The sequence below is a fragment of the Oncorhynchus gorbuscha genome, unplaced genomic scaffold (genome assembly GCF_021184085.1).
Source record: "Oncorhynchus gorbuscha isolate QuinsamMale2020 ecotype Even-year unplaced genomic scaffold, OgorEven_v1.0 Un_scaffold_1041, whole genome shotgun sequence".
NCBI classification, from domain to species: Eukaryota; Metazoa; Chordata; class Actinopteri; order Salmoniformes; family Salmonidae; genus Oncorhynchus; species Oncorhynchus gorbuscha.
The window spans coordinates 38251-182429 of record NW_025745946.1 but is presented as its reverse complement, the minus strand read 5'-3'; the positions used below and the strand labels follow the sequence as shown (position 1 = coordinate 182429).

The 144179-nt window shown below is 46.1% G+C and overlaps 1 protein-coding gene and 1 long non-coding RNA gene across 2 annotated transcripts; both read right to left on the bottom strand.

Annotated features, from left to right (window-relative positions):
- Nucleotides 1–1733: 1733 nt before the first annotated feature.
- Nucleotides 1734–17201, bottom strand: LOC124021088. Its single transcript, XR_006836192.1, has 5 exons — nt 17034–17201; nt 9535–9562; nt 4294–4329; nt 4024–4100; nt 1734–3160 (listed from the first exon to the last, which is right to left on the bottom strand). It is a non-coding gene; the product is annotated as an uncharacterized LOC124021088 (long non-coding RNA).
- A 32982-nt stretch (nt 17202–50183) lies between these two features.
- LOC124021087 (plexin-B2-like) lies at nt 50184–123284 on the bottom strand. The gene is made up of 37 exons (XM_046336416.1): nt 122779–123284; nt 122280–122444; nt 121837–122091; nt 121394–121591; nt 120964–121143; nt 117970–118104; nt 117739–117839; nt 114960–115086; nt 114175–114331; nt 113885–113996; nt 100627–100738; nt 99363–99464; nt 96073–96168; nt 95069–95156; nt 94122–94285; nt 91288–91436; nt 90534–90660; nt 84825–84961; nt 84411–84599; nt 82554–82662; nt 80545–80754; nt 79626–79805; nt 78378–78514; nt 73726–73826; nt 70849–71078; nt 70456–70637; nt 66016–66082; nt 64696–64842; nt 62881–63037; nt 60993–61093; nt 59707–59791; nt 59283–59434; nt 57981–58141; nt 53735–53947; nt 53442–53517; nt 53259–53333; nt 50184–52201 (listed from the first exon to the last, which is right to left on the bottom strand). Exons 1-37 carry the CDS (start codon nt 123280–123282, stop codon nt 52097–52099), a joined length of 5586 nt encoding a protein of 1861 aa, XP_046192372.1. The 5' UTR covers nt 123283–123284; the 3' UTR covers nt 50184–52096.
- Nucleotides 123285–144179: the final 20895 nt, after the last annotated feature.

Below are 144179 nucleotides of genomic sequence, written 5' to 3'. Positions count from 1 at the left end.
CCATCTCCTTTGAAAACACTGACTACTTCCTACTCAGTCCTCTACAAGGGGACACAAGACACAGGTTCCATCCCAGATGGCACTGTTATAAACGGCACCACAATACTTTACCGGCCCTGGTCAAGGGCACAATATAGGGAATAGTGTTCCATTTGGAACACAACCACAGTCCAACCAGTCCATAGGGCAAGTCAATTCAATAAGGCCTGAACCATGTTACTGAAATCTTTAAGCTGATTGACTGATAACCAGACCACAGTTGTAGCTAGCTTGTTGACGTAATGAACCACAAGGACAACAAACACAGTAAGAGAGTGTGGATGCTGCTTGTGCTGTAGGTGATTGACATCTTGTGTCACACATACGCACACGTACACAGATTCATAATTTCATCATGTATTTTTCCATACTGTCAACCAAGAGTAAGTAGGTTGCTGTTGTTACATAGGTTATGGTATCTACACTCAAGAATAAGAGGAAAAACAGTCTGGGCATGTAGTTTAATTTATCATACAGTCGGAGTTGTGTCTCTGAAATGTGTCTCTGAAAGGTCTCCAAGGAGTCGGTAGTTGACGGTCTCCAAGGAGTTGATAGTTATGGTCTCCAAGGAGTTGATAGTTATGGTCTCCAAGGAGTTGATAGTTATGGTCTCCAAGGAGTTGATAGTTATGGTCTCCAAGGAGTCGGTAGTTGACGGTCTCCAAGGAGTTGATAGTTATGGTCTCCAAGGAGTTGATAGTTATGGTCTCCAAGGAGTCGGTAGTTGACGGTCTCCAAGGAGTTGATAGTTATGGTCTCCAAGGAGTTGATAGTTATGGTCTCCAAGGAGTTGATAGTTATGGTCTCCAAGGAGTCGGTAGTTGACGGTCTCCAAGGAGTTGATAGTTGACGGTCTCCAAGGAGTTGATAGTTGACGGTCTCCAAGGAGTTGATAGTTGACGGTCTCCAAGGAGTTGATAGTTATGGTCTCCAAGGAGTTGATAGTTATGGTCTCCAAGGAGTTGATAGTTATGGTCTCCAAGGAGTTGATAGTTATGGTCTCCAAGAAGTCGGTAGTTGACGGTCTCCAAGGAGTTGATAGTTATGGTCTCCAAGAAGTCGGTAGTTGACGGTCTCCAAGGAGTTGATAGTTATGGTTTCCAAGGAGTTGATAGTTGACGGTCTCCAAGGAGTTGATAGTTGACGGTCTCCAAGGAGTTGATAGTTATGGTCTCCAAGGAGTTGATAGTTATGGTTCTAAGAAGTCTGTAGTTACGGTCTCCAAGGAGTTGATAGTTATGGTTTCCAAGGAGTCACTAGTTACGGTCTCCAAGAAGTCGGTAGTTACGGTCTCCGAGGAGCTGATAGTTATGGTTTCCAAGGAGTCAGTAGTTACGGTCTCCGAGGAGTTGATAGTTATGGTTTCCAAGGAGTCAGTAGTTACGGTCTCCAAGGAGTCGGTAGTTACAGTCTCCGCGGGAGCTGATAGTTACAGTCTCCAAGGAGTCGATCTAAAACGAGTCTATAGTCATTTGAAACAAGTAAACTGTACATGAAGTGTAAGCTAGTCATACTGAGGAGATGAATGGTGAGGAATATACCTTTCAATTACACACAGAAACAGACACACAACACATGCACACACAACACATGCACACACAACACATGCACACACAACACATGCACACACACGTACAGAAATCATACGTGAAGACATATGCACACGAGCACACAATGCATTTCCAAGAGATTTATTTAAGAATGTGGAAACTATGTTGTGAAAATATTTAACATGTTGGAATACATTCAAGAAAAGAAAACGTGGATGCTCCAAATACATATGCTACATATTGATGCTCCAAATACATATGCTACATATTGATGCTCCAAATACATATGCTACATATTGATGCTCCAAATACATATGCTACATATTGATGCTCCAAATACATATGCTACATATTGATGCTCCAAATACATATGCTACATATTGATGCTCCAAATACATATGCTACATATTGATGCTCCAAATACATATGTTACATATTGATGCTCCAAATACATATGCTACATATTGATGCTCCAAATACATATGCTACATATTGATGCTCCAAATACATATGTTACATATTGATGCTCCAAATACATATGTTACATATTGATGCTCCAAATACATATGCTACATATTGATGCTCCAAATACATATGTTACATATTGATGCTCCAAATACATATGTTACATATTGATGCTCCAAATACATATGTTACATATTGATGCTCCAAATACATATGCTACATATTGATGCTCCAAATACATATGCTACATATTGATGCTCCAAATACATATGTTACATATTGATGCTCCAAATACATATGCTACATATTGAGTGAAGAAAGATTCTTCTCTATTCGACCAATGATAAAATGGGGAACATTTGATCCAGCTCCTATTGAGAGAATTTCTGAGAACTATTGACTGAGAGACAGAGAGAGAAAATCAAGAAATATTTGAATAGGAGTTCTGAGAGAGGTCTTGTTTTGTTTCCTGGTATTGCTGAGATCTGAATAGGCCTATCTGATCCCGTCTGACATTTAGTTCTGAGTAGAAGGTTGTCTTGTCTCATGATCCTGAGTGGTGAATGCCGACTCCAACATCCGTGATGCCCTTTGACCTGGGTCGTGTTCATTAGGGTGCCTGTTTTCAAATTTTGTGTAACCCAAATGAAAACAAGTATTTCTTATTGGACAAGTACCTCTCCCTTTCATTTAGTTTTAGACTTTTTTCTTCTGTTTTGTGCCTATTAAACACAATGCTGATTCCTGAGCAGTCACATCCATGGTGAGCATATGACCCATTGTCTGATTACTCACCTTATAAACTGATCCCAGTTCAGTTCCTATGGCGCGAGAGAGGGAGATGATTGGTCCTCCAGGGGTTCTACTGGGTCCCATGGAGCCAATCAGAGATCAAAGAGAACAATTCATTCCTTCATTCTAGCTGAAATCATCATTATCCTGAAGGTTCTCTCTCTCTCTCTCTGTAGTGGGTGTGAGAGTCCCAAAAGATGAACTTCTGAGATTGAGGCAGAGAGTTTAACATAGGATATTGACATCTGCTTTTGAGATCGGGGCTGTTGGCATTATACCTTTAGTGAAAGGTGTTTCAATGATGCTTCACTCATCTGTGGGGAGAAAAGAGAAAATGACTAGACGTTGACACACACACACACACACACACACACACACACACACACACACACACACACACACACACACACACACACACACACACACACACACACACACACACACACACACACACACACACAGCTTCATTAAGGCTGTAAGCCCTAGCCTCCTCGAGGTGCTCATCACTTCTGCCAGTCCCTGGGGAGAGTGGCATTACCAATTACCTGCCACAGGACCCCAGTCTCCTCATTATAACACCCAACGGGACACACAAACACACACACGAGCACACAAATGTGTACTCTCACGCACGCACACACATACACAATTCAGTCCCAATCAAAATCCTATTTTCCCTAACCCCTAAACCTAACCCGTTTTCTTACCCATCTTCACTGTGTATAACCTGTATCTGTTGCATCAATATCACACACACCAGATCACTAACACACCACCAGATCACTAACACACCACCAGATCACTAACACACCACCAGATCACTAACACACCACCAGATCACTAACACACCACCAGATCACAACACACCAACAGATTGCTAACACACCACCAGATCACAACACACCAACAGATTGCTAACACACCACCAGATCAGTTCCACAGCACCATATCCACATCCCTCTCTCTCAGAATGATCCTCCTCAGTCAGAAGTATTTTAACCAGAACTCTCTCATGCTTCCTCCTGACCTCTAAGGCCTGACAGGAAATTGAAAGTCTTTGTGTCTATAACGGAGGCTGAGAAACACATTGAGACGTGGACATCCTCTCAAACTCACATCCAAACCCAGCACATCTTGTGTAAGAACAATACTCAGCCTGTCTCTGTATGACTGTTACCTTGGTGTGTTCCCATCTGGATAGGAGGCATAATGCTCAGGTCTGCTGGTAGTCCCACATACACACCTCCATAGTTCCTGAGAGAAGACACACACACACACACACACACACACACACACACACACACACACACACACACACACACACACACACACACACACACACACACACACACACACACACAGAATGAGAAAGACATAGATAGACAGGTCTTGATCACAGTGACCTTCAAGCAAACAAAGTCACACACACACAGGCCATGTTACTCACATCCTTTTTTCTTCTTGTTGTGCAGACTCCTCTGTGCTGTAAACGACATCATCAGTCAGTAATAGTCAGTAACAATTCAGTCAGTCAGTAATAACTCAGTCAGTAATACTTCAGTCAGTCTGTAATAACTCAGTCACTCAGTAATAACTCAGTAAGTCAGTCATAACTCAGTCAGTCAGTAATAACTCAGTCATAACTCTTGTCAGTCATAACTCAGTCAGTCAGTCAGTCAGTCAGTCATAACTCAGTCACTCAGTAATAACTCAGTAAGTCAGTCATAACTCAGTCAGTCAGTAATAACTCAGTCACTCAGTCATAACTCAGTCAGTCAGTCAGTCAGTAATAACTCAGTCACTCAGTCATAACTCAGTCACTCAGTCATAACTCAGTCAGTCAGTCATAACTCAGTCAGTCAGTCATAACTCAGTCAGTCAGTCATAACTCAGTCAGTCAGTCATAACTCAGTCAGTCATAACTCAGTCATAACTCAGTCATTCAGTCATAACGCAGTCAGTCAGTAATAACTCAGTCAGTCAGTCATAACTCAGTCAGTCAGTCATAACTCAGTCAGTCAGTCATAACTCAGTCAGTCAGTCATAACTCAGTCAGTCATAACTCAGTCAGTCAGTCATAACTCAGTCAGTCAGTCATAACTCAGTCAGTCAGTCATAACTCAGTCAGTCAGTCATAACTCAGTCAGTCAGTCATAACTCAGTCAGTCAGTCATAACTCAGTCAGTCATAACTCAGTCAGTCAGTCATAACTCAGTCAGTCAGTCATAACTCAGTCACTCAGTCATAACTCAGTCACTCAGTCATAACTCAGTCAGTCAGTCATAACTCAATCAGTCAGTCATAACTCAGTCAGTCAGTCATAACTCAGTCAGTCAGTCATAACTCAGCCAGTCATAACTCAGTCAGTCAGTCATAACTCAGTCAGTCAGTCATAACTCAGTCAGTCAGTCAGTCATAACTCAGTCAGTCAGTCATAACTCAGTCAGTCAGTCATAACTCAGTCAGTCATCAGTCAGTCAGTCATAAGTCAGTCAGTCAGTCAGTCATAACTCAGTCAGTCATAACTCAGTCAGTCAGTCAGTCATAACTCAGTCAGTCAGTCATAACTCAGTCAGTCAGTCATAACTCAGTCAGTCAGTCATAACTCAGTCAGTCATAACTCAGTCAGTCAGTAATAACTCAGTCACTCAGTAATAACTCAGTCAGTCAGTCATAACTCAATCAGTCATAACTCAGTCAGTCAGTCATAACTCAATCAGTCATAACTCAGTCAGTCATAACTCTGTCAGTCAGTAATAACTCAGTCAGTCAGTAATAACTCAGTCAGTCAGTCATAACTCAGTCAGTCAGTCAGTCAGTCATAACTCAGTCAGTCATAACTCAGTCAGTCAGTCATAACTCAGTCAGTCAGTCATAACTCAGTCAGTCAGTCATAACTCAGTCAGTCATAACTCAGTCAGTCATAACTCAGTCAGTCAGTCATAACTCAGTCAGTCAGTCATAACTCAGTCAGTCAGTAATAAGTCAGCCAGTCAGTGATAAGTCCATCACCCCCGGGAGCTCTGACACACGGTCAAACACACGGTCACATCAAACAAAGGTTAATGAATGGCAATATGTTTATCAGGCAGCTTGTTGAGAACTCTGCCTAACTGTCGATATGTTTATCAGGCAGCTTGTTGAGAACTCTGCCTAACTGTCGATATGTTTATCAGGCAGCTTGTTGAGAACTCTGCCTAACTGTCGATATGTTTATCAGGCAGCTTGTTGAGAACTCTGCCTAACTGTCGATATGTTTATCAGGCAGCTTGTTGAGAACTCTGCCTAACTGTCAATATGTTTATCAGGCAGCTTGTTGAGAACTCTGCCTAACTGTCAATATGTTTATCAGGCAGCTTGTTGAGAACTCTGCCTAACTGTCAATATGTTTATCAGGCAGCTTGTTGAGAACTCTGCCTAACTGTCAATATGTTTATCAGGCAGCTTGTTGAGAACTCTGCCTAACTGATATGCTTATCAGGAAGTAGTCCACATTATTTGACTGTCTGACTCATTAATTCTAGGAAATTGTGTTTTTCCTTTTATAGTTGAGAGGCAGGGCCCTGTGGGCAAGGTGAGGACTGAGTGTGAGTGAGACCGGATGGAGATGTTTGTGGTGCCTGGCTGGAATAAACTGACAACAACAGCACATTCTCCATCTACAGCTGTCATACTGAAAACAACAACACATTCTCCACCTACAGCTGTCATACTGACAACAACAGCACATTCTCCACCTACAGCTGTCATACTGACAACAACAGCACATTCTCCACCTACAGCTGTCATACTGACAACAACAGCACATTCTCCACCAACGGCTGTCATACTGACAACAACAGCACATTCTCCACCTACAGCTGTCATACTGACAACAACAGCACATTCTCCACCTACAGCTGTCATACTGAAAACAACAGCACATTCTCCACCAACGGCTGTCATACTGACAACAACAGCACATTCTCCACCTACAGCTGTCATGCTGACAACAACAGCACATTCTCCACCAACGGCTGTCATACTGACAACAACAGCACATTCTCCACCTACAGCTGTCATACTGACAACAACAGCACATTCTCCATCTACAGCTGTCATACTGACAACAACAGCACATTCTCCACCTACAGCTGTCATACTGACAACAGCAGCACATTCTCCACCAACGGCTGTCATACTGACAACAACAACACATTCTCCACCTACAGCTGTCATACTGACAACAACAGCACATTCTCCATCTACAGCTGTCATACTGACAACAACAGCACATTCTCCATCTACAGCTGTCATACTGACAACAACAGCACATTCTCCATCTACAGCTGTCATACTGACAACAACAGCACATTCTCCACCAACGGCTGTCATACTGACAACAACAACACATTCTCCACCTACAGCTGTCATACTGAAAACAACAACACATTCTCCATCTACAGCTGTCATTACTGACAACAACAGCACATTCTCCACCTACAGCTGTCATGCTGACAACAACAGCACATTCTCCACCAACGGTTGTCATGCTGACAACAACAGCACATTCTCCACCTACAGCTGTCATACTGACAACAACAGCACATTCTCCACCAACGGCTGTCATACTGACAACAACAGCACATTCTGCATCTACAGCTGTCATACTGACAACAACAGCACATTCTCCACCTACAGCCGTCATACTGAAAACAACAACACATTCTCCACCTACAGCTGTCATGCTGACAACAACAGCACATTCTCCACCAACGGCTGTCATAATGACAACAACAGCACATTCTCCATCTACAGCTGTCATACTGACAACAACAGCACATTCTCCACCTACAGCTGTCATACTGACAACAACAGCACATTCTGCATCTACAGCTGTCATACTGACAACAACAGCACATTCTTCACCTACAGCTGTCATACTGAAAACAACAACACATTCTCCACCTACAGCTGTCATACTGACAACAACAGCACATTCTCCACCAACGGCTGTCATACTGAAAACAACAACACATTCTCCACCTACAGCTGTCATACTGACAACAACAGCACATTCTCCACCAACGGCTGTCATACTGACAACAACAGCACATTCTCCACCTACAGCTGTCATACTGACAACAACAACACATTCTCCACCAACGGCTGTCATACTGACAACAACAGCACATTCTCCACCAACGGCTGTCATACTGACAACAACAACACATTCTCCACCAACGGCTGTCATACTGACAACAACAGCACATTCTCCACCAATGGCTGTCATACTGACAACAACAGCACATTCTCCATCTACAGCTGTCATGCTGACAACAACAGCACATTCTCCACCTACAGCTGTCATACTGACAACAACAGCACATTCTCCACCTACAGCTGTCATACTGACAACAACAGCACATTCTCCACCTACAGCTGTCATACTGACAACAACAGCACATTCTGCATCTACAGCTGTCATACTGACAACAACAGCACATTCTCCACCTACAGCTGTCATACTGACAACAACAGCACATTCTGCATCTACAGCTGTCATACTGACAACAACAGCACATTCTCCACCTACAGCTGTCATACTGACAACAACAGCACATTCTGCATCTACAGCTGTCATACTGACAACAACAGCACATTCTCCACCTACAGCTGTCATACTGACAACAACAGCACATTCTGCATCTACAGCTGTCATACTGACAACAACAGCACATTCTCCACCTACAGCTGTCATACTGACAACAACAGCACATTCTCCACCTACAGCTGTCATACTGACAACAACAGCACATTCTCCACCTACAGCTGTCATACTGACAACAACAGCACATTCTGCATCTACAGCTGTCATACTGACAACAACAGCACATTCTCCACCTACAGCTGTCATACTGACAACAACAGCACATTCTCCACCTACAGCTGTCATACTGACAACAACAGCACATTCTCCATCTACAGCTGTCATACTGACGACAACAGCACATTCTCCATCTACAGCTGTCATACTGACAACAACAGCACATTCTCCACCTACAGCTGTCATACTGACAACAACAACACATTCTCCACCTACAGCTGTCATACTGACAACAACAGCACATTCTCCACCTACAGCTGTCATACTGACAACAACAGCACATTCTCCACCAACGGCTGTCATACTGACAACAACAGCACATTCTCCACCTACAGCTGTCATACTGACAACAACAGCACATTCTGCATCTACAGCTGTCATACTGACAACAACAGCACATTCTCCACCTACAGCTGTCATACTGAAAACAACAACACATTCTCCATCTACAGCTGTCATACTGACAACAACAGCACATTCTCCACCAACGGCTGTCATACTGACAACAACAACACATTCTCCATCTACAGCTGTCATACTGACTACAACAGCACATTCTCCACCAACGGCTGTCATACTGACAACAACAGCACATTCTCCACCAACGGCTGTCATACTGACAACAACAGCACATTCTCCACCAACGGCTGTCATACTGACAACAACAACAATAACAACATGGGTTCAATGCCGATTCCCCCTACTCCCCAAATAATGTGTACACTCGTTTGTGCCCCTTTAAGAATTGAAAAGCAGTGGATTAGTGAGAGAAATATGTGCTTGGGGCCAGAGAGAGAGAGAGAGAGAGACAACCATACTCACACTTCTTCTTTGGAGGCTTCGGCTGGACCTGTGAGAACAAAGGTATATTCATTTAAGATGGTTGAACGGTCCTCACACCCCTTAACCTTTTCCACATTTTGTTGTGCTACAGCCTGAATGTAAAATTGATTAAATTGAGATTTTTTTGTCACTGGCCTACAAGGTGTTGTGTTAAGGACCAATACAATACAAAACATTGCTGAGTACCATATTTTCAAGCATAGTGGTGGCTGCATCATGTTATGGGTATGCTTGTAATCGTTAAGGACTGGGGAGTTTTTCAGGATAAAAAATAAAAGGAATGGGCCTCCTGAGTGGCTCAGAGGTGTAAGGCACTTCATCACAGTGCTTGAGGCGTCACTACAGACCCGGCTTTGATCCCAGGCTGTGTCACAACCGGCCATGACCGGGAGTGCCATAGGGCATGCACAATTGGCCCAGCGTTGTCCGGGTTAGGGGAGGGTTTGTCCGGGGGGGCTTTACTTGGCTCATAGTGTGCTCTGGTGGTGGGCCGGGCGCCTGCAGGCTGACTCCGGTCATGAGTTGAATAGTGTTTGCTCCGACACATTGGTGCGACTGGCTTCCGGGTTAAGCAGGCGGGTGTTAAGAAGCGGTCATGTTTTGGAGGACTCATGACTTGACCTTCGCCTCTCCTGAGCCCGTTGGGGAGTTGCAGCTATGAGAGAAAATAGCTATGGATATTGCTCTGTGTGTGTGTGTGTGTGTGTGTGTCTGAAATCTCTCCCATCCACTGCCTTTTCTTTTTAAAACAGAGAAACAGAGAAGCCTTGACTGCTTTCAGTGTTCATGAGCTTGGCCATTGTCCCATTGTGAGTGCTGTTGAAAGCATCTTGTACCTGAGTCACCTATCGATTCTGTACTCAGGCTGTCATCAGAGCAGCACTCTGCCCAGTTATAACAGATATATCTGGTCAGGTAGTCATCAGAGCACCACTCTCCCCATCTGGTCAGGTAGTCATCAGAGCACCACTCTCCCCAGTCATAACAGATATATCTGGTCAGGTAGTCAGAGCACCACTCTCCCCATCTGGTCAGGTAGTCAGAGCACCACTCTCCCCAGTCATAACAGATATATCTGGTCAGGTAGTCAGAGCACCACTCTCCCCAGTCATAACAGATATATCTGGTCAGGTAGTCATCAGAGCACCACTCTCCCCAGTCATAACAGATATATCTGGTCAGGTAGTCATCAGAGCACCACTCTCCCCAGTCATAACAGATATATCTGGTCAGGTAGTCATCAGAGCACCACTCTCCCCAGTCATAACAGATATATCTGGTCAGGTAGTCATCAGAGCACCACTCTCCCCATCTGGTCAGGTAGTCATCAGAGCAGCACTCTCCCCAGTCATAACAGATATATCTGGTCAGGTAGTCAGAGCACCACTCTCCCCAGTCATAACAGATATATCTGGTCAGGTAGTCATCAGAGCACCACTCTCCCAAATCTGGTCAGGTAGTCATCAGAGCACCACTCTCCCCAGTCATAACAGATATATCTGGTCAGGTAGTCAGAGCACCACTCTCCCCATCTGGTCAGGTAGTCATCAGAGCACCACTCTCCCCAGTCATAACAGATATATCTGGTCAGGTAGTCATCAGAGCACCACTCTCCCCATCTGGTCTGGTAGTCATCAGAGCACCACTCTCCCCAGTCATAACAGATATATCTGGTCAGGTAGTCATCAGAGCACCACTCTCCCCAGTCATAACAGATATATCTGGTCAGGTAGTCAGAGCACCACTCTCCCCAGTCATAACAAATATATCTGGTCAGGTAGTCATCAGAGCACCACTCTCCCCAGTCATAACAGATATATCTGGTCAGGTAGTCATCAGAGCACCACTCTCCCCAGTCATAACAGATATATCTGGTCAGGTAGTCATCAGAGCACCACTCTCCCCAGTCATAACAGATATATCTGGTCAGGTAGTCATCAGAGCAGCACTCTCCCCAGTCATAACAGATATATCTGGTCAGGTAGTCAGAGCACCACTCTCCCCAGTCATAACAGATATATCTGGTCAGGTAGTCATCAGAGCACCACTCTCCCCATCTGGTCAGGTAGTCATCAGAGCACCACTCTCCCCAGTCATAACAGATATATCTGGTCAGGTAGTCAGAGCACCACTCTCCCCAGTCATAACAGATATATCTGGTCAGGTAGTCATCAGAGCACCACTCTCCCCAGTCATAACAGATATATCTGGTCAGGTAGTCATCAGAGCACCACTCTCCCCAGTCATAACAGATATATCTGGTCAGGTAGTCATCAGAGCACCACTCTCCCCAGTCATAACAGATATATCTGGTCAGGTAGTCATCAGAGCACCACTCTCCCCAGTCATAACAGATATATCTGGTCAGGTAGTCAGAGCACCACTCTCCCCATCTGGTCAGGTAGTCATCAGAGCACCACTCTCCCCAGTCATAACAGATATATCTGGTCAGGTAGTCATCAGAGCACCACTCTCCCCATCTGGTCAGGTAGTCATCAGAGCACCACTCTCCCCAGTCATAACAGATATATCTGGTCAGGTAGTCATCAGAGCACCACTCTCCCCATCTGGCCAGGTAGTCATCAGAGCACCACTCTCCCCAGTCATAACAGATATATCTGGTCAGGTAGTCATCAGAGCACCACTCTCCCCAGTCATAACAGATATATCTGGTCAGGTAGTCATCAGAGCACCACTCTCCCCAGTCATAACAGATATATCTGGTCAGGTAGTCATCAGAGCACCACTCTCCCCAGTCATAACAGATATATCTGGTCAGGTAGTCATCAGAGCACCACTCTCCCCAGTCATAACAGATATATCTGGTCAGGTAGTCAGAGCACCACTCTCCCCATCTGGTCAGGTAGTCAGAGCACCACTCTCCCCATCTGGTCAGGTAGTCAGAGCACCACTCTCCCCAGTCATAACAGATATATCTGGTCAGGTAGTCAGAGCACCACTCTCCCCAGTCATAACAGATATATCTGGTCAGGTAGTCATCAGAGCACCACTCTCCCCAGTCATAACAGATATATCTGGTCAGGTAGTCATCAGAGCACCACTCTCCCCATCTGGTCAGGTAGTCATCAGAGCACCACTCTCCCCAGTCATAACAGATATATCTGGTCAGGTAGTCATCAGAGCACCACTCTCCCCAGTCATAACAGATATATCTGGTCAGGTAGTCATCAGAGCACCACTCTCCCCAGTTATAACAGATATATCTGGTCAGGTAGTCATCAGAGCACCACTCTCCCCAGTCATAACAGATATATCTGGTCAGGTAGTCATCAGAGCACCACTCTCCCCAGTCATAACAGATATATCTGGTCAGGTAGTCATCAGAGCACCACTCTCCCCAGTCATAACAGATATATCTGGTCAGGTAGTCATCAGAGCACCACTCTCCCCATCTGGTCAGGTAGTCATCAGAGCACCACTCTCCCCAGTCATAACAGATATATCTGGTCAGGTAGTCATCAGAGCACCACTCTCCCCAGTCATAACAGATATATCTGGTCAGGTAGTCATCAGAGCACCACTCTCCCCAGTCATAACAGATATATCTGGTCAGGTAGTCATCAGAGCACCACTCTCCCCAGTCATAACAGATATATCTGGTCAGGTAGTCATCAGAGCACCACTCTCCCCAGGCATAACATATATATCTGGTCAGGTAGTCAGAGCACCACTCTCCCCAGTCATAACAGATATATCTGGTCAGGTAGTCATCAGAGCACCACTCTCCCCATCTGGTCAGGTAGTCATCAGAGCACCACTCTCCCCAGTCATAACAGATATATCTGGTCAGGTAGTCAGAGCACCACTCTCCCCAGGCATAACATATATATCTGGTCAGGTAGTCAGAGCACCACTCTCCCCAGTCATAACAGATATATCTGGTCAGGTAGTCATCAGAGCACCACTCTCCCCCATCTGGTCAGGTAGTCATCAGAGCACCACTCTCCCCAGTCATAACAGATATAGCTGGAGACTAACAGATACTGTGATAAATCAAATCACGAGCGCGCGCACGCGCACACACACACACACACACACACACACACACACACACACACACACACACACACAAGGAGGAAACAGCTGATACTAGTGGTCTACTGTTAGTCAAGGTAAACAAGTCATATCCTCAACCTCAGCTATACTAGTGGTCTACTGTTAGTCAAGGTAAACAAGTCATATCCTCAACCTCAGCTATACTAGTGGTCTACTGTTAGTCAAGGTAAACAAGTCATATCCTCAACCTCAGCTATACTAGTGGTCTACTGTTAGTCAAGGTAAACAAGTCATATCCTCAACCTCAGCTATACTAGTGGTCTACTGTTAGTCAAGGTAAACAAGTCATATCCTCAACCTCAGCTATACTAGTGGTCTACTGTTAGTCAAGGTAAACAAGTCATATCCTCAACCTCAGCTATATTAGTGGTCTACTGTTAGTCAAGGTAAACAAGTCATATCCTCAACCTCAGCTATACTAGTGGTCTACTGTTAGTCAAGGTAAACAAGTCATATCCTCAACCTCAGCTATACTAGTGGTCTACTGTTAGTCAAGGTAAACAAGCCATATCCTCAACCTCAGCTATACTAGTGGTCTACTGTTAGTCAAGGTAAACAAATCATATCCTCAACCTCAGCTATACTAGTGGTCTACTGTTAGTCAAGGTAAACAAGTCATATCCTCAACCTCATCTATATTAGTGGTCTACTGTTAGTCAAGGTAAACAAGTCATATCCTCAACCTCAGCTATACTAGTGGTCTACTGTTAGTCAAGGTAAACAAGTCATATCCTCAACCTCAGCTATACTAGTGGTCTACTGTTAGTCAAGGTAAACAAGTCATATCCTCAACCTCAGCTATACTAGTGGTCTACTGTTAGTCAAGGTAAACAAGTCATATCCTCAACCTCAGCTATACTAGTGGTCTACTGTTAGTCAAGGTAAACAAGTCATATCCTCAACCTCAGCTATACTAGTGGTCTACTGTTAGTCAAGGTAAACAAGTCATATCCTCAACCTCAGCTATACTAGTGGTCTACTGTTAGTCAAGGTTAACAAGTCATATCCTCAACCTCAGCTATACTAGTGGTCTACTGTTAGTCAAGGTAAACAAGTCATATCCTCAACCTCAGCTATATTAGTGGTCTACTGTTAGTCAAGGTAAACAAGTCATATCCTCAACCTCAGCTATACTAGTGGTCTACTGTTAGTCAAGGTAAACAAGTCATATCCTCAACCTCAGCTATACTAGTGGTCTACTGTTAGTCAAGGTAAACAAGTCATATCCTCAACCTCAGCTATACTAGTGGTCTACTGTTAGTCAAGGTAAACAAGTCATATCCTCAACCTCAGCTACACTAGTGGTCTACTGTTAGTCAAGGTAAACAAGTCATATCCTCAACCTCAGCTATACTAGTGGTCTACTGTTAGTAAAGGTAAACAAGTCATATCCTCAACCTCAGCTATACTAGTGGTCTACTGTTAGTCAAGGTAAACAAGTCATATCCTCAACCACACTAGTGGTCTACTGTTAGTCAAGGTAAACAAGTCATATCCTCAACCTCAGCTATACTAGTGGTCTACTGTTAGTAAAGGTAAACAAGTCATATCCTCAACCTCAGCTATACTAGTGGTCTACTGTTAGTCAAGGTAAACAAGTCATATCCTCAACCTCAGCTATACTAGTGGTCTACTGTTAGTCAAGGTAAACAAGTCATATCCTCAACCTCAGCTATACTAGTGGTCTACTGTTAGTCAAGGTAAACAAGTCATATCCTCAACCTCAGCTATATTAGTGGTCTACTGTTAGTCAAGGTAAACAAGTCATATCTTCAACCTCAGCTATACTAGTGGTCTACTGTTAGTCAAGGTAAACAAGTCATATCCTCAACCTCAGCTATACTAGTGGTCTACTGTTAGTCAAGGTAAACAAGCCATATCCTCAACCTCAGCTATACTAGTGGTCTACTGTTAGTCAAGGTAAACAAGTCATATCCTCAACCTCAGCTATACTAGTGGTCTACTGTTAGTCAAGGTAAACAAGTCATATCCTCAACCTCAGCTATACTAGTGGTCTACTGTTAGTAAAGGTAAACAAGTCATATCCTCAACCTCAGCTATACTAGTGGTCTACTGTTAGTCAAGGTAAACAAGTCATATCCTCAACCTCAGCTATACTAGTGGTCTACTGTTAGTCAAGGTAAACAAGCCATATGATGGTGTTGTTCATGTGACAGGTGATAATATGTTAACTGTAGTAGATGTTAACCAGTACATCAGTAGGACATGGTGTCTGTCTATGGTATTCTCGTTACCTGTTGATTTTCACTAGTATCCATTTTCCATACACAACATTACATGTTGAATTAGAGGTTGAAAATGCCTTCTATTGAACATCAAACCCAAGGCACATTGGCCAAACATATTGAATATAACAGACTAACAAAGAACATCTGCTTTCAACAGGGTTTCTCCTTTCATAATGATCATGTCAGGGGAAAGCATTTCAAGGGTAATGTCTATTGGCTTTGATTTCTGAAAGTCTCTCTCTCTCCCTCAGAGTGTTGACGTATCAATGATATCAAGACTGCTGCTTTGATTCTAACTGACAGTGTGTCTGATTCAACTAGTTTAGCTTCAGATCAACACACACGCTCACACACGCCAGGCAAGCACGCATACACGGTTGCACTTGAATGAGCGAGCGCATACACACAAACAAACACAAACAAACACACACACACACAAATCATTGCCCACATACTGTACACAGAAGGTACTTCTGTACCCTACAGCTCTATTCATAAAAAACTCAATAACTCTCCATAATTATAAATCCCTGTTTCCACAACTCTCTATTGTAAAGCCCTGTTTCCACAAGTCTCTATTGTAAAGCCCTGTTTCCACAAGTCTCTATTGTAAAGCCCTGTTTCCACAACTCTCTATTGTAAAGCCCCGTTTCCACAACTCTCTATTGTAAAGCCCCGTTTCCACAACTTTCTATTGTAAATCCCTGTTTCCACAACTCTCTATTGTAAAGCCCCGTTTCCACAACTTTCTATTGTAAACCCCTGTTTCCACAACTTTCTATTGTAAACCCCTGTTTCCACAACTTTCTATTGTAAACCCCTGTTTCCACAACTTTCTATTGTAAATCCCTGTTTCCACAACTCTCTATTGTAAAGCCCTGTTTCCACAACTCTCTATTGTAAACCCCTGTTTCCACAACTCTCTATTGTAAACCCCTGTTTCCACAACTCTCAATTGTAAACCCCTGTTTCCACAACTCTCTATTGTAAAGCCCCGTTTCCACAACTCTCTATTGTAAACCCCTGTTTCCACAAGTCTCTATTGTAAAGCCCCGTTTCCACAACTCTCTATTGTAAACCCCTGTTTCCACAACTCTCTATTGTAAATCCCTGTTTCCACAACTTTATATTATAGATCGATGGCACACTCACCTCCTCCAGCCGTGCTGGTCGTTGAGGAATATCCACAACCCATCTCACATCCACACTGACCTGACAAGATGAACAAGGGAGACACAGAGAGAGAAGAAGTGGAGAAGAGGTGGACAGTAGTAGTGGAGAGAAGAGGTGGAGAGGGGGACAGTAGTAGTGGAGAGAAGAGGTGGAGAGGGGGACAGTAGTAGTGCGGTCTTTGGTTTGCTGCTGCTGTCTCTCTCTGTGGTGCCCTCTGAGTGTCTCCACTGTGAGACTGAAGCAGCATGTTAAGTCAAGGATTGGGGGAGGAAACTTAAAGAGAGGGGAGGAGGAGAGAGCGAGGGAGGAAGAGATAGGTTAACTGTTGTAACACTGTGTGTGTGTGTGTGTGTGTGTGTGTGTGTGTGTGTGTGTGTGTGTGTGTGTGTGTGTGTGTGTGTGTGTGTGTGTGTGTGTGTGTGTGTGTGTGTGTGTGTGTGTGTGTGTGTGTGTGTGTGTGTGTGTGTGTGTGTGTGTGTGTGTGTGTGTGTGTGTGTGTGTGTGTGTGTGTGTGTGTGTGTGTGAAAGAGAGAGAGAGAGAAGTGGCGATGGAGAAGAGGGGAGAGTGGGTATATTCCTCTCCCTGGTGGGGTTGCCCAGGTAACAAGGAGTGGGCATGTCAGGGAGGGGGCTCAGCCAATGAGAGGGCTGTGTGTGTGTGTGTTTCCTTGTTCTCTACTTCCGTCTTGAGACAACCAGCCCGTTGAAGCAATTTAATCAATCTATTTCAACCTAATCAAAAAGCTCAACACACCAAAAGCTTACTTGCAAGGAATAACTGCCTTCAAAGGACTACATCCGCATCTGTACAGGTCCGATGGCCATATAATCTTACTGAACCGGGCTATATCACCATTATAATCTTACTGAACCGGGCTACATCGTCAACATAATCTTACTGAACCGTGCTATATCACCAATATAATCTTACTGAACCGGGCTACATCGTCAACATAATCTTATTGAACCGTGCTATATCACCAATATAATCTTACTGAACCGTGCTATATCACCATTATAATCTTACTGAACCGGGCTACATCGTCAACATAATCTTACTGAACCGTGCTATATCACCAATATAATCTTACTGAACCGGGCTACATCGTCAACATAATCTTACTGAACCGTGCTATATCACCATTATAATCTTACTGAACCGGGCTACATCGTCAACATAATCTTACTGAACCGTGCTATATCACCATTATAATCTTACTGAACCGGGCTACATCGTCAACATAATCTTACTGAACCGTGCTATATCACCAATATAATCTTACTGAACCGGGCTACATCGTCAACATAATCTTACTGAACCGTGCTATATCACCAATATAATCTTACTGAACCGGGCTACATCGTCAACATAATCTTACTGAACCGTGCTATATCACCAATATAATCTTACTGAACCGGGCTACATCGTCAACATAATCTTATTGAACCGTGCTATATCACCAATATAATCTTACTGAACCGTGCTATATCACCATTATAATCTTACTGAACCGGGCTACATCGTCAACATAATCTTACTGAACCGTGCTATATCACCAATATAATCTTACTGAACCGGGCTACATCGTCAACATAATCTTACTGAACCGTGCTATATCACCAATATAATCTTACTGAACCGGGCTACATCGTCAACATAATCTTATTGAACCGTGCTATATCACCAATATAATCTTACTGAACCGTGCTATATCACCATTATAATCTTACTGAACCGGGCTACATCGTCAACATAATCTTACTGAACCGTGCTATATCACCAATATAATCTTACTGAACCGGGCTACATCGTCAACATAATCTTACTGAACCGTGCTATATCACCATTATAATCTTACTGAACCGGGCTACATCGTCAACATAATCTTACTGAACCGTGCTATATCACCATTATAATCTTACTGAACCGGGCTACATCGTCAACATAATCTTACTGAACCGTGCTATATCACCAATATAATCTTACTGAACCGTGCTATATCACCATTATAATCTTACTGAACCGGGCTACATCGTCAACATAATCTTACTGAACCGTGCTATATCACCAATATAATCTTACTGAACCGGGCTACATCGTCAACATAATCTTACTGAACCGTGCTATATCACCAATATAATCTTACTGAACCGGGCTACATCGTCAACATAATCTTATTGAACCGTGCTATATCACCAATATAATCTTACTGAACCGGGCTACATCGTCAATATAATATTCCTGAACCGTGCTATATCATCAATATAATCTTACTGAACCGGGCTACATCGTCAACATAATCTTACTGAACTATGCTATATCATCAATATAATATTCCTGAACCGTGCTATATCACCAATATAATATTCCTGAACCGTGCTATATCATCAATATAATATCAAATCAAATCTTATTTGTCACATGCGCTAAATACAACAGGTGTAGACCTTAGAGTGAAATGCTTACTTACAAGTCCTTTACAAACAATGCAATTTTAAGAAAAATACCACAAAAAATAAATTCACTTAACAAATAATTAAAGAGCAGCAGTAAAATAACAATAGCGAGGCTATATACAGGGGATACCGGTAATATGTAGATGTAGCTGGAGTTATTAAAGTGACTATGCATAGATAATATCAGAGTTATTAAAGTGACTATGCATAGATAATATCAGAGAGTAGCAGCAGTGTAGAAGAGAGGGGGGGCAATAAAAATAGTCTGTGTAGCCATTTGATTAGATGTTCAGGAGTCTTATGGTTTAGGAGTAAAAGCTGTTTAGAAGCCTCTTGGACCCAGACTTGGCGCTCCGGTACCGCTTGCCGTGGGGTAGTAGAAAGAACAGTCTATGACTAAGGTGACTGGTGTCTGGACATTTTTACGTCCTTCCTCCGGCCTGGTATAGAGGTCCTGGATGGCAGGAAGCTTGGCCCCAATGATGTACTGGGCCGTATGCACTACCCTCTGTAGTGCCTTGTGGTCGGAGGCCGAGCAGTTGCCATACCAGGCAGTGATGCAACCAGCTCTCAATGGTGCAGCTGTAGAACCTTTTGAGGATCTGCGGACCCATGCCAAATCCTTTGTCCCCTAAGGGGGAAAAGGTTTTGTTGTGCCCTCTTCACGATGGTCTTGGTGTGCTTGGACACATGTTAGTTTGTTGGTGATGTGGACACCAAGGAACTTGAAGCTCTCAACCTGCTCCACTACAGCCCCGTCGATGAGAATGGGGGCGGACTCGGCCCTCCTTTTCCTGTAGTCCACAATCATCTCCTTTGTCTTGATCACGTTGAGGGAGAGGTTGTTGTCCTTACGCCACATGGCCAGGTCTCTGACCTCCTCCCTATCGGCTGTCTCATCGTTGTTGGTGACACTGACCAATGACACTGTTGTGTCATTGGAAAACTTAATGATGGTGTTGGAGTTGTGCCTGGCTGTGCAGTTATGAGTGAACAGGGAGTGCAGGAGGGGACTGAGCACACGCCCCTGAGGGGCTCCCGTGTTGAGGATCAGCGTGGCGGATGTGTTGTTACCTACCCATACCACCTGGGGTGGCCCGTCAGGAAGTCCAGGATCCAGTTGCAGAGGGAGGTGATCAGTTCCAGGCTCCATAGCTTAGTGATGAGCTTTGAGGGCACTATGGTGTTGAATGCTGAGCTGTAGTTAACGAATAGCATTCTCACATCGGTGTTCCTTTTGTCCAGGTATGACAGGGCAGTGCAGAGTGCAATAGAGATTGCATCATCTGTGGCCTTCCGAGTGGCGCAGTGGTCTAAGGCACTGCATCGCAGTGCTAGCTGTGCCACTAGAGATTCTGGGTTCGAGTCCATGCTCTGTAGCAACTGGCCGCGACTGGGAGACCCATGGGGCAGCGCACAATTGGCCCAGCGTGCGTCCGGGGTTAGGGGAGGGTTTGGCCGGCCAGGATGTCCTTGTCCTATCGCGCACTAGTGACTCCTGTGGCTGGCCGGGCACAGTGCACGCTGACACAGTCGCCAGGTGTATGGTGTTTCCTCCGACACTTTGGTGTTCGTACGGGAGTTGCAGCGATGAGACAAGACTGTAACTACCAACTGGATACCAAAAAATTTTTTTTATAAGAAAAGATGACATCATCTGTGGATCTGTTGGGGTGGTATGCAAATTGGAGTGGGTCTAGTGTTTCTGGGATAATGGTGTTGATGTGAGCCATGACCAGCTACAGACGTGAGTGCTACAGGTCAGTAGTCATTTAGGCAGGTTACCTCACAGGGCACAGGGACTAATCTTACACAATGTGCTTTTAATGTTTGAGTATCCATGTCTCCAGCCCTCCCTGAGCATACCTTTCTGACACAGTTCACTGTTTATGAAGCACGTGCTGTAGATTGCGTCAGGGGATGGTTGCGGGAAAGTTGAAGGAGGGGTGAGGGAAGGTTACCAGGGCATTAGCTACTGGATGCAGCCGTGGATGGGCCCTGAGTGTCGTCAATAACGAAAGTTTAAAATGAAGGCCAGACAAAATTCGAGAAAACATGTCAAGCACAAACAACTGCCTTCAATTAAGAGTATTTTAGAAGAGTCAAAGAAAAAAGTTAATTTCTAAGAAATCAGAAAGATAGATCTTCAGAAAACGTCATGCGTGTGACTACATTCTGTAGAACTAGATTCTGGATATACAGCCGTGAGGTGGGCTGTATATTCACTCCGGTTGTCTATCATTAGTCTATTTCAGGTGCACATGGTAGTCATGCAATCACAGCTGCTTGGTTGTTCATGTTATCCATTCTAACCCGTAATGGCTATGACTCAGAGGCATCCTGTGTGTGTGCTTTCACAGTACCCTGTCATCTAGGCTTTGGTACTTAATCTGACCAGGATGAAGACGTCCCAGTGGCACCGGAACAACCATGATGGCACCAGTTGGAGTTATTTGCCTCAGTTCATTAATGGCATATATATTTAATGGACCGGAACACCATACGTTTAGACAATAACACTGTTATTTTCCACATTTTCTACAAAGACCAAGACTAGCAGCAGAACAGCGATTATGACTTGTGTGTCCTCACCTTAGCTCTTTTAACGCTATATATATATGTGTGTGTGTGTGTGTGTGTGTGTGTGTGTGTGTGTGTGTGTGTGTGTGTGTGTGTGTGTGTGTGTGTGTGTGTGTGTGTGTGTGTGTGTGTGTGTGTGTGTGTGTGTGTGTGTGTGTGTGTGTGTGTGTGTGTGTGTGTGTATATATATATATACACATGTGTGTATACAGTGCCTTGCGAAAGTATTCGGCCCCCTTGAACTTTGCGACCTTTTGCCACATTTCAGGCCTCAAACAAAGATATAAAACTGTATTTGTTTGTGAAGAACAACAACAAGTGGGACACAATCATGAAGTGGAACGACATTTATGGATACATTTATGGATTTATTTGGATATTTCAAACTTTTTTAACAAATCAAAAACGGATAAATTGGGCGTGCAGAATTATTCAGCCCCTTTACTTTCAGTGCAGCAAACTCTCTCCAGAAGTTCAGTGAGGATCTCTGAATGATCCAATGTTGACCTAAATGACTAATGATGATAAATACAATCCACCTGTGTGTAATCAAGTCTCCGTATAAATGCACCTGCACTGAGATAGTCTCAGAGGTCCGTTAAAAGCGCAGAGAGCATCATGAAGAACAAGGAACTCACCAGGCAGGTCCGAGATACTGTTGTGAAGAAGTTTAAAGCCGGATTTGGATACAAAAAGATTTCCCAAGCTTTAAACATCCCAAGGAGCACTGTGCAAACGATAATATTGAAATGGAAGGAGTATCAGACCACTGCAAATCTACAAGACCTGGCGGTCCCTCTAAACTTTCAGCTCATACAAGGAGAAGACTGATCAGAGATGCAGCCAAGAGGACCATGATCACTCTGGATGAACTGCAGAGATCTACAGCTGAGGTGGGAGACTCTGTCCATAGGACAACAGTCAGTCGTATATTGCACAAATCTGGCCTTTATGGAAGAGTGGCATGAAGAAAGCCATTTCTTAAAGATATCCATAAAAAGTGTCGTTTAAAGTTTGCCACAAGCCACCTGGGAGACACACCAAACATGTGGAAGAAGGTGCTCTGGTCAGATGAAACCAAAATGGAACTTTTTGGCAACAATGCAAAACGTTATGTTTGGCGTAAAAGCAACACAGCTCATCACTCTGAACACACACCATCCCCACTGTCAAACATGGTGGTGGCAGCATCATGGTTTGGGCCTGCTTTTCTTCAGCAGGGACAGGGAAGATGGTTAAAATTGATGGGATGATGGATGGAGCCAAATTTAGGACCATTCTGGAAGAAAACCTGATGGAGTCTGCAAAAGACCTGAGACTGGGACGGAGATTTGTCTTCCAACAAGACAATGCTCCAAAACATAAAGCAAAATCTACAATGGAATGGTTCAAAAATAAACATATCCAAGTGTTAGAATGGCCAAGTCAAAGTCCAGACCTGAATCCAATCGAGAATCTGTGGAAAGAACTGAAAACTGCTGTTCACAAATGCTCTCCATCCAACCTCACTGAGCTCGAGCTGTTTTGCAAGGAGGAATGGGAAAAAATGTCAGTCTCTCGATGTGCAAAACTGATAGAGACATACCCCAAGCGACTTACAGCTGTAATCGCAGCAAAAGTTGGCGCTACAAAGTATTAACTTAAGGGGGCTGAATAATTTTGCACGCCCAATTTTTCAGTTTTTGATTTGTTAAAAAAGTTTGAAATATCCAATAAATGTCGTTCCACTTCATGATTGTGTCCCACTTGTTGTTGATTCTTCACAAAAAAATACAGTTTTAGATATTTTTGTTTGAAGCCTGAAATGTGGCAAAAGGTCGCAAAGTTCAAGGGGGCCGAATACTTTCGCAAGGCACTGTATATATATCCGACCGTAACTACAGTTTCACAAAACAAAAAACACTTGGAGGAATGAGTCATTCTTTGCAGTAAAATTGTGTACCATACTCCAAGCAGGGACAGAGACATAAGTCCAATGTCCCCCCTCACATTGGTCCTGTTCCAAAAAAATTATAATATATATATATATATATATATAATAATAATAATATGCCATTTAGCAGACGCTATATATATATAAAATTGTTTTATTTTATATATTTGTTTCTCCATAGTATTATTAGCCACCCAACCTCATAACTAGAAACCAAGAAGCCATTTCAGGCTATCAGTCAAGTTAGAGTAGCTAGCTTGTCTAACAATCTTAGCTGCCAGGTTAGTAGACATTAGAAACATATTTACTGAATAAGACTCACAAACCTTTCAATCTTTTACACAGATTTTAGCAGATGTGCAGAGAAGCATATTTAGTTTCTTTAAAAAAAGAACCAAGATGAATGCTTAGATATATATATATATATATATATATATATATATATATATATATATATATATATATATATATATATATATATATATATATATATATATACATATATATATTTATTTATATTTACATAGAATTAAGAATAATGACCATGACTTCAGATTGCAGGAATAAGTGTTTGAAAATTGCAAAATTATCAAATTTACAACGGGGGGCCACCCCCAGCCATCTTCATGTACTTTATGCCCCGTCAGATTTTTAAGGTGCATGACACCCCTTGGTTGGGACTGCTGCCTGTCAAAGCACACATCCACTTTAAGACCATGGGAAACTGCCCTTCTCTTCCTTCAGGCTCAGCTCAAACCCTACATCCCAACCCAAGCACTCCATTCTGCCATCTCTGGTCTGCTGGTCCTCCCTACCCTACAGGGGTTTAACTCCCACACAGCTCAGTCAAAGCTCACATCCACTTTAAGACCATGGGAATCTGCCCTTCTCTTCCTTCAGGCTCGGCTCAAACCCTACATCCCAACCCAAGCACTCCATTCTGCCATCTCTGGTCTGCTGGTCCTCCCTACCCTACAGGGGTTTAACTCCCACACAGCTCAGTCAAAGCTCACATCCACTTTAAGACCATGGGAAACTGCCCTTCTCTTCCTTCAGGCTCAGCTCAAACCCTACATCCCAACCCAAGCACTCCATTCCCTTACGTCAGGACAGCGGAGTCCCAGCCCATCTTCCGTAACCCTACCTCTTTGAAGAGTATCTTAAATAAACCCCAAAGCGCCCTGCACACTTGTACTTAACAACATATCACAATTGTAGTCTCACCTAGCTACCTTCAAGTGCCAATCAGCAGTTGAAACAATAAAAAAGTGAACTCCCTGCCACTGTTTTGCTAAAAAGCCGAGGGATAGAGAAATGTCACCCCTCTCAAATTCATAGACAGAGCCATGTCAAAAATGTATTTTTTCTACCACAGATTTGCCCTTTAAGATGAATGCACCAACTGTAGGGAAGAGTGGGGTACGTTTTCACATACAGCATCACTCCGTCAAAGGAAATATACTATTATTTCTGACAAAGGTATCTACATATATTTCACAATGTTGTGTGTCTCTGGAAATAATCAGAATTCATGTTGAGCTGTGAGGTTAAGATGTGAGACAGGGTAAGTTGAGCTGTGAGACAGGGTAAGTTGAGCTGTGAGACAGGGTAAATTGAGCTGTGAGACAGGGTAAGTTGAGCTGTGAGACGGGGTAAATTGAGCTGTGAGACAGAGTAAGTTGAGCTGTGAGACGGGGTAAATTGAGCTGTGAGACAGGGTAAATTGAGCTGTGAGACAGGGTAAGTTGAGCTGTGAGACAGGGTAAATTGAGCTGTGAGACAGGGTAAGTTGAGCTGTGAGACAGGGTAAGTTGAGCTGTGAGACAGGGTAAGTTGAGCTGTGAGACGGGGTAAATTGAGCTGTGAGACAGGGTAAATTGAGCTGTGAGACGGGGTAAATTGAGCTGTGAGATATCACCAATATAATCTTACTGAACCGGGCTACATCGTCAACATAATCTTATTGAACCGTGCTATATCACCAATATAATCTTACTGAACCGGGCTACATCGTCAACATAATCTTACTGAACCGTGCTATATCACCAATATAATCTTATTGAACCGTGCTATATCACCAATATAATCTTACTGAACCGTGCTATATCACCAATATAATCTTATTGAACCGTGCTATATCACCAATATAATCTTACTGAACCGGGCTACATCGTCAACATAATCTTACTGAACCGGGCTACATCGTCAACATAATCTTACTGAACTATGCTATATCATCAATATAATATTCCTGAACCGTGCTATATCACCAATATAATATTCCTGAACCGTGCTATATCATCAATATAATATCAAATCAAATCTTATTTGTCACATGCGCTAAATACAACAGGTGTAGACCTTAGAGTGAAATGCTTACTTACAAGTCCTTTACAAACAATGCAATTTTAAGAAAAATACCACAAAAAATAAATTCACTTAACAAATAATTAAAGAGCAGCAGTAAAATAACAATAGCGAGGCTATATACAGGGGATACCGGTAATATGTAGATGTAGGTAGAGTTATTAAAGTGACTATGCATAGATAATATCAGAGTTATTAAAGTGACTATGCATAGATAATATCAGAGAGTAGCAGCAGTGTAGAAGAGAGGGGGGCAATAAAAATAGTCTGTGTAGCCATTTGATTAGATGTTCAGGAGACTTATGGTTTAGGAGTAAAAGCTGTTTAGAAGCCTCTTGGACCCAGACTTGGCGCTCCGGTACCGCTTGCCGTGGGGTAGTAGAAAGAACAGTCTATGACTAAGGTGACTGGTGTCTGGACATTTTTACGTCCTTCCTCCGGCCTGGTATAGAGGTCCTGGATGGCAGGAAGCTTGGCCCCAATGATGTACTGGGCCGTATGCACTACCATCTGTAGTGCCTTGTGGTCGGAGGCCGAGCAGTTGCTATACCAGGCAGTGATGCAACCAGCTCTCAATGGTGCAGCTGTAGAACCTTTTGAGGATCTGCGGACCCATGCCAAATCCTTTGTCCCCTAAGGGGGAAAAGGTTTTGTTGTGCCCTCTTCACGATGGTCTTGGTGTGCTTGGACACATGTTAGTTTGTTGGTGATGTGGACACCAAGGAACTTGAAGCTCTCAACCTGCTCCACTACAGCCCCGTCGATGAGAATGGGGGCGGACTCGGCCCTCCTTTTCCTGTAGTCCACAATCATCTCCTTTGTCTTGATCACGTTGAGGGAGAGGTTGTTGTCCTTACGCCACATGGCCAGGTCTCTGACCTCCTCCCTATCGGCTGTCTCATCGTTGTTGGTGACACTGACCAATGACACTGTTGTGTCATTGGAAAACTTAATGATGGTGTTGGAGTTGTGCCTGGCTGTGCAGTTATGAGTGAACAGGGAGTGCAGGAGGGGACTGAGCACGCGCCCCTGAGGGGCTCCCGTGTTGAGGATCAGCGTGGCGGATGTGTTGTTACCTACCCATACCACCTGGGGGTGGCCCGTCAGGAAGTCCAGGATCCAGTTGCAGAGGGAGGTGATCAGTTCCAGGCTCCATAGCTTAGTGATGAGCTTTGAGGGCACTATGGTGTTGAATGCTGAGCTGTAGTTAACGAATAGCATTCTCACATCGGTGTTCCTTTTGTCCAGGTATGACAGGGCAGTGCAGAGTGCAATAGAGATTGCATCATCTGTGGCCTTCCGAGTGGCGCAGTGGTCTAAGGCACTGCATCGCAGTGCTAGCTGTGCCACTAGAGATTCTGGGTTCGAGTCCATGCTCTGTAGCAACTGGCCGCGACTGGGAGACCCATGGGGCAGCGCACAATTGGCCCAGCGTGCGTCCGGGGTTAGGGGAGGGTTTGGCCGGCCAGGATGTCCTTGTCCTATCGCGCACTAGTGACTCCTGTGGCTGGCCGGGCACAGTGCACGCTGACACAGTCGCCAGGTGTATGGTGTTTCCTCCGACACTTTGGTGTTCGTACGGGAGTTGCAGCGATGAGACAAGACTGTAACTACCAACTGGATACCAAAAAAAATGTTTTATAAGAAAAGATGACATCATCTGTGGATCTGTTGGGGTGGTATGCAAATTGGAGTGGGTCTAGTGTTTCTGGGATAATGGTGTTGATGTGAGCCATGACCAGCCTTTCGAGGCACTTCATGGCTATAGACGTGAGTGCTACGGGTCAGTAGTCATTTAGGCAGGTTACCTCACAGGGCACAGGGACTAATCTTACACATAATGTGCTTTTAATGTTTGAGTATCCATGTCTCCAGCCCTCCCTGAGCATACCTTTCTGACACAGTTCACTGTTTACGAAGCACGTGCTGTTGATTGCGTCAGGGGATGGTTGCGGGAAAGTTGAAGGAGGGGTGAGGGAAGGTTACCAGGGCATTAGCTACTGGATGCAGCCGTGGATGGGCCCTGAGTGTCGTCAATATCGGAAGTTTAAAATGAAGGCCAGACAAAATTCGAGAAAACATGTCAAGCACAAACAACTGCCTTCAATTAAGAGTATTTTAGAAGAGTCAAAGAAAAAAGTTAATTTCTAAGAAATCAGAAAGATGGATCTTCAGAAAACGTCATGCGTGTGACTACATTCTGTAGAACTAGATTCTGGATATACAGCCGCGAGGTGGGCTGTATATTCACTCCAGTTGTCTATCATTAGTCTATTTCAGGTGCACATGGTAGTCATGCAATCACAGCTGCTTGGTTGTTCATGTTATCCATTCTAACCCGTAATGGCTATGACTCAGAGGCATCCTGTTTGTGTGCTTTCACAGTACCCTGTCATCTAGGCTTTGGTACTTAATCTGACCAGGATGAAGACGTCCCAGTGGCACCGGAACAACCATGATGGCACCAATTGGAGTTATTTGCCTCAGTTCATTAATGGCATATATATTTAATGGACCGGAACACCATACGTTTAGACAATAACACTGTTATTTTCCACATTTTCTACAAAGACCAAGACTAGCAGCAGAACAGCGATTATGACTTGTGTGTCCTCACCTTAGCTCTTTTAACGCTATATATGTGTGTGTGTGTGTGTGTGTGTGTGTGTGTGTGTGTGTGTGTGTGTGTGTGTGTGTGTGTGTGTGTGTGTGTGTGTGTGTGTGTGTGTGTGTGTGTGTGTGTGTGTGTGTGTGTGTGTGTGTGTGTGTGTGTGTGTGTGTGTGTGTGTGTGTGTGTGTGTGTGTGTGTGTGTGTATATATATATATATATATATATACATGTGTGTATACAGTGCCTTGCGAAAGTATTCGGCCCCCTTGAACTTTGCGACCTTTTGCCACATTTCAGGCCTCAAACAAAGATATAAAACTGTATTTGTTTGTGAAGAACAACAACAAGTGGGACACAATCATGAAGTGGAACGACATTTATGGATACATTTATGGATTTATTTGGATATTTCAAACTTTTTTAACAAATCAAAAACGGATAAATTGGGCGTGCAGAATTATTCAGCCCCTTTACTTTCAGTGCAGCAAACTCTCTCCAGAAGTTCAGTGAGGATCTCTGAATGATCCAATGTTGACCTAAATGACTAATGATGATAAATACAATCCACCTGTGTGTAATCAAGTCTCCGTATAAATGCACCTGCACTGAGATAGTCTCAGAGGTCCGTTAAAAGCGCAGAGAGCATCATGAAGAACAAGGAACACACCAGGCAGGTCCGAGATACTGTTGTGAAGAAGTTTAAAGCCGGATTTGGATACAAAAAGATTTCCCAAGCTTTAAACATCCCAAGGAGCACTGTGCAAACGATAATATTGAAATGGAAGGAGTATCAGACCACTGCAAATCTACAAGACCTGGCGGTCCCTCTAAACTTTCAGCTCATACAAGGAGAAGACTGATCAGAGATGCAGCCAAGAGGACCATGATCACTCTGGATGAACTGCAGAGATCTACAGCTGAGGTGGGAGACTCTGTCCATAGGACAACAGTCAGTCGTATATTGCACAAATCTGGCCTTTATGGAAGAGTGGCATGAAGAAAGCCATTTCTTAAAGATATCCATAAAAAGTGTCGTTTAAAGTTTGCCACAAGCCACCTGGGAGACACACCAAACATGTGGAAGAAAGTGCTCTGGTCAGATGAAACCAAAATGGAACTTTTTGGCAACAATGCAAAACGTTATGTTTGGCGTAAAAGCAACACAGCTCATCACTCTGAACACACACCATCCCCACTGTCAAACATGGTGGTGGCAGCATCATGGTTTGGGCCTGCTTTTCTTCAGCAGGGACAGGGAAGATGGTTAAAATTGATGGGATGATGGATGGAGCCAAATTTAGGACCATTCTGGAAGAAAACCTGATGGAGTCTGCAAAAGACCTGAGACTGGGACGGAGATTTGTCTTCCAACAAGACAATGCTCCAAAACATAAAGCAAAATCTACAATGGAATGGTTCAAAAATAAACATATCCAAGTGTTAGAATGGCCAAGTCAAAGTCCAGACCTGAATCCAATCGAGAATCTGTGGAAAGAACTGAAAACTGCTGTTCACAAATGCTCTCCATCCAACCTCACTGAGCTCGAGCTGTTTTGCAAGGAGGAATGGGAAAAAATGTCAGTCTCTCGATGTGCAAAACTGATAGAGACATACCCCAAGCGACTTACAGCTGTAATCGCAGCAAAAGTTGGCGCTACAAAGTATTAACTTAAGGGGGCTGAATAATTTTGCACGCCCAATTTTTCAGTTTTTGATTTGTTAAAAAAGTTTGAAATATCCAATAAATGTCGTTCCACTTCATGATTGTGTCCCACTTGTTGTTGATTCTTCACAAAAAATACAGTTTTATATATTTATGTTTGAAGCCTGAAATGTGGCAAAAGGTCGCAAAGTTCAAGGGGGCCGAATACTTTCGCAAGGCACTGTATATATATATCCGACCGTAACTACAGTTTCACAAAACAAAAAACACTTGGAGGAATGAGTCATTCTTTGCAGTAAAATTGTGTACCATACTCCAAGCAGGGACAGAGACATAAGTCCAATGTCCCCCCTCACATTGGTCCTGTTCCAAAATAATTATTATATATATATATATATATATATATATATATATATATATATATATATATATATATAATTGTTTTATTTTATATATTTGTTTCTCCATAGTATTATTAGCCACCCAACCTCATAACTAGAAACCAAGAAGCCATTTCAGGCTATCAGTCAAGTTAGAGTAGCTAGCTTGTCTAACAATCTTAGCTGCCAGGTTAGTAGACATTAGAAACATATTTACTGAATAAGACTCACAAACCTTTCAATCTTTTACACAGATTTTAGCAGATGTGCAGAGAAGCATATTTAGTTTCTTTAAAAAAAGAACCAAGATGAATGCTTAGATATATATATATATATATATATATTTACATAGAATTAAGAATAATGACCATGACTTCAGATTGCAGGAATAAGTGTTTGAAAATTGCAAAATTATCAAATTTACAACGGGGGGCCACCCCCCAGCCATCTTCATGTACTTTATGCCCCGTCAGATTTTTAAGGTGCATGACACCCCTTGGTTGGGACTGCTGCCTGTCAAAGCACACATCCACTTTAAGACCATGGGAAACTGCCCTTCTCTTCCTTCAGGCTCGGCTCAAACCCTACATCCCAACCCAAGCACTCCATTCTGCCATCTCTGGTCTGCTGGTCCTCCCTACCCTACAGGGGTTTAACTCCCACACAGCTCAGTCAAAGCTCACATCCACTTTAAGACCATGGGAATCTGCCCTTCTCTTCCTTCAGGCTCAGCTCAAACCCTACATCCCAACCCAAGCACTCCATTCTGCCATCTCTGGTCTGCTGGTCCTCCCTACCCTACAGGGGTTTAACTCCCACACAGCTCAGTCAAAGCTCACATCCACTTTAAGACCATGGGAATCTGCCCTTCTCTTCCTTCAGGCTCAGCTCAAACCCTACATCCCAACCCAAGCACTCCATTCCCTTACGTCAGGACAGCGGAGTCCCAGCCCATCTTCCGTAACCCTACCTCTTTGAAGAGTATCTTAAATAAACCCCAATGCGCCCTGCACACTTGTACTTAACCACATATCACAATTGTAGTCTCACCTAGCTACCTTCAAGTGCCAATCAGCAGTTGAAACAATAAAAAAGTGAACTCCCTGCCACTGTTTTGCTAAAAAGCAGAGGGATAGAGAAATGTCAGGTTGAGCTGTGAGGTTAAGATGTGAGACAGGGTAAGTTGAGCTGTGAGACAGGGTAAGTTGAGCTGTGAGACAGGGTAAATTGAGCTGTGAGACAGGGTAAATTGAGCTGTGAGACAGGGTAAATTGAGCTGTGAGACAGGGTAAATTGAGCTGTGAGACAGGGTAAATTGAGCTGTGAGACAGGGTAAATTAAGCTGTGAGACAGGGTAAATTAAGCTGTGAGACAGGGTAAATTAAGCTGTGAGACAGGGTAAATTAAGCTGTGAGACAGGGTAAATTAAGCTGTGAGACAGGGTAAATTAAGCTGTGAGACAGGGTAAATTAAACTGTGAGACAGGGTAAATTAAGCTGTGAGACAGGGTAAATTAAACTGTGAGACAGGGTAAATTAAACTGTGAGACAGGGTAAATTGAGCTGTGAGACAGGGTAAATTGAGCTGTGAGACAGGGTAAATTGAGCTGTGAGACAGGGTAAATTGAGCTGTGAGACAGGGTAAATTGAGCTGTGAGACAGGGTAAATTGAGCTGTGAGACAGGATAAATTGAGCTGTGAGACAGGGTAAATTGAGCTGTGAGACAGGGTAAATTGAGCTGTGAGACAGGGTAAATTGAGCTGTGAGACAGGGTAAATTGAGCTGTGAGACAGGGTAAATTGAGCTGTGAGACAGGGTAAATTGAGCTGCGAGACAGGGTAAATTGAGCTGCGAGACAGGGTAAATTGAGCTGCGAGACAGGGTAAATTGAGCTGCGAGACAGGGTAAATTAAGCTGTGAGACAGGGTAAATTGAGCTGTGAGACAGGGTAAATTGAGCTGTGAGACAGGGTAAATTGAGCTGTGAGACAGGGTAAATTGAGCTGTGAGACAGGGTAAATTGAGCTGCGAGACAGGGTAAATTGAGCTGCGAGACAGGGTAAATTGAGCTGTGAGACAGGGTAAATTGAGCTGTGAGACAGGGTAAATTGAGCTGTGAGACAGGGTAAATTGAGCTGTGAGACAGGGTAAATTGAGCTGTGAGACAGGGTAAATTAAGCTGTGAGACAGGGTAAATTGAGCTGTGAGACAGGGTAAATTGAGCTGTGAGACAGGGTAAATTAAGCTGTGAGACAGGGTAAATTGAGCTGTGAGACAGGGTAAATTGAGCTGTGAGACAGGGTAAATTGAGCTGTGAGACAGGGTAAATTGAGCTGTGAGACAGGGTAAATTGAGCTGTGAGACAGGGTAAATTGAGCTGTGAGACAGGGTAAATTGAGCTGTGAGACAGGGTAAATTGAGCTGTGAGACAGAGTAAATTATGCTGCCTACACATTTCTGAAATATTACCACTATCTTTTTTAAACCAGGTCTCTCTTTATTTCCCAAAGACAGTTCAACACAATCGTTTTTTTGTTGTATTCTAATAATTTAAAACACTTTTAACAAAGGCCAGGCCTTGTTGTTACCTCATATCCCAGAGTCGTTCATTTGCTCATTTAAAATGGACTTGGAAGTATGTATGTCCATGGCAGTGATTGTTGGTTGTTATTCTACTTTTGACCATGTGAGGGCAGCTTTGTCAAGCAACTTCATCTACACCCACACCAGCCCTACGAGAGACCCAGCTACATCTACACCAGCCCTACGAGAGACCCAGCTACATCTACACCAGCCCTACGAGAGACCCAACTACATCTACACCCGCACCAGCCCTACGAGAGACCCAACGACATCTACACCCACACCAGCCCTATGAGAGACCCAACTACATCTACACCAGCCCTACGAGAGACCCAACTACATCTACACCCGCACCAGCCCTACGAGAGACCCAACTACATCTACACCCGCACCAGCCCTACGAGAGACCCAACTACATCTACACCCGCACCAGCCCTACGAGAGACCCAACTACATCTACAACCGCACCAGCCCTACGAGAGACCCAACTACATCTACACCCACACCAGCCCTACGAGAGACCCAACTACATCTACACCCACACAGGCCCTACCGAGAGACCCAACTACATCTACACCAGCCCTACGAGAGACCCAAATACATCTACAACCACACCAGCCCTACGAGAGACCCAACTACATCTACACCCACACCAGCCCTACGAGAGACCCAACTACATCTACACCCACACCAGCCCTACGAGAGACCCAACTACATCTACACCAGACCTACGAGAGACCCAAATACATCTACAACCACACCAGCCCTACGAGAGAACCAACTACATCTACACCCGCACCAGCCCTACGAGAGACCCAACTACATCTACACCCGCACCAGCCCTACGAGAGACCCAACTACATCTACACCCGCACCAGCCCTACGAGAGACCCAACTACATCTACACCCGCACCGGCCCTACGAGAGACCCAACTACATCTACACCCGCACCAGCCCTACGAGAGACCCAACTACATCTACAACCGCACCAGCCCTACGAGAGACCCAACTACATCTACAACCACACAGGCCCTACCAGAGACCCAACTACATCTACACCCACACAGGCCCTACCGAGAGACCCAACTACATCTACACCAGCCCTACGAGAGACCCAAATACATCTACAACCACACCAGCCCTACGAGAGACCCAACTACATCTACACCCACACCAGCCCTACGAGAGACCCAACTACATCTACACCCACACCAGCCCTACGAGAGACCCAACTACATCTACACCAGACCTACGAGAGACCCAAATACATCTACAACCACACCAGCCCTACGAGAGACCCAACTACATCTACACCCGCACCAGCCCTACGAGAGACCCAAATACATCTACAACCACACCAGCCCTACGAGAGACCCAACTACATCTACACCCACACCAGCCCTACGAGAGACCCAAATACATCTACAACCACACCAGCCCTACGAGAGACCCAACTACATCTACACCCACACCAGTCCTACGAGAGACCCAACTACATCTACAACCACACCAGCCCTACCGAGACCCAACTACATCTACACCCACACCAGCCCTACGAGAGACCCAACTACATCTACACCCACACCAGCCCTACGAGAGACCCAACTACATCTACACCCACACCAGCCCTACCGAGAGACCCAACTACATCTACACCAGCCCTACGAGAGACCCAAATACATCTACACCCACACCAGTCCTACGAGAGACCCAACTGCATCTACAACCACACCAGCCCTACCGAGACCCAACTACATCTACACCCACACCAGCCCTTCGAGAGACCCAACTACATCTACACCCGCACCAGCCCTACGAGAGACCCAACTACATCTACACCCACACCAGCCCTACGAGAGACCCAACTACATCTACACCCACACCAGCCCTACGAGAGACCCAACTACATCTACAACCACACCAGGGGTAAAGAGATGATGTGCAGGGGTACGAGGTAATGAAGGTAGATACAGTATGGACATAGAGGTAGGGGTAAAGAGATGATGTGCAGGGGTACGAGGTAATGAAGGTAGATACAGTATGGACATAGAGGTAGGGGTAAAGAGATGATGTGCAGGGGTACGAGGTAATGAAGGTAGATACAGTATGGACATATAGGTAGGGGTAAAGAGATGATGTGCAGGGGTACGAGGTAATGAAGGTAGATACAGTATGGACATATAGGTAGGGGTAAAGTGATGATGTGCAGGGGTACGGAGGTAATGAAGGTAGATACAGTATGGACATATAGGTAGGGGTAAAGAGATGATGTGCAGGGGTACGAGGTAATGAAGGTAGATACAGTATGGACATAGAGGTAGGGGTAAAGAGATGATGTGCAGGGGTACGAGGTAATGAAGGTAGATACAGTATGGACATAGAGGTAGGGGTAAAGAGATGATGTGCAGGGGTACGAGGTAATGAAGGTAGATACAGTATGGACATATAGGTAGGGGTAAAGAGATGATGTGCAGGGGTACGAGGTAATGAAGGTAGATACAGTATGGACATATAGGTAGGGGTAAAGTGATGTGCAGGGGTACGAGGTAATGAAGGTAGATACAGTATGGACATATAGGTAGGGGTAAAGAGATGATGTGCAGGGGTACGAGGTAATGAAGGTAGATACAGTATGGACATAGAGGTAGGGGTAAAGTGATGATGTGCAGGGGTACGAGGTAATGAAGGTAGATACAGTATGGACATAGAGGTAGGGGTAAAGAGATTATGTGCAGGGGTACGAGGTAATGAAGGTAGATACAGTATGGACATAGAGGTAGGGGTAAAGAGATGATGTGCACGGGTACGAGGTAATGAAGGTAGATACAGTATGGACATAGAGGTAGGGGTAAAGAGATGATGTGCAGGGGTACGAGGTAATGAAGGTAGATACAGTATGGAAATAGAGGTAGGGGTAAAGAGATGATGTGCAGGGGTACGAGGTAATGAAGGTAGATACAGTATGGACATAGAGGTAGGGGTAAAGAGATGATGTGCAGGGGTACGAGGTAATGAAGGTAGATACAGTATGGACATAGAGGTAGGGGTAAAGAGATGATGTGCAGGGGTACGAGGTAATGAAGGTAGATACAGTATGGAAATAGAGGTAGGGGTAAAGAGATGATGTGCAGGGGTACGAGGTAATGAAGGTAGATACAGTATGGAAATAGAGGTAGGGGTAAAGAGATGATGTGCAGGGGTACGAGGTAATGAAGGTAGATACAGTATGGACATAGAGGTAGGGGTAAAGAGATGATGTGCAGGGGTACGAGGTAATGAAGGTAGATACAGTATGGACATAGAGGTAGGGGTAAAGTGATGATGTGCAGGGGTACGAGGTAATGAAGGTAGATACAGTATGGACATAGAGGTAGGGGTAAAGAGATGATGTGCAGGGGTACGAGGTAATGAAGGTAGATACAGTATGGACATAGAGGTAGGGGTAAAGAGATGATGTGCAGGGGTACGAGGTAATGAAGGTAGATACAGTATGGACATAGAGGTAGGGGTAAAGAGATGATGTGCAGGGGTACGAGGTAATGAAGGTAGATACAGTATGGACATAGAGGTAGGGGTAAAGAGATTATGTGCAGGGGTACGAGGTAATGAAGGTAGATACAGTATGGACATAGAGGTAGGGGTAAAGAGATTATGTGCAGGGGTACGAGGTAATGAAGGTAGATACAGTATGGACATAGAGGTAGGGGTAAAGAGATGATGTGCAGGGGTACGAGGTAATGAAGGTAGATACAGTATGGACATAGAGGTAGGGGTAAAGAGATGATGTGCAGGGGTACGAGGTAATGAAGGTAGATACAGTATGGACATAGAGGTAGGGGTAAAGAGATGATGTGCAGGGGTACGAGGTAATGAAGGTAGATACAGTATGGACATAGAGGTAGGGGTAAAGAGATGATGTGCAGGGGTACGAGGTAATGAAGGTAGATACAGTATGGACATAGAGGTAGGGGTAAAGAGATGATGTGCAGGGGTACGAGGTAATGAAGGTAGATACAGTATGGACATAGAGGTAGGGGTAAAGAGATGATGTGCAGGGGTACGAGGTAATGAAGGTAGATACAGTATGGACATAGAGGTAGGGGTAAAGAGATGATGTGCAGGGGTACGAGGTAATGAAGGTAGATACAGTATGGACATAGAGGTAGGGGTAAAGAGATTATGTGCAGGGGCACGAGGTAATGAAGGTAGATACAGTATGGACATAGAGGTAGGGGTAAAGAGATGATGTGCAGGGGTACGAGGTAATGAAGGTAGATACAGTATGGACATAGAGGTAGGGGTAAAGAGATGATGTGCAGGGGTACGAGGTAATGAAGGTAGATACAGTATGGACATAGAGGTAGGGGTAAAGAGATGATGTGCAGGGGTACGAGGTAATGAAGGTAGATACAGTATGGACATAGAGGTAGGGGTAAAGAGATGATGTGCAGGGGTACGAGGTAATGAAGGTAGATACAGTATGGACATAGAGGTAGGGGTAAAGAGATGATGTGCAGGGGTACGAGGTAATGAAGGTAGATACAGTATGGACATACAGGTAGGGGTAAAGAGATGATGTGCAGGGGTACGAGGTAATGAAGATAGATACAGTATGGACATAGAGGTAGGGGTAAAGAGATGATGTGCAGGGGTACGAGGTAATGAAGGTAGATACAGTATGGACATAGAGGTAGGGGTAAAGAGATCATGTGCACGGGTACGAGGTAATGAAGGTAGATACAGTATGGACATAGAGGTAGGGGTAAAGAGATGATGTGCAGGGGTACGAGGTAATGAAGGTAGATACAGTATGGAAATAGAGGTAGGGGTAAAGAGATGATGTGCAGGGGTACGAGGTAATGAAGGTAGATACAGTATGGAAATAGAGGTAGGGGTAAAGAGATGATGTGCAGGGGTACGAGGTAATGAAGGTAGATACAGTATGGACATAGAGGTAGGGGTAAAGAGATGATGTGCAGGGGTACGAGGTAATGAAGGTAGATACAGTATGGACATAGAGGTAGGGGTAAAGAGATGATGTGCAGGGGTACGAGGTAATGAAGGTAGATACAGTATGGAAATAGAGGTAGGGGTAAAGAGATGATGTGCAGGGGTACGAGGTAATGAAGGTAGATACAGTATGGACATAGAGGTAGGGGTAAAGAGATGATGTGCAGGGGTACGAGGTAATGAAGGTAGATACAGTATGGACATAGAGGTAGGGGTAAAGAGATGATGTGCAGGGGTACGAGGTAATGAAGGTAGATACAGTATGGACATAGAGGTAGGGGTAAAGAGATGATGTGCAGGGGTACGAGGTAATGAAGGTAGATACAGTATGGACATAGAGGTAGGGGTAAAGAGATGATGTGCAGGGGTACGAGGTAATGAAGGTAGATACAGTATGGACATAGAGGTAGGGGTAAAGAGATGATGTGCAGGGGTACGAGGTAATGAAGGTAGATACAGTATGGAAATAGAGGTAGGGGTAAAGAGATGATGTGCAGGGGTACGAGGTAATGAAGGTAGATACAGTATGGACATAGAGGTAGGGGTAAAGAGATGATGTGCAGGGGTACGAGGTAATGAAGGTAGATACAGTATGGACATAGAGGTAGGGGTAAAGAGATGATGTGCAGGGGTACGAGGTAATGAAGGTAGATACAGTATGGACATAGAGGTAGGGGTAAAGAGATGATGTGCAGGGGTACGAGGTAATGAAGGTAGATACAGTATGGACATAGAGGTAGGGGTAAAGAGATGATGTGCAGGGGTACGAGGTAATGAAGGTAGATACAGTATGGACATAGAGGTAGGGGTAAAGTGAATAGGTAACAGGATAGATCATAAGCAGCAGCGGGGAGCCATTTGATTAGCTACTCATTGGTCTTATGGCTTGTCCACGTGACTCGAGGTGTCCACACACACAATGCTGCTGTTATGATGAAGCCAAGCCACATCTGCAGACACTAAAGAATTTCTCATGTGGGTTGGTCTGATTACTTAACTACTTCAGAGATGCTGCCCTCCCTCTCGAGGTGTCGTAATCAGTGGGCTGACGAGGGAAAATAGAACCTCCCAACAGCGATTCCTCAGGATCACATAGGACTTCCATAGGAGACAAGTACTACATTCCAGTATCCACACTAGGACAGCACTTAGAATGAATGACCAATACATTACTTCATTCTAAGTGCTTTACTAGTGTGGTACGGCAGTGAAATAAATCAGTTAGCAGGAGAATGACAGTGATTATGCTCCAAATTGCACCCTATTCCCTACATGGCACCTACAATTACTGCACTACATAGGGAATAGGGTGTGACTATTAAGATGGAGAGCTGTTGTGATGGTGGGATGTTGACATCCTCCAATAGTCACCCACTTCCCTGGCTATCTCCATCAGTGTCCACCCCTCTCTCTGGCCATCTCCCATCAGATCAGTGTCCACCCCTCTCTCTGGCCATCTCCCATCAGATCAGTGTCCACCCCTCTCTCTGGCTATCTCCATCAGTGTCCACCCCTCCCTCTGGCTATCTCCATCAGTGTCCACCCCACACTCTGGCTATCTCCCATCAGATCAGTGTCCACCCCTCCCTCTTACCATCTCCCATCAGATCAGTGTCCACCCCTCTCTCTGGCCATCTCCAATCAGATCAGTGTCCACCCCTCTCTCTGGCCATCTCCCATCAGATCAGTGTCCACCCCTCTCTCTGGCTATCTCTATCAGTGTCCACCCCTCCCTCTTACCATCTCCCATCAGATCAGTGTCCACCCCTCCCTCTTACCATCCCCCATTAGATCAGTGTCCACCCCTCTCTCTGGCTATCTCCATCAGTGTCCACCCCTCCCTCTGGCTATCTCCATCAGTGTCCACCCCTCTCTCTGGCTATCTCCCATCAGATCAGTGTCCACCCCTCCCTCTTACCATCTCCCATCAGATCAGTGTCCACCCCTCTCTCTGGCCATCTCCCATCAGATCAGTGTCCACCCCTCCCTCTTACCATCTCCCATCAGATCAGTGTCCACCCCTCTCTCTGGCCATCTCCCATCAGATCAGTGTCTACCCCTCCCTCTGGCCATCTCCCATCAGATCAGTGTCCACCCCTCTCTGGCTATCTCTATCAGTGTCCACCCCTCTCTCTGGCTATCTCTATCAGTGTCCACCCACTTCCCTGGCTATCTCCATCAGTGTCCACCCCTCTCTCTGGCTATCTCCATCAGTGTCCACCCCTCCCTCTGGCTATCTCCATCAGTGTCCACCCCTCTCTCTGGCTATCTCCCATCAGATCAGTGTCCACCCCTCTCTCTGGCCATCTCCCATCAGATCAGTGTCCACCCCTCTCTCTGGCTATCTCCATCAGTGTCCACCCCTCCCTCTGGCTATCTCCATCAGTGTCACCCCTCCCTCTGGCTATCTCCATCAGTGTCCACCCCACACTCTGGCTATCTCCCATCAGATCAGTGTCCACCCCTCTCTCTGGCCATCTCCCATCAGATCAGTGTCCACCTCTCCCTCTTACCATCTCCCATCAGATCAGTGTCCACCCCTCCCTCTTACCATCTCCCATCAGATCAGTGTCCACCCCTCCCTCTGGCTATCTCCCATCAGATCAGTGTCCACCCCTCCCTCTTACCATCTCCCATCAGATCAGTGTCCACCTCTCCCTCTGGCTATCTCCCATCAGATCAGTGTCCCCCTCTCTCTCTGGCCATCTCCCATCAGATCAGTGTCCACCTCTCTCTCTGGCCATCTCCCATCAGATCAGTGTCCACCCCTCTCTCTGGCTATCTCCATCAGTGTCCACCCCACACTCTGGCTATCTCCCATCAGATCAGTGTCCACCCCTCCCTCTTACCATCTCCCATCAGATCAGTGTCCACCCCTCTCTCTGGCCATCTCCCATCAGATCAGTGTCCACCCCTCTCTGGCTATCTCTATTAGTGTCCACCCCTCCCTCTTACCATCTCCCATCAGATCAGTGTCCACCCCTCTCTCTGGCCATCTCCCATCAGATCAGTGTCCACCCCTCTCTGGCTATCTCTATCAGTGTCCACCCCTCCCTCTTACCATCTCCCATCAGATCAGTGTCCACCCCCCTCTCTGGCCATCTCCCATCAGATCAGTGTCCACCCCTCTCTCTGGCCATCTCCCATCAGATCAGTGTCCACCCCTCTCTGGCTATCTCTATCAGTGTCCACCCCTCTCTGGCTATCTCCATCAGTATCCACCTCTCCCTCTGGCCATCTCCCATCAGATCAGTGTCCACCCCTCTCTCTGGCCATCTCCTATCAGATCAGTGTCCACCCCTCTCTGGCTATCTCTATCAGTGTCCACCCCTCTCTCTGGCCATCTCCCATCAGATCAGTGTCCACCCCTCTCTCTGGCCATCTCCCATCAGATCAGTGTCCACCCCTCCCTCTTACCATCTCCCATCAGATCAGTGCCCACCCCTCTCTCTGGCTATCTCTATCAGTGTCCACCCCTCTCTCTGGCCATCTCCCATCAGATCAGTGTCCACCCCTCTCTCTGGCTATCTCTATCAGTGTCCACCCCTCTCTCTGGCCATCTCCCATCAGATCAGTGTCCACCCCTCTCTCTGGCTATCTCTATCAGTGTCCACCCCTCTCTCTGGCCATCTCCCATCAGATCAGTGTCCACCCCTCTCTGGCTATCTCTATCAGTGTCCACCCCTCTCTCTGGCCATCTCCCATCAGATCAGTGTCCACCCCTCCCTCTTACCATCTCCCATCAGATCAGTGTCCACCCCTCTCTCTGGCCATCTCCCATCAGATCAGTGTCCACCCCTCTCTGGCAGGAGAGAGTTTGGGAAACCTACTATAGTGTACTCTAATATACTGTACAGTAACATTGATGCAGTGTGTGTGTGTGGGGGGGAGCTTTGCTACGAGGGGCTTGTTAACGAGACAAGAACCCAAACACTTTCATCCTTTTTTATTTCATTTTAGCAGAGCCGTTGGTGCTCTGGGCTAACAAGGATGTCTTTACAGAGCTCTTGCCCCAACTGTTCGGAGGATCTCTCAACAGAATATCATTGTTAACACACAAATATACACAGGCGGGCGTCTGCAGAACAGACTGGAAAACATTCAGGACAACGTCTTCTGAACAGACTGTATTGTATACCAAGGGTTCTGTATGTGGTGTTGAACAGACTGTATTGGTGTTGAACAGACTGTATTGTATACCAAGGGTTCTGTATGTGGTGTTGAACAGACTGTATTGTATACCAAGGGTTCTGTATGTGGTGTTGAACAGACTGTATTGTATACCAAAGGGTTCTGTATGTGGTGTTGAACAGACTGTATTGGTGTTGAACAGACTGTATTGGTGTTGAACAGACTGTATTGTATACCAAAGGGTTCTGTATGTGGTGTTGAACAGACTGTATTGGTGTTGAACAGACTGTATTGGTGTTGAACAGACTGTATTGGTGTTGAACAGACTGTATTGGTGTTGAACAGACTGTATTGTATACCAAAGGGTTCTGTATGTGGTGTTGAACAGACTGTATTGTATACCAAGGGTTCTGTATGTGGTGTTGAACAGACTGTATTGTATACCAAAGGGTTCTGTATGTGGTGTTGACCAGACCGTATTAGTGTTGAACATACTGTATTGTATACCAAAGGGTTCTGTATGTGGTGTTGAACAGACCGTATTGGTGTTGAACAGACTGTATTGGTGTTGAACAGACTGTATTGGTGTTGAACAGACTGTATTGGTGTTGAACAGACTGTATTGTATACCAAGGGTTCTGTATGTGGTGTTGAACAGACTGTATTGGTGTTGAACAGACTGTATTGTATACCAAGGGTTCTGTATTGGTGTTGAACAGACTGTATGTGGTGTTGAACAGACTGTATTGTATACCAAGGGTTCTGTATGTGGTGTTGAACAGACTGTATTGTATACCAAGGGTTCTGTATGTGGTGTTGAACAGACTGTATTGTATACCAAAGGGTTCTGTATTGGTGTTGAACAGACTGTATTGGTGTTGAACAGGCTGTATTGTATACCAAGGGTTCTGTATGTGGTGTTGAACAGACTGTATTGTATACCAAGGGTTCTGTATGTGGTGTTGAACAGACTGTATTGTATACCAAGGGTTCTGTATGTGGTGTTGAACAGACTGTATTGGTGTTGAACAGACTGTATTGTATACCAAGGGTTCTGTATGTGGTGTTGAACAGACTGTATTGTATACCAAAGGGTTCTGTATTGGTGTTGAACAGACTGTATGTGGTGTTGCCCGCTTGACCCTATCCCCTCCCCTCTTCTCCAGACCATTTCCGGAGACCTTCTCCCTTACCTCACCTCGCTCATCAACTCATCACTGACCGCTGGCTACGTCCCTTCCGTCTTCAAGAGAGCGAGAGTTGCACCCCTTCTGAAAAAACCTACACTCGATCCCTCCGATGTCAACAATTACAGACCAGTATCCCTTCTTTCTTTTCTCTCCAAAACTCTTGAACGTGCCGTCCTTGGTCAGCTCTCCCGCTATCTCTCTCTGAATGACCTTCTTGATCCAAATCAGTCAGGTTTCAAGACTAGTCATTCAACTGAGACTGCTCTCCTCTGTATCACGGAGGCGCTCCGCACTGCTAAAGCTAACTCTCTCTCCTCTGCTCTCATCCTTCTAGATCTATCGGCTGCCTTCGATACTGTGAACCATCAGATCCTCCTCTCCACCCTCTCCGAGTTGGGCATCTCCGGCGCGGCCCACGCTTGGATTGCGTCCTACCTGACAGGTCGCTCCTACCAGGTGGCGTGGCGAGAATCTGTCTCCTCACCACGCGCTCTCACCACTGGTGTCCCCCAGGGCTCTGTTCTAGGCCCTCTCCTATTCTCGCTATACACCAAGTCACTTGGCTCTGTCATAACCTCACATGGTCTCTCCTATCATTGCTATGCAGACGACACACAATTAATCTTCTCCTTTCCCCCTTCTGATGACCAGGTGGCGAATCGCATCTCTGCATGTCTGGCAGACATATCAGTGTGGATGACGGATCACCACCTCAAGCTGAACCTCGGCAAGACGGAACTGCTCTTCCTCCCGGGGAAGGACTGCCCGTTCCATGATCTCGCCATCACGGTTGACAACTCCATTGTTCAAGGCGGTGGCCCGTTCCTGTAGGTTCATGCTCTACAACATCCGCAGAGTACGACCCTGCCTCACACAGGAAGCGGCGCAGGTCCTAATCCAGGCACTTGTCATCTCCCGTCTGGATTACTGCAACTCGCTGTTGGCTGGGCTCCCTGCCTGTGCCATTAAACCCCTTCAACTCATCCAGAACGCCGCAGCCCGTCTGGTGTTCAACCTTCCCAAGTTCTCTCACGTCACCCCGCTCCTCCGTTCTCTCCACTGGCTTCCAGTTGAAGCTCGCATCCGCTACAAGACCATGGTGCTTGCCTACGGAGCTGTGAGGGGAACGGCACCTCAGTACCTCCAGGCTCTGATCAGGCCCTACACCCAAACAAGGGCACTGCGTTCATCCACCTCTGGCCTGCTCGCCTCCCTACCACTGAGGAAGTACAGCTCCCGCTCAGCCCAGTCAAAACTGTTCGCTGCTCTGGCCCCCCAATGGTGGAACAAACTCCCTCACGACGCCAGGACAGCGGAGAGAGAGAACGAGAGAGAGAACGAGAGAAGAGAGAGAACAAGAGAGGAGAGAGAACGAGAGAACGAGAGAGAGAAGAGAGAACGAGAGAGGAGAGAGAACGAGAGGAGAGAGAGAACGCGAGAGGGACATACATAAGGAGAAGAGTGAGAAAGAACCAAGGAGAACAAGAGAAAGTGACAAAGAAAATGAAAAAAGAGAATGTATAAATGAGTCAGTCAGTGATGACTTGTGCAGTCTGATTGTAATTAGAGATCAAAGGAGTTCCCCTGCTGTGTCCGTCTGTCTGGCTGGTGTGGGTCCTCTAGAGTGGGCAGAGACGGGGTATGTGACTGGCAGCCATAGCAACACCAGACAGTCTGCTGATGCCATCTACCCCCTAGGCACCCTATATAAGGCACTATTTTTTACCAGGGCCCTATAGGGAATAGGGTGCCGTTAGAGTCTCAATTCCTGTTAATATTCATGACAGAGGTGTGCAAGTGTCTGAGTTAGGTGCTAAATCATATCCCATATTAGGATTGGTCCTCATTCACCCAAGTATCTGAGTTAGGTGCTAAGTCATATCCCATATTAGGATTAGTCCTCATTCATCCAAGTATCTGAGTTAGGTGCTAAGTCATATCCCATATTAGGAATAGTCCTCATTCACCCAAGTATCTGAGTTAGGTGCTAAGTCATATCCCATATTAGGATTAGTCCTCAAGTATCTGAGTTAGGTGCTAAATCATATCCCATATTAGGATTAGTCCTCATTCATCCAAGTATCTGAGTTAGGTGCTAAATCATATCCCATATTAGGATTTGTCCTCATTCACCCAAGTATCTGAGTTAGGTGCTAAGTCATATCCCATATTAGGATTAGTCCTCAAGTATCTGAGTTAGGTGCTAAATCATATCCCATATTAGGATTAGTCCTCATTCACCCAAGTATCTGAGTTAGGTGCTAAGTTATATCCCATATTAGGATTGGTCCTCATTCACCCATAAAGCTGGCAAGCAAGGAGAACCCAGCATCCTCAGATGAACTGAGACTAATCCTGTAGTTGAGGAAAGACTCGAATTTCAATTTAAAAAATGCATTAATATTTATCAGAGTTGCACAAGTGTCCCCATTTGACCCTATGAGTGGTGAACGCAGTAAGGAGCAACCTAACAATGCTCAGATGAACTCAGATACACTTAGGCAGCACCCCAAATACCACTATTGCCTTTATAGTGCACTTTTTGGGGGTAGCACACTATATAAGGAGCATTTTGGATGCACCTTAAAGACATAACCAGGTCAATATGTGAGGATATATGCAGCATCACATCATGTACCATAGAGACATTCTATTCATCTACCCCCTATAGCTTCAGCATGACAACACAGCATCACATCATGTACCATAGAGACATTTCTATTCATCTACCCCCTATAGCTTCAGCATGACAACACAGCATCACATCATGTACCATAGAGACATTTCTATTCATCTACCCCCTATAGCTTCAACATGACAACACAGCAACACATCATGTACCATAGAGACACTCTATTCATCTACCCCCTATAGCTTCAACATGACAACACAGCATCACATCATGTACCATAGAGACATTCTATTCATCTACCCCCTATAGCTTCAGCATGACAACACATCATGTACCATAGAGACATTCTATTCATCTACCCCCTATAGCTTCAGCATGACAACACATCATGTACCATAGAGACACTCTATTCATCTACCCCCTATAGCTTCAACATGACAACACAGCATCACATCATGTACCATAGAGACACTCTATTCATCTACCCCCTATAGCTTCAGCATGACAACACAGCATCACATCATGTACCACAGAGACATTCTATTCATCTACCCCCTATAGCTTCAGCATGACAACACAGCATCACATCATGTACCATAGAGACATTCTATTCATCTACCCCCTATAGCTTCAGCATGACAACACAGCAACACATGTACCATAGAGACATTCTATTCATCTACCCCCCACATTCTATTCATCTACCCCCTATAGCTTCAGCATGACAACACAGCAACACATGATGTACCATAGAGACATTCTATTCATCTACCCCCCACATTCTATGCATCTACCCCCTATAGCTTCAGCATGACAACACAGCAACACATGTACCATAGATGCATTCTATTAATCTACCCTCTATAGCTTCAGCATGACAACACAGCAACACATCATGTACCATAGAGACATTCTATTCATCTACCCCTATAGCTTCAGCATGACAACACAGCAACACATGTACCATAGAGACATTCTATTCATCTACCCCCTATAGCTTCAGCATGACAACACAGTAACACATCATGTACCATAGAGACATTCTATTCATCTACCCCCTATAGCTTCAGCATGACAACACAGCAACACATGTACCATAGAGACATTCTATTCATCTACCCCCTATAGCTTCAGCATGACAACACAGCATCACATCATGTACCATAGAGACATTCTATTCATCTACCCCCCACATTCTATTCATCTACCCCCTATAGCTTCAGCATGACAACACAGCAACACATGATGTACCATAGAGACATTCTATTCATCTACCCCCCACATTCTATGCATCTACCCCCTATAGCTTCAGCATGACAACACAGCAACACATGTACCATAGATGCATTCTATTAATCTACCCTCTATAGCTTCAGCATGACAACACAGCAACACATCATGTACCATAGAGACATTCTATTCATCTACCCCCTATAGCTTCAGCATGACAACACAGCAACACATGTACCATAGAGACATTCTATTCATCTACCCCCTATAGCTTCAGCATGACAACACAGTAACACATCATGTACCATAGAGACATTCTGTTCATCTACCCCCTATAGCTTCAGCATGACAACACAGCAACACATGTACCATAGATACATTCTATTAATATACCCCCTATAGCTTCAGCATGACAACACAGCAACACATCATGTACCATAGAGACATTCTATTCATCTACCCCCCACATTCTATTCATCTACCCCCTATAGCTTCAGCATGACAACACAGCAACACATGTACCATAGATACATTCTATTAATCTACCCCCTATAGCTTCAGCATGACAACACAGCAACACATCATGTACCAGAGACATTCTATTCATCTACTCCCTATTGCTTCAGCATGACAACACAGCAACACATGTACCATAGAGACATTCTATTCATCTACCCCCTATAGCTTCAGCATGACAACACAGCATCACATCATGTACCATAGATACATTCTATTCATCTACCCCCTATAGCTTCAACATGACAACACAGCAACACATGTACCATAGAGACATTCTATTCATCTACCCCCTATAGCTTCAGCATGACAACACAGCAACACATGTACCATAGAGACATTCTATTCATCTACCCCCTATAGCTTCAGCATGACAACACAGCATGTACCATAGAGACATTCTATTCATCTACCCCCTATAGCTTCAGCATGACAACACAGCATCACATCATGTACCATAGAGACATTCTATTCATCTACCCCCTATAGCTTCAGCATGACAACACAGCAACACATGTACCATAGAGACATTCTATTCATCTACCCCCTATAGCTTCAGCATGACAACACAGCATCACATGTACCATAGAGACATTCTATTCATCTACCCCCTATAGCTTCAGCATGACAACACAGCAACACATCATGTACCATAGAGACATTCTATTCATCTACCCCCTATAGCTTCAGCATGACAACACATCATGTACCATAGAGACATTCTATTCATCTACCCCCTATAGCTTCAGCATGACAACACATCATGTACCAGAGACATTCTATTCATCTACCCCCTATAGCTTCAGCATGACAACACAGCAACACATTATGTACCATAGAGACATTCTATTCATCTACCCCCTATAGCTTCAGCATGACAACACATCATGTACCATAGAGACATTCTATTCATCTACCCCCTATAGCTTCAGCATGACAACACAGCAACACATTATGTACCATAGAGACATTCTATTCATCTACCCCCTATAGCTTCAGCATGACAACACAGCAACACATCATGTACCATAGAGACACTCTATTCATCTACCCCCTATAGCTTCAGCATGACAACACAGCAACACATCATGTACCATAGAGACATTCTATTCATCTACCCCCTATAGCTTCAGCATGACAACACAGCATCACATGTACCATAGAGACATTCTATTCATCTACCCCCTATAGCTTCAGCATGACAACACAGCAACACATCATGTACCATAGAGACATTATATTCATCTACCCCCTATAGCTTCAGCATGACAACACATCATGTACCATAGAGACATTCTATTCATCTACCCCCTATAGCTTCAGCATGACAACACATCATGTACCAGAGACATTCTATTCATCTACTCCCTATTGCTTCAGCATGACAACACAGCAACACATGTACCATAGAGACATTCTATTCATCTACCCCCTATAGCTTCAGCATGACAACACAGCATCACATCATGTACCATAGAGACATTCTATTCATCTACCCCCTATAGCTTCAGCATGACAACACATCATGTACCATAGAGACATTCTATTCATCTACCCCCTATAGCTTCAGCATGACAACACAGCAACACATTATGTACCATAGAGACATTCTATTCATCTACCCCCTATAGCTTCAGCATGACAACACAGCAACACATCATGTACCATAGAGACATTCTATTCATCTACCCCCTATAGCTTCAGCATGACAACACATCATGTATCATAGAGACATTCTATTCATCTACCCCCTATAGCTTCAGCATGACAACACATCATGTACCATAGAGACATTCTATTCATCTACCCCCAATAGCTTCAGCATGAAAACACAGCAACACATTGGTTTAGTATTAAAATATATTTGAGGAGTGATTCAAAATTAAACAGTTGCATAGCAGAAGAAACAAACGAGCTGATGACGACGTGAAAACTATTTGGCAAATGATTTAAGGATGATGTTGGAAATCCATCGTCATGGTTTCAGAAGAATTGACAGTTGTGACAGGGATCACTAGAGAAAGGCAGTACCTGTGCTGTAGACAACCTCCACAAGTCATGGTGGTTCACAGCTCAATGATTTACACAAGTACCATTCAATTATATACATAAGTAATGATCATTTTAGCATTTCTCTTTTCCATATCTTGTCTCATGTTTCACACACAGGTAATGGTCTACAACGACAATAAGAGCCATTTTGAAATAAACGGTTTTAAAAAATGATACAGAAAAACAATTATGTCATAAAACATACCAGCAAACATTCTATACTATCAGCATTGAGCTAAAGTGGTTACTATTTCAGATAAACAGAGCCCTGATTCATCTATCCACATAGTACTATTTCAGATAAACAGAGCCCTAATTCATCTATCCACATAGTACTATTTCAGATAAACAGAGCCCTGATTCATCTATCCACATAGTACTATTTCAGATAAACAGAGCCCTGATTCATCTATCCACATAGTACTATTTCAGATAAACAGAGCCCTGATTCATCTATCCACATAGTACTATTTCAGATAAACAGAGCCCTGATTCATCTATCCACATAGTACTATTTCAGATAAACAGAGCCCTGATTCATCTATCCACATAGTACTATTTCAGATAAACAGAGCCCTGATTCATCTATCCACATATGTACTATTTCTGGACCCAAGATGGAAAAATGAAGAGAAATGATTTATTTATTGTATAAAAATGAGAAAATGTTCAACTTCAGCTCTACTGTGTATTGGCACTTAGTGAAGCCAAAACCTAACGTGTGTGAGAGCTCTAACTATGTCCACCAGTTAGTTTCAGTGAGACGTTGATATCAATGGTACAGTATGAATGTGCTTCATCTTTTAGTCCGCTTGTTTTACTACCGTATAGGGGAGAGCTGACCCTGAATAGGGACACAGTCATCATGTGAAGTGGTTCACGGCTGCACCCTAATCCCCTGCATAATGCACTACACTGAGAACCCACATCACAAATATATCAGTGACAAATACAAATCATGACAAAAACAAAGTGATTAACCAGTCATAACTAGCCAATGGCAATGCAGATTACACAGTAAGCAAACAATCGATTAAACACAGGATATGACATCATGGAACACCCTGCTTCTTCGCTCCTAGAAACTTTTTAAAAACACAAATTAACAAACTTAGTTGTGCCCATCCATCCTTTTAAAAATAATTTCATCTTGGTATGTAAAGCGTCTTTTGCATAAAGCCTGTGCCATAAAAATATATTTACATACAACACCACTCTCCTAACTCGGGTCTACTCTGGAGCACATTAAACATCTGATTCTCTGTGCAAGCTGTAAGTCATCAACACCAGGTTGTATATCATGGGACTGACAGGTATAGTTGCTATGTTGGTCAGTGGTGGTGTACCGTATATCCTCTGTAGGCTGGGTTTACAGTCTGCTAGCTCACACAGGGACTATAATGAAGGCCCTTGCTCATTCAGTCTATAGGATCCATAGAGTCAGAGAGAGAGAGAGAGAGGGAGGGAGACTGATGATTAGGGATCACCATGTCCAACTTTGGCCCAGTAGCTCTGCTCCTTTACAAGTATTTTGGCCAAAACGCAATAGTTTCCCACAGCTTCTTATGTCTCTAGGGGGAAGAGATATGTGTAGCTCTTCATGGTTGATACTGTAATAGTCTGAAGTCTGTCTCAGTCTCCGGTCCCCCTCATCTTGGTCTACAGAGTGGTCCCATAGCCCCTCCCCCTTTCTCTAGGGGTCAGAGGTTAAAGGTCGGTGACTTTGTTCTCGAGGGCGGCAGCTATCTGCTGCAGCCGCAGGGTCAGCTGTTTACTCTGGGCGGCTGGGTCCTCATCTAAAGACTGGATGATCTGGAGGGAGGGAGGGAGGGAGGGAGGGAGGGAGGGAGGGAGGGAGGGAGGGAGGGAGGGAGGGAGGGAGGGAGGGAGGGAGGGAGGGAGGGAGGGAGGGAGGGAGGGAAAAATGAGAGAGGACACAAAAGAGACACTAAACAGATTTTCCTGAGACAGCAAGTGACATTAATTTGTCTAATTTCCTACAGGATGTAGTCAACCAAGAGGATAGGGCCTTCAAACCACCAAACAAGGAAGTGAGTCCTAAGGTTCTTAACCAAGTGGATAGGGCCTTCAAACCACCAGACAAGGAAGTGGGTCCTAAGGTTCTTAACCAAGTGGATAGGGCCTTCAAACCACCAGACAAGGAAGTGAGTCCTAAGGTTCTTAACCAAGTGGATAGGGCCTTCAAACCACCAGACAAGGAAGTGGGTCCTAAGGTTCTTAACCAAGTGGATAGGGCCTTCAAACCACCAGACAAGGAAGTGGGTCCTAAGGTTCTCAACCAAGAGGATAGGGCCTTCAAGCCACCAAACTAGGAAGTGAGTCCTAAGGTTCTTAACCAAGTGGATAGGGCCTTCAAACCACCAGACAAGGAAGTGGGTCCTAAGGTTCTTAACCAAGTGGATAGGGCCTTCAAACCACCAAACAAGGAAGTGAGTCCTAAGGTTCTTAACCAAGTGGATAGGGCCTTCAAACCACCAAACAAGGAAGTGAGTCCTAAGGTTCTTAACCAAGTGGATAGGGCCTTCAAACCACCAAACAAGGAAGTGAGTCCTAAGGTTCTTAACCAAGTGGATAGGGCCTTCAAACCACCAGACAAGGAAGTGAGTCCTAAGGTTCTTAACCAAGTGGATAGGGCCTTCAAACCACCAGACAAGGAAGTGAGTCCTAAGGTTCTTAACCAAGTGGATAGGGCCTTCAAACCACCAGACAAGGAAGTGAGTCCTAAGGTTCTTAACCAAGTGGATAGGGCCTTCAAACCACCAGACAAGGAAGTGAGTCCTAAGGTTCTTAACCAAGTGAATAGGGCCTTCAAACCACCACACAAGGAAGTGAGTCCTAAGGTTTTTACCCCGTCGTAGTATTTGCTGGCATACTGGTAGAGCTGGTGCAAGGCTGCCTGGGTATTCAGCGTGTCTGTGTGTTCCTGGAGAGGACAAAGAAGGAAGGATGAATGTTATTGTTGTATTCTGATGATGCAATAGAAGACTGTCCACACACAAGTACAAACAGATGTGAGGTCACGTGTACGTACCCTGGACACCTCAGCCAGGTGTGTGTTCATGTCCTGGTCACTGACTGGGACCATCTGCTTGATTCCCTTGTAGTAACTGAGGAGAGACAGAATGATAGAGAGATGAGCTGTCTGATTGGCTGCCAGGTCCTACCAACCTATCCCCTGTGTTGTTTCTGATGCACTAGAAAGAAGAGAGTACTTCTGGTGTGTTCTGACTGCAACCTATTCTCTATATCGGCCAAGAGTACTGCAGTATCGGCTCATTTGATGGGCAGTCAATCATGAAAAGGGATGAATATGAGAGAACTCACTCGTCCACCATCTTCTTATAGGTGGAGATCTCCTTTGCATAGAGCAGCTTGTTGCTGGGAGATTCCCGGCTCAGTTTGTGTTCCGTCTTGGTGCAGGCGTCCATGAAGGTCTGAGCGATGACGGACAGCGAGGCGTCCACCACCTCCGTCACGTGCACGTCAAAGATGAAGTGAGGGTTCTTCAGAATGTTCACCCAGAAACGCATGGGCAGGCTGGGGATAGAGAACACACACATTAGCATATACACCAACACACACCGCACCGCGCAGAGCAACCCAGCATGAGAGCAAGGTGCAACAGTCGCAGGCTATCCAAACTAAAAGCCAACTCCTTCCCATCTAATTTAACAAGATCACAGATCCCTTTTCCTTCTGCCTCACAGACAAGCTGAGTCACTCAAACCCAGACATCTGAACTCAACCCAGGAAAGCACAACTAAACAGGTATATGGCTGAATGAAGCCTAATAAAGCAGCCTCAGTCCAAAAATAAATCCTGTTCCAGTGGTGTGATGCTCCTCCTCTGAGAAGGACTAGAAGTGCTGTGTTATTAAAATGCTGACTGGGGGAGCCTGCAGGGGTAATCTGATCTCCATCTCCCTCTGAATCACGCTGACTGGGGGAGCCTGCAGGGGTACTCTGATCTCCATCTGAATCAGCCTTGGTCCAGTGAATTCCTAATGACCCGTCCGTCCGTCCGTCCGTCCGTCCGTCCGTGAGAAAGAGTGTGTGAGTGTCTCATCCTCCAGGTCACCTCCGGGTACACCGAGCTACAGCCTCTTTAAGAATTTATATTTGTTGGCTGGATGCTCACTCTTCCGCTCAAGGTCTTACGTTCTCTCCCTCCATCTGTCTCTTTCCTCTCCGTCCCCTCTAGCCAGCTCAGCTTCACACCTGCTCTAACCCCTACAAACCTCTTCTTGACTGGAGAACAGGCCTGGGGAACATTATCCAGGATACTGGGGGAGAATTAACAAGCCTTTTTAGCTGAATCACATTCACTGAACGCCCTCATTTAATTGGCTTGCTGATGTCCCCTCTTGCTGATATGCAGGAGAGGGGTGGGAGAGAGAGAAAGGGAGAGGGTGGGAGAGAGAGAAAGGGAGAGGGAGGGAGAGAGAAAGAGGGTTAGTAAGTGTGTGAAACAGGAGAGAGACATCTAGGAAGGGACTGAGAATGGAGAGAGGAGAGAAACAGGGGAAGAGTAGGTGAGTGAAAGAAGAGACGATGGATAGTGAGAGAGATGTCTCTGGAGTCTAATGAATTCAGTCGTTCATCTCCTCATCCTGACTAGAGATCTTACTCTGCCACTCATCCCCAGCTGTCAATCCAATACACATCACAAGCACCATCTATATTTAATGGTTCCCATCAACAGGAGTTCACTAATTCACTCTGATAACTTTCAGGGGTTTCAGGCGAGTTAGGACAGTCAGACCCTAGGACTACAACACGGTAAGGAGGAGTCAGACCCTAGGACTACAACACGGTAAGGAGTCAGACCCTAGGACTACAACACGGTAAGGAGGAGTCAGACCCTAGGACTACAACACGTTAAGGAGGAGTCAGACCCTAGGACTACAACATGGTAAGGAGGAGTCAGACCCTAGGACTACAACACGGTAAGGAGGAGTCAGACCCTAGGACTACAACATGGTAAGGAGGAGTCAGACCCTAGGACTACAACACGGTAAGGAGGAGTCAGACCCTAGGACTACAACACGGTAAGGAGGAGTCAGACCCTAGGACTACAACACGGTAAGGAGGAGTCAGACCCTAGGACTACAACACGGTAAGGAGGAGTCAGACCCTAGGACTACAACACGGTAAGGAGAAGTCAGACCCTAGGACTACAACATGGTAAGGAGGAGTCAGACCCTAGGACTACAACACGTTAAGGAAGAGTCAGACCCTAGGACTACAACATGGTAAGGAAGAGTCAGACCCTAGGACTACAACATGGTAAGGAGGAGTCAGACCCTAGGACTACAACACGGTAAGGAGAAGTCAGACCCTAGGACTACAACACGGTAAGGAGTCAGACCCTAGGACTACAACACGGTGAGGAGGAGTCAGACCCTAGGACTACAACACGGTGAGGAGGAGTCAGACCCTAGGACTACAACACGGTGATGAGGAGTCAGACCCTAGGACTACAACACGGTGAGGAGGAGTCAGACCCTAGGACTACAACACGGTAAGGAGGAGTCAGACCCTAGGACTACAACACGGTAAGGAGAAGTCAGACCCTAGGACTACAACACGGTAAGGAGAAGTCAGACCCTAGGACTACAACACGGTGAGGAGGAGTCAGACCCTAGGACTACAACACGGTGAGGAGGAGTCAGACCGTAGGACTACAACACGGTGAGGAGGAGTCAGACCCTAGGACTACAACACGGTGAGGAGGAGTCAGACCCTAGGACTACAACACGGTGATGAGGAGTCAGACCCTAGGACTACAACACGGTGAGGAGGAGTCAGACCCTAGGACTACAACACGGCAAGGAGGAGTCAGACCCTAGGACTACAACACGGTAAGGAGAAGTCAGACCCTAGGACTACAACACGGTAAGGAGGAGTCAGACCCTAGGACTACAACACGGTGAGAAGCAGTCAAGTGTAGGAGAAGGTTGGAGGTACTGAACTATTGTGTGTATACAGTGTGCATATCTGTGGGTGTGGTTACGTGCATGCATGTGTGTGTGTTTTTGTGTCAGTGTGTGTGTGTACAGTGTTCATATGCGTGTGTGTTTTTGTGTCAGTTTGTGTGTGTGCAGTGTTCATATGCGTGTGTGTTTTTGTGTCAGTGTGTGTGTGTGTACAGTGTTCATATGTGTGTGTGTTTTTGTGTCAGTGTGTGTGTGTACAGTGTTCATATGCGTGTGTGTTTTTGTGTCAGTGTGTGTGTGTGTGTGTACAGTGTTCATATGCGTGTGTGTTTTTGTGTCAGTGTGTGTGTGTGTGTGTACAGTGTTCATATGCGTGTGTGTTTTTGTGTCAGTGTGTGTGTGTGTGTGTGTGTACAGTGTTCAAATACGTGTGTGTGTGTGTGTGTGTGTGTGTGTGTGTGTGTGTGTGTGTGTGTGTGTGTGTGTGTGTGTGTGTGTGTGTGTGTGTGTGTGTGTGTGTGTGTGTGTGTACAGTGTTCATATGCGTGTGTGTGTGTGTGTGTGTGTGTGTGTGTGTGTGTGTGTGTGTGTGTGTGTGTGTGTGTGTGTGTGTGTGTGTGTGTGTGTGTGTGTGTGTGTGTGTGTGTGTGTGTGTGTGTGTGTGTGTGTGTATTTTTGTGTCAGTGTGTGTGTGTGTGTGTGTGTACAGTGTTCAAATGCGTGTGTGTCAGTGTGTGTGTGTATACAGTGTTCATATGCGTGTGTGTTTTTGTGTCAGTGTGTGTGTGTGTGTGTGTGTGTGTGTGTGTGTGTGTGTGTGTGTGTGTGTGTGTGTGTGTGTGTGTGTGTGTGTGTGTGTGTGTGTGTGTGTGTGTGTGTGTGTGTGTGTGTGTGTACAGTGTTCAAATGCGTGTGTGTCAGTGTGTGTGTGTATACAGTGTTCATATGCGTGTGTGTTTTTGTGTCAGTGTGTGTGTGTGTGTGTGTACAGTGTTCATATGCGTGTGTGTGTGTGTGTGTGTGTGTGTGTGTGTGTGTGTGTGTGTGTGTGTGTGTGTGTGTGTGTGTGTGTGTGTGTGTGTGTGTGTGTGTGTGTGTGTGTGTGTGTGTGTGTGTACCTGTTGGTCTTCCAGATATGGACGGTCTCCTCCTCAACGTTGTGGTGTTTCAGAGCCTGCTCATCCAGGAAGTCAAAGTGTGTGTGTGTGTGTGTGTGTGTGTGTGTGTGTGTGTGTGTGTGTGTGTGTACAGTGTTCAAATGCGTGTGTGTCAGTGTGTGTGTGTATACAGTGTTCATATGCGTGTGTGTTTTTGTGTCAGTGTGTGTGTGTGTGTGTGTACAGTGTTCATATGTGTGTGTGTGTGTGTGTGTGTGTGTGTGTGTGTGTGTGTGTGTGTGTGTGTGTGTGTGTGTGTGTGTGTGTGTGTGTGTGTGTGTGTGTGTGTGTGTGTGTGTGTACCTGTTGGTCTTCCAGATATGGACGGTCTCCTCCTCAACGGTGTCGTGTTTCAGAGCCTGCTCATCCAGGAAGTCAAAGTGTGTGTGTGTGTGTGTGTGTGTGTGTGTGTGTGTGTGTGTGTGTGTGTGTGTGTGTGTGTGTGTGTGTGTGTGTGTGTGTGTGTGTGTGTGTGTACCTGTTGGTCTTCCAGATATGGACGGTCTCCTCCTCAACGGTGTCGTGTTTCAGAGCCTGCTCATCCAGGAAGTCAAAGAAGTATTTAACAGCAGGAGGAACCACCGCTCCAGAACACAACACACTGCGGAAGAAATCATCCACAAACTGCTGCAGAGTACCCTGCAACACACCGAGGACACACACACATTAGGACACACGCAGTAGGACATATCCAGAGAGACTTCATCTTAAGATAGCTAGGTGGGACAACCACATATCATATTAGGTGTGTTATCAGTAGACAGTATCTGACAGACACGGATAAAAATCCTCTCACATTAAGTACACCAACATACACTTACACTCACTCTATCAGTGTGTCTCCTGTCCACCCACTCAATCAGTGTGTCTCCTGTCCACCCACTCTATCAGTGTGTCTCCTGTCCACCCACCCAATCAGTGTGTCTCCTGTCCACCCACTCTATCAGTGTGTCTCCTGTCCACCCACTCTATCAGTGTGTCGCCTGTCCACCCACCCAATCAGTGTGTCTCCTGTCCACCCACTCTATCAGTGTGTCTCCTGTCCACCCACCCAATCAGTGTGTCTCCTGTCCACCCACTCTATCAGTGTGTCTCCTGTCCACCCACTCTATCAGTGTGTCTCCTGTCCACCCACTCTATCAGTGTGTCTCCTGTCCACCCACTCTATCAGTGTGTCTCCTGTCCACCCACTCTATCAGTGTGTCTCCTGTCCACCCACTCTATCAGTGTGTCTCCTGTCCACCCACTCTATCAGTGTGTCTCCTGTCCACCCACTCTATCAGTGTGTCTCCTGTCCACCCACTCAATCAGTGTGTCTCCTGTCCACCCACCCAATCAGTGTGTCGCCTGTCCACCCACCCAATCAGTGTGTCTCCTGTCCACCCACCCAATCAGTGTGTCTCCTGTCCACCCACCCAATCAGTGTGTCTCCTGTCCACCCACCCAATCAGTGTGTCTCCTGTCCACCCACCCAATCAGTGTGTCTCCTGTCCACCCACCCAATCAGTGTGTCTCCTGTCCACCCACCCAATCAGTGTGTCTCCTGTCCACCCACCCAATCAGTGCGTCGCCTGTCCACCCACCCACCCACCCAATCAGTGCTACATCTTCTACATGTTCCGGGTCAAATCAGTAATGTAGGAGTAATTCTGCACTGTGCTAAAGGTGTTATAACCCTATTATAACTGCTATATGTAGTACTATAACTGTTAGTAGTGCTATAACTGCTCTACTTAGTGCTATAACTGCTGTAGGTAATGTAGTTATCAGACTGACTTACCTTGACAGAGAGCAGTCGTGTCAGGTAGATCTCAGCGATGGCTTTAGTCGTGGCCTTGGCCTTCAAACTTCCTCTCTTAGATTTGACCTCATCCAGCTCGTCTGCTGGCCGCACCAGGTGGAACACCTTGTCATCTTCCAACAGGGCGTTTTCTACAGGGACACCAGGGACATGTTCAGTGGGCATCAAACGGAAGACAACAGACTCAAACAGGGTTGGACAACCTCAACTCTTTTTTGTTTCCTCATGCAAACGGTTTGTCCATAATGAACACGACCCAAAGTTGAGAAGTTTTTCCAAGATGCTGATCTCAGGTCAGTAGCGCATTACCCACCCTGATAGTTAAGGTTAGGAGGACACGTAGGCTGATCCTAGATCTGTGCCTAGGGATAACATACTGAGGATATAATGAAATCGGACTCACTTTCTTCATGGCTATCCTGGTTCTGGTGGAACTGGCGATGGGTGTGAAGCACTCTGGACAGCACCAGCGTGGCATTGTCTCTCACCTGAAACACACAGTACCACATATAGTTAACACAGTACCGTACCACATATAGTTAACACAGTACCACATATAGTTAACACAGTACCACATATAGTTAACACAGTACCACATATAGTTAACACAGTACCACATATAGTTAACACAGTACCACATATAGTTAACACAGTACCACATATAGTTAACACAGTACCACATATAGTTAACACAGTACCACATATAGTTAACACATTACCACATATAGTTAACACAGTACCGTACCACATATAAACTCAGCAAAAAAAAATTAACGTCCCATTTCACGACTCTGTCTTTCAAAGATAATTCGTAAAAATCCAAATAACTTCACAGATCTTCATTGTAAAGGGTTAATCACCGTTTAGGCCCTTCTCCCCGATTGCTCAGTTTGACCACTGTGTTCTTGGGGACCTTCAATGCTGCATCATTTTTCCCCCTGGTACCCTTCCTCAGATCTGTGCCTTGACACAATCCTGTCTCGGAGCACTAGAGACAATTTCTTAGACCTCAATGGCTTAGTTATTGCTCTGACATGCACTGTCAACAGTGGGACCTTATATAAAAAGGTGTGTGCCTTTCCAAATCATGTCTAATTAATTGAATTTACTACAGGTGGACTCCAATCAAGTTGTAGAAACATCTAAAGGATGATCAATGGAAACAGGAGGCATCGGAGCTCAATTTCGAGACTCATAGCAAAGGTCTGAATACTTATGTAAATAATGTATTAAAAAAATATATATATATATATATATATATATATATATATATATATATATATATATATATATATACACAAATGTGCAAGAATGTTTTTAAAAAACTGTTTACGCTTTGTCATTACAGGGCATTGTGTGTAGATTGCTTGGGGGATTTTTTATTCTTTTAAATTATTTAAACTATTTTAGAATAAGTCAGGGGGTCTGAATACTTTCTGTATAGTTAACACAGTACAGAAACATATAGTTTGAGTTTCACATAGTTTCATTAAACTGTGAAATAGCAAAACCCAGCATTTCAACGGAATATCTGGCATGCTGAACTCCGAACATCTTTAGCCCAGGAACAATTCAAGGTTAATAAAGCCAGCCAGCCCTGATAGATATTCACATGAACTATACAGTAAGCTGAGAAGATATTCTGAGAGAACACGAATACAAGGCTGAAGTCCTCAGCCAGCCACTCACGTTGTAATGTGCCAGGGTGTTGAGTCTCTTCCACCTGCCCTCCTTCTGTGATGTCAGGTCCATGTCAGACAGGATCTGCCCTGTAGAACCAGGCCGCCACTCTGTGGACGGGGTGGGAAGTGACCCTTATACATTACAATATTACTGAAAGGTATGGTTGAAGTCAGAAGTTTACATACACCTTAGCCAAATACATTTAAACTCAGTTTTTCACAATTCCTGACATTTAATACGAGTAAAAATTCCCTTTCTTAGGTCAGTTAGGATCACCACTTCATTTAAGAATGTGAAATTTCAGAATAATAGTAGAGATAATGATTTATTTCAGTTTTAATTTCTTTCATCACATTCCCAGTGGATCAGAAGTTTACATACACTCAATCAGTATTTGGTAGCATTGTCTTCAAATTGTTTCACTTGGGTCAAACGTTATGGGTAGCCTACCACAAGCTTCCCACAATAAGCTGGGTGAATTTTGGCCCATTCCTCCTGACAGAGCTGGTGTAACTGAGTCAGGTTTGTAGGCCTCCTTGCTTGCACACGCTTCTTCAGTTCTGCCCACAAATTTTCTTTAGGATTGAGGTCAGGGCTTTGTGATGGCCACTCCAATACCTTGCCTTTGTTGCCCTTAAGCCATTTTGCCACAACTTTGGAAGTAAGCTTGGGGTCATTATCCATTTGGAAGACCCATTTACGACCAAGCTTTAACTTCCTGACTGATGTCTTGAGATGTTGCTTCAAAATATCCACAATCTTCTTTCCTCATGATGCCATCTATTTTGTAAAGTGCACCAGTCCCTCCTGCAGCAAAGCACCCCCACAACATGATGCTGCCACCCCCGTGCTTCACGGTTGGGATGGGGTTCTTTGGTTTGCAAGCCTCCCGCTTTTTACTCCAAACATAACGATGAGCATTACGGACAAACAGTTATATTTGTGTTTCATCAGACCAGAGGACATTTCTTCAAAAAGTACGATCTTTGTCCCCATGTGCAGTTGCAAACCGTAGTCTGACTTTTTTTTTAATGGTGGTTTTGGAGAAGTGGCTCCTTCCTTGCTGAGTGGCCTTTCAGGTTATGTCGATATAGGACTCGTTTTACTGTGGATATTGATACTTTTGTACAGGTTTCCTCCAGCATCTTCACAAGGTCCTTTGCTGTTGTTCTGGGATTGATTTGCTCTTTTCGCACCAAAGTATGTTAATCTCTAGGAGACAGAACGCATCTCCTCCCTGAGCGGTATGATGGCTGTGTGGTCCCATAGTGTTTATACTTGTGTACTATTGATTGTACAGATGAACGTGGTACCTTCAGGCGTTTGGAAATTGCGGCCAAGAATGAACCAGACTTGTGGAGGTCTACAATTTTTTCTGAGGTGTTGGCTGATTTATTTAGATTTTCCCATGATGTCAAGCAAAGAGGCACTGAGTTTGAAGGTAGGCCTTGAAATACATCCACAGGTACACCTCCAATTGACTCAAATGATGTCAATTAGCCTATCAGAAGCTTCTAATGTCATCACATATTTTTCTGGAAATTCCAAAGCTGTTTAAAGGCACAGTCAACTTAGTGTATGTAAACTTCTGACCCACTGGAATTATGATATAGTGAATTATAAGTGAAATAATCTGCCTGTAAACAATTGTTGGAAAATGACTTGTGTCATGTACAAAGTAAATGTACTAACAGACTTGCCAAAACTATAGTTTGTTAAGAAGACATTTGTGGAGTAGTTGAAAAACGAGTTTTAATGACTCCAACCTAAGTGGATGTAAACTTCTGACTTCAACTGTATGTAGACTAACGTACATGCAAAAATATGAAACTCATTGTTGTTTCCCCCAACTCTTAGCACAGGATAACAGTGGTAGAACCATGCGTGTTCTCACCAAGAGCAACACTGTCCACCTTGGGTCTCTGTGAGTAGGGCAGGTTGCGGTACACCTGTTCAATGATCTTCTCCTTCACCTGAGAGATGGTGTCACAGTTTAGCACCTTCACCGGCGTCACGTCTGGTCCCTCGCCGTGCACCAGCACCTGCAGGGTCTGGTTGGACACACACAGCTGTCAATCATCTATCATCCAGAATCACACTGACCTCATGATTAGGTCACACCCATTTGTTTTGGTACATGCTAGCAACATGTTGGGTATAGCTGTCTTAAACAGCATTCTGTAGATTCATTTGCCTTGTGTGTATTGATTATCGGACTAAAATACGGTTTATTGCCTAAATGAATGAAAAACAGCATGGGGAGAGAAGACTTGAAACATGATGTCTCTCTATCAGTTTTCCCATAAATCACTGAGATGATTTCTCATCCAGATGATGACACGCTGTTTTCACAGAAGTCAATTACGAGAGCCAATCATATTACAGGGTACGTTACGAAACCCAATCATATTAGAGGGTCCATTATGAGAGCCAATCATATTACAGGGTTCGTTAAACCAACCTTATCAGTGGAGTCTGATGGAAACATTTACCTCTAGCCCATCTCTGCTCCTTATTGAGCTCTCTCTCCGCCCTCTCTCTCAACGCTCTCTGTCTCTCAACGCTCTCTGTCTCTCAACGCTCTCTGTCTCTCAACGCTCTCTGTCTCTCAACGCTCTCTGTCTCTCAACGCTCTCTGTCTCTCAACGCTCTCTGTCTCTCAACGCTCTCTGTCTCTCAACGCTCTCTGTCTCTCAACGCTCTCTGTCTCTCAACGCTCTCTGTCTCTCAACGCTCTCTGTCTCTCAACGCTCTCTGTCTCTCAACGCTCTCTGTCTCTCAACGCTCTCTGTAACTCAACGCTCTCGGTAACTCAACGCTCTCGGTAACTCAACGCTCTCGGGTAACTCAACGCTCTCGGGTAACTCAACGCTCTCGGGTAACTCAACGCTCTCGGTCTCTCTCTCCTCACTGAGCTCTGAGACTCTGCTCAAAGTCAATATTCCATGTGATGTTAGTGGACATCTACAGTCACTATGTGTCCTGGGTCAAGTACGCATCACAATAATACACAGAGTGAGAACATCCATAGAGGAGCAGGTACCAGTGTGAGTAGAGGGCATTAGGACTAGATCACAGGAGCCAGAGGAGATGGTTAGACGTGATAAGACAGCCAGTGTTCTTGTATTGAGGGCTTGTGTCGTAGAATTACAAAATCAGTAGTAGAGTGGTTATAGCTGGAGCATCCAGTTCACTCAAAATGGCTGCTGGTTCACCCAGCATGGTGTGCTGCTTTGAATAGGAATATCTCTTCTATTAATTGTAATTCTTTGAGGGTGCAGTACAGTGTGTAGTAACCAGGACGCAGTACTCCACGTCGTCCCCTAGGATCCCCGTGTCGTTCAGAATGTACCTACCAGGACGCAGTACTCCACGTCGTCCCCTAGGAGCCCCATGTCGTTCAGAGTGTACTCACCAGGACGCAGTACTCCACGTCGTCCCCTAGGAGCCCCGTGTCGTTCAGAGTGTACTCACCAGACGCAGTACTCCACGTCGTCCCCTAGGAGCCCCGTGTCGTTCAGAGTGTACTCACCAGGACGCAGTACTCCACGTCGTCCCCTAGGAGCCCCGTGTCGTTCAGAGTGTACTCACCAGGACGCAGTACTCCACGTCGTCCCCTAGGAGCCCCGTGTCGTTCAGAGTGTACTCACCAGGACGCAGTACTCCACGTCGTCCCCTAGGAGCCCCGTGTCGTTCAGAGTGTACTCACCAGGACGCAGTACTCCACGTCGTCCCCTAGGAGCCCCGTGTCGTTCAGAGTGTACTTGGCCTTCTTCATCTTAGCGTCCACTGGGCCCTTCTCTACCTGGTGCTTGATGGCCTTGAACAACTTGTATAGGGGTTCGCCCGCAGAGTCCTACACACACAAAGTGAAGATGCACACACACACACAGTGAAGATGCACACACACACACAGTGAGAGGGGAGGGAGCTCATCAGTTCTAATGAGACCATTCTCTCAGTGTAATTACTGAAGATACGGCTCCATGTTCACTGTCACACATGACTGATTGTTTAAAAAGCGCTTTAATCCTAAAATCAATAAGAATAAATAAATTGGAACATTTCATCTAAAACATTAGAAGAAATGGAGAGCGAGAGAGAGAGGGGCGAGAGAGAGGAGCGAGAGAGAGAGAGGAGCGAGAGAGAGAGAGGAGCGAGAGAGAGAGAGGAGCGAGAGAGAGAGAGGAGCGAGAGAGAGAGAGGGGCGAGAGAGAGAGAGGGGCGAGAGAGAGAGAGGGACGAGAGAGAGAGAGGGACGAGAGAGAGAGAGGGGCGAGAGAGAGAGAGGGACGAGAGAGAGGGACGAGAGAGAGGGACGAGAGAGAGGGGCGAGAGAGAGTAGCGAGAGAGAGAGGAGCGAGAGAGAGTAGCGAGAGAGAGAGGAGAGAGAGAGGAGCGAGAGAGAGAGGAGCGAGAGAGAGAGGAGCGAGAGAGAGGAGCGAGAGAGAGGGGCGAGAGAGGAGCGAGAGAGAGGAGCGAGAGAGAGGGGCGAGAGAGAGAGGGGCGAGAGAGAGGAGCGAGAGAGAGGGGCGAGAGAGAGGAGCGAGAGAGAGAGGAGCGAGAGAGAGAGGAGCGAGAGAGAGGAGCGAGAGAGAGGAGCAAGAGAGAGGAGCGAGAGAGAGGAGCGAGAGAGAGAGGGGCGAGAGAGAGAGGGGTGAGAGAGAGAGGGGTGAGAGAGAGAGGGGCGAGAGAGAGAGAGAGGAGCGAGAGACAGAGAGAGGAGCGAGAGACAGAGAGAGGAGCGAGAGAGAGAGAGAGGAGCGAGAGAGAGAGAGAGAGAGAGGAGAGAGAGAGAGAGAGAGGAGCGAGAGAGAGAGAGAGAGGAGCGAGAGAGAGAGAGAGAGGAGCGAGAGAGAGAGAGAGAGAGGAGCGAGAGAGAGAGAGAGAGAGAGAGAGAGAGAGAGAGAGGAGCGAGAGAGAGAGAGAGAGAGAGGAGCGAGAGAGAGAGAGAGAGAGGAGCGAGAGAGAGAGAGAGAGAGAGAGAGGGTTTAAAAGAGCAGGTTTGAATGAACAAGGTGAGTCTCACCCTGAGGAACTGATACAGACAGATGGACATCCAGTTACACAGCATCCTCTCCACCACCGTCTCTGACCTGTACACACAGTCAACATGTTAACTACTGTCTCTGACCTGTACACACAGTCAACATGTTAACTACTGTCTGACCTGTACACACAGTCAACATGTTAACTACTGTCTCTGACCTGTACACACAGTCAACATGTTAACTACTGTCTCTGACCTGTACACACAGTCAACATGTTAACTACTGTCTGACCTGTACACACAGTCAACATGTTAACTACTGTCTGACCTGTACACACAGTCAGCATGTTAACTACTGTCTGACCTGTACACACACAGTCAACATGTTAACTACTGTCTCTGACCTGTACACACACAGTCAACATGTTAACTACTGTCTGACCTGTACACACAGTCAACATGTTAACTACTGTCTGACCTGTACACACACAGTCAACATGTTAACTACTGTCTGACCTGTACACACACAGTCAACATGTTAACTACTGTCTGACCTGTACACACACAGTCAACATGTTAACTACTGGCTGACCTGTACACACAGTCAACATGTTAACTACTGTCTCTGACCTGTACACACAGTCAACATGTTAACTACTGGCTGACCTGTACACACAGTCAACATGTTAACTACTGTCTGACCTGTACACACAGTCAACATGTTAACTACTGTCTGACCTGTACACACACAGTCAACATGTTAACTACTGTCTGACCTGTACACACACAGTCAACATGTTAACTACTGTCTCTGACCTGTACACACAGTCAACATGTTAACTACTGTCTGACCTGTACACACAGTCAACATGTTAACTACTGTCTCTGACCTGTACACACACAGTCAACATGTTAACTACTGTCTCTGACCTGTACACACAGTCAACATGTTAACTACTGTCTCTGACCTGTACACACAGTCAACATGTTAACTACTGTCTCTGACCTGTACACACACAGTCAACATGTTAACTACTGTCTGACCTGTACACACACAGTCAACATGTTAACTACTGTCTGACCTGTACACACACAGTCAACATGTTAACTACTGTCTGACCTGTACACACACAGTCAACATGTTAACTACTGTCTCTGACCTGTACACACAGTCAACATGTTAACTACTGTCTCTGACCTGTACACACACAGTCAACATGTTAACTACTGTCTGACCTGTACACACACAGTCAACATGTTAACTACTGTCTGACCTGTACACACAGTCAACATGTTAACTACTGTCTGACCTGTACACACACAGTCAACATGTTAACTACTGTCTGACCTGTACACACACAGTCAACATGTTAACTACTGTCTGACCTGTACACACACAGTCAACATGTTAACTACTGGCTGACCTGTACACACAGTCAACATGTTAACTACTGTCTCTGACCTGTACACACAGTCAACATGTTAACTACTGTCTCTGACCTGTACACACAGTCAACATGTTAACTACTGTCTGACCTGTACACACAGTCAACATGTTAACTACTGTCTCTGACCTGTACACACAGTCAACATGTTAACTACTGTCTGACCTGTACACACAGTCAACATGTTAACTACTGTCTGACCCGTACACACAGTCAACATGTTAACTACTGTCTGACCTGTACACACAGTCAACATGTTAACTACTGTCTGACCTGTACACACAGTCAACATGTTAACTACTGTCTCTGACCTGTACACACAGTCAACATGTTAACTACTGTCTCTGACCTGTACACACAGTCAACATGTTAACTACTGGCTGACCTGTACACACAGTCAACATGTTAACTACTGTCTGACCTGTACACACACAGTCAGCATGTTAACTACTGGCTGACCTGTACACACAGTCAACATGTTAACTACTGTCTGACCTGTACACACAGTCAACATGTTAACTACTGTCTGACCTGTACACACACAGTCAACATGTTAACTACTGTCTGACCTGTACACACACAGTCAACATGTTAACTACTGTCTCTGACCTGTACACACAGTCAACATGTTAACTACTGTCTGACCTGTACACACAGTCAACATGTTAACTACTGTCTCTGACCTGTACACACACAGTCAACATGTTAACTACTGTCTCTGACCTGTACACACAGTCAACATGTTAACTACTGTCTCTGACCTGTACACACAGTCAACATGTTAACTACTGTCTCTGACCTGTACACACACAGTCAACATGTTAACTACTGTCTGACCTGTACACACACAGTCAACATGTTAACTACTGTCTGACCTGTACACACACAGTCAACATGTTAACTACTGTCTGACCTGTACACACACAGTCAACATGTTAACTACTGTCTCTGACCTGTACACACAGTCAACATGTTAACTACTGTCTCTGACCTGTACACACACAGTCAACATGTTAACTACTGTCTGACCTGTACACACACAGTCAACATGTTAACTACTGTCTGACCTGTACACACAGTCAACATGTTAACTACTGTCTGACCTGTACACACACAGTCAACATGTTAACTACTGTCTGACCTGTACACACACAGTCAACATGTTAACTACTGTCTGACCTGTACACACACAGTCAACATGTTAACTACTGGCTGACCTGTACACACAGTCAACATGTTAACTACTGTCTCTGACCTGTACACACAGTCAACATGTTAACTACTGTCTCTGACCTGTACACACAGTCAACATGTTAACTACTGTCTGACCTGTACACACAGTCAACATGTTAACTACTGTCTCTGACCTGTACACACAGTCAACATGTTAACTACTGTCTGACCTGTACACACAGTCAACATGTTAACTACTGTCTGACCCGTACACACAGTCAACATGTTAACTACTGTCTGACCTGTACACACAGTCAACATGTTAACTACTGTCTGACCTGTACACACAGTCAACATGTTAACTACTGTCTCTGACCTGTACACACAGTCAACATGTTAACTACTGTCTCTGACCTGTACACACAGTCAACATGTTAACTACTGTCTGACCTGTACACACACAGTCAGCATGTTAACTACTGTCTGACCTGTACACACACAGTCAGCATGTTAACTACTGTCTGACCCGTACACACAGTCAACATGTTAACTACTGTCTGACCTGTACACACAGTCAACATGTTAACTACTGTCTGACCTGTACACACACAGTCAGCATGTTAACTACTGTCTGACCCGTACACACAGTCAACATGTTAACTACTGTCTGACCTGTACACACAGTCAACATGTTAACTACTGTCTGACCTGTACACACAGTCAACATGTTAACTACTGTCTCTGACCTGTACACACAGTCAACATGTTAACTACTGTCTGACCTGTACACACAGTCAACATGTTAACTACTGTCTGACCTGTACACACACAGTCAGCATGTTAACTACTGTCTGACCCGTACACACAGTCAACATGTTAACTACTGTCTGACCTGTACACACAGTCAACATGTTAACTACTGTCTGACCTGTACACACACAGTCAGCATGTTAACTACTGTCTGACCCGTACACACAGTCAACATGTTAACTACTGTCTGACCTGTACACACAGTCAACATGTTAACTACTGTCTGACCCGTACACACAGTCAACATGTTAACTACTGTCTGACCTGTACACACAGTCAACATGTTAACTACTGTCTGACCTGTACACACACAGTCAGCATGTTAACTACTGTCTGACCCGTACACACAGTCAACATGTTAACTACTGTCTGACCTGTACACACAGTCAACATGTTAACTACTGTCTGACCCGTACACACAGTCAACATGTTAACTACTGTCTGACCTGTACACACAGTCAACATGTTAACTACTGTCTGACCTGTACACACAGTCAACATGTTAACTACTGTCTCTGACCTGTACACACAGTCAACATGTTAACTACTGTCTCTGACCTGTACACACAGTCAGCATGTTAACTACTGTCTGACCTGTACACACAGTCAACATGCTAACTACGGTCTCTGACCTGTACACACAGTCAACATGTTAACTACTGTCTGACCTGTACACACACAGTCAGCATGTTAACTACTGTCTGACCTGTACACACAGTCAACATGTTAACTACTGTCTGACCTGTACACACAGTCAGCATGTTAACTACTGTCTGACCTGTACACACAGTCAACATGTTAACTACTGTCTCTGACCTGTACACACAGTCAACATGTTAACTACTGTCTGACCTGTACACACAGTCAACATGTTAACTACTGTCTCTGACCTGTACACACACAGTCAGCATGTTAACTACTGTCACCACCTGGGTTTACTAGGCACCATACCAAAACACTAAGCAACAGAGAGATACTATCGAACCTTGTCCAATAACAAATGCCTGTTTTCATGAAGACAAGCCTGATTGGAAGGCAGGGTGTGTCTCACCTGCGCAGCATGAGTTTGGGGTTCTTGCTGTGCACATATTCCTCCATCAGTTCCAGCAGCAGGCTTCTCATGATGTCTGTGTAGTACTCTAGTTTACCATGCAGAGCCACGGTCAGTAACGAGGCAAAGTAGACCCTGGACCTGGCATTAAAGTCTGGACGGCCCTCCAAGGTCTTGATGAACTGAACACACAGAGACCGCAACAGAGAGATGGGGTTAGCAACTCAGTATAACGCTATAGAACATCTGTAGGTATAGAACGACCGCAATACTCAAACTATCTTGGCACAGGTACTTTAGACAGGCAGGCAGACAGACTAACAGACAGGCAGACAGAGCCAGACCGACAGGGAGAGAAACAGTCAGTCATCTCAGCTAGCTGAGTAAACCTACATTGATGAGGAAGGTCTTAGAGTTGAGCAGGTTCGAGAACTGGTTGAGGGCCTGAGCTACGATGACCTTCCGTCCCTCGGGGATGTCCAGCTTGCCAGTGATCATGACGTCGTTGTCCCCGTCTTTAGAGGGCAGGAAGAAGACCCGGTCTGTGTAGGTCTTATAGTCCAGGAAGGGGATCCTGGCCTCACTCAGGTCATTGGTCTGGTCCTCCATCTCAATCATCAGGTCTGGAGGAAGATACAGAACACAACAAGACTAGCTCCTAGGAGAACCCAAACGCAACAAGACTAGCTCCTAGTAGAACCCAAACGCAACAAGACTAGCTCCTAGTAGAACCCAAACGCAACAACAAGACTAGCTCCTAGTAGAACCCAAACGCAACAACAAGACTAGCTCCTAGTAGAACCCAAACGCAACAACAAGACTAGCTCCTAGTAGAACCCAAACGCAACAACAAGACTAGCTCCTAGTAGAACCCAAATGCAACAACAAGACTAGCTCCTAGTAGAACCCAAATGCAACAAGACTAGCTCCTAGTAGAACCCAAACGCAACAACAAGACTAGCTCCTAGGAGAACCCAAACGCAACAACAAGACTAGCTCCTAGGAGAACCCTAACTGAACTCTAACTGACCTAAAACAGATAATTTTTACGAGGATTAAATGTCAGGAATTGTGAAAAACTGAGTTTAAATGTATTTTGCTGAGGTGTATGTAAACTTCAATCTTCAACTGTATATATTACCTCGACTAACCGGTGGTCCAGCACATTGACTCTGTACCGGTACCCCTGTATATAGTCTCCACATTGACTCTGTACCGGTACCCCTGTATATAGTCTCCACATTGACTCTGTACCGGTACCCCTGTATATAGTCTCCACATTGACTCTGTACCGGTACCCCTGTATATAGTCTCCACATCGACTCTGTACCGGTACCCCTGTATATAGCCTCCACATTGACTCTGTACCCGTACCCCTGTATATAGCCTCCACATTGACTCTGTAACGGTACCCCTGTATATAGTCTCCACATTGACTCTGTACCGGTACCCCTGTATATAGTCTCCACATTGACTCTGTACCGGTACCCCTGTATATAGTCTCCACATTGACTCTGTACCGGTACCCCTGTATATAGCCTCCACATTGACTCTGTACCCGTACCCCTGTATATAGCCTCCACATTGACTCTGTAACGGTACCCCTGTATATAGTCTCCACATTGACTCTGTACCGGTACCCCTGTATATAGTCTCCACATTGACTCTGTACCGGTACCCCTGTATATAGTCTCCACATTGACTCTGTACCGGTACCCCTGTATACAGTCTCCACATCGACTCTGTACCGGTACCCCTGTATACAGTCTCCACATTGACTCTGTACCGGTACCCCTGTATATAGTCTCCACATTGACTCTGTACCGGTACCCCTGTATATAGTCTCCACATCGACTCTGTACCGGTACCCCTGTATATGGCCTCCACATTGACTCTGTACCGGTACCCCTGTATATAGTCTCCACATTGACTCTGTACCGGTACCCCTGTATATAGCCTCCACATTGACTCTGTACCGGTACCCCTGTATATAGTCTCCACATTGACTCTGTACCGGTACCCCTGTATATAGTCTCCACATTGACTCTGTACCGGTACCCCTGTATACAGTCTCGCTATTGTTATTTTACAGCTGCTCTTTAACTATTTGGTACTTTTATTTCTTATTTTCTAAACTGCACTGTTGGTTAGGGGCTTGTAAGTAAGCATTTCACTGTAAGATCCACACCTGTTGTATTCGGCGCATGTGACTAATAACATTTGATTTGATAGTGTGTGTGTAATGTTATAGCAGTGTGTGTGGTGTGTGATAGTGTGTGTGTGTAATGTTATAGCAGTGTGTGTGGTGTGTGATAGTGTGTGTGTAATGTTATAGCAGTGTGTGTGGTGTGTGATAGTGTGTGTGTAATGTTATAGCAGTGTGTGTGGTGTGTAATGTTATAGCAGTGTGTGTGGTGTGTAATGTTATAGCAGTGTGTATGGTGTGTGATAGTGTGTGTGTAATGTTATAGCAGTGTGTGTGGTGTGTAATGTTATAGCAGTGTGTATGGTGTGTGATAGTGTGTGTGTAATGTTATAGCAGTCTGTATGGTGTGTAATGTTATAGCAGTCTGTATGGTGTGTAATGTTATAGCAGTGTGTGTGGTGTGTGATAGTGTGTGTGTAATGTTATAGCAGTCTGTATGGTGTGTAATAGTGTGTGTGTAATACTATAGCAGTGTGTGTGGTGTGTGATAGTGTGTGTAATGTTATAGCAGTCTGTATGGTGTATAATGTTATAGCAGTCTGTATGGTGTGTAATGTTATAGCAGTGTGTGTGGTGTGTGATAGTGTGTGTGTAATGTTATAGCAGTCTGTATGGTGTGTAATGTTATAGCAGTCTGTATGGTGTGTAATGTTATAGCAGTCTGTATGGTGTGTAATGTTATAGCAGTCTGTATGGTGTGTAATGTTATAGCAGTCTGTATGGTGTGTAATGTTATAGCAGTGTGTGTGGTGTGTGATAGTGTGTGTGTAATGTTATAGCAGTGTGTATGGTGTGTAATGTTATAGCAGTCTGTATGGTGTGTAATGTTATAGCAGTCTGTATGGTGTGTAATGTTATAGCAGTGTGTGTGGTGTGTGATAGTGTGTGTGTAATGTTATAGCAGTGTGTGTGGTGTGTGATAGTGTGTGTGTAATGTTATAGCAGTGTGTATGGTGTGTAATGTTATAGCAGTGTGTATGGTGTGTAATGTTATAGCAGTGTGTATGGTGTGTAATGTTATAGCAGTGTGTATGGTGTGTGATTGTGTGATAGTGTGAACATACCTGTGAATTCCTTCTTGCATCGGTCTCTCACGCTCTCCTCCAGATGATCCAACTGGTGTTTGACTTTCTCATACTCTCTCTCTGCCTGCTGGCTCTTCCTCCTGTCACATAGGAACAGTCCATTAGACATTAACACATAGGAACAGTCCATTAGACTACTAACACATAGGAACAGTCCATTAGACTACTAACACATAGGAACAGTCCATTAGATAACAGACATTAACACATAGGAACAGTCCATTAGACTACAGACATTAACACATAGGAACAGTCCATTAGACTACAGACATTAACACACAGGAACAGTCCATTAGACTACTAACACATAGGAACAGTCCATTAGACTATTAACAAATAGGAACAGTCCATTAGACTACTAACACAAAGGAACAGTCTATTAGATAACAGACATTAACACATAGGAACAGTCCATTAGACTACAGACATTAACACATAGGAACAGTCCATTAGACTACTAACACATAGGAACAGTCCATTAGACTACTAACACATAGGAACAGTCCATTAGACTACTAACACATAGGAACAGTCCATTAGACTACAGACATTAACACATAGGAACAGTCCATTAGACTACTAACACATAGGAACAGTCCATTAGACTACTAACACATAGGAACAGTCCATTAGACTACTAACACATAGGAACAGTCCATTAGACTACTAACACATAGGAACAGTCCATTAGACTACTAACACATAGGAACAGTCCATTAGACTACTAACACAAAGGAACAGTCTATTAGATAACAGACATTAACACATAGGAACAGTCCATTAGACTACAGACATTAACACATAGGAACAGTCCATTAGACTACAGACATTAACACATAGGAACAGTCCATTAGACTACTAACACATAGGAACAGTCCATTAGACTACTAACACATAGGAACAGTCTATTAGATAACAGACATTAACACATAGGAACAGTCCATTAGACTACAGACATTAACACATAGGAACAGTCCATTAGACTACTAACACATAGGAACAGTCCATTAGACTACTAACACATAGGAACAGTTCATTAGACTACTAACACATAGGAACAGTCCATTAGACTACTAACACATAGGAACAGTCCGTTAGACTACAGACATTAACACACAGGAACAGTCCATTAGACTACTAACACATAGGAACAGTCCATTAGACTACTAACACATAGGAACAGTCCATTAGACTACTAACACATAGGAACAGTCTATTAGATAACAGACATTAACACATAGGAACAGTCCATTAGACTACAGACATTAACACATAGGAACAGTCCATTAGACTACAGACATTAACACATAGGAACAGTCCATTAGACTACTAACACATAGGAACAGTCCATTAGACTACTAACACATAGGAACAGTCCGTTAGACTACAGACATTAACACACAGGAACAGTCCATTAGACTACTAACACATAGGAACAGTCCATTAGACTACTAACACATAGGAACAGTCCATTAGACTACTAACACATAGGAACAGTCTATTAGATAACAGACATTAACACATAGGAACAGTCCATTAGACTACAGACATTAACACATAGGAACAGTCCATTAGACTACAGACATTAACACATAGGAACAGTCCATTAGACTACAGACATTAACACATAGGAACAGTCCATTAGACTACTAACACATAGGAACAGTCCATTAGACTACTAACACATAGGAACAGTCTATTAGATAACAGACATTAACACATAGGAACAGTCCATTAGACTACAGACATTAACACATAGGAACAGTCCATTAGACTACTAACACATAGGAACAGTCCATTAGACTACTAACACATAGGAACAGTTCATTAGACTACTAACACATAGGAACAGTCCATTAGACTACTAACACATAGGAACAGTCCGTTAGACTACAGACATTAACACACAGGAACAGTCCATTAGACTACTAACACATAGGAACAGTCCATTAGACTATTAACACATAGGAACAGTCCATTAGACTACTAACACAAAGGAACAGTCTATTAGATAACAGACATTAACACATAGGAACAGTCCATTAGACTACAGACATTAACACATAGGAACAGTCCATTAGACTACTAACACATAGGAACAGTCCATTAGACTACTAACACATAGGAACAGTCCATTAGACTACTAACACATAGGAACAGTCCATTAGATTACTAACACATAGGAACAGTCCATTAGACTACTAACACATAGGAACAGTCCATTAGACTACTAACACATAGGAACAGTCCATTAGACTACTAACACATAGGAACAGTCCATTAGACTATTAACACATAGGAACAGTCCATTAGACTACTAACACAAAGGAACAGTCTATTAGATAACAGACATTAACACATAGGAACAGTCCATTAGACTACAGACATTAACACATAGGAACAGTCCATTAGACTACTAACACATAGAAACAGTCCATTAGAATACTAACACATAGGAACAGTCCATTAGACTATTAACACATAGGAACAGTCCATTAGACATTAACACATAGGAACAGTCCATTAGACTACTAACACATAGGAACAGTCCATTAGACTACTAACACATAGGAACAGTCCATTAGACTACTAACACATAGGAACAGTCCATTAGACTACAGACATTAACACACAGGAACAGTCCATTAGACTACTAACACATAGGAACAGTCCATTAGACTACTAACACATAGGAACAGTCCATTAGACTACTAACACAAAGGAACAGTCTATTAGATAACAGACATTAACACATAGGAACAGTCCATTAGACTACAGACATTAACACATAGGAACAGTCCATTAGACTACTAACACATAGAAACAGTCCATTAGAATACTAACACATAGGAACAGTCCATTAGACTATTAACACATAGGAACAGTCCATTAGACATTAACACATAGGAACAGTCCATTAGACTACTAACACATAGGAACAGTCCATTAGACTACTAACACATAGGAACAGTCCATTAGACTACTAACACATAGGAACAGTCCATTAGACTACAGACATTAACACACAGGAACAGTCCATTAGACTACTAACACATAGGAACAGTCCATTAGACTACTAACACATAGGAACAGTCCATTAGACTACTAACACATAGGAACAGTCCATTAGACTACTAACACATAGGAACAGTCCATTAGACTACTAACACACAGGAACAGTCCATTAGACTATTAACACATAGGAACAGTCCATTAGACTATTAACACATAGGAACAGTCCATTAGACTACTAACACATAGGAACAGTCCATTAGACTACTAACACATAGGAACAGTCCATTAGACGTTAACACATAGGAACAGTCCATTAGACTACTAACACATAGGAACAGTCCATTAGACTACTAAAACATAGGAACAGTCCATTAGACTACTAACACATAGGAACTGTCCATTAGACTACTAACACATAGGAACAGTCCATTAGACTACTAACACATAGGAACAGTCCATTAGACTACTAACACACAGGAACAGTCCATTAGACTACTAACACACAGGAACAGTCCATTAGACTACTAACACATAGGAACAGTCCATTAGACTACTAACACATAGGAACAGTCCATTAGACTACTAACACATAGGAACAGTCCATTAGACTACTAACACATAGGAACAGTCCATTAGACTACTAACACATAGGAACAGTCCATTAGACTACTAACACATAGGAACAGTCCAGTTGGATCATCTGGAGGAGAGCGTGAGAGACCGATGCAAGAAGGAATTCACAGGTATGTTCACACTATCACACAATCACACACCATACACACTGCTATAACATTACACACCATACACACTGCTATAACATTACACACCATACACACTGCTATAACATTACACACCATACACACTGCTATAACATTACACACACACTATCACACACCACACACACTGCTATAACATTACACACACACTATCACACACCACACACACTGCTATAACATTACACACCATACAGACTGCTATAACATTACACACCATACAGACTGCTATAACATTACACACCATACACACTGCTATAACATTACACACACACTATCACACACCACACACACTGCTATAACATTACACACCATACAGACTGCTATAACATTACACACCATACAGACTGCTATAACATTACACACCATACAGACTGCTATAACATTACACACCATACAGACTGCTATAACATTACACACCATACAGACTGCTATAACATTACACACACACTATCACACACCACACACACTGCTATAACATTAACACACAGGAACATTAACACACAGGAACAGTCCATTAGACTACTAACACATAGGAACAGTCCATTAGACTACTAACACATAGGAACAGTCCATTAGACTACTAACACATAGGAACAGTCCATTAGACTACTAACACATAGGAACAGTCCATTAGACTACTAACACACAGGAACAGTCCATTAGACTATTAACACATAGGAACAGTCCATTAGACTATTAACACATAGGAACAGTCCATTAGACTACTAACACACAGGAACAGTCCATTAGACTACAGACATTAACACATAGGAACAGTCCATTAGACTACAGACATTAGAACTACATGAGTGGTGCTTGATGGGAAGTGTAGTTGTGTACCTGTAGCAGTAGACGGACACAGCTATGAACAGTAGCATAGGGACGATGACAGCTGGGATGATGATAGCCAAAGGAACCTCATACTTCCTCTCATAGTTCACTGAGCCCACCACCCACTCACCATTACCAAACTTTATCTGTTAGGGAGGGAGGGAGAGAAAGATAGATATAGAAAGCAAGAGAATGAGAGAGATGAGGGAGAGTGTGGGAGAGAGATGGACAGAAAGAGAGATGGACAGAGAGAGAGAGACAGACAGAGAGAGAGAGAGAGAGACAGAGAGAGAGAGAGAGAGAGAGAGATGGACAGAGAGAGAGAGAGATGGACAGAGAGAGAGAGAGAGATGGACAGAGAGAGAGAGAGAGATGGACAGAGAGAGAGAGAGAGATGGACAGAGAGAGAGAGACAAAGAGAGAGCGAGACAAAGAGAGGGAAAGATGGATAGAGAGAGAGAAAGAGAGAGATGGACAGAGAGAGACAGAGAGACAGAGACAGAGATGGACAGAAAGAGTGACAGAAATAGAAAGAAAGAGTGACAGAGAGAGATGGACAGAGAGAGAGAGAGGTGGACAGAGAGACAGAGAGAGAGATGGACAGAGAGACAGAGAGAGAGAGATGGACAGAGAGAGAGAGAGGTGGACAGAGAGACAGAGAGAGAGATGGACAGAGAGACAGAGAGAGAGAGATGGACAGAGAGAGAGAGAGGTGGACAGAGAGACAGAGAGAGAGATGGACAGAGAGACAGAGAGAGAGAGATGGACAGAGAGACAAAGAGAGAGATGGACAGAGAGACAGAGAGAGAGATGGACAGAGGGAGAGAGAGATGGACAGAGAGGGAGAGAGATGGACAGAGAGGGAGAGAGATATGGACAGAGAGAGAGTTCAAGTCAGCTAAAGGCAAATAGAAGAAAGCTCATTCGCTACAAGACGTGTATAATTGTGGAGAGTCAGATATACATCAAGGTGTTGATAGTGATATTTCTCTGTCAGGACTGAGTGGTCCCGGTCAGAAGACTAGGATTATTGTATGGTTGAATCAGGTGTGTTACTGCCTTGACTGAAGTGAATGCCTGCAACAGGACATTGGATTCAGTTTGGACAGCCCTGTTTTAGATAGAAATGTACTGGAACACAAGCACCTATCTGAAATACATGATGAGAGCCAGAGAGACATATCAGCTTGTCCAGTGCTAATGCCTGAAGCCTCTCTCTCTATGCCTTGGGTTTAGACAGAAGGCCAGTGTTGTCACCGTTAGGTCCAAAGGGTCGGAGCTGGTGTCTCTGCGCTGGCGTTTGGAGCGGGCTCTGGGCTGGGTGGACGGAGCTTCCAGGAACAGCTTGTCATCCTGCAGGATGGTCACCTTACAGGACGCATCTCCCACGAACGCCTGGGCTTCTTCAGCTGTCATGGCCTTGCTGAAACCACGACCCTGGGGAGAAAGAGGTGGCTGGTCGTCAACCTCAGGACTGCAGGGACATGCAATCATTTGTAAAAGCAGATATGATTACCTCAATATTGATATGAATTCTATCAATACCAATGCACTATAATTGTCTTTTCTCTCTGAGGGGACATCATAGTCACAAAGCAGAATACATGTTTGTTTGCCCTTTTTCTCTCCAATTTCGTGGTATTCAATTGGAAGTTACAGTCTTGTCTCATCGCTGCAACTGCCGTACGGACTCGGAAGAGGCGAAGGTCGAGAGCTGTGTGTCCTCCGAAACACAGGGGACATCACTTAACTTGACCACTTAACCTGGAAGCCAGCCGCACCAATGTGTCGGAGGAAACACCGTACACATGGCGACCGTGTCAGCGTGCACTGCGCCCGACCCGCCACAGGAGTCGCTAGTGCGCGATGAGACAAGGACATCCCTGCCGGCCCAAACCTTCCCCTAACCTGGACGACGCTGGGCCAATTGTGCGCCGCCCCATTGGTCTCCCAAGCGCAGCCAGCTGCGACAGGGCCTGGACTCGAACCCAGAATCTCTAGAGGCACAGCTAAGACCACCGTGCAACTCGGGAGGCTGAAGCAGAATAACATTTAAGCCACAATGGCCGACAGGAAAACGATAAGAGAGCATTACCAGAAATAACAAACAAAAAAAAACGCCTAAACAGTAACCATGACAACACAACCCCATAAGAGTAGTGTTACTGTTCTTTACCGTAACGATGATGATGGAGGTTTCAGTGATGATGTTCTTGGTCAGTTCATTGAAGAATGGGTCGGGGTGGTACTCAAAGGAATTCAGTTCCTCTATCACGTTGTCTAGCTGGAGGAAGGCCCTAAAGGACTGGGTCTCAGAGGACCTGTTCACCACTGGACTGTCAAACAGCAGCACAGTGTCGTTCTTATGTACGGCATACTGGATGAACTGGAGAGGAGGGCAGAGAGAGAGAGATATTTCATTCCTGGCAGGACACTGTGTCTGTGTTTAGTCTCACAGAAAAGTCTGTAGTCACTGACAAAAACATACAACTCACTGAGTCACTGTTGACATGCTAGCTACCTGCCACGGATAATACCACAGCTAGAGTACTGTACACCAGGACATGCTAGCTACCTGCCACGGATAATACCACAGCTAGAGTACTGTACACTAGGACATGCTAGCTACCTGCCACGGATAATACCACAGCTAGAGTACTGTACACTAGGACATGCTAGCTACCTGCCACAGATAATACCACAGCTAGAGTACTGTACACTAGGACATGCTAGCTACCTGCCATGGATAATACCACAGCTAGAGTACTGTACACTAGGACATGCTAGCTACCTGCCATGGATAATACCACAGCTAGAGTACTGTACACTAGGACATGCTAGCTACCTGCCATGGATAATACCACAGCTAGAGTACTGTACACTAGGACATGCTAGCTACCTGCCACGGATAATACCACAGCTAGAGTACTGTACACTAGGACATGCTAGCTACCTGCCATGGATAATACCACAGCTAGAGTACTGTACACTAGGACATGCTAGCTACCTGCCATGGATAATACCACAGCTAGAGTACTGTACACTAGGACATGCTAGCTACCTGCCATGGATAATACCACAGCTACAGTACTGTACACTAGGACATGCTAGCTACCTGCCACGGATAATACCACAGCTACAGTACTGTACACTAGGACATGCTAGCTACCTGCCACGGATAATACCACAGCTAGAGTACTGTACACTAGGACATGCTAGCTACCTGCCACGGATAATACCACAGCTAGAGTACTGTACACTAGGACATGCTAGCTACCTGCCATGGATAATACCACAGCTAGAGTACTGTACACTAGGACATGCTAGCTACCTGCCATGGATAATACCACAGCTAGAGTACTGTACACTAGGACATGCTAGCTACCTGCCATGGATAATACCACAGCTAGAGTACTGTACACTAGGACATGCTAGCTACCTGCCATGGATAATACCACAGCTAGAGTACTGTACACTAGGACATGATAGCTACCTGCCATGGATAATACCACAGCTACAGTACTGTACACTAGGACATGCTAGCTACCTGCCACGGATAATACCACAGCTAGAGTACTGTACACTAGGACATGCTAGCTACCTGCCATGGATAATACCACAGCTAGAGTACTGTACACTAGGACATGCTAGCTACCTGCCATGGATAATACCACAGCTAGAGTACTGTACACTAGGACATGATAGCTACCTGCCATGGATAATACCACAGCTACAGTACTGTACACTAGGACATGCTAGCTACCTGCCACGGATAATACCACAGCTAGAGTACTGTACACTAGGACATGCTAGCTACCTGCCATGGATAATACCACAGCTAGAGTACTGTACACTAGGACATGCTAGCTACCTGCCATGGATAATACCACAGCTAGAGTACTGTACACTAGGACATGCTAGCTACCTGCCATGGATAATACCACAGCTAGAGTACTGTACACTAGGACATGCTAGCTACCTGCCACGGATAATACCACAGCTAGAGTACTGTACACTAGGACATGCTAGCTACCTGCCATGGATAATACCACAGCTAGAGTACTGTACACTAGAGGGATTAGAATACACAAGAACTTGTGGAATGGTATACTAACCTCAATGGGAGGGGACTCTAGAATGATAACATTAGGTGTATTGTAATAGTAGTGAGTAGTGTGTACTGACCTCAACAGGAGGGGACTGAGAGAAGTCATCAGCAGAGGGCAGCACCTTCATGGTGGCTCTCTGGATGAGGTCAAAACCACTGCCCACACACACGATCCTCCTGCCTCCACTGAAACACCAGACAACACACACGTCAGCTCTCAATACAACACACACGATCCTCCTGCCTCCACTGAAACACCAGACAACACACACGTCAGCTCTCAATACAACACACACGATCCTCCTGCCTCCACTGAAACACCAGACAACACACACGTCAGCTCTCAATACAACACACACGATCCTCCTGCCTCCACTGAAACACCAGACAACACACACGTCAGCTCTCAATACAACACACACGATCCTCCTGCCTCCACTGAAACACCAGACAACACACACGTCAGCTCTCAATACAACACACACGATCCTCCTGCCTCCAATGAAACACCAGACAACACACACGTCAGCTCTCAATACAACACACACGATCCTCCTGCCTCCACTGAAACACCAGACAACACACACGTCAGCTCTCAATACAACACACACGATCCTCCTGCCTCCACTGAAACACCAGACAACACACACGTCAGCTCTGAAAACAACACACACGATCCTCCTGCCTCCACTGAAACACCAGACAACACACATGTCAGCTCTGAAAACAACACACACGATCCTCCTGCCTCCACTGAAACACCACACAACACACACATCAGCTCTGAAAACAACACACACGATCCTACAGCAACTCTCTGTTGGCTGAGCTCCCTGCTTGTGCCATCAAACCTGTGCAACTCAGCAGAACGCTGCAGCTCCCTGATGTTCATCCTTCCTAACTTCTCCCATGTCAGCCCCCTGATGTTCAACCTTCCTAACTTCTCCCATGTCAGCCCCCTGATGTTCATCCTTCCTAACTTCTCCCATGTCAGCCCCCTGATGTTCAACCTTCCTAACTTCACCCATGTCAGCCCGCTCCTCCACACACTGCACTGGCTTCCAGTCAAAGCTGAATCCACCACAAGACCCTGGTACTTACCTACGGAGCAGCAAGAGGACCTGACCCTCCCTACCTTCAGGCTGTGTTCAAACCCTACATCCTAACCAGAGTACTCTGTTCTGCCACCTCTGGTCTCTTGGCTCTCCTACCCCTACGGGAGGGCAGCTCCAGCTCAGCCCAGTCCAACCTCTTCTCTGTCCTGGCACCCCAATGGTGGAACCAGCTTCCCCCTGAAGCTAGGACAGCAGAGTCCCTGTCCGTCTTCTGAAAACATATTTTGTGAACCAACACTCGCACTTGACTCTTTTCTCTCTTACTAGCTGGGACTTTGAAGATATAGACAGATGAAACATGTCCTTCCAGTACTATGACTGATTCATTTTTATTTAACCAGGCAAGTCAGTTAAGAACAAATTCTCATTTTCAATGACGACCTAGGAACAGTGGGTTAACTGCCTTGTTCAGGGGCAGAACGACAGATTTGTACCTTGTCAGCTCGCGGATACAACCTTGCAACCTCCCGGTTACCTGTCCAACGCTCTAACCACTAGGCTACCTGCCGCCCCATGGGGTTGTCCCACCTAGCCATCTCAAGATGACGGCACTAATTATGCGGCTCTGGATAAGAACGTCTGCTAAATGACTAACATGTAATCCTCCTGCCTCCACTGAAACACTAGATGACGACACCATATATCAGGGTCATGTTAGGAAGCACAACACAGGAGAAACCTCTTGAAACGTTTTGAATGTGTCCAATAAGAAACGGCCATTTAATTATCCGCTTAAAAGTGTTTTGCATTCAACTCAAGCTTGGCTTAAAGAAGCGCTTTGACTTCCACCCTCTCTGGGGCACTGTGGACTCCACTCACCATACGAAGCTGGTCTTGGGGCTGTAGTCCGTGAGTTTGGGGTTCTCGGAGTACTGGAAGTTGAAGGTGACGGGGACGTCCTTGGTGGTGCTCTTCCCATACTTCACCGAGACTCTCAGGGACTCCAATGGAACCTTTTGTCCCTTGTATACACCTGTCTTACAGGTGATCTCACTGCCAAACGACAACCTGAGGGAGAAACGGGGACAGAGAGCATCATGGGAAAGGTCAAACAGGGGTCGTAGTGTTGAGGGGAGAGAAGGTCATCTCAAAGGAACAAGTCAAACACATTTACTGTATGGCTAATATATTTCAGAGATCGGCCTTGAGAGAAGAAGAGAATAGGACATGACTCAGGCAACCTGTCCAGACAGTAACCTGCAGGGGTTGGAAGACAAGTATGATCATCCTTACACTTCACAGGGCGTTCCCCCCACTGTGACAATGACATCATTCTTGTTTGCCGTATCCAGGTGTTTCCCAGAGATGGTGATGACTGTTCCCCCGGCCACAGGGCCCTTCAGGGGGGAAACTTTCTCAGGGATGGGGTCCTGGAGGGGATAAGAGATGAGACATCAGTGATAAGGTAACATACTTAGGTCCTGGATGTTTTCTTGACTGCATGACCTGACAAGGAAAAACTCCTCTCCTGACCTTCTAACATTCTATATGGTTATTTAGCAGATGTTTTCATCCAAAGTCTTTTACAGTTAACAACCCAGAGCGCACTGTCCAACAACCCAGAGCCCACTGTCCAACAACCCAGAGCCCACTGTCCAACAACCCAGAGCCCACTGTCCAACAACCCAGAGCCCACTGTCCAACAACCCAGAGCCCACTGTCCAACAACCCAGAGCCCACTGTCCAACAACCCAGAGCCCACTGTCCAACAACCCAGAGCCCACTGTCCAACAACCCAGAGCCCACTGTCCAACAACCCAGAGCCCACTGTCCAACAACCCAGAGCCCACTGTCCAACAACCCAGAGCCCACTGTCTAACAACCCAGAGCCCACTGTCTAACAACCCAGAGCCCACTGTCCAACAACCCAGAGCCCACTGTCCAACAACCCAGAGCCCACTGTCCAACAACCCAGAGCCCACTGTCCAACAAACCAGAGCCCACTGTCCAACAACCCAGAGCCCACTGTCCAACAACCCAGAGCCCACTTTCCAACAACCCAGAGCCCACTGTCTAACAACCCAGAGCCCACTGTCTAACAACCCAGAGCCCACTGTCTAACAACCCAGAGCCCACTGTCTAACAACCCAGAGCCCACTGTCTAACAACCCAGAGCCCACTGTCTAACAACCCAGAGCCCACTGTCTAACAACCCAGAGCCCACTGTCTAACAACCCAGAGCCCACTGTCTAACAACCCAGAGCCCACTGTCCAACAACCCAGAGCCCACTGTCCAACAACCCAGAGCCCACTGTCCAACAACCCAGAGCCCACTGTCCAACAACCCAGAGCCCACTTTCCAACAACCCAGAGCCCACTGTCTAACAACCCAGAGCCCACTGTCTAACAACCCAGAGCCCACTGTCTAACAACCCAGAGCCCACTGTCTAACAACCCAGAGCCCACTGTCCAACAACCCAGAGCCCACTGTCCAACAAACCAGAGCCCACTGTCCAACAAACCAGAGCCCACTGTCCAACAACCCAGAGCCCACTTTCCAACAACCCAGAGCTCACTGTCTAACAACCCAGAGCCCACTGTCTAACAACCCAGAGCCCACTGTCTAACAACCCAGAGCCCACTGTCTAACAACCCAGAGCCCACTGTCTAACAACCCAGAGCCCACTGTCTAACAACCCAGAGCCCACTGTCTAACAACCCAGAGCCCACTGTCTAACAACCCAGAGCCCACTGTCTAACAACCCAGAGCCCACTGTCTAACAACCCAGAGCCCACTGTCTAACAACCCAGAGCCCACTGTCTAACAACCCAGAGCCCACTGTCTAACAACCCAGAGCCCACTTTCCAACAACCCAGAGCCCACTGTCCAACAACCCAGAGCCCACTGTCCAACAACCCAGAGCCCACTGTCCAACAACCCAGAGCCCACTTTCCAACAACCCAGAGCCCACTGTCTAACAACCCAGAGCCCACTGTCTAACAACCCAGAGCCCACTGTCTAACAACCCAGAGCCCACTGTCTAACAACCCAGAGCCCACTGTCTAACAACCCAGAGCCCACTGTCTAACAACCCAGAGCCCACTGTCTAACAACCCAGAGCCCACTGTCTAACAACCCAGAGCCCACTGTCTAACAACCCAGAGCCCACTGTCTAACAACCCAGAGCCCACTGTCTAACAACCCAGAGCCCACTGTCTAACAACCCAGAGCCCACTGTCTAACAACCCAGAGCCCACTGTCTAACAACCCAGAGCCCACTGTCTAACAACCCAGAGCCCACTGGGACCACCAGTTAGACCTCATGTCACGTCCCATTCCCCTTCACTGGTTTATCACCACAACACAGCTACTGAACACTACAACACAGCTACCTAACACCACTTTATCACCACAACACAGCTACTGAACACCACTTTATCACCACAGCACAGCTACTGAACACCACAACACAGCTACCTAACACCACTTTATCACCACAACACAGCTACCTAACACCACTTAGTATTTTATCACCACAATAGCAGTACTTTGTCACCACAACGCAGCTACTGAATACCACTTTATCACCACAACACTGCTACTGAACACCACTTTATCACCACAACACTGCTACTGAACACCACTTTATCACCACAACACTGCTACTGAACACCACTTTATCACCACAACACAGCTACTGAACACTACTTAGTACTTTATCACCACAACACTGCTACTGAACACCACTTTATCACCACAACACAGCTACTGAACACCACTCAGCGGCGCAGGTCCTAATCCAGGCACTTGTCATCTCCCGTCTGGATTATTGCAACTCGCTGTTGGCTGGACTCCCTGCCTGTGCCATTAAACCCCTACAACTCATCCAGAACGCCGCAGCCCGTCTGGTGTTCAACCTTCCCAAGTTCTCTCACGTCACCCCGCTCCTCTGCTCTCTCCACTGGCTTCCAGTTGAAGCTCGCATCCGCTACAAGACCATGGTGCTTGCCTACGGAGCTGTGAGGGGAACGGCACCTCAGTACCTCCAGGCTCTGATCAGGCCCTACACCCAAACAAGGGCACTGCGTTCATCCACCTCTGGCCTGCTCGCCTCCCTACCACTGAGGAAGTACAGTTCCCGCTCAGCCCAGTCAAAACTGTTCGCTGCTCTGGCCCCCCAATGGTGGAACAAACTCCCTCACGACGCCAGGACAGCGGAGTCAATCACCACCTTCCGGAGACACCTGAAACCCCACCTCTTTAAGGAATACCTAGGATAGGATAAGTAATCCTTCTCACCCCCCCCCTTTAAGATTTAGATGCACTATTGTAAAGTGGCTACTGGATGTCATAAGGTGAATGCACCAATTTGTAAGTCGCTCTGGATAAGAGCGTCTGCTAAATGACTTAAATGTAAAATGTAAATGTACTTTATCACCACAACGCAGCTACTGAACACCACTTAGTACTTTATCACCACAACACAGCTACTGAACACCACTTAGTATTTTATCACCACAACACAGCTACTGAACACCACTTTATCACCACAACACAGCTACTGAACACCACTTTATCACCACAACACAGCTACTGAACACCACTTAGTACTTTATCACCACAACACAGCTACTGAACACCACTTTATCACCACAACACAGCTACTGAACACCACTCAGTACTTTATCACCACAACACAGCTACTGGACACCACTTTATCACCACAACACAGCTACTAAACACCACAACACAGCTACTGAACACCACTTTATCACCACAACACAGCTACTGAACACCACTCAGTACTTTATTTTCCACAACACAGCTACTGAACACCACTTTATCACCACAACACAGCTACTGAACACCACTTTATCACCACAACACAGCTACTGAACACCACTTAGTATTTTATCACCACAACACAGCTACTGAACACCACTTTATCACCACAACACAGCTACTGAACACCACTTAGTACTTTATCACCACAACACAGCTACTGAACACCACTTAGTACTTTATCACCACAACACAGCTACTGAACACCACAACACAGCTACTGAACACCACTTTATCACCACAACACAGCTACTGAACACCACTTTATCACCACAACACAGCTACTGAACACCACTTAGTACTTTGTCACCACAACACAGCTACTGAACACCACTTTATCACCACAACACAGCTACTGAACACCACTTTATCACCACAACACAGCTACTGAACACCACTTAGTATTTTATCACCACAACACAGCTACTGAACATCACTTAGTACTGTATTTTCTCATCAAACAGTACTAAGTGTTGCGAGTAGACAGCCAGATCTGGAGCAGACCAACTTAAAACGACGAAGAGACAGACAGAGAGCCAGAGAGCAAACGAGAGCCAGAGAGAGAACGAGAGCCAGAGAGAGAATGAGAGCCAGAGAGAGAACGAGAGCCAGAGAGCAAACGAGAGCCAGAGAGCAAACGAGAGCGAGAGAGCAAACGAGAGCCAGAGAGAGAACGAGAGCGAGGACGAGAGCGAGAGAGCAAACGAGAGCCAGAGAGCAAACGAGAGCCAGAGAGCAAACGAGAGCCAGAGAGAGAACGAGAGCGAGAGAGCAAACGAGAGCCAGAGAGCGAACGAGAGCCAGAGAGAGAACGAGAGCCAGAGAGAGAACGAGAGCCAGAGAGAGAACGAGAGCCAGAGAGAGAACGAGAGCCAGAGAGAGAACGAGAGCCAGAGAGAGAACGAGAGCCAGAGAGCAAACGAGAGCCAGAGAGCAAACGAGAGCCAGAGAGAGAACGAGAGCCAGAGAGCAAACGAGAGCCAGAGAGCAAACGAGAGCGAGAGAGAGAACGAGAGCGAGAGAGAGAACGAGAGCGAGAGAGAACGAGAGCGAGAGAGAGAACGAGAGCGAGAGAGCGAACGAGAGCGAGAGAGAGAACGAGAGCGAGAGAGAGAACGAGAGCGAGAGAGAGAACGAGAGCCAGAGAGAGAACGAGAGCCAGAGAGAGAACGAGAGCCAGAGAGAGAACGAGAGCCAGAGAGCGAACGAGAGCCAGAGAGATAACGAGAGCCAGAGAGCGAACGAGAGCCAGAGAGATAACGAGAGCCAGAGAGCAAACGAGAGCCAGAGAGCAAACGAGAGCCAGAGAGCAAACGAGAGCCAGAGAGCAAACGAGAGCCAGAGAGCAAACGAGAGCCAGAGAGCAAACGAGAGCCAGAGAGCAAACGAGAGCCAGAGAGCAAACGAGAGCCAGAGAGAGAACGAGAGCCAGAGAGCAAACGAGAGCCAGAGAGAGAACGAGAGCCAGAGAGCAAACGAGAGCCAGAGAGCAAACGAGAGCCAGAGAGCAAACGAGAGCCAGAGAGAGAACGAGAGCCAGAGAGCAAACGAGAGCCAGAGAGCAAACGAGAGCGAGAGAGCAAACGAGAGCCAGAGAGCAAACGAGAGCCAGAGAGCAAACGAGAGCCAGAGAGCAAACGAGAGCCAGAGAGAGAACGAGAGCGAGAGAGAACAAAAGAATGTTATGTTCCCTAGAAAATCTGAAGCTTTGATCAAATCTATAAGAATGATAAGTAGCTCAGTACATTCTCATGGGGACATTGTTATTTTGGCAGAAACAAACAAACAAGAAAATACGAACCCCAAAATAAATTAGTGTAAATATTTACCATGAAGTGAAATAGGCTCCCATTATAGATGTGGTTTTGAGTCAATCATTATACTCGTTAAATTCCCCCGTTAAATTCTGTTTCCTTTCAACAGATGCTATTCTGAATTTTAAGAGCATCTCCTAAGAACTAAGTACATTGATGAACGTGGAGATGTAAAACCAGCAGAGAGAGACTAACATAGTGGCTGTATGAGCACTGAGCAGAGCTTTAACCACACTAAGAGCCATGTACAGTATGAAACATCAGATCACTCCTGCAGTGTGACTCTTACAACAGTTAGGAGTCATGTTGGGGTAAAGAATGGCCCTGTAGCCGTATGAAACGTACCCTGTAGGTGAAGAGGACCTCTGAACGTCCTCTCCTGCCCCCCTCCACCTCCACCTCCACTACCCCCTGGTAGATGGGACCTGGGTGGTCCACTGAAGACCGGACCGGACCGATCTCACACACAACACTGGAGAAGACACAGAACAGCTGGAGTAAGACAAAGGCCCGGTTTCTCCACCACACACACAAGCAGACATACTGTACATGTTGTCTTTAATGAAATATGTTATTCGCTGGACATAAAAGTCCATTACAGGCAGGGCTGGTCCTTGCCGTTCTGTCGAGACCAAAAAATGCTACCCCCCCCTTCACAAACCGAGAATAGTCCCAGTAAGCAAAATGATGTTGAAAAGACATCTAAAATATGTATTTTCTAGACGTTTAAATCGGGTTCATTTTCAGTTGTGAATTCAAGTTGAAAAGACGTACAGTCAATAGTTTGGACACCTACTGTACTCATTCAAGGGTTTTTCTTTATTTATTATTTTCTACATTGTAGAATTATAGTGAAGACATCACAACTATGAAATAACATATGGAATCATGTAGTAACCAAAACATGTGTTAATCAAAATACATGTTATATTTGAGATTGTTAAAAAGTCGCCACCCTTTGCCTTGACGACAGCTTTGCACAATCTTGTCAACTTGTCAAAAATGGACGGAAACAAACTTGAAACCACTGATCTTGACAACGGGATGAAACCCCTGGACGACAGCTGTGATTATTCATTTACCCCCACTATCACTATACCTGGTGGAGACAGAGTATCTGTCCCCCTGGTGAACACAGTCCACTCCAGCCACCGTCACCTTCTTAATGTCCTCCTTCTTTATGCCCAGGTTAGACCCTTTAATGGTCACCACTATCCCACCGTTCAGAGGCCCGAAACGAGGGATGATCTGTGGGGAAGAGAGAGAGAGAGGATGATTTAGATGAGTGTGGTAGATTAATATAGAATATAATGGTCAGTGCCATCAGTGTGTATATAGTAGAACAGTCGTTACAGTAGTAGTTCAGTGTGTATATAGTAGAACTGTCGTTACAGTAGTAGTTCAGTGTGTATATAGTAGAACAGTCGTTACAGTAGTATTTCAGGGTGTATATAGTAGAACAGTCTTTACAGTAGTAGTTCAGGGTGTATATAGTAGAACAGTCGTTACAGTAGTAGATCAGTGTGTATATAGTAGTGAACAGTCGTTACAGTAGTAGTTCAGTGTGTATATAGTAGTGAACAGTCGTTACAGTAGTAGTTCAGTGTGTATATAGTAGAACAGTCGTTACAGTAGTAGTTCAGGGTGTATATAGTAGTGAACAGTCGTTACAGTAGTAGTTCAGGGTGTATATAGTAGTGAACAGTCGTTACAGTAGTAGTTCAGTGTGTATATAGTAGTGAACAGTCATTACAGTAGTAGTTCAGTGTGTATATAGTAGAACAGTCGTTACAGTAGTAGTTCAGGGTGTATATAGTAGTGAACAGTCTTATCAGTAGTAGTTCAGTGTGTATATAGTAGTGAACAGTCACTTTACAATAGTAGTTCAGTGTATATATATTAGAACAGTCATTACAAGGTGGTATTTCAGTTCAGTGTATATAGTAGTGAACAGTCGTTACAGTAGTAGTTCAGTGTGTATATAGTAGAACAGTCGTTACAGTAGTAGTTCAGTGTGTATATAGTAGAACAGTCGTTACAGTAGTAGTTCAGTGTGTATATAGTAGTGAACAGTCGTTACAGTAGTAGTTCAGTGTGTATATAGTAGTGAACAGTCGTTACAGTAGTAGTTCAGTGTGTATATATTAGAACAGTCATTACAGTAGTATTTCAGTGTGTATATAGTAGTGAACAGTTGTTACAGTAGTAGTTCAGTGTGTATATAGTAGAACAGTCGTTACAGTAGTAGTTCAGTGTGTATATAGTAGAACAGTCGTTACAGTAGTAGTTCAGTGTGTATATAGTAGTGAACAGTCGTTACAGTAGTAGTTCAGTGTGTATATAGTAGAACAGTCGTTACAGTAGTAGTTCAGTGTGTATATAGTAGTGAACAGTCGTTACAGTAGTAGTTCAGGGTGTATATAGTAGTGAACAGTCGTTACAGTAGTAGTTCAGGGTGTATATAGTAGTGAACAGTCGTTACAGTAGTAGTTCAGGGTGTATATAGTAGAACAGTCGTTACAGTAGTAGTTCAGTGTAGGGGTCGACCGATTAATCGGCATGGCCGATTTCAAGTTATACAATCGGTAACCGGCATTTTGAATACCGATCATGGCCGATTACATTGCACTCCACGAGGAGACTGCGTGGCAGACTGACCACCTGTTATGCGAGTGCAGCAAGGAGCCAAGGTAAGTTGCTAGCTAGCATTAAAATTATTTTATAAAAAAACATCAATCTTAACATAATCACTAGTTAACTACACATGGTTGATGATATTACTAGTTTATCTAGCTTGTCCTGCATTTCATATAATCGATGCGGTGCCTGTTAATTTATTATCAAATCATAGCCTACTTCGCCAAACGGGTGATTTAACAAGCGTATTCGCGAAAAAAGCACTGTCGTTGCACCAACGTATCTAACCATGAACATCAATGCCTTTCTTAAAATCAATACAGAAGTACATTTTTTAAACATGCATATTTAGTTAATATTGCCTGCTTACATGAATTTATTTTAACTAGGGAAATTGTGTCACTTCTCTTGCATTCTGTGCACCAGAGTCAGGGTATATGCAGCAGTTTGGGCCGCCTGGCTCGTTGTGAACTGTGTGGAGACCATTTCTTCCTAACAAAGACCGTAATTATTTGCCAGAATTTTACATAATTATGATTTAACATTGAAGGTTGTGCAATGAAACTGCAATATTTAGACAAAGGGTAGCGCATTTGATAAAATACGGAACGGTTTCGTATTTCATTGAAAAAATAAACGTTTTGTTTTTGAAATGATTGTTTCCGGATTTGACCATATTAATGCCATAAGGCTCGTATTTCTGTGTGTTATTATGTTAAGTCTATGATTTGATATTGGATAGAGCAGTCTGACTGAGTGGTGGTAGGCAGCAGCAGGCTTGTAGGCATTCATTCAAACAGCCCTTTCCTGTGGTTGCCAGCAGCTCTTCACAATGCTTCAAGCATTGCTCTGTTTATGACTTCAAGCCTATCAATTCCCGAGATTAGGCTGGCAATACTAAAGTGCCTATAAGAACATGCAATAGTCAAAGGTATATGAAATACAAATGGTATAGAGAGAAATAGTCCTATAATTCCTATAATAACTACAACCTCAAACTTCTTACCTGGGAATATTGAAGACTCATGTTAAAAGGAACCACCAGCTTTCATATGTTCTCATGTTCTGAGCAAGGAACTGAAACGTTAGCTTTCTTACATGGCACATATTGCACTTTTACTTTCTTCTCCAACACTTTGTTTTTGCATTATTTAAACCAAATTGAACATGGGAAAGTTGAGGACAGCATGTGTAAGAGAAGAGTAAGACAGTGACCGCTAAAGGGAAGAAGACAGGAAGGAAGAGTGCACCAGACAGAGGAGAACACCTCTAGTGATAATCAGAGACTGTTCTCACCTCAGTGATCTTGGGGTTGGGGCACTGAGCTGGTTCTTGGGACCGGCACAATTCTCTGTACACACAGGACCTCATGTTGGCACACCACACACAGCTGTATTTGGGGTCAGCATTCTTACACAGGCTGCAGTCCTCACGACCCAGAGAACAGTTATACAACACCACTAATAGATGGAGAGGAGAGGAAGAGGGAGAGAAAGGATAGAGTGAGAGGAGAGAGAGGAGATGGAAGAAAAGGAGAGAGGAAGGGGAGAGGAGGAGGATAGAGAGAGAGGAGAAGGTAGAATGGGAGAGAGGAGGAGGGGGAGAGTGAAGAGGGTAGAATGGAGAGAGTAGGAGTGAGAGTAGGTAGAGAAGAGCAGGGGAGAGGTGGAGGATAGAGTGAGGAGAGAGAGGGTAGAATGGAAGAGGGGGGAGAGGGTAGAATGGGAGAGAGGAGGAGTGAGAGTAGGTAGAGAAGAGCAGGGGAGAGGTGGAGGATAGAGTGAGAGGAGAGAGAATGGAGGCAAAATGGAAGAGAGGAGGAAGGGAGAGAGAAGAGGGTAGAATGGAGAGAGAGGAGAGTAGGTAGAGAAGAGCAGGGGAGAGGTGGATGATAGAGAGAGGTAGAGAGAGGAGAGGTAGAATGGGAGAGAGGAGGAGGGGGGAGGGAAGCAGGGGGGGGGGGGGGTTGAGAGAAGGGGAAAGGGATCAAGCAACAACTCCATACCAATAACCCACCAGCCTGTACAGGGTTCACATCTTATTCAAACAAGCTTGAACTTTGTCCCAATGTATGAATAATAATAATACAATAATAATGGCTGAATATTAAACATGTCCAATACTGGGGTTATCCAACGCAGGTCCATTAAGGTGGAAGAGTTGAAATGGATCAACAGTTGTTTGAACAGTGCATTGAACAGCAGCGCTGCATCAACTCCAGTGTGTCAGACGGTCTGACTCACCAGTCAGAGTGCTGTCAATCTTCTTCTCTGTGTCTCGGTCTTTGATGTGGAAGAACACATTGACCTCCTGCTCCTTGTCGTAGGCAAACTAACACACAGGATATACACAACAGAGAAAAATGACATCTGAGTTACTGAGGGCCAGAGACATGTCAAAACACACTTGCTGGCTCTTTTTCTCACTCACACAGGACCCCACCACACACACACACACACACACACACACACACACACACACACACACACACACACACACACACACACACACACACACACACACACACACACACACACACACACACACACACACACACACACACACACACACACACACACACACCAGGGTTTCTGTTAACTGGTTATAGCTGGCTTTTGGACAATTAAAAATCTGACCCAGAGTCTGTTTGGAATAGGCTATTTCTTTCTTGCACAGAATCACAAGCTGACCAATAGGTCAACTGTTCTATTGTGGGGGATATTAGATTGACAGGCTGGTGATTCTGCTGTTCTTTACTCGTCTTGTTGTCTGAGGAGATGTCGGTGTGGACAGTTATTCTATCATCTTCACCGTGAGCATCGTTGCATGTTCTGTTACGATGAATTACCATAATGTAAATGTTATTTCTGTCACTTTGAGCACCATGGGTGGACGCCCTAATCAGGTTACCACCCTAACCCTAACCACCCAATGCATATGGGTCCGGCAAACTTCTCAAACGTCTTAAATTATAATACTTCCTGTCAAATATCCAGCACCACATTTTCCTAACAAAAACACTGACATGCACGCATGTACACACAATCCACACACAACATAGCTTTTAACTCCATACTGGCAGCCTCTCAAACTCTGTATGAAAACAGATGGGTGGAGAGGCAGAGAGAGTTAGAGTACTGGCTGGAGGTGAATGTCTTTGGGACTGAGAGAAAAGACTTGTACTGCTCATGTGGGGCGCTGGGATGTAAAACCTGTGTTGTCTCAAATAGAGGTGGATATTACTGACCTCATAACCCTTGAAGTTGAACTTTAACCCCTCATTAAAGGTGAACTCTTCCTCCGTGTGTTTCATGAGCTCCGTGCCAATTTTAAATGTGTGATCCTGGAGAGAGAGAGAGACAGAGACCCACACAGGACAGACAGACACACACAGGACAGACAAGAGACCCACACACAGGACAAGAGATACACACAGGACAAGAGATACACACAGGACAAGAGATACACACAGGACAAGAGACACACACAGGACAAGAGACACACACAGGACAAGAGACACACACAGGACGAGAGACACACACAGGACGAGAGATACACACAGGACGAGAGAAACACACAGGACGAGAGAAACACACAGGACAAGAGACACACACAGGACAAGAGACACACACAGGACAAGAGATACACACAGGACAAGAGACACACACAGGACAAGAGATACACACAGGACAAGAGATACACACAGGACAAGAGATACACACAGGACAAGAGATACACACAGGACAAGAGAAACACACAGGACAAGAGATACACACAGGACAAGAGATACACACAGGACAAGAGAAACACACAGGACAAGAGAAACACACAGGACAAGAGATACACACAGGACAAGAGATACACACAGGACAAGAGATACACACAGGACAAGAGATACACACAGGACAAGAGATACACACAGGACAAGAGATACACACAGGACAAGAGATACACACAGGACAAGAGAAACACACAGGACAAGAGAAACACACAGGACAAGAGACACACACAGGACAAGAGACACACAGGACAAGAGACACACAGGACAAGAGATACACACAGGACAAGAGAAACACACAGGACAAGAGAAACACACAGGACAAGAGAAACACACAGGACAAGAGAAACACACAGGACAAGAGAAACACACAGGACAAGAGATACACACAGGACAAGAGATACACACAGGACAAGAGATACACACAGGACAAGAGATACACACAGGACAAGAGATACACACAGGACAAGAGATACACACAGGACAAGAGATACACACAGGACAAGAGAAACACACAGGACAAGAGAAACACACAGGACAAGAGAAACACACAGGACAAGAGACACACACAGGACAAGAGACACACAGGACAAGAGACACACAGGACAAGAGAAACACACAGGACAAGAGAAACACAGGACAAGAGAAACACACAGGACAAGAGAAACACACAGGACAAGAGAAACACACAGGACAAGAGAAACACACAGGACAAGAGATACACACAGGACAAGAGATACAAGGACAAGAGAAACACACAGGACAAGAGAAACACACAGGACAAGAGATACACACAGGACAAGAGATACACACAGGACAAGAGATACACACAGGACAAGAGATACACACAGGACAAGAGATACACACAGGACAAGAGAAACACACAGGACAAGAGAAACACACAGGACAAGAGACACACACAGGACAAGAGACACACAGGACAAGAGAAACACACAGGACAAGAGATACACACAGGACAAGAGAAACACACAGGACAAGAGAAACACACAGGACAAGAGAAACACACAGGACAAGAGAAACACACAGGACAAGAGAAACACACAGGACAAGAGAAACACACAGGACAAGAGATACACACAGGACAGAGATACACACAGGACAAGAGAAACACACAGGACAAGAGAAACACACAGGACAAGAGATACACACAGGACAAGAGAAACACACAGGACAAGAGATACACACAGGACAAGAGATACACACAGGACAAGAGAAACACACAGGACAAGAGAAACACACAGGACAGAGATACACACAGGACAGAGATACACACAGGACAAGAGATACACACAGGACAAGAGATACACACAGGACAAGAGAAACACACAGGACAAGAGATACACACAGGACAAGAGATACACACAGGACAAGAGAAACACACAGGACAGAGAAACACACAGGACAAGAGATACACACAGGACAAGAGAAACACACAGGACAAGAGATACACACAGGACAAGAGATACACACAGGACAAGAGACACACACAGGACAGAGAAACACACAGCACAAGAGATACACACAGCACAAGAGATACACACAGGACAAGAGATACACACAGGACAGGGACACACACAGGACAGAGATACACACAGGACAAGAGATACACACAGGACAAGAGACACACACAGGACAGAGAAACACACAGGACAAGAGATACACACAGGACAAGAGAAACACACAGGACAAGAGAAACACACAGGACAGAGATACACACAGGACAGAGATACACACAGGACAAGAGAAACACAGGACAAGAGATACACACAGGACAAGAGAAACACACAGGACAAGAGATACACACAGGACAAGAGAAACACACAGGACAGAGAAACACACAGGACAAGAGAAACACACAGGACAAGAGATACACACAGGACAAGAGACACACACAGGACAGAGAAACACACAGGACAAGAGATACACACAGCACAAGAGATACACACAGGACAAGAGATACACACAGGACAAGAGATACACACAGGACAGAGACACACACAGGACAGAGATACACACAGGACAAGAGAGCATGTATATTAGAATGAGTAGAAGTCAGTCAGGCTGTCAGGCACAACAAACCATATTAGATAAACAGCACTGTACATGATCTAATAGTGAACGAGGAAGAAAAGAGGAACAGCCAAGTTAATCATCAATGATAGACGATGACTAAATAGGTGTCTGAAATGGCACCCTATTCCCTACAGTAAACCCAAAATGGCACCCTATTCCCTACAGTAAACCCAAAATGGCACCCTATTCCCTACAGTAAACCCAAAATGGCACCCTATTCCCTACAGTGAAACCAAAATGGCACCCTATTCCCTACAGTGAAACCAAAATGGCACCCTATTCCCTACAGTGAAACCAAAATGGCACCCTATTCCCTACAGTAAACCCAAAATGGCACCCTATTCCCTACAGTAAACCCAAAATGGCACCCTAGTCCCTACAGTGAAACCAAAATGGCACCCTATTCCCTACAGTAAACCCAAAATGGCACCCTATTCCCTACAGTGAAACCAAAATGTCATCCTAGTCCCTACAGTGAAACCAAAACGGCACCCTATTCCCTACAGTGAACCCAAAATGGCACCCTATTCCCTATATCGTGCACTCAAATGGCACCCTATTCCCTAAGTAGTGCACTCAAATGGCAGCCTATTACCTAAGTAGTGCACAGTATAGGTAATATGGTGTCATTAGGGACGCAAGCCTAAAAGCTGTGTCTATCTCACCTTGTATATGTCCAGGTTCTTCCCTTGGAAGCTGATGGGGATGAGGTAGCCTACAGGGATGAGATGAGGGTCTGGGTTCTCAAACTGAGGACAGCTATCAGCCTGGAGGGAGAACAGAAGGTAGCTGGTTTAATCAGAGAGACAGACAGACAGACATACATACAGGCAGACACACAGAGAGACACACAGACAGACAGAGACATACAGGCAGACAGAGAGACATACAGGCAGACAGAGAGACATACAGGCAGACAGAGACACACAGACATACAGACACACAGGCAGACAGGCAGAGAGACATACAGACAGACAGAGAGACATACAGACATACAGACAGGCAGATAGAGAGACATACAGGCAGACATACAGGCAGACAGACATGCAGACAGACAGACATACAGGCAGACAGACATACAGGCAGTCATACAGGCAGACAGACAGGCAGACAGACATGCAGACAGACATGCAGACAGACAGGCTTACAGGCAGATAGAGAGACATACAGGCAGACATACAGGCAGATACAGAGACATACAGGCAGACATACAGGCAGACAGACATACAGGCAGACAGACATACAGGCAGACACAGACAGACATACAGGCAGACAGACACAGGCAGACAGACACAGACAGACAGACACACAGGCAGACAGACATACAGGCAGACAGACATACAGGCAGACAGACATACAGGCAGACAGACATACAGGCAGACAGACATACAGGCAGACAGACATACAGGCAGGCAGACATACAGGCAGGCAGGCAGACATACAGGCAGGCAGACATACAGGCAGGCAGGCAGACATACAGGCAGGCAGGCAGGCAGGCAGGCAGGCAGGCAGGCAGGCAGGCAGACACACATACAGACAGACAGACATACAGGCAGACAGACAGACAGACAGGCAGGCAGGCATACAGGCAGACAGGTCGGAGCTTGCCAGTTGCCACCTATAAGCCAGAAAGTCAGTAACAGATACAAGCTGGCTCAATTGCCAGGTAGCAATTGTAAATGAGAACTTGTTCTCAACTTGCCTACCTGGTTAAATAAAGGTGAAATAAAATAAATAAATAAAAGAGACAATAGCTCTTTATCAATTAATCTTCCTTCACTTCCTCACGTCCTCTCTTCTGGCCTGCTTCTCAAAAGGTATTGGACCTTCTTCTTGAGGAGGCGGGGAGAGAGGACACAAGGAGTTGTGGAAAGACAAATGGAGTTTGAGCCAAACTGTGTAGTTCACTGAGACAGGGCTTCCTCCTACTTGTTGGGCTTTGACGATGTGAGCTCCATCTACAGAGACATCTCTGTCACTGCAGGTGTGGTCCTGGGCATTCCACTGGCACTGCCACTCACTGGTCACACATGCTATACACCTGGGGACAATCAACCAATAGAAGGAAGAGACAAGGAGTCAGAGTTTATATAGCCAATGAGAACAGAAATCCTCAAAGGTGTTCCGTGTAAAATGACAGAATAACTGTCAGAAAAGCGTCAATAACGGGGGTCTCCATAAAGCAGTGGTCACCTACAGGTCCATCTTCAAGGCATTCCTAGTCCATCACCTTGCACTCCTATTGGTCTTACAGTGCTGCTGGGTAGGCAAAGTGTTCCAACCATTTCATTTGTCTGAAGGGACAAACTCCACGACCAGAGAAAGACCGTCAAGGAATACAGCAAACAGTTGCTGTTTTTATGAGTGAGTTCTTTAAGCTTTTATTCAGGACTGTCAACACTGTTTTTATGAGTGAGTTCTTTAAGCTTTTATTCAGGACTGTCAACACTGTTTTTATGAGTGAGTTCTTTAAGCTTTTATTCAGGACTGTCAACACTGTTTTTATGAGTGAGTTCTTTAAGCTTTTATTCAGGACTGTCAACACTGTTTTTATGAGTGAGTTCTTTAAGCTTTTATTCAGGACTGTCAACACTGTTTTTATGAGTGAGTTCTTTAAGCTTTTATTCAGGACTGTCAACACTGTTTTTATGAGTGAGTTCTTTAAGCTTTTATTCAGGACTGTCAACACTGTTTTTATGAATGAGTTATTTAAGCTTTTATTCAGGACTGTCGACACTGTTTTTATGAGTGAGTTCTTTAAGCTTTTATTCAGGACTGTCAACACTGTTTTTATGAATGAGTTCTTTAAGCTTTTATTCAGGACTGTCAACACTGTTTTTATGAATGAGTTCTTTAAGCTTTTATTCAGGACTGTCAACACTGTTTTTATGAGTGAGTTCTTTAAGCTTTTATTCAGGACTGTCAACACTGTTTTTATGAGTGAGTTCTTTAAGCTTTTATTCAGGACTGTCAACACTGTTTTTATGAGTGAGTTCTTTAAGCTTTTATTCAATACTGTCAACACTGTTTTTATAAATGAGTTATTTAAGCTTTTATTCAGGACTGTCAACACTGTTTTTATGAGTGAGTTCTTTAAGCTTTTATTCAGGACTGTCAACACTGTTTTTATGAATGAGTTCTTTAAGCTTTTATTCAGGACTGTCAACACTGTTTTTATGAATGAGTTCTTTAAGCTTTTATTCAGGACTGTCAACACTGTTTTTATGAGTGAGTTCTTTAAGCTTTTATTCAGGACTGTCAACACTGTTTTTATGAGTGAGTTCTTTAAGCTTTTATTCAGGACTGTCAACACTGTTTTTATGAGTGAGTTCTTTAAGCTTTTATTCAATACTGTCAACACTGTTTTTATAAATGAGTTATTTAAGCTTTTATTCAGGACTGTCAACACTGTTTTTATGAGTGAGTTCTTTAAGCTTTTATTCAGGACTGTCAACACTGTTTTTATGAGTGAGTTCTTTAAGCTTTTATTCAATACTGTCAACACTGTTTTTATAAATGAGTTATTTAAGCTTTTATTCAGGACTGTCAACACTGTTTTTATGAGTGAGTTCTTTAAGCTTTTATTCAGGACTGTCAACACTGTTTTTATGCAACACTTTTACAAAAACAAATGTGCTTCTCCCTACTTCCACTCGTGCTGAGTAGCCGTGTATCAACAGGCCTGCTGTTTAATTATCAGCAGCTCGTCACGTCTATTTCAATATCCAGGAATATTTCACTTCTGGTCATAGGAACATCATGAATTAGAGCATCAGGCAGAAATAATGTGGTGCGACTTGAGTTTGGCCATCAGGTGGAAGACGGTGTCCCCTCTCTATTGGTCAGCCTCACCGGAGGAAAGGAGAAAGCAGGGACTATGAGAGGTGGACCCTCTCTATTGGTCAGCCTCACCGGAGGAAAGGAGAAAGCAGGGACTATGAGAGGTGGACCCTCTCTATTGGGAAAGGAGAAAGCAGGGACTCCCTCTCTATTGGTCAGCTCACCGGAGGAAAGGAGAAAGCAGGGACTATGAGAGGTGGACCCTCTCTATTGGTCAGCCTCACCGGAGGAAAGGAGAAAGCAGGGACTATGAGAGGTGGACCCTCTCTATTGGTCAGCCTCACCGGAGGAAAGGAGAAAGCAGGGACTATGAGAGGTGGACCCTCTCTATTGGTCAGCCTCACCGGAGGAAAGGAGAAAGCAGGGACTATGAGAGGTGGAGGAAAGGAGAAAGCCTATGAGAGGTGGACCCTCTCTATTGGTCAGCCTCACCGGAGGAAAGGAGAAAGCAGGGACTATGAGAGGTGGACCCTCTCTATTGGTCAGCCTCACCGGAGGAAAGGAGAAAGCAGGGACTATGAGAGGTGGACCCTCTCTATTGGTCAGCCTCACCGGAGGAAAGGAGAAAGCAGGGACTATGAGAGGTGGACCCTCTCTATTGGTCAGCCTCACCGGAGGAAAGGAGAAAGCAGGGACTATGAGAGGTGGACCCTCTCTATTGGTCAGCCTCACCGGAGGAAAGGAGAAAGCAGGGACTATGAGAGGTGGACCCTCTCTATTGGTCAGCCTCACCGGAGGAAAGGAGAAAGCAGGGACTATGAGAGGTGGACCCTCTCTATTGGTCAGCCTCACCGGAGGAAAGGAGAAAGCAGGGACTATGAGAGGTGGACCCTCTCTATTGGTCAGCCTCACCGGAGGAAAGGAGAAAGCAGGGACTATGAGAGGTGGACCCTCTCTATTGGTCAGCCTCACCGGAGGAAAGGAGAAAGCAGGGACTATGAGGAAAGGTGGACCCTCTCTATTGGTCAGCCTCACCGGAGGAAAGGAGAAAGCAGGGACTATGAGAGGTGTCCCTCTCTATTGGTCAGCCTCACCGGAGGAAAGGAGAAAGCAGGGACTATGAGAGGTGGACCCTCTCTATTGGTCAGCCTCACCGGAGGAAAGGAGAAAGCAGGGACTATGAGAGGTGGACCCTCTCTATTGGTCAGCCTCACCGGAGGAAAGGAGAAAGCAGGGACTATGAGAGGTGGACCCTCTCTATTGGTCAGCCTCACCGGAGGAAAGGAGAAAGCAGGGACTATGAGAGGTGGACCCTCTCTATTGGTCAGCCTCACCGGAGGAAAGGAGAAAGCAGGGACTATGAGAGGTGGACCCTCTCTATTGGTCAGCCTCACCGGAGGAAAGGAGAAAGCAGGGACTATGAGAGGTGGACCCTCTCTATTGGTCAGCCTCACCGGAGGAAAGGAGAAAGCAGGGACTATGAGAGGTGGACCCTCTCTATTGGTCAGCCTCACCGGAGGAAAGGAGAAAGCAGGGACTATGAGAGGTGGACCCTCTCTATTGGTCAGCCTCACCGGAGGAAAGGAGAAAGCAGGGACTATGAGAGGTGGACCCTCTCTATTGGTCAGCCTCACCGGAGGAAAGGAGAAAGCAGGGACTATGAGAGGTGGACCCTCTCTATTGGTCAGCCTCACCGGAGGAAAGGAGAAAGCAGGGACTATGAGAGGTGGACCCTCTCTAGGTCAGCCTCACCGGGAAAGGAGAAAGCTATGAGAGGTGGACCCTCTCTATTGGTCAGCCTCACCGGAGGAAAGGAGAAAGCAGGGACTATGAGAGGTGGACCCTCTCTATTGGTCAGCCTCACCGGAGGAAAGGAGAAAGCAGGGACTATGAGAGGTGGACCCTCTCTATTGGTCAGCCTCACCGGAGGAAAGGAGAAAGCAGGGACTATGAGAGGTGGACCCTCTCTATTGGTCAGCCTCACCGGAGGAAAGGAGAAAGCAGGGACTATGAGAGGTGGACCCTCTCTATTGGTCAGCCTCACCGGAGGAAAGGAGAAAGCAGGGACTATGAGAGGTGGACCCTCTCTATTGGTCAGCCTCACCGGAGGAAAGGAGAAAGCAGGGACTATGAGAGGTGGACCCTCTCTATTGGTCAGCCTCACCGGAGGAAAGGAGAAAGCAGGGACTATGAGAGGTGGACCCTCTCTATTGGTCAGCCTCACCGGAGGAAAGGAGAAAGCAGGGACTATGAGAGGTGGACCCTCTCTATTGGTCAGCCTCACCGGAGGAAAGGAAAAGAGGTGGACCCCTCTCTATTGGACTATGAGGAAAGGAGGACCCTCTCTATTGGTCAGCCTCACCGGAGGAAAGGAGAAAGCAGGGACTATGAGAGGTGGACCCTCTCTATTGGTCAGCCTCACCGGAGGAAAGGAGAAAGCAGGGACTATGAGAGGTGGACCCTCTCTATTGGTCAGCCTCACCGGAGGAAAGGAGAAAGCAGGGACTATGAGAGGTGGACCCTCTCTATTGGTCAGCCTCACCGGAGGAAAGGAGAAAGCAGGGACTATGAGAGGTGGACCCTCTCTATTGGTCAGCCTCACCGGAGGAAAGGAGAAAGCAGGGACTATGAGAGGTGGACCCTCTCTATTGGTCAGCCTCACCGGAGGAAAGGAGAAAGCAGGGACTATGAGAGGTGGACCTCTCTATTGGTCAGCCTCACCGGAGGAAAGGAGAAAGCAGGGACTATGAGAGGTGGACCCTCTCTATTGGTCAGCCTCACCGGAGGAAAGGAGAAAGCAGGGACTATGAGAGGTGGACCCTCTCTATTGGTCAGCCTCACCGGAGGAAAGGAGAAAGCAGGGACTATGAGAGGTGGACCCTCTCTATTGGTCAGCCTCACCGGAGGAAAGGAGAAAGCAGGGACTATGAGAGGTGGACCCCTCTCTATTGGTCAGCCTCACCGGAGGAAAGGAGAAAGCAGGGACTATGAGAGGTGGACCCTCTCTATTGGTCAGCCTCACCGGAGGAAAGGAGAAAGCAGGGACTATGAGAGGTGGACCCTCTCTATTGGTCAGCCTCACCGGAGGAAAGGAGAAAGCAGGGACTATGAGAGGTGGACCCTCTCTATTGGTCAGCCTCACCGGAGGAAAGGAGAAAGCAGGGACTATGAGAGGTGGACCCTCTCTATTGGTCAGCCTCACCGGAGGAAAGGAGAAAGCAGGGACTATGAGAGGTGGACCCTCTCTATTGGTCAGCCTCACCGGAGGAAAGGAGAAAGCAGGGACTATGAGAGGTGGACCCTCTCTATTGGTCAGCCTCACCGGAGGAAAGGAGAAAGCAGGGACTATGAGAGGTGGACCCTCTCTATTGGTCAGCCTCACCGGAGGAAAGGAGAAAGCAGGGACTATGAGAGGTGGACCCTCTCTATTGGTCAGCCTCACCGGAGGAAAGGAGAAAGCAGGGACTATGAGAGGTGGACCCTCTCTATTGGTCAGCCTCACCGGAGGAAAGGAGAAAGCAGGGACTATGAGAGGTGGACCCTCTCTATTAGTCAGCCTCACCGGAGGAAAGGAGAAAGCAGGGACTATGAGAGGTGGACCCTCTCTATTGGTCAGCCTCACCGGAGGAAAGGAGAAAGCAGGGACTATGAGAGGTGGACCCTCTCTATTGGTCAGCCTCACCGGAGGAAAGGAGAAAGCAGGGACTAGGGACTATGAGAGGTGGACCCTCTCTATTGGTCAGCCTCACCGGAGGAAAGGAGAAAGCAGGGACTATGAGAGGTGGACCCTCTCTATTGGTCAGCCTCACCGGAGGAAAGGAGAAAGCAGGGACTATGAGAGGTGGACCCTCTCTATTGGTCAGCCTCACCGGAGGAAAGGAGAAAGCAGGGACTATGAGAGGTGGACCCTCTCTATTGGTCAGCCTCACCGGAGGAAAGGAGAAAGCAGGGACTATGAGAGGTGGACCCTCTCTATTGGTCAGCCTCACCGGAGGAAAGGAGAAAGCAGGGACTATGAGAGGTGGACCCTCTCTATTGGTCAGCCTCACCGGAGGAAAGGAGAAAGCAGGGACTATGAGAGGTGGACCCTCTCTATTGGTCAGCCTCACCGGAGGAAAGGAGAAAGCAGGGACTATGAGAGGTGGACCCTCTCTATTGGTCAGCCTCACCGGAGGAAAGGAGAAAGCAGGGACTATGAGAGGTGGACCCTCTCTATTGGTCAGCCTCACCGGAGGAAAGGAGAAAGCAGGGACTATGAGAGGTGGACCCTCTCTATTGGTCAGCCTCACCGGAGGAAAGGAGAAAGCAGGGACTATGAGAGGTGGACCCTCTCTTTGGTCAGCCTCACCGGAGGAAAGGAGAAAGCAGGGACTATGAGAGGTGGACCCTCTCTATTGGTCAGCCTCACCGGAGGAAAGGAGAAAGCAGGGACTATGAGAGGTGGACCTCTCTATTAGTCAGCCTCACCGGAGGAAAGGAGAAAGCAGGGACTATGAGAGGTGGACCCTCTCTATTAGTCAGCCTCACCGGAGGAAAGGAGAAAGCAGGGACTATGAGAGGTGGACCCTCTATTAGTCAGCCTCACCGGAGGAAAGGAGAAAGCAGGGACTATGAGAGGTGGACCCTCTATTAGTCAGCCTCACCGGAGGAAAGGAGAAAGCAGGGACTATGAGAGGTGGACCCTCTCTATTGGTCAGCCTCACCGGAGGAAAGGAGAAAGCAGGGACTATGAGAGGTGGACCCTCTCTATTGGTCAGCCTCACCGGAGGAAAGGAGAAAGCAGGGACTATGAGAGGTGGACCCTCTCTATTGGTCAGCCTCACCGGAGGAAAGGAGAAAGCAGGGACTATGAGAGGACCCTCTCTAAGTCAGACCGGAGGAAAGGAGAAAGCAGGGACTATGAGAGGTGGACCCTCTCTATTAGTCAGCCTCACCGGAGGAAAGGAGAAAGCAGGGACTATGAGAGGTGGACCTCTCTATTGGTCAGCCTCACCGGAGGAAAGGAGAAAGCAGGGACTATGAGAGGTGGACCCTCTCTATTGGTCAGCCTCACCGGAGGAAAGGAGAAAGCAGGGACTATGAGAGGTGGACCCTCTCTATTGGTCAGCCTCACCGGAGGAAAGGAGAAAGCAGGGACTAGCCTCACCGAGGAAAGGAGAAAGCAGGGACCCCCTCTCTATTAGTCAGCCCCTCCTATTAGTCACCGGAGGAAAGGAGAAAGCAGGGACTATGAGAGGTGGACCCTCTCTATTAGTCAGCCTCACCGGAGGAAAGGAGAAAGCAGGGACTATGAGAGGTGGACCCTCTATTAGTCAGCCTCACCGAGGAAAGGAGAAAGCAGGGACTATGAGAGGTGGACCCTCTCTATTAGTCAGCCTCACCGGAGGAAAGGAGAAAGCAGGGACTATGAGAGGTGGACCCTCTCTATTAGTCAGCCTCACCGGAGGAAAGGAGAAAGCAGGGACTATGAGAGGTGGACCCTCTATTGGTCAGCCTTGGTCAGGTCAGCTCACCGGAGGAAAGGAGAAAGCAGGGACTATGAGAGGTGGACCCTCTCTATTGGTCAGCCTCACCGGAGGAAAGGAGAAAGCAGGGACTATGAGAGGTGGACCCTCTCTATTAGTCAGCCTCACCGGAGGAAAGGAGAAAGGGACAGGGACTATGAGAGGTGGACCCTCTCTATTAGTCAGCCTCACCGGAGGAAAGGAGAAAGCAGGGACTATGAGAGGTGGACCCTCTCTATTAGTCAGCCTCACCGGAGGAAAGGAGAAAGCAGGGACTATGAGAGGTGGACCCTCTCTATTGGTCAGCCTCACCGGAGGAAAGGAGAAAGCAGGGACTATGAGAGGTGGACCCTCTCTATTGGTCAGCCTCACCGGAGGAAAGGAGAAAGCAGGGACTATGAGAGGTGGACCCTCTCTATTGGTCAGCCTCACCGGAGGAAAGGAGAAAGCAGGGACTATGAGAGGTGGACCCTCTCTATTGGTCAGCCTCACCGGAGGAAAGGAGAAAGCAGGGACTATGAGAGGTGGACCCTCTCTATTGTCAGCCTCACCGGAGGAAAGGAGAAAGCAGGGACTATGAGAGGTGGACCTCTCTATTGGTCAGCCTCACCAGAGGAAAGGAGAAAGCAGGGACTATGAGAGGTGGACCCTCTCTATTGGTCAGCCTCACCAGAGGAAAGGAGAAAGCAGGGACTATGAGAGGTGGACCCTCTCTATTGGTCAGCCTCACCAGAGGAAAGGAGAAAGCAGGGACTATGAGAGGTGGACCCTCTCTATTAGTCAGCCTCACCGGAGGAAAGGAGAAAGCAGGGACTATGAGAGGTGGACCCTCTATTAGTCAGCCTCACCGGAGGAAAGGAGAAAGCAGGGACTATGAGAGGTGGACCCTCTCTATTAGTCAGCCTCACCGGAGGAAAGGAGAAAGCAGGGACTATGAGAGGTGGACCCTCTCTATTAGTCAGCCTCACCGGAGGAAAGGAGAAAGCAGGGACTATGAGAGGTGGACCCTCTCTATTAGTCAGCCTCACCGGAGGAAAGGAGAAAGCAGGGACTATGAGAGGTGGACCCTCTATTAGTCAGCCTCACCGGAGGAAAGGAGAAAGCAGGGACTATGAGAGGTGGACCCTCTATTAGTCAGCCTCACCGGAGGAAAGGAGAAAGCAGGGACTATGAGAGGTGGACCCTCTCTATTGGTCAGCCTCACCGGAGGAAAGGAGAAAGCAGGGACTATGAGAGGTGGACCCTCTCTATTGGTCAGCCTCACCGGAGGAAAGGAGAAAGCAGGGACTATGAGAGGTGGACCCTCTCTATTAGTCAGCCTCACCGGAGGAAAGGAGAAAGCAGGGACTATGAGAGGTGGACCCTCTCTATTGGTCAGCCTCACCGGAGGAAAGGAGAAAGCAGGGACTATGAGAGGTGGACCCTCTATTGGTCAGCCTCACCGGAGGAAAGGAGAAAGCAGGGACTATGAGAGGTGGACCCTCTCTATTGGTCAGCCTCACCGGAGGAAAGGAGAAAGCAGGGACTATGAGAGGTGGACCCTCTCTAGAGGAAAGGAGAAAGCAGGGACTGGACCCTCTCTATTGGTCAGCCTCACCGAGGAAAGGAGAAAGCAGGGACTATGAGAGGTGGACCCTCTCTATTAGTCAGCCTCACCGGAGGAAAGGAGAAAGCAGGGACTATGAGAGGTGGACCCTCTATTAGTCAGCCTCACCGGAGGAAAGGAGAAAGCAGGGACTATGAGAGGTGGACCCTCTCTATTAGTCAGCCTCACCGGAGGAAAGGAGAAAGCAGGGACTATGAGAGGTGGACCCTCTCTATTAGTCAGCCTCACCGGAGGAAAGGAGAAAGCAGGGACTATGAGAGGTGGACCTCTCTATTAGTCAGCCTCACCGGAGGAAAGGAGAAAGCAGGGACTATGAGAGGTGGACCTCTCTATTAGTCAGCCTCACCGGGAGGAAAGGAGAAAGTCAGGGACTATGAGAGGTGGACCCTCTATTAGTCAGCCTCACCGGAGGAAAGGAGAAAGCAGGGACTATGAGAGGTGGACCCTCTCTATTAGTCAGCCTCACCGAGGAAAGGAGAAAGCCTCCCTCTCTATTGGTCAGCCTCACCGAGGAAAGGAGAAAGCAGGGACTATGAGAGGTGGACCCTCTCTATTGGTCAGCCTCACCGGAGGAAAGGAGAAAGCAGGGACTATGAGAGGTGGACCCTCTCAGCCTCACCGGAGGAAAGGAGAAAGCAGGGACTATGAGAGGTGGACCCTCTCTAGCAGCCTCACCGGAGGAAAGGAGAAAGCAGGGACTATGAGGAAAGGAGAAAGCAGGGACTGGACCCTCTCTATTGGTCAGCCTCACCGGAGGAAAGGAGAAAGCAGGGACTATGAGAGGTGGACCCTCTCTATTAGTCAGCCTCACCGGAGGAAAGGAGAAAGCAGGGACTATGAGAGGTGGACCCTCTATTAGTCAGCCTCACCGGAGGAAAGGAGAAAGCAGGGACTATGAGAGGTGGACCCTCTATTGGTCAGCCTCACCGGAGGAAAGGAGAAAGCAGGGACTATGAGAGGTGGACCCTAGCCTCACCGGAGGAAAGGAGAAAGCAGGGACTGAGAGGTGGACCCTCTCTATTGGTCAGCCTCACCGGAGGAAAGGAGAAAGCAGGGACTATGAGAGGTGGACCCTCTCTATTGGTCAGCCTCACCGGAGGAAAGGAGAAAGCAGGGACTATGAGAGGTGGACCCTCTCTATTGGTCAGCCTCACCAGAGGAAAGGAGAAAGCAGGGACTATGAGAGGTGGACCCTCTCTATTGGTCAGCCTCACCAGAGGAAAGGAGAAAGCAGGGACTATGAGAGGTGGACCCTCTCTATTGGTCAGCCTCACCAGAGGAAAGGAGAAAGCAGGGACTATGAGGGGACCCTCTCTATGGACCGGAGGAAAGGAGAAGGGACATTAGTCAGCCTCACCGGAGGAAAGGAGAAAGCAGGGACTATGAGAGGTGGACCCTCTCTATTAGTCAGCCTCACCGGAGGAAAGGAGAAAGCAGGGACTATGAGAGGTGGACCCTCTCTATTAGTCAGCCTCACCGGAGGAAAGGAGAAAGCAGGGACTATGAGAGGTGGACCCTCTCTATTAGTCAGCCTCACCGGAGGAAAGGAGAAAGCAGGGACTATGAGAGGTGGACCCTCTCTATTAGTCAGCCTCACCGGAGGAAAGGAGAAAGAGAGGTGGACCTCTATTGGTCAGCCTCAGGTGAGACCCTCTCTATTGGTCAGCACTCCCTCTCTACAGCCTCACCGGAGGAAAGGAGAAAGCAGGGACTATGAGAGGTGGACCCTCTCTATTGGTCAGCCTCACCGGAGGAAAGGAGAAAGCAGGGACTATGAGAGGTGGACCCTCTCTATTGGTCAGCCTCACCGGAGGAAAGGAGAAAGCAGGGACTATGAGAGGTGGACCCTCTCTATTGGTCAGCCTCACCGAGGAAAGGAGAAAGCAGGGACTATGAGAGGTGGACCCTCTCTTAGTCAGCTGGAGGAAAGGAGAAAGCAGGGACAGCCTCACCGGAGGAAAGGAGAAAGCAGGGACTATGAGAGGTGGACCCTCTCTATTAGTCAGCCTCACCGGAGGAAAGGAAAGGGACTATGAAACCCTCTCATTAGTCAGGGGAAAGGAGAAAGCAGGGACTATGAGAGGTGGACCCTCTCTATTAGTCAGCCTCACCGGAGGAAAGGAGAAAGCAGGGACTATGAGAGGTGGACCCTCTATTCAGTCAGCCTCACCGGAGGAAAGGAGAAAGCAGGGACTATGAGAGGTGGACCCTCTATTAGTCAGCCTCACCGGAGGAAAGGGGAGAAAGGAAAGGAGAAAGCAGGGACTATGAGAGGTGGACCCTCTCTATTAGTCAGCCTCACCGGAGGAAAGGAGAAAGCAGGGACTATGAGAGGTGGACCCTCTCTATTAGTCAGCCTCACCGGAGGAAAGGAGAAAGCAGGGACTATGAGAGGTGGACCCTCTCTATTAGTCAGCCTCACCGGAGGAAAGGAGAAAGCAGGGACTATGAGAGGTGGACCTCTCTATTGGTCAGGAAAAGGAGAAAGCAGGGGACTATGAGAGGTGGACCCTATTGAGCCTCACCGGAGGAAAGGAGAAAGCAGGGACTGGACCCTCTCTATTAGTCAGCCTCACCGGAGGAAAGGAGAAAGGGGAGAGAGGTGGACCCTCTCTATTGCAGGAGGAAAGGAGAAAGCTATGAGAGGTGGACCCTCTCTATTAGTCAGCCTCACCGGAGGAAAGGAGAAAGCAGGGACTATGAGAGGTGGACCCTCTATTAGTCAGCCTCACCGGAGGAAAGGAGAAAGCAGGGACGGAGGAAAGGAGAAAGCAGGGACTATGAGAGGTGGACCCTCTCTATTAGTCAGCCTCACCGGAGGAAAGGAGAAAGCAGGGACTATGAGAGGTGGACCCTCTCTATTAGTCAGCCTCACCGGAGGAAAGGAGAAAGCAGGGACTATGAGAGGTGGACCCTCTCTATTAGTCAGCCTCACCGGAGGAAAGGAGAAAGCAGGGACTATGAGAGGTGGACCCTCTATTAGTCAGCCTCACCGGAGGAAAGGAGAAAGCAGGGACTATGAGAGGTGGACCCTCTCTATTAGTCAGCCTCACCGGAGGAAAGGAGAAAGCAGGGACTATGAGAGGTGGACCCTCTCTATTGGTCAGCCTCACCGGAGGAAAGGAGAAAGCAGGGACTATGAGAGGTGGACCTCTCTACCACCGGAGGAAAGGAGAAAGCAGGGACTATGAGAGGTGGACCCTCTCTATTGGTCAGCCTCACCGGAGGAAAGGAGAAAGCAGGGACTATGAGAGGTGGACCCTCTCTATTGGTCAGCCTCACCGGAGGAAAGGAGAAAGCAGGGACTATGAGAGGTGGACCCTCTCTATTGGTCAGCCTCACCGGAGGAAAGGAGAAAGCAGGGACTTGGTCAGCCTCACCGGAGGAAAGGAGAAAGCAGGGACTATGAGAGGTGGACCCTCTCTATTGGTCAGCCTCACCGGAGGAAAGGAGAAAGCAGGGACTATGAGAGGTGGACCCTCTCTATTGGTCAGCCTCACCGGAGGAAAGGAGAAAGCAGGGACTATGAGAGGTGGACCCTCTCTATTGGTCAGCCTCACCGGAGGAAAGGAGAAAGCAGGGACTATGAGAGGTGGACCCTCTCTATTGGTCAGCCTCACCGGAGGAAAGGAGAAAGCAGGGACTATGAGAGGTGGACCCTCTCTATTGGTCAGCCTCACCGGAGGAAAGGAGAAAGCAGGGACTATGAGAGGTGGACCCTCTCTATTAGTCAGCCTCACCGGAGGAAAGGAGAAAGCAGGGACTATGAGAGGTGGACCCTCTCTATTGGTCAGCCTCACCGGAGGAAAGGAGAAAGCAGGGACTATGAGAGGTGGACCCTCTCTATTAGTCAGCCTCACCGGAGGAAAGGAGAATTAGGGACTATGAGAGGTGGACCCTCTCTATTAGTCAGCCTCACCGGAGGAAAGACTGACCGCTGAGACTGACCATCAGTCCAGTAAAATAAAAAAGATAATTATTTCAATTTATGCTCAGCTGAGCCTCGCAAATGATACAACTGATCTATTCTGTTATCAAAGCTCGAGTTTTGAAATATAACATGGTCTGAGAAGAACAATAGTCAGGAAGGCATAAAGCCAATATGTTGTGATAATGTATTAGACCTACTGCACAAACCTCCTTCCTACACAACAATTTTTATTAGGTTACTGTTGTATAGGCTTACATTATTAAGTCCTGTTTTTAAAGAATATCTGAGTGGTCGATCTCGGCATGGAAAGTGATCTTTCCTCAGAAAAGGTTGGTGACCAATAAGGGTTTTACTGGCGACACTTACGGCGTGTTCCTGGACTTCCTGCCGGTGGCGGCACAGTTGTAGAACTTGTATTCGCTGGACGTCACCTCGATGCCGTCGTTGACCAGGATCTTCACCTGCACCGTCACAAAGTCTGAACGCAATATGACAGAATGTCAGTTACCACAGTCCGTTGCCTTGTTCGGCAAGACAAAGACAAGTTAGTTAAATAAACAGACTGATATCTCCAGGCTTAAAAACAGTATACAGAACCCATCTACCACCCAAGGAGCTAAGGACCGGGGTTAGGACCAGTATTCAGGAGGACTCACCCTGCTTGTCAGGTGTAGAGGGGATGTTCACAGGGTCGGGGAGGGCACAGATGACCTTCTGGTCCATCATCACAGCTCCACTAGTGTCCGAACCAAACCTGCACTTGATGATGTCAGAAGGGCCGATCTTGGGGAGGGAGGGGATGTAGATTTCAACCTGGACAGGACAAAAACAGAGGTTTTTGAGGAGTGAGAGAGAGAGAGACAGAAACCAAGAGTGAGAGAGAAGCAATAGAATAAACTTCCTCTTGAATACAAAGAGGTCAATTGAGGAAATGCAATTATGTTTCAAGTCACAGGAATGGTTATGTGACAAAAACTCAAGTTCCTGGAGAGAATTGAGATGAAATGAAGTGAAATAAAGGAAGTGACTGATATTCAGGTCTACAGTTTAAAATGTACACAGTTCATTAATCCAGAACTGACCCAGAAAACTAATTTCTGTGTGTGTGTGTGTGTGTGTGTGTGTGTGTGTGTGTGTGTGTGTGTGTGTGTGTGTGTGTGTGTGTGTGTGTGTGTGTGTGTGTGTGTGTGTGTGTGTGTGTGTGTGTGTGTGTGTGTGTGTGTGTGTGTGTGTGTGTGTGTGTGTGTGTGTGTGTGTGTGTGTGTGAGAGAGAAATGCACTGGAAGGGCGTAGATCTTAAAGGAATTGACTAGAGTTAAACTCAGGATGAATGAATTCAGAATGAACCAAACCCAGCACAACAGATGAGGGATCTTTCACACTGGAGAAGACAGCTGCCAATGACAGGGAACGTAGACTTGTACACTCAACCACTCAGTACCTGCTCGGTCTTCCTACAGCTGAGGTTGGGTGGGTTAAAGGCCTGGATCTGAACACACTGCTGGTTGGGGCTCCACAGCCACGTGTTGTCATCCTCAGCCCTGGGACAGTCTCCCTTCCTGGTACACCTGGAGGAGAAGAGATCAGTCACACTCTGGACTACAGCTAACCAGGACTCTGGACTACAGCTAACCAGGAGTCTGGACTACAGCTAACCAGGAGTCTGGACTACAGCTAACCAGGAGTCTGGACTACAGCTAACCAGGACTCTGGACTACAGCTAACCAGGACTCTGGACTACAGCTAACCAGGACTCTGGACTACAGCTAACCAGGACTCTGGACTACAGCTAACCAGGACTCTGGACTACAGCTAACCAGGACTCTGGACTACAGCTAACCAGGACTCTGGACTACAGCTAACCAGGACTCTGGACTACAGCTAACCAGGACTCTGGACTACAGCTAACCAGGACTCTGGACTACAGCTAACCAGGACTCTGGACTACAGCTAACCAGGACTCTGGACTACAGCTAACCAGGACTCTGGACTACAGCTAACCAGGACTCTGTACCTGTATCCAGGCCCAGTTCCTCACTGATAGGAACTCAAGAGAGAAAATAGTCCTGGACCATCTATAACAGGATAAATCAGTACTAAGCTCATAAGACATTTATAAGTTACATTGTATTATTCATTGAAAAGATCAATGAGCAGCAGGAAATATTGCAGCTATAACCAATGTTCTCCCAAAGAATTGTCACTGAGCAAATTTCAAGTCTGCTGACTTCCAGCGCGCGTTACTGTTAACACTGAGGCTGTACCCGCTTTAAGTTACCGTTTTAAACAGTGACTATGTAGGCTACTGTGGCTATTTGATCATAATGTAGGCCTACCAGAGTGGCCTACCATCAAAAACATGGAGAACATTAATTGAACACCACACATTTTAACATGGAAATAGCTGTTCTATCATTCAGCCTACAGTAGCAGCCAATGTGTGGTGTTCAATATAAGTCTACATTCCATGAGACTTTTGAAAAAACACGCAGGGCTTGACATGAACCTGTTCATCCACTTGTCCTTCAGACAAGGAGGGTACTGAACATGTTGTGTTGATGCAAAAAGCACTTTTCTAAATAGAATGCATTATTATTCCCATTCCATTATTACAGAGTATCAGACAAATTACGCTACCCTCTGCCTATTGGCTACTTGGCTTATTCAAGCCTGTCTTAAAATGCAACACGGCCCCTTTAAAACTTAGGTCGACCCGACATGCAGGCGTCCCATCTAGACATCTGGAAATGCAAATGCGCTACGCTAATTGCTAATAGCACTCGTTAAAACTCAAACGTTCATTAAAACACACATGCAGGGTACTGAATTAAAGCTACACTCGTTGTGAATCCAGCCAACAAGTCAGATTTTTTTAAATGCTTTTCGGCGAAAGCATGAGAAGCTATTATCTGATAGCATGCAACACCCCAAAAGACCCGCAGGGGATGTAAACAAAATAATTAGCATAGTCGGCGCTACACAAAACGCACAAATAAAATATAAAACATTCATTACCTTTGACAATCTTCTTTTCTGGCACTCCTAGATGTCCCATAAACATCACTATTGGGTCTTTTTTTCGATTAAATCAGTCCATATATAGCCTAGATATCGATCTATGAAGACTGTGTGATCAAGGAAAAAAACAGCGTTTTATAACGCAACGTCATTTTTTTAAATTAAAAAAGTCGACGATAAACTTTCACAAAACACTTCGAAATACTTTTGTAATGCAACTTTAGGTATTAGTAAACGTTAATAATCTATCAAATTGATCACAAGGCGATGTATATTCTATAGCTCTACGTCTTGAAATAATGTCCGGATAAATCTCAACCAAAATATCAGGTCAGAGACCGGAAGAAATGGGCTGTCTCTTCTTCATTTGACCAAGAAACAAAGCCTAGGCAATTGACAAGACTGGTGACATCGTGTGGAAGCTGTAGGAATTGCAATCTCGGCTCCAGGTAATGTGGCTTCCATTCAACAATACATTCAAGTGGCGCATTGATATATTTTCCAATTTTCAGTGATCAGATTTTCCTGCGCTTTTCAATGAAACGCACGTTCTGTTATAGTCACAGCCGTGATTTAACCAGTTTTAGAAACGTCTGAGTGTTTTCTATCCACTCATACTAATCATATGCATATACTATATTCCTGGCATGAGTAGCAGGGCGCTGAAATGTTGCGCGATTTTTAACAGTGTGTTCGAAAAAGTAGGGGGTAGGATCAACAGGTTAAGACAAAAAAAAATCTCATCACCTGACTGGCTTTTCAAAGATGGCTAGAAATGTACAGGTTGTGTGCTCCTGTAGGAAGCAATCCCTCCCCTATCGTCCCCTATCGTTGACTACAAATGACCTATAACTGGGATAATAACTCACCAACTAGCAAAGGACATGAACAAATGTGCCACATGTGGCTACATGCAGCTCTGATTGGTTAAGGAGCACCGGTCTGTGTAGAGTACAGCTTGCCTGTCCATGTAATACAATCCGACACCGTGCGTCCTGCCTCGGTATGTTGCATTGAAAGCGTGGATTCAATCACAATTCTCACAGTAAAGGGAAACGTTGATAGTGTTAACTAAAAGTCTAGAAAGTTGAGTGAAGTTGAATCTCGTGCTTCTCTGCGCTGGTATTTCTTCTGCGCGGCAGCCCGAGAGGAGCTGCACCCTGTTTAGAGGGAACATTGACTATAACTGGGACTGTACTCACTTGCCCTGCAGCACACACCAGCCACAGTAGGGGTCTTTCTGTGCCACACAGGACTGGCAGTCTGTCTTCAGGTGGCAGGCCTGCACTGGCACCTTGGAGATCTATGAGCAAAACAAAAACGGCTGTTTCAAACATGGCTTTGATATGGTACTAACCTAAATGCATGGAACGCCTCACACTGATGAAAATCTACACTGTGGAATAAAGTTCCACGTTAAGATCACGGCTCACCTTCTTCTCTGTGGTGATGTAGAGGTGTGTGAGGCTGGTGTCAAACAGCAGGTTCTTGTTGACCTTGTCCCCGGTGTTCTCCCCAGGGGCGCGGCCGTACACCTCTGGACTGGTCGACAGGTGCAGCTTCAACACCTACGTTACACGAGCAGAAAGAAGACAGAGAAGGCGGCCGGGTCGATGCAGAAGACTTTAGTCAACTAGTAAGGAAAATACATTCAAGTCAGAGCAGCCTATTGAATAACATTCCTGCAGGATGAGTTTCTGGTCAGCAGACGCTCTTATGCAGAGCAACTTGTAGTCAATGCATTTAACTAAGGTAGGTGAGACCAACCACATATCACAGTCAGAGTATTTAACTGAGGTAGGTGAGACCAACCACATATCACAGTCAGTGCATTTAACTAAGGTAGGTGAGACCAACCACATATCACAGTCAGTGCATTTAACTAAGGTAGGTGAGACCAACCACATATCACAGTCAGTGCATTTAACTAAGGTAGGTGAGACCAACCACATATCACAGTCAGAGTATTTAACTGAGGTAGGTGAGACCAACCACATATCACAGTCAGTGCATTTAACTAAGGTAGGTGAGACCAACCACATATCACAGTCAGTGCATTTAACTAAGGTAGGTGAGACCAACCACATATCACAGTCAGTGCATTTAACTAAGGTAGGTGAGACCAACCACATATCACAGTCAGTGCATTTAACTAAGGTAGGTGAGACCAACCACATATCACAGTCAGTGCATTTAACTAAGGTAGGTGAGACCAACCACATATCACAGTCAGTGCATTTAACTACGGTAGGTGAGACCAACCACATATCACAGTCAGTGCATTTAACTAAGGTAGGTGAGACCAACCACATATCACAGTCAGTGCATTTAACTAAGGTAGGTGAGACCAACCACATATCACAGTCAGTGCATTTAACTAAGGTAGGTGAGACCAACCACATATCACAGTCAGTGCATTTAACTACGGTAGGTGAGACCAACCACATATCACAGTCAGTGCATTTAACTAAGGTAGGTGAGACCAACCACATATCACAGTCAGTGCATTTAACTACGGTAGGTGAGACCAACCACATATCACAGTCAGAGCATTTAACTAAGGTAGGTGAGACCAACCACATATCACAGTCAGTGCATTTAACTAAGGTAGGTGAGACCAACCACATATCACAGTCAGAGCATTTAACTAAGGTAGGTGAGACCAACCACATATCACAGTCAGTGCATTTAACTAAGGTAGGTGAGACCAACCACATATCACAGTCAGCTTGTGGTCCTTCTGTAGCTCAGTTGGTAGAGCATGGCGCTTGTAACGCCAGGGTAGTGGGTTCGATCCCCGGGACCACCCATACGTAGAATGTATGCACACATGACTGTAAGTCGCTTTGGATAAAAGCGTCTGCTAAATGGCATATATTAACTAAGGTAGGTGAGACCAACCACATATCACAGTCAGTGCATTTAACTAAGGTAGGTGAGACCAACCACATATCACAGTCAGTGCATTTAACTAAGGTAGGTGAGACCAACCACATATCACAGTCAGAGCATTTAACTAAGGTAGGTGAGACCAACCACATATCACAGTCAGAGCATTTAACTAAGGTAGGTGAGACCAACCACATATCACAGTCAGAGCATTTAACTACGGTAGGTGAGACCAACCACATATCACAGTCAGTGCATTTAACTACGGTAGGTGAGACCAACCACATATCACAGTCAGAGCATTTAACTAAGGTAGGTGAGACCAACCACATATCACAGTCAGTGCATTTAACTAAGGTAGGTGAGACCAACCACATATCACAGTCAGAGCATTTAACTAAGGTAGGTGAGACCAACCACATATCACAGTCAGTGCATTTAACTAAGGTAGGTGAGACCAACCACATATCACAGTCAGAGCATTTAACTAAGGTAGGTGAGACCAACCACATATCACAGTCAGTGCATTTAACTAAGGTAGGTGAGACCAACCACATATCACAGTCAGCTTGTGGTCCTTCTGTAGCTCAGTTGGTAGAGCATGGCGCTTGTAACGCCAGGGTAGTGGGTTCGATCCCCGGGACCACCCATACGTAGAATGTATGCACACATGACTGTAAGTCGCTTTGGATAAAAGCGTCTGCTAAATGGCATATATTAACTAAGGTAGGTGAGACCAACCACATATCACAGTCAGTGCATTTAACTAAGGTAGGTGAGACCAACCACATATCACAGTCAGTGCATTTAACTAAGGTAGGTGAGACCAACCACATATCACAGTCAGAGCATTTAACTAAGGTAGGTGAGACCAACCACATATCACAGTCAGAGCATTTAACTAAGGTAGGTGAGACCAACCACATATCACAGTCAGAGCATTTAACTACGGTAGGTGAGACCAACCACATATCACAGTCAGTGCATTTAACTACGGTAGGTGAGACCAACCACATATCACAGTCAGAGCATTTAACTAAGGTAGGTGAGACCAACCACATATCACAGTCAGTGCATTTAACTAAGGTAGGTGAGACCAACCACATATCACAGTCAGAGCATTTAACTAAGGTAGGTGAGACCAACCACATATCACAGTCAGTGCATTTAACTAAGGTAGGTGAGACCAACCACATATCACAGTCAGTGCATTTAACTAAGGTAGGTGAGACCAACCACATTCTATGAAGATGGTAACTTAACCATTATCTGCAGTTAGGGTCAGCTGTAGTTTTTGAAATAAACATTGCGGTCCACGCAATTGTTTTTGCAAAGTTGAAAAAAAATGTCACGTAAACTATTTAATTGAACTCGTGTCACAATTTGACATAATGGAAGGCAAACCTTCAGGCTTTAGATGTCATATTGTTCATGGTTTTTCATCCGTTTGTAAGAATTAGTGAACAAAGACCTGATTGGGAGCCAAAAGACCCGGCTCAACGAAAAGACTTGGAATGTCCATCACTGTCAGCTAGTACCTCTCCTAAAGTAGTCCCCAGGAAGGCAACGGCGTGCTCCGTTTCCACAGCGACGGCCACAGCGGTCATCAGGCCCTTCTTGGTGAAAACGGGGTCGGTTGCCAGGGCGAACTCTGCCCTGCTGGCCAGCGGGGAGGGCAGGAACTCAGCACCACACTTTTGATTGGTCACCATGCCCTTCTGAAGAGGGAAGGAATCAATGTCAGATACATTATCTCACTAGTAGGTAGAAGTGATAATGTAGTAGTTAATACATTATATCTACATCCTCTTGTAAATTTCATTGTAGAAGAGCAACGACCATAACGTCAAGGTAAACTAGAAAACCATCAATTGCTTCAAAACTGACAGCACGTACATTCTCGCTCCTCATACCAGAGGACATGCAGTACGACTGCCCTTGACTGGAGGGGCTGGTATGGCTACAAACCTCATTTTCAATTTTACACAGCTCATCTGACTTGGAGGAGTACGGTGAGTAGACAGCAGACTTGTTGTTTATTTGTCCCTTGGTGCTGTAGCAGGCTCCTATGATCTCCACCAGTCTCTGGTTGATGGCCCTCAGTGGGTACATACACACTGCCGAGCTGGAGCTGTCATCGTCCGAGCTGAACACCACAAACACAACCTGACAGGAAAACACCAGTCATTGTTCTTAACTCACTGTTCTCACGGTTCAGACTGGCCTCCTTAAGTAAAGGTGAAATGCCGCTTTATCTGTCCAAACTCATTTGTGAGATTCAATCTTATTCAAACAACTATTTGTCCCCTTAGGGCAATTCTATTAGGGGTCATATCATTGAATTGGGGTATAGAATTGAACTGGTTAGTGGATTAAGTTTAAATTGTTAGAGGGGGAAAATAAATAGATACCTTATCCTGGGCTCCAACCGGTCCGTACCAGCCAGAGGAGCTCATATTCTTGGCCAGGGCTTCTCCTGGGAGGGTCACGTAGGCTGCCTGAACCTTGTTGTACTTGTTCCCCGCGCTGCAGTTCAGCTGGAGCTCTGTGTACGAGTAGTAGTTGTGGTCGTTCTCACACATCCTGGAGATAAAGGTGAAGTTCTTGGTTCCTGAATCCTGGGCGCCCAGGGTTCTGGAGAACAGGAAGTAGACAAAGCCCTCGTCCTGGAAGACGAGAGATGGAAATAGAGGAGAGAGAAAGTGGAAAAAAGGAGAGAATAAGAGTGAGATAGAAGAGAATGAGTTCCATGAATCATTATTCATCTTTCAGTGTCTTTGTAAGGTTGTATTCACAGACAGGCCCTGAGGGGATGTTTCACACTGTGTGTAAAAGGGGTTTCTCCGTCTCTCACCTTGAAGGCGTGTCTGAAGTCATGGAGGTAGCGCAGCGTGAAGGGGTTGGACTGGACGGCCGAGGCCTCGATGATGCTGTCGAACAACACCCAGTCACTATGGACCTGGAGGATACGGGTGCTGATCAGCTTGGTGCTGTCATGGCTGCCGTAGCCCTTAGCCACCTGAAGAGAACAGAGAGGGGCAAATACAAGTTACCATGGTGACCAGGAAGTAAATACAACATGGTTCAGCTTGGTGCAGTCGTGGCTGAAATAACCTTTACACACCTCGGACGAGACCGAGGGAACAGAACTTGGGAAATTCAATTATCTAGCACCTTTACAAGTTTAAATCCCAATACAACATCAGCATTGCGATTGCAACGCCAGGATAGTGGGTTTAATTCCTGGGTCCACCCAATACGTAAAACATTTATACAAGTCACTTTGAATAAAAGTGTCTGCTAAATGACATTATTATGACTGTGCTATATCACGGAGCGGTTCGTCCACCTACCAGGAAGACGGTGAAGTTCCCCTTGTCCTTGTTGAAGTAGTAAGACATGACCCCTACTACCGACACACTCTCCTCAGCACTGGCCACGTACGACTTCTCTCCTTTCGTATCGCTGAAGTACAGCAGCTGCTCCACATTAGACAGGTTCCTCAGAGAACAGATTCCTCTGTACAGACTCCCACACACTATCAAGGTGTCTTTGGATGGATGGATGAGGAGCAGTTTGTTATGGTTGTCTGTCTCCACTGCTTCCTCACAGGAAGTCACGGGCGGGGTACACTGGCGGTTGTCCAGTTCGGGTCCTGTTCTGGTGTGTGCCTCAGGGTGCAGGGATTGGTCCAGTTGGTAGAGGGCATTGACCGTGCCCACGTACAGCCGGCTGGTGATTGGGTCCTGGACTACGTTGTTGATGAGGGTGTCGGAGGTGAACTCGTCGTAGGCGGAGCCGAGGAGGGAGAGAGACAACGTCGCCAAGATGGCAGCCAGGACCCACCGCCACGCCATCTCTGGAGGAGAGGAAGGGAAAAATAATTATATTACTCTTTATAACTTGGTAAAGAAAGAAAGAGAGAGAGAGGAAGGAGTGAGAGAGGGAGAAGAGGAAGGAGTGAGAGGGGGAGAAGAGGAAGGAGTGAGAGGGGGAGAAGAGGAAGGAAGGAAGGAGTGAGAGGGGGAGAAGAGGAAGGAAGGAAGGAGTGAGAGGGGGAGAAGGGGAAGGAAGGAAGGAGTGAGAGGGGGAGAAGAGGAAGGAAGGAAGGAGTGAGAGGGGAGAAGAGGAAGGAAGGAAGGAGTGAGAGGGGAGAAGAGGAAGGAAGGAAGGAGTGAGAGGGGGAGAAGAGGAAGGAAGGAAGGAGTGAGAGGGGGAGAAGAGGAAGGAAGGAAGGAGTGAGAGGGGGAGAAGAGGAAGGAAGGAAGGAGTGAGAGGGGGAGAAGAGGAAGGAAGGAAGGAGTGAGAGGGGAGAAGAGGAAGGAAGGAGTGAGAGGGGGAAAGAGGAATGAAGGAAGGAGTGAGAGGGGGGAGAAGAGGAATGAAGGAAGGAGTGAGAGGGGGAGAAGAGGAAGGAAGGAGTGAGAGGGGGAGAAGAGGAAGGAAGGAGTGAGAGGGGGAGAAGAGGAAGGAAGGAGTGAGAGGGGGAGAAGAGAAAGATAGAAGTGTACAGATAAGGGCAAAATATATAATTAGTTCCTAATCTTAATCATTCCATTCTATTAGTCTTTCTGTGGCTTTGTAACTTAGTCATCACAGACAGGCCTGAGGGGACGTTTCAACAGATAATAAGACATGAAATAAACATGAAGACATTAAGGTTAACAACGTTTAATAACATCCTCTGGTGTATTTTATATATTTTTTAGCACTAAGTTATTCAGTTCTACTTCAGCGTTCCTACCTTCCATTCTTTCATTATTATTCATCCTCATCCTTCCCGCTAAATATAAAGGAGGGAAAATCAATTCACCCGCTCCCCAAACTCCCCTCAGATGTTGAGATGTGGATCAGTGAATTTGACACGGCCGATAAAACAAGTTGGTTTTTTTTTTAAAGAAAGAAGTGTATGCAGCATTCGCTTTGCAGGCAAACTCCTCTTCTCTCCTCCCCTCATCCTTTCATCCCTGCCTACAGTTTTTCGGTAGTCAAACTCTCCTGGAATCAAAGGGATTTGAGGAGAGGTTGAGAAGAGTGGCACAGTGCCAAGGTAACAAAGGTGTCCTGTTGCATTATGGGTACGTCCTGTTGAATTATGGGTACGCCCTCAGCATGGGGGCAGAGAAACTCCTCTTTGCAAAAACTCATAACGATTCACAAACTTTTTCCCAAAACTTTTGGGTGGGTTGTTGTGAGACCTAACCAATAACTTTGGCTGTGACCCAAAGGGAACCCTTTCCGACACGTTCCTTCTGACCCAGAGAACAAAGCAACATCCTCAGACACATGTTAAATTAAGTGTTAAAGATCAGACCACAACACCACCATGATCTCTGGAGCTTCTCTATGAGCACTTTGATCTTTACCTGGTTCATAAACCTCTTCATCTCCTTTATTAGGAAGGGATGAAAACAGTCAGTAACTGGGACCAGGCTAAAACATACCTGGGACCGGGCTAAGACATACCTGGGACCGGGCTAAGACATACCTGGGACCGGGCTAAGACATACCTGGGACCGGGCTAAGACATACCTGGGACCGGGCTAAGACATACCTGGGACCGGGCTAAGACAGCTCTGGGACCGGGCTAAGACAGCTCTGGGACCGGGCTAAGACAGCTCTGGGACCGGGCTGAGACATACCTGGGACCGGGCTGAGACATACCTGGGACCGGGCTGAGACATACCTGGGACCGGGCTGAGACATACCTGGGACCGGGCTAAGACAGCTCTGGGACCGGGCTAAGACAGCTCTGGGACCGGGCTAAGACAGCTCTGGGACCGGGCTAAGACAGCTCTGGGACCGGGCTAAGACAGCTCTGGGACCGGGCTAAGACAGCTTTGGGACCGGGCTAAGACAGCTCTGGGACCGGGCTAAGACATACCTGGGACCGGGCTAAGACATACCTGGGACCGGGCTAAGACATACCTGGGACCGGGCTAAGACATACCTGGGACCGGGCTAAGACATACCTGGGACCGGGCTAAGACAGCTCTGGGACCGGGCTAAGACAGCTCTGGGACCGGGCTAAGACAGCTCTGGGACCGGGCTAAGACAGCTCTGGGACCCGGCTAAGACATACCTGGGACCGGGCTAAGACATACCTGGGACCGGGCTAAGACAGCTCTGGGACCGGGCTAAGACAGATCTGGGACCAGGCTAAGACAGATCTGGGACCAGGCTAAGACAGATCTGGGACCGGGCTAAGACATACCTGGGACCGGGCTAAGACAGATCTGGGACCGGGCTAAGACATACCTGGGACCGGGCTAAGACATACCTGGGACCGGGCTAAGACAGATCTGGGACTGGGCTAAGACATACCTGGGACCAGGCTAAGACAGATCCGGGACCAAGTCAATAATTGATATTTTGCTCCATACTTCCAGATGATTTACCACTCAGCAGGGAGGCTGCTGGAGCGGGGTCTAAATATCCATATATTTATATGTACATATTCTTATTCATTCCTTTACACTTGTGTGTACAAGGTAGTTATTAAGTTAAATTACTTGTTAAGATATTACTGCATGGTGGGAACCAGAAGCACAAACATTTCTCTACACTCACATTTACATCTCCTCACCATGTGTATGTGACCAATACAATTTGATTTGATGGCTCCTCCCCAGGCACTGATGCAAATCATGAAGACATTTACAATATACCAACAATGCCTGCCTTAAGTTCTCTCTCAGGGGATTAGGTAGAAGGCACACCTGATGTTCTGCCAGTAGCAGCCCAACAGGAACAGCTCAACAGAGAAACACAATGTTCTGTTCTACTCCTCTGTTCCATTGTCTTCTGTCCTGTTCCACTGTCCTGTTCTCCTCTGTTCCATTGTCTTCTGTCCTGTTCCACTGTCCTGTTCTCCTCTGTTCCATTGTCTTCTGTCCTGTTCCACTGTCCTGTTCTCCTCTGTTCTGTATTAGTAAGATATAATAATAATAATAATATATGCCATTTAGCAGACACTTTTATCCAAAGCAACTTACAGTCATGTGTGCATACATTCTACGTATGGGTGGTTCCGGGGATCGAACCCACTACCCTGGCGTTACAAGCGCCATGCTCTACCAACTGAGCTACAGAAGGACCATGGTGTGTTCTTACCCAAGGCAACCCAGATATGTCTTCTGTCCTGTTCCACTGTCCTGTTCTCCTCTGTTCTGTATTAGTAAGATGGTGTGTTCTTGCCCAAGGCAACCCAGATATGACTACTGTCCTGTTCCACTGTCCTGTTCTCCTCTGTTCTGTATTAGTAAGACGGTGTGTTCTTACCCAAGGCAACCCAGATATGACTTCAGTCCGTTCCTGAAATACCTCTGTGGGAACAACGTGATAATATCTCAGTGAGTTCTGGGGCTTGTCAGGACACTTAAGCCCATAAGGAGAATGAAGTTACATTTACACACTGACTTAAGGTCAGTTGGTATTTCGCCTCCTAACAGAAGTTAAGGAAGCTATGTAAGTAAGCTGATTTTGGACCTGTGACAAAGGGCAACTTCTACAGACACACAGAGTAACAGCTCTGACTCAGTCTTGAAGGCTTTTGAAGAAAACAAACAGTCCTAAAAGCTCTATACATGGTGTTAGAGCTCAGACCACCACAATGATGATGATGATGGTCTACAGTATTAACCTCTTGAACCTCTGGGGGCAGTATTTCAGTTTTAGACGAAAAACGTTCCCGTTTTAAACAAGATAGTTATTCACGAAAAGATGCTCGACTATGCATATAATTGACAGCTTTGGAAAGAAAACACTTTGACGTTTCCAAAACTGCAAAGATATTGTCTGTGAGTACCACAGAACTAATGCTACAGGCGAAACCAAGATTAAATTTCATACAGGAAGTGAGCCAGATTTTGAATGCGCTGTGTTCCAATGTCTCCTTATATGGCTGTGAATGCGCCAGGAATGAGCCTACACTTTCGGTCGTTTCCCCAAGGTGTCTGCAGCATTGTGACGTATTTGTAGGCATATCATTGGAAAATTGACCATAAGAGACGACATTTACCAGGTGTCCGCTCGGTGTCCTCCGTCGAAACTATTGTGTAATCTCCAGGTGCGTGCATTTTTCCATTTTGTTCAGATGAGAAACCAAACTGCCACGAGTGACTTATCATCGAATAGATATGTGAAAAACACCTTGAGGATTGATTCTAAACAACGTTTGCCATGTTTCTGTCAATATTATGTTGTTAATTTGGAAAAAAGTTTGCCGTTGTAATGACTGAATTTTCGGGGGTTTTTCTTAGCCAAACGTGATGAACAAAACGGAGCGATTTCTCCTACACAAATAATCTTTTTGGAAAAACTGAACATTTGCTATCTAACCGAGAGTCTCCTCATTGAAAACATCCAAAGTTCTTCAAAGGTAAATGATTTTATTTGAATGCTTTTCTTGTTTTTGTGAAAATGTTGCTCCCGGATACGGGATTTCTCATCGCAACAGGTTAATCAGTGCATAACAACGTTTAATGAGGACAGAACAGAGGGACAGAGTGAGAATCAACACAAACTGGGACTCAGGCTCTGCCCTCCAGTCTCCTCACAAAAGCCAAAGTGAAGTAAGCTCTCTGAGAAACCATTACGAGGGACATAGTAGAGCTAGACACCACAGTGGCAGCTCTCACTGGGTCTTTGATATGATGAAATAGTAGAGCTAGACACCACAGTGGCAGCTCTCACTGGGTCTTTGATATGATGAAATAGTAGAGCTAGACACCACAGTGGCAGCTCTCACTGGGTCTTTGATATGATGAAATAGTAGAGCTAGACACCACAGTGGCAGCTCTCACTGGGACTTTGTGATTGTTGGAGTCCAGTTCCAGATTAGAGCTGGGTAACTGTCCCATGAACTCCCTACCCCCCCCCCCCCTCCCTGCCTCCCCACCCCCCACATGTCATCAGTGCTATGGGTAGATGTCTCCTAAGATGCCTGCACAGCATTGCACTGTGTGTCACGTGATGGGGCTGCATTAGTTGTCATTGTCAGCACTCAGAGTGTTGTGAGGCGCTGCGTGACGACTGTCACTCATCAGGGTGTGTGTTCCTTCATCAGAACAAGGCTGAACATTTGATTCCTCTTTCACAACTCTGGACAAAACCTTCTCTCTCGGCTGCTTAGCCCACACAACTCCAAAAGAACACACACAGCAGAAATATTTTAGTCATAATATAAGTCATATAAACCATGTGATGGGGTTTCTCATATTGCAATGTGACCGTCTGACTGACTGGGGGTTGGAGAGATTTGGGTTGTGGGTTTCAGAGATTCGGCCTATCGGTTTCTGTGTGTGTGTCTTCAACCTACAGTGTGTGTGTGTGTGTGTGTGTGTGTGTGTGTGTGTGTGTGTGTGTGTGTGTGTGTGTGTGTGTGTGTGTGTGTGTGTGTGTGTGTGTGTGTGTGTGTGTGTGTGTGTGTGTGTGTGTGTGTGTGTGTGTGTGTGTGTGTGTGTGTGTGTGTGTGTGTGTGTGTGTGTGTGTGTGTGTGTGTGTAAAAACATGAGCTGGCGCACACCCAGGAAAATGTGTTTGTGTGGAGGTGCTGACTAAAAGGCAAATAAACTATGAACTATCAAAGTAAACATCGTTGCAGACTATGAATTCCCAGCAGTTTACTGGTATTTACCAACGTTTCGGCATCACCGTGCCTTTATCAAGGTAACGTCACCAACACTTGAACCAGGTTAAGTAGACAAACAGTGCATTTGGTGCAACCAATGACAATAGTCAGGGGTGAAACTGTATATAAAAAATACAAATACATTTAAAGTATATGGCATATCAAATATATTATGCTATTGTCATCATATAGAAACATCATGGAATATTGTACATGGAATTAGCATCAACATACATTATTGTTTAACTCAATTTCACATAATTGTTACGTATTTAATTTCATATTTGTTACATGTAATATTTTGGTTCAACCTTAATGTATTATGAGCATCATCAACAGGGGGAACATATTAGGTGTTCGCTAATAAACTGTAGAAAGAATATCCATTTATAAGATTTGTTCCTAAGAACAGCCTGAGATCAAAGTCAATATTCAGACCAGTAAGGGTCAATGTTTTTAGACAGGATATCCAGTAACCCTCTCTTTGTGGTAGTAGGATCTCCCATGTTACCTCCTCTCCTTGGTAGAGCAACATGCTCAATGCCTGTGTATTTGAGGGAGGAGATTGAACTGTTCACTTCAACAAAGTGAGCTGCTCCTGGATAGTCAATGTTCTTACACCTGATTGAGCTGCAGTGTTCAGCTCTGCGTTGTTTTAATTGTCTTTTCGTTTGTCCTACGTAGGCTTGTCCACATGAACAGGTGATGAGGTAGATGACTCCCGTGGTCTTGCATGAGATGATGCCCCTAACAGGGATCTTTCCACCTGTATGTGGGTGTCTGAAGAAAGACGTTTTATAGTGCTATTGCACTGTGCTCATGAGCCACGTTTGTCGTTCCCATTTGGGTTAGGTGTCTAGAGTGTCTGCGTGGGCTCAGGGGGCAGGTCAGATCTCACCAAACTATCTCCAAGAGTGTCTGAGTGGGCTCAGGGGGCAGGTCAGATCTCACCAAACTAGCTCCAAAATTGCGACCACACTTATAGACCACCAGGGGGGTTCCTTGAAGAGGTGTGTGATTTTTGTTGTCTGTTTGCAGAATATGCTAGTGCTTTATCAGGATTGATTTCATTTTCACTGAACCCTTGGTGTACTTAGTGCAAAAGACGATTGTGTTGTTTTTCTTCTTTGGTTGAGTTTTTAGTAATTCCTCTCTTGGTTTTTGAGATATTTTAATCATTGCAGCGTCAAGAGTTTTGTCCTTGTAGCCTCATTTTGAATTTATCTGTCTTTTTTTTATAGCATTGCTGTCAGAATCTGTCAGATGGCCCCAGATTGGTTTAACCCTGCATGACAGGCTGTATGGTAGAACATTCTTTTTCATTTGACCTTTATCCCCATGTAGCAGGGTATTGTGATCTGTGGGCTTTGTGTAGAAGTCTGTGTGTAATGCATCATTCTCTTTGATGATCCATAAGTCCAGGTAGTTTATATTACCGGGGGAGGAGACACTGGGCCTACCCGGGGGAGGAGACACTGGGCCTACCCGGGGGAGGAGACACTGGGCCTACCCGGGGGAGGAGACACTGGGCCTACCCGGGGGAGGAGACACTGGGCCTACCCGGGGGAGGAGACACTGGGCCTACCCGGGGGAGGAGACACTGGGCCTACCCGGGGGAGGAGACACTGGGCCTACCCGGGGGAGGAGACACTGGGCCTACCCGGGGGAGGAGACACTGGGCCTACCCGGGGGAGGAGACACTGGGTCTACCCGGGGGAGGAGACACAAGAGATCTATCAGTGTGTGTGTGTCGTCAACATACAGTGTGTGTGTGTGTGTGTGTGTGTGTGTGTGTGTGTGTGTGTGTGTGTGTGTGTGTGTGTGTGTGTGTGTGTGTGTGTGTGTGTGTGTGTGTGTGTGTGTGTGTGTGTGTGTGTGTGTGTGTGTGTGTGTGTGTGTGTGTGTGTGTGTGTGAGACCGAGAGTGAGTGAGTGAGTGAGTGAGTGAGTGAGTGAGTGAGTGAGTCCATGTGCAGTCTGTGTCAGTGTTACTCTATGATTTACTACTGTGTAAAGCTATACTCTATCCTCTCTGGGCTGAGGTAATTAGCCCCGTTGCCCTGCTGTTAACCTCCAATGTCCTGTAATGTGTGAGAGACAGCTGCTTCCAATCAACACACGCGCAAAGGTTAAAGTGATTACTCTTCCTGTAAAGAAATCAGCTTGGTCCGGTTTCCCACCACCTTATACGGTCGTTCCACCTAAATTAAGAGGATATGGACACACACCATCTCAGAATGTTCTGAAATCCTTTCTGTTGTTACAAACAGATATGATTACCATTCCTGAAACATTTTGTTGAAATATAATTTGATCTCCAAATTGGTCATTTTAATTTCTAGGATTCATAAAATAAAATAAGTCCTCTCACTGTCAACTGAGTTTATTTTCAGCAAACTTATCATGTGTAAATATTTTGTATGAACATAAGATTACACAACTAAGACATAAACTGAACAAGTTCCACAGACATGTGACTAACAGAAATGGAATAATGTGTCCCTGAACAAAGAGGGGATCAAAATCAAAAGTAACAGTCAATATCTGATGTGGCCACCAGCTGCATTAAGTACTGCAGTGCATCTCCTCATGGACTGCACCAGATTTGCCAATTCTTGCTGTGAGATGTTAACCCACTCTTCCACCAAGGCACCTGCAAGTTCCCGGACATTAATGGGGGGAATGTCCCTAGCCCTCACCCTCCAATCCACCACGTCACAGACATGCTCAATGGGATTGAGATCCGGGCTGTTCGCTGGCCATGGCAGAACACTAACATTCCTGTCTTGCAGGAAATCACGCACAGAACAAGCAGTATGGCTGGTGGCATTGTCATGCTGGAGGGTCATGTCAGGATGAGCCTGCAGGAAGGGTACCACATGAGGGACGAGGATGTCTTCCCTGTAAAGCACAGCGTTGAGATTGCCTGCAATGACAACAAGCTCAGTCCGATGATGCTGTGACACACCGCCCCCAGACCATGACGGACCCTTCACCTCCAAATCGATCCCGCTCCAGAGTACAGGCCTTGGTGTAACCCCTGGTGAGACAAAACCGCGACTCGTCTGTGAAGAGCACTTTCTGCCAGTCCTTTCTGGTCCAGCGATGGTGGGTTTGTGCCCATAGGCGACGTTGTTGCCAGTAATGTCTGGTGAGGACATGCCTTACAACAGGTCTACAAGCCCACAGTTCAGCCTCTCTCAGCCTATTGCGGACAGTCTGAGCACTGATGGAGGGATTGTGCGTTCCTGGTGTAACTCAGGCAAACATCTCATCTGTTTCTAACAAAGGATTTCAGAATAATCTGACATGGTGGGGCTCATGGCTTGTTGAAATGACATGGAACAATCTGTCTGTCATCACAAACCATTCCCAGATCCATTCCCAATGGAGCCAGACCAGGACTCCCAGTCAGGGTTGTGAAGGAGAAGTTAACCGAGCAGGGAATGTTCTGGGGTCTGTTCTCAGTATCCCCTTTGATCTCAATCCATATGGAGCCTACGCCAGGATAATCACATTCTATAGAGAGCCTACACCAGGATAATCACATTCTATAGAGAGCCTACGCCAGGATAATCACATTCTATAGAGAGCCTACGCCAGGATAATCACATTCTATACAGAGAGCCTACGCCAGGATAATCACATTCTATAGAGAGAGCCTACGCCAGGATAATCACATTCTATAGAGAGAGCCTACGCCAGGATAATCACATTCTATAGAGAGCCTACGCCAGGATAATCACATTCTATAGAGAGACTACGCCAGGATAATCACATTCTATAGATAATATGCCATTTAGATATGCCATTATAGAGATATGCCATTATAGAGAGCCTACGCCAGGATAATCACATTCTTTAGAGAGCCTACGCCAGGATAATCACATTCTATAGAGAGCCTACGCCAGGATAATCACATTCTATAGAGAGAGAGCCTACACCAGGATAATCACATTCTATAGAGAGAGAGCCTACGCCAGGATAATCACATTCTATAGAGAGAGAGCCTACGCCAGGATAATCACATTCTATAGAGAGAGCCTACGCCAGGATAATCACATTCTATAGAGAGCCTACGCCAGGATAATCACATTCTATAGAGAGCCTACGCCAGGATAATCACATTCTATAGAGAGAGCCTACGCCAGGATAATCACATTCTATAGAGAGCCTACGCCAGGATAATCACATTCTATAGAGAGCCTACGCCAGGATAATCACATTCTATAGAGGGAGCCTACGCCAGGATAATCACATTCTTTAGAGAGAGCCTACGCCAGGATAATCACATTCTATAGAGAGAGCCTACGCCAGGATAATCACATTCTTTAGAGAGAGAGCCTACGCCAGGATAATCACATTCTATAGAGAGAGCCTACGCCAGGATAATCACATTCTATAGAGAGCCTACGTCAGGATAATCACATTCTATAGAGAGAGCCTACACCAGGATAATCACATTCTATAGAGAGAGCCTACGCCAGGATAATCACATTCTATACAGAGAGCCTACGCCAGGATAATCACATTCTATACAGAGAGCCTACGCCAGGATAATCACATTCTATACAGAGAGCCTACGCCAGGATAATCACATTCTATAGAGAGCCTACGCCAGGATAATCACATTCTATAGAGAGCCTACGCCAGGATAATCACATTCTATAGAGAGAGCCTACGCCAGGATAATCACATTCTATACAGAGAGCCTACGCCAGGATAATCACATTCTATAGAGAGAGCCTACGCCAGGATAATCACATTCTTTAGAGAGAGAGCCTACGTCAGGATAATCACATTCTATAGAGAGAGCCTACGCCAGGATAATCACATTCTATAGAGAGCCTACGTCAGGATAATCACATTCTATAGAGAGAGCCTACGCCAGGATAATCACATTCTATACAGAGAGCCCACGCCAGGATAATCACATTCTATACAGAGAGCCTACGCCAGGATAATCACATTCTATACAGAGAGCCTACGCCAGGATAATCACATTCTATAGAGAGCCTACACCAGGATAATCACATTCTATAGAGAGAGCCTACCCCAGGATAATCACATTCTATACAGAGAGCCTACGCCAGGATAATCACATTCTATACAGAGAGCCTACGCCAGGATAATCACATTCTATACAGAGAGCCAACGCCAGCATAATCACATTCTATAGAGAGAGCCTACGCCAGGATAATCACATTCTATAGAGAGAGCCTACGCCAGGATAATCACATTCTATAGAGAGAGCCTACGCCAGGATAATCACATTCTATAGAGAGAGCCTACGCCAGGATAATCACATTCTATACAGAGAGCCAACACCAGCATAATCACATTCTATGGAGAGCCTACGCCAGGATAATCACATTCTATGGAGAGCCTACACCAGGATAATCACATTCTATACAGAGAGCCTACGCCACGATAATCACATTCTATACAGACAGCCTACGCCAGGATAAACACATTCTATAGAGAGAGCCTGCGTCAGGATAATCACATTCTATAGAGAGAGCCTACGTCAGGATAATCACATTCTATAGAGAGAGCCTACGTCAGGATAATCACATTCTATACAGAGAGCCTACTGGAGGGATGGAGCTCTGGATTAAGACAGACGACCATGTCTGTGTCGATGCCTAGCATCACTGCCTTCATCCTGGGTACTGACGGCACCAAGCCCCCCTGCCTCCATGTAGATACTGTACGGTTTGATAATGAAAGCTGTTGGTCGACTGCGTTTCTCTGAATAGCGTCATTCATACAGGTAGCTCAGACAATGGATGGAGTTATTTAAAGCTGGAACTACCCACCGTTGGTTTAACTGAAGAATACAAAATCACTCATTATGTCTTCAACCTCTGATACAAGACATCTACCGCAAGACAAAGATGTCCACCGCAAGACAACGATGTCCACCGCAAGACAAAGACGTCTACCGCAAAGACGTCCACCGCAAGACAAAGACGTCCACCGCAAGACAAAGACATCCACCGTAAGACAACGATGTCCACCGCAAGACAAAGACGTCTACCGCAAAGACGTCCACCGCAAGACAAAGACGTTCACCGCAAGACAAAGACGTCCACCGCAAGACAAAGACGTCTACCGCAAAAACGTCCACCGCAAGACAAAGACGTCCACCGCAAGACAAAGACGTCCACCGCAAGACAAAGACATCCAAAGCAAGACAAAGACAACCACCGCAAGACAAAGACATCCACCGCAAGACAAAGACGTCCACCGCAAGACAACGACGTCCACCGCAAGACAACGACGTCCACCGCAAGACAACGACGTCCACCGCAAGACAACGACGTCCACCGCAAGACAAAGACATCCACCGCAAGACAAAGACATCCACCGCAAGACAAAGACATCCACCGCAAGACAAAGACATCCACCGCAAGACAAAGACATCCACCGCAAGACAAAGACATCCACCGCAAGACAAAGAAATCCACCGCAAGACAAAGACATCCACCGCAAGACAAAGACATCCACCGCAAGACAAAGACATCCACCGCAAGACAAAGACATCCACCGCAAGACAAAGACATCCACCGCAAGACAAAGACGTCCACCGCAAGACAAAGACGTCCACCGCAAGACAACGACGTCCACCGCAAGACAAAGACATCCACCGCAAGACAAAGACATCCACCGCAAGACAAAGACATCCACCGCAAGACAAAGACATCCACCGCAAGACAAAGACATCCACCGCAAGACAAAGACATCCACCGTAAGACAACGATGTCCACCGCAAGACAAAGACGTCTACCGCAAAGACGTCTACCGCAAGACAAAGACGTCCACCGCAAGACAAAGACGTCCACCGCAAGACAAAGACATCCACCGCAAGACAAAGACGTCCACCGCAAGACAAAGACGTCCACCGCAAGACAAAGACGTCCACCGCAAGACAAAGACGTCCACCGCAAGACAAAGATGTCCACCGCAAGACAAAGACGTCCACCGCAAGACAAAGACGCCCACCGCAAGACAAAGACGTCCACCGCAAGACAAAGACATCCACCGCAAGACAAAGACGTCCACCGCAAGACAAAGACGTCTACCGCAAAGACGTCCACCGCAAGACAAAGACGTCCACCGTAAGACAAAGACGTCCACCGCAAGACAACGACGTCCACCGCAAGACAAAGACGTCCACCGCAAGACAAAGACGTCCACCGCAAGACAAAGACGTCTACCGCAAAGACGTCCACCGCAAGACAAAGACGTCCACCGCAAGACAAAGACGTCCACCGTAAGACAACGATGTCCAACGCAAGACAAAGATGTCTACCGCAAAGACAAAGACGTCTACCGCAAAGACAAAGACGTCTACCGCAAAGACAAAGACGTCTACCGCAAAGACAAAGACGTCTACCGCAAAGACAAAGACGTCTACCGCAAAGACAAAGACGTCTACCGCAAAGACGTCCACCGCAAGACAAAGACGTCCACCGTAAGACAAAGACATCCACCGCAAGACAACGACGTCCACCGCAAGACAAAGACGTCCACCGCAAGACAAAGACGTCCACCGCAAGACAAAGACGTCTACCGCAAAGACGTCCACCGCAAGACAAAGACGTCCACCGCAAGACAAAGACGTCCACCGTAAGACAACGATGTCCAACGCAAGACAAAGATGTCTACCGCAAAGACAAAGACGTCTACCGCAAAGACAAAGACGTCTACCGCAAAGACAAAGACGTCTACCGCAAAGACAAAGACGTCTACCGCAAAGACAAAGACGTCTACCGCAAAGACAAAGACGTCTACCGCAAAGACAAAGACGTCTACCGCAAAGACAAAGACGTCTACCGCAAAGACGTCCACCGCAAGACAAAGACGTCCACCGCAAGACAAAGACGTCTACCGCAAAACAAAGACGTCCACCGCAAGACAAAGACGTCTACCGCAAAACAAAGACGTCTACCGCAAGACAAAGACGTCCACCGCAAGACAAAGACGTCTACCGCAAGACAAAGACGTCTACCGCAAGACAAAGACGTCTACCGCAAGACAAAGACGTCTACCGCAAGACAAAGACGTCTACCGCAAGACAAAGACGTCTACCGCAAGACAAAGACGTCTACCGCAAGACAACGACGTCTACCGTAAGACAACGACGTCCACCGCAAGACAACGACGTCCACCGCAAGACAACGACGTCCACCGCAAGACAAAGACGTCTACCGCAAAGACAAAGACGTCTACCGCAAAGACAAAGACGTCTACCGCAAGACAAAGACGTCTACCGTAAGACAACGACGTCTACCGTAAGACAACGACGTCCACCGCAAGACAACGACGTCCACCGCAAGACAACGACGTCCACCGCAAGACAAAGACGTCTACCGCAAAGACAAAGACGTCTACCGCAAAGACGTCCACCGCAAGACAAAGACGTCTACCGCAAGACAAAGACGTCTACCGCAAGACAAAGACGTCTACCGTAAGACAACGACGTCCACCGCAAAACAAAGACGTCTACCGCAAAGACAAAGACGTCTACCGCAAAGACGTCCACCGCAAGACAAAGACGTCCACCGCAAGACAAAGACGTCCACCGCAAGACAAAGACGTCCGCCGCAAGACAAAGACGTCCACCGCAAGACAAAGACGTCCACCGCAAGACAAAGACGTCTACCGCAAAACAAAGACGTCTACCGCAAGACAAAGACGTCTACCGCAAGACAAAGACGTCTACCGCAAGACAAAGACGCCTACCGCAAGACAAAGACGTCTACCGCAAGACAAAGACATCCATTTGTACATGGATCAAAAACAATGTGTGTCTTTAAGGGACGAAGTGTTTTACACACACACACATTAGGGGTGTAACAGTACACACACACACACATTAGGGGTGTACCAGTACATGTATTAGCACCGAACCGCTCAGTACAGGGACCTCGGTTCAGTCTGCACTGTGAACTCTAGTACATTAAAATGTAAACGCTAGGCCTATAGGATATGCCAACGCTGCGTTGTAGGCCTCTTGAATACATCTAAGCTGAAAAAACATTTCAGGATATTCCATTAAAACAGGAGCCTGTACGCCCACGCTGGAACCAACATTTAAATCTCAACAGACGCATTTCCAACTGTCTTTTTGTGAGGCGCAGCCGGGAGCTGCTTCTTTATGACGGAGAGAGTTGGATCAACCAGGAGGATGCGCCATCGTTTAAAGTCTTCACGTTGGGAACATGTTGGCTTCCCAGCAGATTAGAACTACAATGAACAGAGAGTGTGTCACCACTGCTCAACCAGAACAGTCTATGCAGCTGCCAACACCTCAAACAGGTAGACACATTTACACTGTCGTCACCCCAGTATTCCCCCGGAGCAAACAACAAAACTACCGTCTCCCCTCTGGCCAAAGAAATGACAAGAGTGGAGGATGTGTTTTATAGTGGATGATGTGTTTTATAGTGGTGGATGTGTTTTATAGTGGATGATGTGTTTAATAGTGGAGGATGTGTTTAATAGTGGAGGATGTGTTTTATAGTGGTGGATGTGGTTTATAGTGGTGGATGTGTTTTATAGTGGTGGATGTGTTTTATAGTGGAGGATGTGGTTTATAGTGGAGGATGTGTTTTATAGTGGTGGATGTGTTTTATAGTGGAGGATGTGTTTTATAGTGGTGGATGTGGTTTATAGTGGTGGATGTGGTTTATAGTGGTGGATGTGTTTTATAGTGGTGGATGTGTTTTATAGTGGAGGATGTGGTTTATAGTGGAGGATGTGTTTTATAGTGGTGGATGTGTTTTATAGTGGAGGATGTGTTTTATAGTGGAGGATGTGTTTTATAGTGGTGGATGTGTTTTATAGTGGAGGATGTGTTTTATAGTGGAGGATGTGGTTTATAGTGGAGGATGTGTTTTATAGTGGAGGATGTGGTTTATAGTGGAGGATGTGTTTTATAGTGGAGGATGTGTTTTATAGTGGAGGATGTGTTTTATAGTGGAGGATGTGTTTAATAGTGGATGATGTGTTTTATAGTGGAGGATGTGTTTTATAGTGGTGGATGTGGTTTATAGTGGTGGATGTGTTTTATAGTGGAGGATGTGTTTTATAGTGGAGGATGTGTTTAATAGTGGATGATGTGTTTTATAGTGGAGGATGTGTTTTATAGTGGTGGATGTGTTTTATAGTGGAGGATGTGTTTTATAGTGGAGGATGTGTTTTATAGTGGAGGATGTGTTTTATAGTGGAGGATGTGTTTTATAGTGGAGGATGTGTTTTATAGTGGAGGATGTGTTTTATAGTGGAGGATGTGTTTTATAGTGGAGGATGTGTTTTATAGTGGAGGATGTGTTTTATAGTGGAGGATGTGTTTTATAGTGGAGGATGTGTTTTATAGTGGAGGATGTGTTTTATAGTGGTGGATGTGTTTTATAGTGGTGGATGTGTTTTATAGTGGAGGATGTGTTTTATAGTGGAGGATGTGTTTTATAGTGGAGGATGTGTTTCATAGTGGATGATGTGGTTTAATAGTGGAGGATGTGCACCCATTGTCAGTGGTTGTGAAGAATAGGGGGTTTCAGCACCTCGTGAAATAGCTCAAGCGACGTTATGAATTTCGTCCACTCACACACATTTCAGCAAATAGGGAGTACCTGCTCTATAGAAGCAAGTGTCATGACGTTGGCCTCTTTGGGTATAGCAAGCCCCATCCCCGTCTCCCTGCCTCCCCCTTTCCTCCTTCAACTAGGTTGCTGTGGTCAGAGAGACGTTGTAAATTCCTGAGGATCTCCTCATGGACACACAGTATAGAGAGAGTCAATTTTCATAGAGGACAAAGGAAATCCTTCCACCTCACAGAGCTTGAGGTACGAACAAATGTCATGTTCCAGAGAAAGTATAAAAGATCGGTGAAGAATCCAGCTACGGACTGGTCCGTTTGTTACAACCTGGGGAAGCTCATGGGACACGGTGTGGCCACATTACCATAACGCTGTTTATATAACAGCCTCAGATATGAGGTTTACATCTAATTGTTGTATAAGATGAATGAGTGAGTATGATACTGTTTGTATAACTGTGTATGATTTTGGACTGTTTAATGAAGAAAAATACAATTCCCTTTTGATTTGAACTAAATGAGCGGCCCCTGAGCCCAGTTAGGGTCAGGCATCCTGGGACTGGCCTTACAGGACTAAAGATCACATCTGTAATCAGGAAGAACAACACTTAAATAAACCAGAAATAACTACAGTAACTGTAGGCATTTCACTTCCACTGTACCAAAACAAACTCCAAAGCAATACATACCAAACTGTGGGTCTGGTGAACAGTTACACCCCTAGCGCGCACACACACACACACACACACACACACACACACACACACACACACACACACACACACACACACACACACACACACACACACACACACACACACACACACACACAGATTAAAAGGCTGCGTTACGCAAATGTAATTTTCTCTGGTGTATGGCCTTCTCTCGCTTCACGCAAGGATGAATAATAACTGCACTGTGGAGCAACCCCCCATTTTATTAACCTGGCCGAGATAGACCCCTACGACTGTGTGTGTGTGTGTGTGTGTGTGTGTGTGTGTGTGTGTGTGTGTGTGTGTGTGTGTGTGTGTGTGTGTGTGTGTGTGTGTGTGTGTGTGTGTGTGTGTGTGTGTGTGTGTGTGTGTGTGTGTGTGTGTGTGTGTGTGTGTGTGTGTGTGTGTGTGTGTGTGTGTGTGTGTGTGTTCCCACTCCGCTCCACCCTGAGAGATGTAATGTCTGCCAACCAGAGTAATTATGACTGGATTCCAATGGGGAAACACGGAACCAACGGTTGCACTGCCTCCTATTCAAAATGTGCAAATTAAACTTTAATCTATTCATTGTGCAGAGTTCATCATTCTGTTCCAGTGACTAGGACAAGAAGCGAGCGAGAGAGGTAGACAGAGAGAGAGAGAGAGAGAGAGAGAGAGAGAGAGAGAGAGAGAGAGAGAGAGAGAGAGAGAGAGAGAGAGAGAGAGAGAGAGAGAGAGAGAGAGAGAGAGAGAGAGAGAGAGAGAGAGAGAGAGAGAGAGAGAGAGAGAGAGAGAGAGAGAGAGAGAGAGAGAGAGAGAGCGAGAGAGAGAGCGAGAGAGAGAGCGAGCGAGAGAGGTAGACAGAGAGAGAGAGAGCGAGAGAGGTAGACAGAGAGAGAGAGAGCGAGAGAGGTAGAGAGAGAGAGAGCGAGAGAGGTAGAGAGAGAGAGCGAGAGAGGTAGACAGAGAGCGAGAGAGCGAGGTTACATACGGAGAATGAGAGAGAAATAGGAGAGAGGTTACACACAAGAGAACGAGAGAGAAATAGGAAAGAGGTTACATACAGAGAACGAGAGAGAAATAGGAGAGAGGGTACACAGAGAGAACGAGAGAAATAGGAGAGAGGGTACACAGAGAGAACGAGAGAAATAAGAGAGAGATTACACACAGAGAACGAGAGAGAAATAGGAGAGAGGTTACACACAGAGAACGAGAGAGAAATAGGAGAGAGGTTACACACAGAGAACGAGAGAGAAATAGGAGAGAGGTTACACACAGAGAACGAGAGAGAAATAGGAGAGAGGTTACACACAGAGAACGAGAGAGAAATAGGAGAGAGGTTACACACAGAGAACGAGAGAGAAATAGGAAAGAGGTTACATACAGAGAACGAGAGAGAAATAGGAGAGAGGGTACACAGAGAGAACGAGAGAAATAGGAGAGAGGGTACACAGAGAGAACGAGAGAAATAAGAGAGAGATTACACACAGAGAACGAGAGAGAAATAGGAGAGAGGTTACATACAGAGAACGAGAGAGAAATAGAGAGAGGTTACATACAGAGAACGAGAGAGAAATAGGAGAGGGTACACACAGAGAACGAGAGAAATAGGAGAGAGATTACACACAGAGAGAACGAGAGAAATAGGAGAGAGGTTACACACAGAGAGAACGAGAGAAATAGGAGAGAGGGTACACAGAGAGAGAACGAGAGAGAAATAGGAGAGAGGGTACACAGAGAGAACGAGAGAGAAATAGGAGAGAGGGTACACAGAGAGAACGAGAGAGAAATAGGAGAGAGGGTACACAGAGAGAACGAGAGAGAAATAGGAGAGAGGGTACACACAGAGAGAGCAGAGTTCTGCATAGCACCACGTTAACAAGGCTGTCTTTGTTTCTCCATTTGAGGGATTGTTCCTCTGCTGCCCCAGGTAGCCCAGCACAGGAAGAAAGAGAACTCTCATTCCTCTGGACATTCTAGGATTTACTGCAACTATCCTTACTAGGGGATTCAACAGAGAAGTAAAGACTATCTGAACAGACATGATACCTCTGGAACACAACTGGAGACTAGAACTGACAGGGCTGAAGAGACTGGAGAACATAGAAAAAAAGGTGATTGAAGGCATCATAAGGGTAAAGAAAAAACAAGAGGAGAGGAAAGAGGAGAGAAGAGGAGATGAGGAGAGGAGATGGGACAGAGAGAAGAGGAGAGGTGATGAGAGATGAGGGGGCGGAGAGAAGACGAGAGGTGAGGGGACGGAGAGAAGAGGTGAGAAGGGGGGACGGAGAGAAGAGGAGAGGTGGGGGACGGAGAGAAGAGGAGAGGTGGGGGGACGGAGAGAAGAGGAGAGGTGGGGGGACGGAGAGAAGAGGTGAGGTGGGGGACGGAGAGAAGAGGCGAGGAGAGGTGAGGGGCGGAGAGAAGAGGCGAGGAGAGGTGAGGGGCGGAGAGAAGAGGAGAGGTGGGGGACCGGAGAGAAGAGGAGAGGTGGGGCGACGGAGAGAAGAGGAGAGGTGAGGGGGCGGAGAGAAGAGGAGAGGTGAGGGGGCGGAGAGAAGAGGAGAGGGGACGGAGAGAAGAGGAGAGATGGCGGAGAGATGGCGGTGAGAAGAGGAGAGGTGAAGGGACGGAGAGAAGAGGAGAGGTGAGGGGACGGAGAGAAGAGGAGAGGTGAGGGGACGGAGAGAAGAGGTGAGGGGACGGAGAGAAGAGGTGAGGGGACGGAGAGAAGAGGAGAGGTGAGGGGACGGAGAGAAGAGGAGAGGTGAGGGGACGGAGAGAAGAGGAGAGGTGAGGGGACGGAGAGAAGAGGAGAGGTGAGGGGACAGAGAGAAGAGGAGAGGTGAGGGGACGGAGAGAAGAGGAGAGGTGAGGGGACGGAGAGAAGAGGAGAGGTGAGGGGACGGAGAGAAGAGGAGAGGTGAGGGGACGGAGAGAAGAGGAGAGGTGAGGGACGGAGAGAAGAGGAGAGGTGAGGGGACGGAGAGAAGAGGAGAGGTGAGGGGACGGAGAGAAGAGGAGGTGGGGGGGGACGGAGAGAAGAGGAGAGGTGAGGGGACGGAGAGAAGAGGAGAGGTGAGGGGACGGAGAGAAGAGGAGAGGTGGGGAGAGGTGAGGGGACGGAGAGAAGAGGAGAGGTGAGGGGACGGAGAGAAGAGGAGAGGTGGGGAGAGGTGAGGGGACGGAGAGAAGAGGAGAGGTGGCGGAGAGAAGAGGAGAGGTGGGGGGACGGAGAGAAGAGGAGAGGTGAGGAGAGGTGAGGGGACGGAGAGAAGAGGAGAGGGGACGGAGAGAAGAGGAGAGGTGGGGGACGGAGAGAAGAGGAGAGGTGGGGGGACGGAGAGAAGAGGAGAGGTGAGGGGACGGAGAGAAGAGGAGAGGTGGAGAGAAGAGGTGGCGGAGAGGAGAAGAGGAGAGAAGAGGAGAGGTGGGGGGGACGGAGAGAAGAGGAGAGGTGAGGGGGACGGAGAGAAGAGGAGAGGTGGGAGAGAAGAGGAGAGGTGGGGGGACGGAGAGAAGAGGAGAGGTGGGGGGACGGAGAGAAGAGGAGAGGTGGCGGAGAGAAGAGGAGAGGTGGGGGGACGGAGAGAAGAGGAGAGGTGAGGGGACGGAGAGAAGAGGAGAGGTGGGGGGACGGAGAGAAGAGGAGAGGTGGGGGGACGGAGAGAAGAGGAGAGGTGATGGGACGGAGAGAAGAGGAGAGGTGGGGGGACGGAGAGAAGAGGAGAGGTGGGGGACGGAGAGAAGAGGAGAGGTGAGGGGACGGAGAGAAGAGGAGAGGTGGGGGACGGAGAGAAGAGGAGAGGTGGGGGGACGGAGAGAA

What these genes read in the sequence shown, in the direction of transcription:
- LOC124021087 (XM_046336416.1), bottom strand. Translation starts at nt 123,282, where the DNA reads ATGGCGTGGCGGTGGGTCCTGGCTGCCATCTTGGCGACGTTGTCTCTC. An exon ending in GTCTGTATCAGTTCCTCAGG is followed by an intron (nt 64,843 to 66,015) that starts GTGAGACTCACC and finishes TTGTGTGTGTAG; the next exon opens with GACTCTGCGGGCGAACCCCT. An exon ending in GGTGGACAGTGTTGCTCTTG is followed by an intron (nt 61,094 to 62,880) that starts GTGAGAACACGC and finishes CCCCGTCCACAG; the next exon opens with AGTGGCGGCCTGGTTCTACA.